We start from the raw sequence: 141,682 nt of genomic DNA on the forward strand, positions 1-141,682 counted from the left end.
GGCAGGCACCATGGTTTGGCTGGTTAAAGTACCTGTTTTGTAAACAGGAGATGCTGGGTTCAACTCCCAGTGGTGCCTTGTTGAGATGCTTTTAGAGCACCTGGTATTAGCTACTGTCAGAAGATAAAATACAGAGCTAGATGGACCTTTGGTCTAGCCCAGTGTGGTTTTTCTTATGGTTTAAATTACACTCACTGGCACTGATAATAGAGTTACTGAAAGTTTGGGAGTTAAGAGCTGATAGGTCAGTGGTCCAAGCCCCTTGCAGGTGGTCCCCTCCCTCTGGGACAGGGGCAGGTCTGAGCTATCGCACCAAATGCTCATTATGGCTTCCAGAATCTGTGGGCAGCTCATTTAGTTTACACCCAGGGTTGAGTCCTTGATTCACACATCAAGGATAACAACCCTTTGTTTCTCCTTCCCCAATAACATGGAGCCTGGGAATCCAACACCAGCCACCAGTGATCATTTCGGCAAGCAACCCAACCTATTTCCAACATACTGTAAAATCCACATGCAGACTCGTACATGAAACCTTGCAAGAAAATCTACCTGAGGGGGTCTGAAGCACCTGCTGCTGGAGGGAAGGAGGGAGCTGTGGGTTGGGATTGAGGAGCAGAGTTAGAAGGGACCTGTGAATTGGGATTGAGGGGCACTGGGAATAGGAGGGGGCTGTGGGTTGGGACAGAGGAGAAGGGTGAAGAGGAGCAGGCTCCGGTTGGGAGTGAGGAGCAGTGAGCATAGGAGGGACTGAGGGTTGGGTCTGAGGGGCACTGGGAAAAGAGGGGACATGGGTTTGGGCTGAAGAACATCTTCATTTGGGGATCCAGCAGGACAGGGGAAGGCAGCAGGTGATTCTAATTCCTTAGGGATATTCTGTGTGTGTGTGTGTGTGTGTGTGTGTGCAGGGGAGGAACATGCTCTATGCCCAGAGGCCTTTATTCCTCCAGGCTGCAAGGACAGAGGGGATGTCAAGGAGTTGTTCCTTCAATCCCCCCACACAAAGGCCCTTCTTAGGAAAGGAAAATCCTGAAGAGAAAGAGTAACACCAAAGAAGATTCCAGAAAGTCAGATTTTTACAATCATAGTGAGAAGTTTATCACCTGACCAGGGACTTGAACACTGGACTCTCAGATTAAAAGTCTGATGCTCTGCCAACTGAGCTAGCCAGGCTCACATAGGAAAAGTGCAAGTTGGTGCAGAGGTGAAGCTAGTCAAGAAAAAGCGAGCAGGAAACTATTGGGGAAACCTGCTGCTCTCTCTCTCTTCCCAGCCCTGGCCTGGCCTGGTATTAGTGCAGGTTAAAAAGATGGGAAAATATTGGCATCTACCAGCCTTTCATAGCTGTACAAGACTCAGGCACAATACAGAGGTGCCCATCTGCAAGTGCCGAATGGTTGGATTGGCTAATGCAACCTGTAGACGTCCAGGGCACACTGGGATATCGAGCCAGGTGTCCATCACCATCATCATTTCGAAGGGATAATTATAATGATGGGAAGGTTCACAACTGACTCAGCAGTTGCATACAAAGGTGCACGTTTGGCAGTTACATTGGGAAATTCTGGCTCCTTCTCAGGCTCAGGTTGGCCACCCCGGTCTAGATGTAGAAGTTACAACATTTAAACTTGAAAGAGGGGCCAATTTCCCCATCATTTCCCACCTTTACATCCAAACACAATGACTTTCTGAATGAACCTTCCTCGTTCAGCCAGAAGATCTTGGGGTGGTTGTAGGAGTCACTGGGTAAAATTCTCTGGACTCTGTTCTGAATCAGGTCAGAGCAGAGGTCCCTAGTGATCTAGTCTGCCTGTAAAATCTATATATCAACCCCAAATATGGTGTGAAATTAATCCTCAGAAACGGCTGTTCCTCACCCAGACCCCAGCAAAGGGCTCTCCAAGGAAGGGGGCTGTTGAGGAAGGAAAGATGAAAGACGTCCTCTCCCTGGAGGGACTGGGCTCTGCGCTTTGGACAGAAAGGAGGGGAAGTAAATGGCTACATGACAGCAGCAGAACCTAAGAAATGAAACACAACAGGCTTCTGAGCACGTTGCTTCTGAACAGTGAATGAACCTGACTCCCGTATCATGAAAAGCCAAAAAGCCGTTTCTTTCTATGCCCGGGAGAAAAGAGTTCCAATCATTCCTGCCTGTTTACTTTTGAATTATTTTACATTATAAAGAAAATTGTAACAAAATTAGTCTGAACTTGAGCTGCCTGTTATTAAAAGCTGGTTCCCAATTCTGTTCCAACTGCCCTGCTAGAAACACCCCCAGGTCCCTGCTCACCCCAGGAAGAGGAAAAAGAGAAACCCCCACTGGGCACTGCCCTTGGCTCCAGGCTGCTGTCCCGGGGTGCGGGTGGGGACTGATTGTTTGCTGCTGAGGGAGCCAGTAGAGGCCTCTGGTGCTCTGCTCCTAGCATCTGCCTGGCCCAGGCTGTCCTCTGCCTCAGCTGCTGCTCCCGGCCTGCTCTAGAGTCAAACACGCAGGGCCCCCAGGGGAACAGAGGCTGGGACAGGGCAGCAGCCTGGGCTGGGCTGGGAAGATGCTGGGAGTTCTCGTTCCCTGAGAACTGGCCCGGCTCCCTTCTCAACAGCAAACAAATCAATTCCACGTCCCCTCCCCAGAAAAACCAGCCTGGCGCCAAGGGCAGCAGGGGACGATTCCCTCCAGTTCCCACCGAGGCAGGAGAGAACCCAGGGTGTTTCTAGCAGAGCTTATGGAACTGACGTGGGGAAACCAGCCTTTAATAACAGGCAGTTCCAGTTTAAGCTCAGTGTTTTTAACAATTTTTACAACATTAAATAACCCTTTAATCATAGTGTCACCATCCGTAACATTGCTTCAGCCTTACAAGTTCCCAAGTGCAAAACTAAACATCTCTTCAAATCCAAGGGAGTGGAGCTCAGTCAGTGTTCAGAGTCATCCCACATAAAAGAACCATGTTGTGGTACATACTGGCCCCATCATGTGGCCATGGCCTTTCCCTCCTCTCTGTTAAAAGTTTTAGTATTTTGCACAGAAACCTTCTTCCCTCAGGAGACACCTGGTACCAGGGCTGCCAGCCACACAAACACCTTTAAGAGGAGGTGTAACCTGTCAAAAAATGATCTCCCCTCTTCAGTTCAGTGACAGCCTGAAATGTTACTTGTCCCGGCAGAGCTGGAGGATTGAAAGCAGCTACATCAAACCCCTGTGTAGCTCGCAGGAATGAACATAAACACTCCCTGGTATCTGAAGAGATGTTTAGTTTTACCCTTGGTAAACTACAAGACTAAAGGGAAAGGCAGTGGTGCCAAATATATAGAGTGAAACACGAAACAATCGTTATAGTTATGCCCATAGTGACTGCAAAATCTTTCTATATACTTCTTATTATTTTCTCTGGTGTCTAGACATTGACTAGACCTTGACCAAGAAATTTGGCTCTTGATAAAATAATCAACTACCCCTGGTTAATGCAATGGACTAGAAATTGACTGGGGTCTCTCCACGCAGGTTCAAATCCTGCCAGCTAGAGATGCATTAGTATATTGTCATTACTGTTGTCTTAGTACCTGAGCATCCACAGAGCCAAACTGGAGCCAGATCTGGTCTTGCTCTGAAGCTGTCTACACTTAAAATGCTGCTATAGCACTGTGGAGAAGACCATTGCTACAGTGAGGGGAGGGGTTTTCCATCCCTGTAATAGCTACATTCACAGAACAATCTTTCCTTTCATTTAGCACTAGCTAACCATGGCTTAGGTCAGCTTAATTATACCGGTTCTGGGGGTTTTCACACCATGATAGACGTACTTGTTAGAGGGTTTATCCCATCACCCTCCCATTCCCTGGTCCTTCTTGCGTGACCAGAGAGCAGCAATGCACGAAGTTCAAAGGTGCAAACAATTCAATGTTTATTGGGGTAAACTTCCAGCAAGTAATGATTCCAATTTCCTTCCTCAGTGTCCCCCTGCCCAGCTCTGACACCACAGAGCCTTGTCTGTGTCCCTGTTCCCATTCCCTGTTCCTATTCCCCCCCTTAGCAAAACATAATTCCAATTCCCCTTCCCATCCCCATCCCCATCCCCATCCCCTCCCCCCCCTTACTTCCTGACTGACTGCAGACTATATAGTAAAACTGGAGTTCTGCTTAGCTATACCCTAACCAATCATTTTACTGAAATGTAACTAACCAATCCTAACATAGTGTAACATGACTATCTAACCAATTATACCCCACCACCTTAATTGGTTTACACTCAACAAATTAATTATACAGCAGACAGAAAGAATCACAGCACCAGACAGAGATTATACAGACAAGCAATAGGAAAGTGGGGACTACAGTGATAGAACAACACAGAAATGAGGATTTCACACCCCAGCTATTGATCAGTGAGTTGTTCCCAGACAGGATGCTATCATGGTAGAGGTTGTGGGTGCTGGTTGCTTAACTGTCTGGCCCCCAGGGCAGGATTTTGAGGTTCACCATTACTGTCTCAGAATGCCAGCACCCATCTTTTGTTCACTTAAAATGCGAGCAGGGAGATTACAACACCGCAGAACTCATGGAGCTCCAGGAAATGTGTAACTTTAGGTCCGGGTGAGTGTGTCTAAAATTCAGCTGTGCTGTAGAAGGTCTCTAGGAGTTGAAAGAGATGTGCCATCTCGACCTCCCTAAAGAGTTCATCAATTATTAACAAAAACGAGGGTTCATAAGTCATGGTCTTTGTAGCAGGAGGATGGTGGACTGGTCTAAAGTGCCAGTTTTAAGACTCTTTTTTCCCTATCTCTTGGGTGTTCTGGTCTCTGCATAGAGATGTGGTTTCAAATCCCACTCCTGACATGACCATTTAATTCTATCTGGAGAAAATGGCCTCACTTCAATCTCCTGTGCAACAATAGAACCCCATTTGCTTAGCTTTGCTATTCCAGTAGTTGTGAGAGAAGCTCCAAACCAGGGGGAAACAGGGCCCATTCTCTCGACCCATCAATTTTTGTCTTCCTTCATTCCAAGCCATTTTCTCAGATACATCCGTATTTCCCACACTATTTTGTTTAATGTTCTTTGCTTTTATGAAACTTTAGAGTCATCATTTAATTGCCACACAACTGTACTTATGAAGTGAAGTGAAACACAACATTTTTTGGATATTCTTGCAGAAGAGTTTTGCTTTCTGACCTGGAACTGAACAGGGGCTACCCGAGGGGGACAATGCTGCTCCCTTTTCTTGGCTCATCCAAAAAACATAAGTTCTTGGTGCCCTTTGTTTCCCTGTTCTTCAAAGGCAAATCAACTGGTGTAGCGACTACTGAGAAAGCCTTAGAAAAGGGCCCCAAAATTGACAGCAGCTGGTTTCTGTAGTCTAGTGGTTATCACATTTGCCTAACTTGCAAAAGATCCCTGGTTTAAAACCAGGCAGAAACATTGATACTTTCCTTCCTTTGGTCCTTTATCTCTCCAGCTCCTTTCTTAACTACATCCATAGCATCTATGCTTTCTTCCTCATTATTTTTTTCCTTTCATGGAGCTTTAAATTGAAAAGGAGAGGGTTAGCCGGCATTTTGAGGGAAGGAACAGACCATCATTTGGGAGACTGCCAGCTCCATAACAAATCTGAGCGGAGAAGAATCCCAACCCTTTGTCCTGCATATTCAGCTCCCAGCCAGCAGTTTTTCCCTTGCCTTTTTTTTTTTTTGAGCTAACCTTGAGTCCAGGGCGCACACACTCTCTCCGCCCCACACATCGAATCTGGCCCTGCTGCAAAGTGACCCCTAAGAACCAGCAACCTGCACGAGAGCATGACTGGGGGGAAAGGGTTTCCCGTGAAGCTTATAAGCCACTGGATGCGTTGGAAAGAGGCAGGCTCTGAGTGTAACAGTCAGCAAAGAAGGCCTGTTTGGGGATGTGGCTCAGTGGTACAGTGCCTGATTCACATGTATAAGGCCCTGGGTTCGCTCCCCACGTTTGCCTTTCACCCCTGCTGCTTTGCTCATGCCCAGCTGGCATATGGCCCAGCCAGTCTCCCTGCACAGGTTACAGTCCTGAGCAGTGATGGCAAAGTGCCAATTGCATGGAAGCTCTGGGGGGGTTCTGCTCCTAAAGCACCAGGGTGACTCTAAGATTCCCATCCACTGAGCTGCTTGAGGAGGAAGGACTGGAGAGAAGAGTCCCATCAGCACAGAGGGAGGGACAAGGACATGGAGGGGCAGTCAGTGCTGAGAGAGGTCAGTGATTTATACAAGATGGGGACACTGGTTCTGGAGGGGACAGGAGGTGAGGGCAGCTTGTTTACAATGATGCTGATGCTGAATAGAAAAAAAGGCTGGAGTCAATGAAACATGAGCGATAGAAGGAGAAGGGCAGCTCCACAGAGGGCCCTGGTGCTCATACACCCCAGTTCACAAGTACACAACATAAGAATGGCCACACTGGGTCAGATCAATGGTCCATCTAGCCTAGTATCCTGTCTTCTTACAGTGGCCGATCCTAGGTGCCCCAGGGTTCCACAGGTTGACTGTGTGTTATGTGAAGAAATATTTCCTTTTGTTTGGTTTAAACCTGCTGCCTCTTCATTTCATTTGGTGACCCTTAGTTCTTGTGTCTAGAGGAGTAAATAACACTTCCTTGTTTACTTTCTCCAACCCAGTCATTGCTTTATAGACCTCTATCATCTCTTTTCCAAGCTGAAAAGTCTCAGCCTTATTAATCACTCGTCATATGAAAGCTGCTCCAGACCCCTAATCATTTTTGTTGCCCTTTTCTGAACCTTTTCCAATTACAATATATCTTTTATCAGGTGGGGTGACCACATTTGCACGCAGTGTTCAAGATGTGGGTGTGCCATGGATTTCTGTAGAGGCGCCCTGGCTTGTCCTAGATAGAGAGACTAGACAACCAGGGACCCAGCCCCCTACAGTGATCCCATGGACAAGAACCTGGCTGGGAGTGGGGTGAAGGTTCCCTCTGGGCAAAGGGGAGCTGAAATCTCTCAGGGTCCTGGAACTTAAGCAATGAAAGCTTCAAACCCTTTATAGCCGTGCGTTGAGGTGCATCAGCAGGTTGGGCTGTAGCAGGGGTCAGCAACCTATGGCACGCGTGCCAAAGATGGCACGCGAGCCAACTTTTAATGGCACGCTGGGGCCTGCCGGGACTCCAGTGTGACATTAAAAATCCTGTCGGCGTGGCAACCCGCTGGCCCTTCCCCCGGACCCCTGCCACCGCGCGTGCAGCGCTCTGGGGGCCGGGGCTCTGCACTCCCACGGGGCAGCGTTTGGCTTTGTGGGGAGTGAAAGACGCTTCCCGCTCATCCGGCGCCCTGCCGCCTTGCGTGCAGCACTTTGATGGGCGGGGCGGGGCGGGGCGGCGTGCATGCATGGGCAGGGCTCCGAATGAGCGGGAAGCCTCATGGTAAGGTGTCCGGGGCTGGGGGTGGGGTAAGCGGGGGGAAATCAGGGGACAGGGAGCAGGGTGAGTTGGTTGTGGGGTGGGATCCCGGGGTGGTTGGGGCGGGGTCTCTGGAGGGTTGTCAGGGACTGGGGGTGGATGGGGCATGGGAGTCCCGGCGTCTGTTAGGGGTGGGGATGGATAGGAGACAGGGCAGTCAGGGAACAGGGAGCAAGGAGGCTCCTGGGGGCACAGTTAGGGTGGGGTGGGGTTTCTGGGGTCAGAGAACAAGGAGCTGGGGGTTGTATGGGTCCAGAGTTCTGGGGGTCCTGTCAGGGGGCGGGGAGCGGTTAGATAGGCATGGGAGTCTGGGGGGTTCTGTCTGGGTGTGGGGGTGTGGATAAGGGTTGGGGCAGTCAGGGGAGAGGCAGGGGGTAGGGTCCTAGGGGGGCAGTCAGGGGACACGGGGCAGGGAGGCTCAGATAGGGAGTGGGGTCCCAGGAGGGGGTAGTCAGGACAAGGAGCGGGGGGGATGGGAGTTCTGGGGGGGCAGTCATCCAGCCCTCTGCCCGGAGCCCTGACCCCCCCTACACCTCCCAGGCCCCTGTCCTGAGCCTTGCACCCACACACCTCGCCCAGGCCTCTGCCCTGAACCACCCAGCCCCCTGTTGACTCCTTCACCCCCCCATGACCCCAGTCCTGACTCTGGCACCCCCATACATACCCAGCCCCCCTACCCTGACACCTGCACCCCCTCACATGCCCCCAGCCGTGACTCTTGCACCCCGCACATCCTCACCCCCACCCTGAACACCAAACGGGAGCTCCTGCACCCCTCTGCACACATTCCCACCTGCACCCCTCATGCCAAATGGGAGCTCCCCAGGTCAGTGCCCCCACACCCAAACCTCCTGCCCCAACCCTGAGCCCCCTCCCTCATTCTAGCTCCTGGCCAGACCCTTCACCCCCAGCCCTGTGCTCGGTCCACTCCCACCCTCAGCTCAGTGCAGAGAGAGGAGGAGAATGGGCCAGAACCAGGGAGAAGGTAGGTACCCACTGTATGTGGGCAGGGCCGGGACTCCACACCAGCAGCGGGCTGAGCGGGTCCGGCAGCCGGGATCCCGGCTGGCAGGAGCCGGCGGATGGAACCCCTGAGCGGCAGTGGGCTGAGCCGCACAGCCCGCTACCGGTCTGGGTTCTGGCTGCCAGACCCTTTCCAGCTGGGGTCCCAGCCGCAGGCCCCACTCAGCCCACTGCCGGCCTAGGTGAACAGAACCCCAGACCAGCAGCAGGCTGAGCGGGTCAGTGGCGTAAGATCAACATTTTAATTTCATTTTAAATGAAGCTTCTTAAACATTTTGAAAACCTTGTTTATTTTACAATACAACATTAGTTTAGTTATATAATATATAGACTTGTAGAGAGAGACCTTCTAAAAAACATTAAAATGCATTAGCGGCACACGAAACCTTAAATTAGAGTGAATAAATGAAGACTCGGCACACCACTTCTGAAAGGTTGCCAACCCCTGGGCTGGAGGAACCTGGAGAGTACATTTCTGATCTACATTTCTGTTTGTTTGGTTTTTGTAGGTTAAATTAATGCAGCCTCTGGTCCACTCTCTCCCAAGGGTGTAATGTTGCTGTGCACAATGAGAAATCTTGGGAAAAGACTGAAATGAAATGGAAGCAGCATATGGTGGCAGAACCTAAGGAATTAAAAGCCCATTGATTCTTGTGTGTGTGCACTGCCTCTGAACCAGAAGTGTAATTTTTCTTGCTTTGTGGCTGCAGCCAGTAAAATATTCAAATATCTATCAGGGATGGTCTAGACAGTATTTGGTCCTGCCATGAGGGCAGGGGACTGGACTCGATGACCTCTCGAGGTCCCTTCCCGTCCTAGAGTCTATGAATCTATGAAACTCTGGCTTTTCCTGAATGCTGTAGACTGTGAGTTCCTGGGAAAGGGCAGGGGGAGAGGGAGCAAAAGGAGAAAGGCAGAGACACTGGAGAAGAAGAATGGGGGGAGAAGAAAGAGACAGAGAACACAGAGAGACAATCAATGATTGAAGATGTCCCAACTCCATCTTGCTCCTCACAGGTGTTCAGAAAGCTGGGTAGTTGTAGGTTTCAAATATCAAGGGGATCTCCACATACCTGATCTCTCTCCCCCGGCTCCCATTTTAGCATTAACTTTTATTTTGAAATGTTTGGCTTACCCCTGATCTTCTCTTTCCCTAACTGTATTGCAAGTTGGGTGGGTTTTTTTGTTGTTTTTTTGCTTCCCTTTTGTTCATATCAACATAATTGTAACAGCAAAGGAATCTGTAGGAGCAAAAACTGACTCAAAACTTTATTTCCCCATCATGCAGGAACATGGTACAAACAGCTCATGCAGCTGGAATCATCACACGGAAGCCAGGGGATGGGAGATGCAGGTTTCCAAGTGTTCTGTCTTCTCAGATGACACATTCCAGCCCCTTGTATTACTCCCTCCTGTGTGACCTGCTGGGCTTTGACACACTTATTGTCTCATTCTATGGATAATGTGATTGTAACACAATGTGACTGAAATTAAACCACTTCCAAACAAGGAACCAACAAAAGAGAAAAGCCATTATTGCCTTGGCTGGGAATTGAAGCCAGGACAACTGTTTGGAAGGCAGCTATGCTCACCACTATACCACCAACACAGCTGGTGGGAGCAGCTTTCCTGCAGGCTACGTGTGCTGGAAAGGGGGTTACACGTGACCATGGAGCTAGTAAGCAGGGTGGATGGGCTGGAAGGCTCCTGACAGCTGGGAGCAGAGTTAGGGGGTAAAGGTGAAAACAGATCTCATTGGGAGCTGACCCCACACCCAACCTGCCCCTAGGAGAGGGGAACTGAAGCTCAACTTCAATCATAGAAAAATCTTCCCTAAGAAGGAAGGGGACGGCTTGTTTTAAAGACAAGGTTTGTGGGTTTTGCCCACTACATACAGAGGGGCTGGATAGTGCTGAGTCCAGACAAGACTCTGCTAGGATAAGGAAGAAATTCAGGCTTCCAGTGAGCTGAAGGAGGGAGATGATATTTTGACAGTGATGGACACCTCATCTTAAAGGCCTTTGTCTGCCTCCTTCTAGTGACTGTTTGGCACAGGAATGCAGCCCCCACTCCTGGGTGGCTCCTGTGGAAATAATGTTTCTGTGCAAAACACAGAAGCTTTTAACAGAAAGGAGGGAAAGGAAATGGCCATGCAGTGGGACAGGAATGTAAGGAATGAAACAGCAGATACTTCTCCCAGGTGCATTGACTTTGAACCTTGTTGTTTGCCGTGTTGCTATATCCCTGTTGTTCCCTGGACATGAGAGGTGGGGCAGGGAGGTGGGGGCTCACATATCATCTTTCAAAGGACGAAGGAAGGGAGTGTTATTTACTCCTTCTCATAACACAAGAACTAGGAGGAGTCACCAAATGAAATGAATAGGCTACAGGTTTGAAACGAAGTATTTCTTCACAACGCACAGTTAACCTGGGGAACTCTTTAGCAGAAGATGTTGTGAAAGCCAAGACTAGAACAGAGTTCAAAAAAGAACTAGAGAAGTGCACAGAGGATAGGTTCCTCGATGGCTATTAGCCAGGATGGGCAGGGATGGTGTCCCTCGCCATTGCTTTCCAGAAGCTGGGAATGAGCAACAGGAGAACCACAGAGCAATGACAAAGACAGGCTGTCATGGGTGAGTAGTTAAGGGGATGCACTAAAAATCCAGTGGAGTCATCCCCCTCCTCTCCACCCCCAAGCAGCTTTGAATCTTGATGACTCTGATGCTGAAATTCCACTGCCTCAGCATCCTCAATCCCCACTGGAGGCCAGTGTAGAGTCTTTAGATCCCTGTTCATATTTCATATTCCAGCTGATGCACCATTCCCGCCCAGCAACTCACCGTCTGCCCCAGAAGAACCAGCTGGTGGGCCGCACCCACAGGCAGACAACTTATACCGCTCCCCTCAGAGCAGCAGCCGCAGCAGTTGGCAGCTAATCCCCACCTAAGGCTTTGGGGAAGGAGATGGTGGATCACGTGTTATTTCTTCCGTACATTGAGTCTCACTGTGTTTGAAGATATTTCTCTCTAACACTGATTTAAATTTAGAGCCCCTCCCCCCATTTCTGCTTTGTAAGAGCCTCATTTCTGTACATAAAACATAAGAACAACCATACTGAGACAGACCAATGGTCCATGCTGCCAAGTGTCCTATCTCCCAAGAGTGGTCAAAGCCAGATGCTTTAGAGGGAATTAACAGAATACGTAATCATGCAGTGATCCATCCCGTCGCCCATTCCTAGTGTCTTTACAGATGTGAACACTGAGGCTTTGGCTACACTTGCATTTCAAAGCGCTGCCGCGGCAGCGCTTTGAAGCGCTAAGTGTAGTCAAAGCACCAGCGCTGGGAGAGAGCTCTCCCAGCGCTGTCCGTACTCCACTTCCCTGTGGGGAATAACGGACAGCGCTGGGAGCGCGGCTTCCAGCGCTGGGGCTTTGACTACACTGGCGCTTTGTAGCGCCGCAATTTGCAGCGCTGCAGAGGGTGTGTTTTCACACCCTGCTGCAGCGCTGCAAATTTGTAAGTGTAGCCAAGCTGTCCGAGACACTTGCAGCTACTTAGAATCATAGAAGATTAGGGTTGAAAGAAACCTCAGGAGGTTCTAGTCCAAGTCCCTACTCAACGCAGGACCAATCCCCAACTAAATCATCCCAGTCAGGGCTCTGTCAAGCCGGGCCTTACAAACCTCTAAGGATGGAGATTGTACCACCTCCCCAGGTAACCCATTCCAATACTTCACCACCCTCCTAGTGAAAAAGTTTTTCCTAATATCCAACCTAGACCTCCCCCACTTTAACTTGAGACCATTGCTCCTTGTTCTGTCATCTGCCACCACTGAGAACAGCCGAGCTCCATCCTCTTTGGAACCCCCTTTCAGGTAGTTGAAGGCTGCCATCAAATCCCCCCCTCACTCTTCTCTTCTGCAGACTAAATAACTCCAGTTCCCTCACCCTCTCTTCATAAATCATATGCCTAGGTCTCTTAATAATTTTTGTTGCCCTCCGCTGAACACTCTCCAATTTGTCCACATCCTTTCTGTAGCGTGGGGGGGGCGGGGGCGGGGGAACTGGATGCAGTACTCCAGATGTGGTCACATCAGTGCCAAATAGAAGGGACTAATCACTTCCTTCAATCTGCTGGCAACATTCCCACTAATGCTGCCCAATATGCTGTTAACCTTCTGGCACAAGGGCACATTATTGACTCATATCCAGCTTCTTGTCCACTGTAATCCCCAGCTCCTTTTCTGCAGAACTACCACTTAGCCAGTCTGTCCCCAGCCTGTAGCGGTGCATGGGACTCTTCCATCCTAGAGAGTAGGAATCTCCACTTGTCCCTGTTGAACCTCATCAGATTTCTTTTGGCCCAATTCTCCAATGTGTCTAGGTCACTCTGGACCCAAACCCTGTCCTCCAGCGCTTGGATTCTTTATGTGCTTTCACAGAGCGAAGAGCACATGTTCCATGATTTCATACAGCAGAGTTTTATGCCATAGGGAGCTTTCCCTGTGTGGATCAACATAGACGCACATTGTGACCCTTCTCAGGGTGCTGAGGGCCGTGAGTGTCCTTGTGGCCACCTGCCACGAGGAAGAGGGACTTTTGCATTTGGCAGCTGGATGTTAGTGACCAAACTCACCAGCCTGTCAGGCAGTCAAGCACCCTCCTCTGAGCTACAGCAACCTTAACAATTGACAATAAAGGCACCTTAACCCCTCAGTTCCTTCAATGTGTCCCCCTCTGGGGTCCAGCTCCAATCATCAGATACTCAGGGTATGTCTATACTATCTGCTGAATTGGCGGGCAGCGATCGATCCAGCGGGGGGATCGATCTATCGGGTCTAGTGTCGATGCAATAAATCGATCCTCGAGTACTCTTCTGTCGACCACTGTACTCCAGCTTGGTGAGAGGCGCAGGCAGAGTCTACTGGGGAGCTGCAGCAGTCGACTCACCGCGATGAAGACACCATGGTAAGTCGATCTAAGTACATCGACTTCAGCTACATGAATAATGTAGCTGAAGTTGCATAACTTAGATTGATTCCCTCCCCTAGAGTAGACCAGGGCTCAGAAAAATCCCAGATCCTCTCTGCCCGAAGCAATGGTACATCCCAGGTTACCAGTTTTACTGTAGCCCACTGCTACTGGATCACACACAGCACTTGAGCACAGTTATTGAACAAAGGGAAATTTCTTTAACAAGAGACAGAGATTTAAACAAACAAAAGTGAATGATGGAAACCAACTGTTACCAACAAAACAAAATCACAAAATGCAACCTACACTTTTTAATAGTTACCTTTCCTACCTAAGTAGATTGAAGTGTGAGGTGACAGTCTATTGCAGTGACTGCTAGTCCCTAGGAGCCAGGGCCCTGCCTTTCTTGAAGCACCACTGGTCATTAGTGATCTCCTTGGTGAATAGACCTAGAGTGTTTCTCTCCACCCTGTTATAAAATGAATCCGTTTTTTGTGTATATTCACAGAAAGGACCATTTCCTCATTGTCATATTGTCGTTTACACTTCCACAGGGTTTCGATGTCTATAATTTGTCTTTGATAGTTTTCCATTGGCTTTTCTGGGCTGGTGCAAAGGTTGACAATGCAGCAACACACCACATAACTGGCTAGCAAGGGACGGGTGACAATTCCCTCCCACTTGAATGGGCCATTCCCAACAAGACCTTTGATTGGGGTGACTCACTTTCATGACAATACCATATGGGCATAATTTTCCATATACTAACATGACTCCTTCAATAGGATTCATACACACCTCTTGCAGTGATCAGGAGTAACAATAATTTACAAGCTTTCAGTAGAGATCTCACTGCTATGCTTCCTGGATAAATATCATAAAAATCAGTGCATGAGGTGTGATGAGTTTGTCAGGTCTGAGGCAGGAGTTTCTTGTGAATTACTTTGACCTCTCTGCCAATTGGCACCAAAGAGCATTTATCACACATGCACTGAGCTACACAGTCACACTCTGATAGAACAGAAAGGCCAACACAAAAAATAGAGAAAGGAACAATCAGATACTAAAATGACAATGGTTGGAACTCAACATTTCTCTCAGTCTTTGGACTGATGGGTACTAAGAACTTTTCCCTCAATTGAACCAGGTAATCGCACAGCTGGCTCAGCCCTCCATACTAGCAGATTTCTCACATAGAGAGATGGGTCAAAATTGGAATTGATGTCATGACTCGCTTCCCAGAGGGTATCAATCTGTCTAAGGCTATGTCTACCCTTCAAACACTGGAAATATTCTTCTGACAACCTAACACTGTCTACACTGGGGCTTTGGTCACATTAACTACTTCTCTCAGTGGAGTGGATCTTTCACACCCCTGAGAGATGTGGCCATGTCAACATGGCTTTTCAGTGTAGACCAGCCTCTAGATGGCTTTTAGATATGAAAGGCAGTGGACTTCAGCCTTTTCCTTGGCATTGATGGTTGACAACTGCAGCTTTCCTACCTGCTGGACACATCCTATGACAGATGTCAGGCCTTTCCTTTGCAAATTAGAGAAGTGGGGAAGTCAGTGACGCTTACAGTCTAAGCTGGTAAAAACTTATACAACTTGTCTCCTTGAGTAGTTTTCCTTTTAATAGAAATTGACTTTGAAGCTAAGCAAAATAAGTTCTATTTGAAATACAAAAAAATAAAATCTTATACAGACCCAATATTCTCTTATACACTCTTTCTAACACCTATTCTCCCACCTCAACCTTTGGAGTGAGGTTTTCTACCAGAACTCCTTACACTACAGGAGGTAAATTAAATCAAATTAACTTTTGAAGATTAACCATCATTTCCTGAACTAAAAAAAGAAAAAAAAACAAGACAATTTTCAGTTTTCCAAAATTATTCAGATTATCAAACAATTAGTCTCTTACTCTTTAACCAATAACATCACCTATGATTTCATTTTCACTAGTAACACTAATATATTCAAAGATCACAAATTCTGGTCACATATGTTAGTTTTCTTTTAATCCCCATTGCCAACAACTGAACCTTGGCTCAAGTTGTGGTTTGTCCCAACACTTCTGTGAGTTCATATATCTCTGGTTCCTCTGCCATGCGTGTTGGTGGAAGGGGTCTCCTATGCGGGAATGTTAGCATCATGAGGAAAAATACCCCTCTTTTCACACTTTAAATCTTTCAATGTAGTAGGAAGTAGGGGAGAAGTGATACAAATGCATAAAACACAAGAGAAAACTGTCTGGTCTACACTAAAGACATTTATTGGTATAATTATTGCTCAGGGGTGTGAAAAATCGACACAGCTGAGCAACGTAGTTACACATCTCTAATCCCCTGTATAGACAGCGCTACATCAGCAGGAGGCCTTCGCCTGCCAACACAGCCATTTGAGACAATATTGATTTAAACAATTGAACTACACTGTGCTCATATGCACTTCCTTCAGTTAGTCGGGGGTCTGCTGCTGTTCACCATTTCCAAGTGGAGATTTTAAATCACTGATGTGTCTTTGTTAGCATGGCCAGTAAATTGGAGAGTTCTCTCCTATTGACAGAACTGCACTTGAACTTTCTCCATATCATCATGGAAGGATGGGGAAAAAGCAAAGCTGAAGTGAGAAATGATGACTTTAGCAAATGGTCATTTGTCTTAAACTCTCCAATAAATCTGAGCTGAACTAATATCTAATTGTGTGACCATACAGCCATCAAGAAAGATAGAAACCCAGATCACAGAGAGATAGAATACATGACAATGAACGTGTAAACTGAAATTCCAGAGCAGGTTACATCTAATTATTTAGATTCAGGACAAGAGATTCTCCCATCACATTCTCCTCTGATCCATTCAAACATATTTCAGTGAGCACTGTCTCAATAGTCAGTTATGTTATTTACAACATGTTTAGTATCGTAGGATTCCCATAATGGGGGAAAAAACAGCCACCTTGCCAGAATTGGCTTTATCAATAGATGGAACCTGGGATTTAAACTTGAAATGATCACACTGCGATTAGGATCCATTTGAATTCCCCTTCCCAGTCTTTGATACTTTCATCTCCAGTCATAGCAACTCTGGTATAGGATTAAATAAGTCAAAGCATCATCTCCAAGCACAGACAACTGAGAACACTTCATCACATGACACTTTGAGAAGTGGAGGGGTAGAATGTGATGACGATAAACTCTGCCTGGCTCAGACAACAGGTAACAATTCTGCCATGATGGGGAAGGAGGGAATCTCTGAGTCACCCCATCTCCTTCCAAGTATCAGAGGGGTAGCCGTGTTAGTCTGGATCTGTAAAACGTGACAAAGAGTCCTGTGGCACCTTGTAGACTAACAGACATATGGGAGCATAAGCTTTTGTGGGTGAATCCCCACTTCGTCAGATGCATGTAGTGGAAATTTCCAGGGGCAGGTGTAAATATGCAGGCAAGAATCAGGCTAGAGATAACGAGGTTAGTTCAATCAGGGAGGATGGGCCCCTCTTCTAGCAGCTGAGGTGTGAACACCAAGGGAGGAGAAACTGGTTCTGTAGTTGGCAAGCCAGGCACAGTCTTTGTTTAGTCCTGAGCTGATGGTGTCAAATTTGCAGATGAACTGAAGCTCAGCAGTTTCTCTTTGAAGTCTGGCCCTGAAGTATTTTTGCTGCAGGATGGCACTTTTAAGTCTTCTATTGTGTGTCCAGGGAGGTTGAAGTGTTCTACAGGTTTTTGTACATTGCTTATGCTCCAATAGGTATTTTAGTCTATAAGGTACCACAGGGCTCTCTGTCGCTTTTTACATCTTCTTCCAGTGTCACAGAGGCTGAAATGACACTTTTCTTGCCCCTGCTCCTCTTCATTTAAATGTCATATGAAAAGTTCCCATGATAACTGCTCTTCAGCACAACACGAGAACAATTGGCAATGATACAAACTGTATCACTGGTGACTCTAACAATAACTTTGCAATAGGAGGAATGGTATAAATGTGATGCTCCCTGGTTCCTGATAGGAAGGGCACACTAGAATTACTCATGGGAGAATGGAGTTGATAGAAAGAACAAATGAGACCACCTCAAAGAGGTCAAACTACAAAATGCAAAAATAGGCCACTCACTCATCTGGACAAGCTGAGGGATATCGGTGCTTCAAACAGCTTGTAAAAGTGGGAATCAGGAAAAGTATTAAAGTAGTGACAGCCCTAGAGGTTTTTATGGTGTTGATCCCCCTTGCAGATTCTCTGATGACTAACATGGGCTCAGTGGCAAGACAAGGTTTTCCCACACTCACTGCTTCCATTGGGTCGCATACCTGTGTGGATTCTCTGATGGCAATTAAGCTGCTGGCGGTGAATGAAGTTTTTTCCACAATCACTGCATACATAGGGCCTCTCTCCTGTGTGGATTCTGAGATGGGTAAGGTGGTGTGATCTGTGACTGAAGGTTTTCCCACACTCACTGCATACATAGGGCCTCTCTCCTGTGTGGATTCTCTGATGCCCAGTAAGGTTTGAGCTGCGAGTGAAGCTTTTCCCACACTCACTGCATTCATAGGGCCTCTCCCCTGTGTGGAGTCTCTTATGAACAACAAGATGTGATCTGTAAGTGAATGTTTTCCCACACTCATGGCATTCATAGGGTCTCTCCCCTGTGTGGATTCTCTGATGTTGAGAAAGGTTTGAGCTGCTAGTGAAGTTTTTCCCACACTCACGGCATTCATAGGGCCTCTCCCCTGTGTGGATTCTCTGATGTTTAGAAAGGCTTGAGCTGCTAGTGAAGGTTTTCCCACACTCACGGCATTCATAGGGTCTCTTCTCTGTGTGGATTATCTGATGTTTAGAAAGGTCTGAGCTGGTAATAAAGCTTTTCCCACACTCACAGCATTCATAGGGCCTCTCCCCTGTGTGGATTCTCTGATGTTTAGAAAGGCTTGAGCTGCTAGTGAAGCTTTTCCCACACTCACTGCATTCATAGGGCCTCTCCCCTGTGTGGAGTCTCTTATGAACAACAAGATTTGATCTGTAAGTGAAGGTTTTTCCACACTCAGTGCATGTATTTTTCCTCTTTCCGCTCAGGATTTCCTGCTGGGTTGTGGTTTCCTTGACGCTCTTCTGAGTTCCCCGACAGGAAATAAATTTACCCATTTTCTCCCCTGACTGGTTTCCTTGCTCTCTTTCTGGTCTGTGCTGAATCTGACAGGATTTTCCCTGCTCATGACTCCTGGACACATTCCTTTTCGATCTTTGCAATAATGCTCTGTGTTTTTCCACTTGCTCAACATTTTCCTGCTGAGAATTCTGCTCCTCTTTCTCACATACCATTGCATCACCTGCTGTGATAGAGACAGAAACCTCAGACAGGGATGGAAAGGGGAAGGCCAAACCAATACAAGTGCTGGAGAGAGGTCAAATAAAAATCAGGACCTGAACTCCCCCAAACTCTTCCCTAAACAGGAGAGAGGAGGGGATCAATTCAGCCTTCACATCCCATCCAAATTCACGGGGGAAGAGAGGAAGCTACTGCCTGGTGTCTGCTAGGGTCTACAGGAAGCCATGAGTTATATTTACCCTGAGGATACGACCCCTGCTAGGGACAATAATGAACTGAGAAACCTTCCAAGGGCTTTGTAGGGCATCCCAGATGTTTCCTTCAGGCACGTACAGATTCTGAGTTGGTTTAATCTTTCCTCACCTGTGCAAGGAACGCTCAGGATCTCTCTTTCCTCTGAACCCTGGAGGTCTGGGACCCATGGCTCATCCCCTTGTTCCAGCTGGGAGATTATATGAGGTTTGGAAACTGGAAACCCTGCTCAGATGAAAGAAAACAAAGGAGTTCAGTTGATTTAATATGACTGTGTCATAAAAAACATTATTAATTTAACTTCAGTGCTTAGTGTGAGCTGGTGTGCCTGGGGCAGTCCACACTGAAAATGCCAAGATCAGGGCAAGCTGAAAAAGGGAAAGCAGATGCTCCCAAAACTGGTGGTTAACACGGAAGTTAAGTTCACTGATCAGTCACCAACTGTGCTTCTGATCCCCCACACTGGTTATCGAGAAACTGAAAAAAAAGACATCACACGGCCCCCATTACTGCATTCCAGTTCTCTGACTCCCAATCAGCACCTAGGTCCGGCACAGTGACAGGTTATTTAAAAACTCTGCTCACATAAACAAAGTGTTCTTCTGACCCCAGAGTCAGCCACATTACCAGGTCTCAAGTATCAGAGGGGTAGCCGTGTTAGTCTGGTTCTGTAGAAGCAGCAAAGAGTCCTGTGGCACCTTATAGGAAGTGGGTATTCACCCACGAAAGCTCATGCTGCAAAACATCTGTTAGTCTATAAGGTGCCACAGGATTCTTTGCTGATTACCAGGTCTGTATAGGTTTGGATCTTACCCAGAATACTATGATGCCAGCCAATCCTTAGCATCTATATATAGTTCCTATATATAGTTCCTATATTCAAGAAGGGGAAAAAAAGTGACCCGGGTAACTACAGGCCTGTTAGTTTAACATCTGTAGTATGCAAAGTCATGGAAAAAATCTTAAAAGAGAGAGTGGTTCCGGAGCATGAGGCCGATGGCAACTGGGATAGATTACAGCATGGATTTACGAAAGGTAGATCGTGCCAAACCAACCTGATCTCCTTCTTTGAGAAAGTAACAGATTTTTTAGACAAGGGAAATGCGGTGGATCTAATATATCTGGATTTCAGTAAGGCGTTTGATACGGTACCGCATGAAGAATTACTGGTTAAATTGGAAAAGATGGGGATCGAAATGAAAATCCAGAGGTGGATAAGGAGCTGGTTAAAGGGGAGACTGCAGAGGGTCGTATTGAAGGGGGAACTGTCAGGTTGGAGGGGGGTTACCAGTGGAGTTCCTCAAGGTTCGGTTTTGGGTCCGATTTTATTCAATCTATTTATTGCTGACCTGGGAACCAAGAGTAGGAGTGGGCTGATAAAGTTTGCGGATGACACCAAGTTGGGAGGTATTGCCAATTCGGAAAAGGATCGGGATATCCTCCAGGAGATTTGGATGACCTTGTAAACTGGAGTATTAGTAACAGGATGAAATTCAATAGTGAAAAGTGTAAGGTTATGCATTTAGGGATGACTAACATGAATTTTAGTTATAAGCTGGGGACGCACCAGTTGGAAGTAACGGAGGAGGAGAAGGACCTAGGAGTCCTGGTTGATCGTAGGATGACTATGAGTAGGCAATGTGATGTGCGTTAAAAGCTAATGCGGTCTTGGAATGCATTAGGCGAGGTATTTCTAGTAGGGATAAGGAGGTGCTAGTCCCGTTATATAAGGCGTTGGTGAGACCTCATTTGGAGTATTGTGTGCAGTTTTGGTCTCCCATGTTTAAGAAGGATGAATTCAAACTGGAACGGGTACAAAGAAGGGCCACTAGAATGATCCGAGGAATGGAAGGCCTGTCGTATGAAAGGAGACTTGAGGAGCTCGGTTTGTTTTCCTTAACCAAAAGAAGGATAAGAGGAGATATGATTGCACTCTTTAAATATATCAGAGGGATAAATACCAGGGAAGGAGAGGAATTATTTCAGCTCAGTGCTAATGTGGACACGAGGACAAACGGATATAAATTGTCAGTCAGGAAATTCAGGCTTGAAATTAGACGAAGGTTTCTAACCATCAGGGGAGTGCAATACTGAAACAGCCTACCGAGGGAAACAGTGGGGGTGAAGGACCTCCATGACTTTAAGATTAAGCTAGATAAGTTTATGGAGGAGATGGTATGATAGGATAACGGGCTTCGTCAATAGGTCAATTAAGGGCCACACTGAAGTAAATAGTACAATGGGTCAATGATATGATATAACATTTTTCAAGAGGGTATAGCTGGAGAGTCTTGCCCACATGCTCGGGGTTCAGCTGACCGCCATATTTGGGGTTGGGAAGGAATTTTCCTCCAGGGAAGATTGGCAGTGGCCCTGGAGGTTTTTCGCCTTCCTCCGAAGCATGGGGCAGGGGTCGCTTGCTAAAGGAGTGGGTGGAGCGGCTTATGTGGCCTGCATCTTGCAGGAGGTCAGACTAGATGATCATAATGGTCCCTTCTGATCTTGAATTCTATGATTCTATGATCTAAACTAAAGGTTTATAAGCAAGAAAGCATCTAAACTAAAAGTTTATTATAAAAGAAGGAAAGAAAAAGGAAGTTGTTAAAATGGGAAAACAGTCAGATACATTCAGAAATCCATATATCTGGTTCTTAGCAGTATTGGTGAGTTGCTGGCTTGAAAGGCTCTCTGGTACACATCCACATCATTCAGTCCTTTGTTCCAGGGTTCAGTTTGTAGAGAAGTTGCTCCAGAGGTAGGAAGAGGGATTGAAGACAAAATGGAGATGATGCAGCTGCCCTTTATATTCCTTTTGCCAAGTGGCTTCTACTTCCTGTGTCCCAAACACAAGCTTCACAACACATGGCATGGAAAAGCCTTGGAGGTCTCAGTACACAGGCATACCCCTGCATGTCTTGCTGACTCAATAGGTGTCTCCCCTTGATCCTTTCAATGGGTTCATCGTACAGCTGATGACCCCGGATGGGCCATCGAACAGGCTGGGCAGAGCTGATGACACTATGTCTGGGGGTGTCACTCAGAAACACTACACAAGTCTGGAATACAGATATACCCTACATATCTATAACTCACAATACAAAGATAGAAACAAGATTATCAAACTTGGAAAATCATAACATTTTCATTGACACCTTACATGGCATATCTAGCACGATTCATTGCAATTTCATCATATTGGTATTTATAATAAAATAATAATAATATAAAGTGTCTCTCAATTCCATAGAGTGTCACTTAATAAACCAGTGAATTCCCAGGCCCGGTTCCCCAGGTGTTTGAAGATGCCAAACACCTTGCTTGTGAAGGACTGAAATACCCACATATATGTTGGGAACACACAGACAGACACTGTGCAAGTCTGTGCCCCTATGGTCACTCTTCTAAAAAATTATGATCAATTTTGTTCATAGTATGTGTCAGGGCTGAATCTCCACTCTGTCACTCCGAGTGCAGAAAGTGGGGGCCAGCCAGGATTCTAAAAATTAATTTGTGCAACTCTAGGCTTGTATTAAACCCCCAAAGTTACAGCTTTTCTCTGACCTTGGCTTGGTAAATGCTGCCACCACCCAAATACCAAAAAAAAAAACCCCAAACCCTTGAACCCAGGAAGGAGCACTTGAGAATTCTTCCCTCTGGGGCACCCTCAAGCCCTTTCACCTCCCCTCCGGGAAAGAGCTGAGAAAGAAAACAAAGGAAATTAGCTGTGGCTACCAGCTAATCAAACAACATGCACAAACCTCTTAGGACACCAAAAATCCAACCCTGTTCTTAAAAGAGGTAAATTTTATTAAAATTGAAAAGGAAAACAATAAAACTGGAACTTAGGCTTTTGCTAGATCTTAAAAGAAACAATTGTTGTAAGCACCCAAAATAGCTTTCTTGGGGGTTCAGCTTAAAGCTTAGAAGCAAAAAAAAGCATCTGGGATAGCACAGAGGAGCTCCAAAAGCCAAAATAAAAAATATAAACCTGATTGTGTTTGTCTAAACTTCCCTGTCCAAATCATTTCTTCTAGGGATGGAAGATGAATTTTCAAACCTGCTTCAAGCCATACACAGCATCGCTACTCCGTGTCGCCTTCTCCGGAGAACAACAGACAAAGGGAAAGTTACTGTCCCATTTAAAAAAGTTCTAGCCTTTCCATTGGCTCTTTTGGTCAGGTGCCCGCTCCTTTTCTTTTACCTATGGCCTTGTTAACCCTTTACAGGTAAAGCAAGCAGAGAAGTCACACCAACAAGGATTTTACAGCAATCTGGCTGGCTGGGTGTTTATAAAAGGGAGATCCCTCCTCTCCCCTTCATTTATCACTGTATGGCTTGTGAGGTAACATTTGAAAAGACATAATCTACTGAATATCCTCCTTAAAATGTGTAGCAACACTGTATGTAAAGTTATGAGATTTTACAGTATGATATTACTGAAAAAGTTGCAACCCTAACCCCAAGTTCGTCAGAGACAGCAAGGCAAACAGCTGGTCAAATAGCCATTCTCCAGGAGAGGGAAGGTGTGAAGACATTTACATTCCATCACAGGGACCACTTGAAGCTCATATCTACGAGAGCCTGTCACCATGACTCAGCTGAGAACTGGATTTGTTTCTAGTACAAAAGACTGAATTATAAAGAGATGTGAGGAAAATGCATGAGACTCTCTCTCTCTCTCCCCCTCCCCTTCCCTCTGCTCATGACAACTCCTGAAGAACTGAATGTGGGCAGCAGGGGCAGGTTCGAGGGATTCCCAGCTGAAAGGAAAGCCAACCTGTCTCAGCAGATGGTGAGAGAAACATTTGTTTTAAATCCATTTTAGCTGGTTAACTTAGATGTTAGTTTGTGTTTTATCTTCCACTTCCTTCGTAAACAATTCTGACTTTTATGCCTCATTACCCGTAGTCACTGAAAATCTTTTTTTCCCTTCAGTAGTTAACAATCTTGGTTTATTGTTTTATTTAACCAGTGTGGTTGGATTAAAGTGTGTTGGAAACTCCATTTGGAATAACAAGGCTGGTGCATGTCATTTTCCATTGATGAAATAACAGATTTCATATGAGCTCCCACTGTTCAGTAGTGTGCTGGATGGACAAGATGCACATTTCTGGGGGATGTCTGGGAGCAGAGAATTTTCTGGGGTTCTCCGGTGGGGTACTGTAATTCGGGAGTTGCTGACTAGCAGCACTCAAAACTGTGTAGCTGGGAGCGAGTTACATGCTGGAGACTGTGTGTTACCTGCCCAGGAGTGGCTGCTCTCACAGTAGAGCAGTGTAAAAGGCACCCCAGCCTGGGGAACTGAGGGAACAGCTGTTCAACACTCCAGACTGTACTGTGCTTAATGTCACAGACACTCAATTTCAAAGTCTCCTAAAACACATAGAAAGTAAATCCATGTCCCAGAAATCGAAGTCTCCAGAGAGAGGGCAAGTCTCCCTGGCTCTGCTTCTTGCTGACAGACAGGTGCAGAGACAAAGGCCTGGTCTACACTAGGACTTTAATTTGAATTTATCAGCGTTAATTCGAACTAACCGCTCAACCGTCCACACCAGGAAGCCATTTAATTCGAACTAGAGGGCTCTTTAGTTCGAATTTGGTACTCCACCCCGGCAGGTGGAGTAACGCTAAATTCGCACTTGCTAGCTCGAATTAGGCTTGGTGTGGATGCTAATCGAACTTAGCAGCTCCGGGAGCTATCCCACAGTGCACCACTCTGTTGACGCTCTGGACAGCAGTCCGAGCTTGGATTCTCTGGCCAGCCACACAGGAAATGACCCACGAAAATTTGAATTCATTTTCCTGTCTGGGCGGTTTGAATCTGACGTTCTGGTTGCACATCGGGGCGAGCTCCGCAGCACCTGCAACGATGCAGAGCTCTCCAGCAGAGGAGTCCGGGCAATCCCAGAATAGAAAGAGGTCCCCAGCATGGACTGACCGGGAAGTCCAGGATCTGATCGCTGTGTGGGGCGAGGAGTCTGTGCTCTCGGAGCTGCGCTCCAACAAGCGGAACGCGAAGACCTTCGAGAAGGTCTCTAAAGCCATGAAAGACAAAGGATACAGCCGGGATGCGATGCAGTGCCGCGTGAAAGTGAAGGACCTAAGACAAGGGTATCAAAAAGTCAGAGCGGCAAACGGACGCTCCGGAGCCCAGCCCCAGACATGCCGCTTCTACGAGGCACTGCATGCCATTCTAGGTGGGTCTGCCACCACTGCCCCACCAGTGACGGTGGACTCCGAGGACGGAATAGTGTACCGGGACAGTTCCTCCTCGATGTTCGCCGATGGGGAAGATGAGGAAGGGTCTTTAGAGGACGGCGCAGGCGACATCGAACCCACTCCCGCTTTCCCTGACAGCCAGAATCTCTTCATCACCCTCACAGAGATCCCCTACAAACCGTCCCCGCCCGTTAACCAGGACTCGGAATCAGGGGAAGGATCAGGCGGTAAGTGCTACAAACAGGGAAACATTTATTTTTTTAAGAAACAGGGATTTATATAAAAAATAGAAATACTATATAAACATTTTTAAATATGAAACTAAACAAACAGCAGGTCTACACAAACAGCAATGGAGCAATAGTCCTCTGGGGATATTTCAAAAAAGCTCTCAGAGAGCAGCTGGAAAAGCCTCAGCAAGAGGTTTCTTGGGAGAGGTGCTTTATTGGGTGCTCCGTTGAAGCACACTCTTCCGCGCCAGGCCATCCTCAGGTACAGGGGGACCATCGCCTCTACGAGCATCGCAGCGTAGGGTCCTGGTCTGTTCAGGGCTTCTATTAACATCCGCTCTCTCTGTGTGCGCCTGACACGCCTCAGGGTGATGTCGCTGTGGAAGTGCTGCATCTAATTAGTGGAATTAGTGTACTGTTACTATTGTGCATGGTAGACTTTTACTTTGCATAAGAATGACCCTCGCTTAACAGAGTTTTACTTTGCATAAGAATGACCCTCGCTTAACAGCCACGTGTTGCAGGCCTCAGAGGAAAAGCATACAGGGGTCTTTCGCGGTCACTGGCGGGAGATGCCGCATAACGCTCATCTTTTCTGCTTTGCACATTGCCTCCAGCAGGAGAGCACAGCTAAGCACTAACTGATAAGCAGTCTGTACTGTAAGGCTTACCAGGACTTTGTGCAAGAGGGATGCAGCTGTCTCTCCTCGCTTGTGCGCTATCCAGTGCAATCGCGCCGCCAATGAGAGCGTATTCCGAAATCTCGGACTAGTTCGAGATCTCCTGAGACTTGGTTCCCTGTTTGGTCTTCTTAACTGAAAATGACTAGACTGTGTTTACTGTTGGCAAACATGTATTTGTTCAAGGAAATCACCTACTTTTCGCATCACACAGCTTGGCTCCTTCACGGACTGCCCGCCATCCCCTGCAGAGGCTGGCTCAGATTAGACGCGAAAGAAAAGACAAGGGACGACATGTTCCAGGAACTGATGGCCAGCTCCAGAGCGGAGGCGGCAGAGCAGAGACAGTCGAGGGAGAGCCTGTGTCAGCAGCATCGCACACACCTGGAACGGGAGGATAGGTGGCGGCAGGAAGACCAGCAGGCGACTCAAACGCTGCTTGGTCTAATGAGGGAGCAAACGGACACGCTCCGGCGCCTTGTAGATGTTCTGCAGGACCGCAGGCAGGAGGAGAGAGCCCCCCTGCAGTGCATCTGCAACCGCCCTCCAACGCCAAGAAGTCCTGTCCCCCCCTCACCCAAAGTGACAAGAACGAGGGGCGGTAGGGGCCGTGAGAAATGTCACTGCACCGCAGCAGAGCGCTAATGTACAAGACACCTCTCGCGCTGTAAATTTGTAGAAGTTCTTCCCTTACAGGATCACCCAGTCCCAAATCCAAGTTTCAACCCCCCACTGTGTATAACATTATTAAAAGCGGTTTGCTGTTACTCTCTGTTTCCGTCACGTTTCTCGTGTCAGAAGACTTTGTGTGTGGGGGGGGGGATTTTTAATTGCAGTGCATAGCCCACATTACCAGGGTACAGACTTGGGGGCAGGGTCAACTGCAGGGCACACACAGACTGCAGTCACTAGGCACCAGGGACAGTCTGTGTGGTGTATGCTGCCCCGGGTCTTTCCTTGATGTGTAGGGTCCTGGTGCCTGACATCCCCGAATGTAAAGGCAGGCTTCCCTTCACATGCATTTGGACCGTAGTCACGATCCTCCCCGGTGCCCCGAGCCCCAAAAAGAGACCTCATCCAGGGGCAGATACTCACCCTTCCCCCACACCCCTCACCCCTTCCAACGCCCAAACCCACAGCCGTCATGGTAACCCCTATCCAAGGACGGCACCCCTCGCCCCTTCCTGCAAACCCACCCATCAGTGCACACCTTAACCAGCACAGAATGCTTCCATGTTTCAACGAAGAAACAGAAATGCAAAGTCAACGAAAGATGTATTATTAATTACTAAAACATGTCCTTAGTTTTAAAACATCCTTGGGAAGTGGGGGAAACTTGGTTTATGATCAGGCTCTCTTAAATTCAAGTGGACAGTCACAGGTTACCCTGCTCTGCGAGGAAACTCGCTTTCAAAGCCTCCCTGATGCATATCGCTTCCCGCTGGGATATTCTCTCAGCACGGGTGTCTGGCTGATCGTAAACAGCAGCCAGGCGATTTGCCTCAACCTCCCAAGCGGCCAAAGGTCTCGCCCTTGCTCTCACAGAGATTGTGGAGCACACAGCAAGCAGCAATAACTACGGGGATATTCTTTCGCTGATGTCCGAGCGAGTCAGTAAGGTCCGCCATCTCCTTGAGGCGTCCGAAAGCACACTCCACCACCATTCTGCACTTGCTCAGCGGTAGTTGAAGAGTTCCTTTTCAGTGTCCAAGGCGCCTGTATAGGGCTTCATGAGCCAGGGCATTAGCGGGTAGGCGGGTCCCGAGGATCACTGTAGGCATCTGCACATCCCCAACCGTTATTTTGTGGTCCGGGAAGAAAGTGCCTGCCTGGAGGCGTCTAAACAGACCAGAGTTCCTGAACACACGCGCGTCATGAACCTTGCCCGCCCACCCGACGTTGATGTTGGTAAAGCGTCCCCTATGGTCCACCACAGCTTGCAGCACCATTGAAAAGTAGCCCTTTCGGTTAATGTACTCGCTGGCCTGGTGGGCTGGTGCCAGGATAGGGATGTGAGTCCCATCTATAGCCCCACCGCAGTTTGGGAATCCCATCGCGGCGAAGCCATCTATGATGACCTGGACATTTCCGACAGTCACTACCTTTGAGAGCAGTTGCTGAACGATTGCGTGGGCTACTTGAATGACAGCAATCCCCACGGTAGATTTGCCCACGCCAAAGTGGTTCGCTACTGACCGGTAGCTGTCTGGCGTGGCAAGTTTCCAGAGGGCTATGGCCACTCGCTTCTGCACAGTCAGGGCTGCTCTCATCCTTGTGTCCTGGCGCTTCAGGGCAGGGGACAGCAAGTCACACAGTTCAAGGAAAGTGCCCTTATGCATCCTGAAGTTTCGCAGCCACTCTGTGTCATCCCAGACCTGCAGCACTATGCGGTCCCACCAGTCTGTGCTTGTTTCCCGGGCCCAGAATCGCCGTTCCACACCATGAACTTGACCCATTGCCACCATGATCTCCACTGCCCGGCGTACCGTGCTTTGTGAGAGGTCTGCGCCACTCTCTCACCGTGCTGCGGAGCCTCCTCGCCCGGTTTCTCAGCATCTGACTGTGGAAGAGGTGGACGATAACGTGCGAGGAGTTGACAACGGCCATAAGTGCAGCGATGATCGCAGCGGGCTCCATGCTCGCAGTGCTGTGGCGTCCGCGCTGTAACCGACCAGAGAAGGGCGCGAGCAGATTTCCCGCCGGCGCTTTCAAGGAAGACAGGGAGGGCGGGATTGACGGTTCAATGACGACACATTTTTCCCCCCAGCATGCATTGGGGAAATCCCTAATTCAATGGGCAGCGGGGAGTGCGGGAACTGTGGGATAGCTTCCCACAGTGCACCGCTTCCAAAGTCGAAGCTGGCCCCGTGAATGTGGACTCAGAAGTTCGAATTTGTGTATTTAGTATGGATACACAAATTTGACTTATTAAGGTCGAATCCACAAATTCGACTTAAGTAGATTCGAAATAGTCCTGTAGTGTAGACAAGCCCAAAGAGAGAATCCCGGGGAAGCTGGAAACATAAGCGTGGGGATCAGTGGAGAAAGGGGAGAGGAAGGGCAGGGATATTACTGAATGCAGGATCTCAGCACTACTAAATGTCAGGATAACACATAGTGCAGCCCACTGGAAAACATCATCCCAAATATACATATAAAATGATGGGGTCTAAATTAGTTATTTCCATTGATTTATATAAGGGCAATAAGATATTCTCTGTATTATTGTCTATCCCTTTTTAAATAATTCCTAACATCCTGTTTGCTTTTTTGACTTCCGCTGCACACTGCTGGATGTCTTCAGAGAACTATCCACAATGGCAAAAAGATCTTATTCCTGATCAGCTGTAGCTAAATTTGCCCCCATCATATTATATGTATAGTTGGGGTCATTTTTCCAATGTGCATTACTTTACATTTATCCATGTTAAATTTCATTTGCCATTTTGTTGCCAAATCACTTAGTTTTGTGAGATCTTTTTGAAGTTCTTCACAGTCTGCTTTGGTCTTAATTATCTTGAGCAGTTTAGTAACATCTGCAAACTTTGCCACCTCACTGTTTACCCCTTTCTCCAGATCATTTATGAATAAGTTGAATAGGATTGGTCCTAGGACTGACCCTTGGGGAACACCACTAGTTACTCCTTTTCATTCTGAAAATTTACCATTTATTCCTACCCTGTGTTCCCTGTCTTTTAACTAGTTCTCAATCCATGAAAAGATCTTCCCTCTTATCCCATGATAACTTCATTTATGTAAGAGCCTTTGGTGAGAGACCTCGTCAAAGGCTTTCTGGAAATCTAAGTACACTATGTCCACTGGATCCCCCTTGTCCACGTTTGTTGACACCTTCAAAGAACTCTAACAGACTAGTAAGACATGATTTCCCTTTACAGAAACTATGTTGACTTTTGCCCAACAATTTTTGTTCTTCTATGTGCCTGACAATTTTATTCTTTACTATTGTTTCAACTCATTTGCCTGGCACAGACATTAGACTTACCGGTCTGTATTTGCCAGGATCGCCTCTAGAGCCCTTTTTAAATATTGGCGTTACATTAGCAATCTTCCAGTCATTGGGTACAGAAGCTGCAGCGTCTATGCAGCTTGCAGGGATTTCACTCTAGTCACTGTACCTTTTAATTTCTGTTTAACTAGCCCCTCATTTTTGCATAATTCCCCTTTCTGAAATTAAATGCCACAGTGTTGAGCTGTTCTTCCCACCACAGGAATGTTAAATTTTGTTATATTATGATCACTATTTCCAAGCGGTCCTGTTATAGTTACCTCTTGGACAAGATCCTGCACTCCACTCAGGACTAAATGGAGAGTTGCTTCTCCCCTTGCAGGCTCTTGTACCAGCTGCTCTAAGAAACAGTCATTTAAAGTATCGAGAAATTTTGTCTCTGCATTTTGTCCTGAAGTGACATGTACCCAGTCACTATGGGGATAATTGAAATCTCCCACTATTATGGAGTTCTTTATTTTGTTAGCCTCTCTAATCTCCCTTCGCATTTCACCCTCACTATCACTGTCTTTGACAGGAGGTCGATAATAGATCTCTATTGTTATATTCTTATTAGAGCATGGAATTACTATCCATAGAAATTCTATGGAACATGCAGTTTCATTTAAGATTTTTACTTCATTTGAGTCTACATTTTCTTTAACATACAGTGCCACTCCCCTCCGCACCCCCCGAGTATGACCTGCTCTGACCTTCAGATGTATTTTGTACCCTGGAATGATTGTGTCCCATTGATTGTCCTCATTCCACCAGGTTTCTGTGATGCCTATTATGTCAATATCCTCTTTTAACACGAGGCACTCTAATTCACCCATCTTATTATTTACACTTCTAGCATTTGTGTACACGCACTTTAAAAACTTGTCACTGTTTATTTGTCTGCCCTCTTCTGATGTGTCAGATTCTTTTGTGTGTGAATGCTTCTCGTCTGATCTGGCCCCTACTTTATCCTCTTCCAGCCTCTCTTCCTGACTAAAACTAGAAAAATCTCTATCACTACACTCTCCTCTAAGAGAAGTCTCTGTCCGATCCACGTGCTCCTCTGCAGCCATTGGCTTTCCCCGCATCTCTTAGTTTAAAAACTGCTCTGCAACCTTTTTAATGTTAAGTGCCAGCAGTCTGGATCCACTTTGGTTTAGGTGGAGCCCATCCTTCCTGTATAGGCTCTCCCATCCCCAAAGTTTCCCCAGTTCCTAATAAATCTAAACCCCATCTCTCTACACCATCATCTCATCCACGCATTGAGACTCCGAAGCTCTGCCTGCCTACCTGGCCCTGCGCGTGGAACTGGGAGCATTTCTGAGAATGCCACCATAGAGGTCCTGGATTTCAGTCTCTTTCCTAGCAGATTAAATTTGGCCTCCAGGACATCTCACTTACCCTTCCCTATGTCATTGGTATCTACATGTACCATGACCACTGGCTCCTCCCCAGCACTACACATAAATCTATCTAGATGCCTTGAGAAATCCGCAACCTACGCACCAGGCAGGCAAGTCACCATACGGCTCTCCCGGTCATCACAAACCCAGATATCCTTGTTTCTAATGATCGAATCTCCCATTACTAACAGCTGCGTTTTCTTAATGAGTGGAGTTCCCTCCTCCGGTGAGGTAACCTCAGTGCAAGAGGTTACCCCAACACTATCTGGAAGGAGGGTCCCAACTATGAGAAGCTTTCCCTCTGCTCCCGCTGACTGCTCTCATTCCCTGGGCCTTCCATCCTCCTCAACAGCGCAGGGGGCTGTCTGACCAGAGTTGGGACAATTCTATAGTGTCCCGGAAAGCCTCATCAACATACTTCTCTGCCTCCCTTAGCTCCTCCAGTTCCAACACCCTGGCCTCCAAAGCCTCCACACCGTCTCTGAGGGCCAGGAGCTCCTTGCACCAAATGCCCACATACATACATAACATAAGAACGGTCGTACTGGGTCAGATCCAAAGGTCCATCTAGCCCAGTATCCTGTCTACCGACAGTGGCCAATGCCAGGTGTCCCAGAGGGAGTGAACCTAACAGGCAATGATCAAGTGATCTCTCTCCTGCCATCCATCTCCATCCTCTGACAAACAGAAGCTAGGGATCCCATTCCTTACCCATCCTGGCTAATAGCTATTGACGGACTTAACCACCATGAATTTATCCAGTTCTCTTTTAAACGTTGTTATAGTCCTAGCCTTCACAACCTCCTCAGGTAAGGAGTTCCACAAGTTGGCTGTGCGCTGCGTGAAGAAGAACTTCCTTTCATTTTCTTTAAACCTGCTGCCTATTAATTTCATCTGGTGACCCCTCGGAAGCTTCTGTTGATTATGCTGCACTTAACCCTCAGTTTTACTTGAGCAAACAGGAGATATCTGACACTGTGCGATATGGCTCCTGTGCTCTGTTCCCAAAGTGTTCTGCAGCAGGGGAGGGTCTCTGGTAGTGTGTGTGTCACTGGCATATTGGGGTGATGCTGAAACTGGGCAGAGTAGAGGTGGCATTGTGGGGCTGGCGTAAACCTTCTCTCTCCATTTCCCCTTCCAAGAACCGAGGGGACAGTAACCCTTACCCAGCGAGGTCACATTCTCATAGTTCTCCTGCATGACATCCCAGTAGAGGGCTCTCTGAGCGGGGTCCAGCAGAGCCCACTCTTCACTGGTGAAATACACAGCCACCGCCTCGAAGGTCACCGGGCCCTGAAAGAGCAAGAGTCCAACACTCAATACCTGCTGCCCCATTCACAGCCCCACTATTTGTGAGGAGAGGAGCCCATCAAAGGGAAGCCCTGGGTGGATTGCAGTCAACAAAGTCCCACCCCCACCCTGCTCAGAGCATCCAGGAAACATCAGAGTGAGGAGACAAAGAGAGCCCCTTATCTCTCCCAGCAAATCCATCACACACCTACTAGCCACAGACTGATAGAGGAGAGGGAGCCCCTAGCAGGGACCAGGGAGAGCTCCCTGGTAGGAAGCCCAACACCCTCCTCATTGTGAGGAGCTGGATATGAAGGGAGGGGAATCTCCCCTAACCCTCACTGGTGGGTGCCCCCTTCATATCTCACAGCAGCCGCTGGTTAGTCGGGTCAGGCTCCAGCACTATGAGTCTGGTCAGTTTTCCCAGCCCCATTCACGTGGGTTATTTTCTGCTCCACAAACTAGAGCATTTCCACCTCCGAACCTCATGGGTCTGTTCCTAGAATCTAAGCCACTTATTAAACAACTCCCAGCAGGTTTGTCACACCCTGTGCATTTCCTGCCCCGCGCCAACCTCCAAACCAGACTGTGCAAACCTTCCCATCTCCGGTGTATTTGCTGTCCCTCTCTCTCCTGTAGGAACACACCAAACCCCTCCCTCAAAAAAATAATCCCTACCTGAGCTGGCTCCACTGCAGCCATTTCTCTTCCCTGTGTCATGGGAGGATGAGATGAGCTGGAGCGAAACATGGACGTCATTCTGCAGCCTGGCAGGACGAGAAGGGCAGTCGTGGAGGTTTCAGAACAGGCTTTAGTTAATTTCACATCACGATTCCCCCAGGTCCTTTCCCTCCAGACAGGCATCCTAGACTCTGCCATGCTGGGAACATGCTTGATCTCTTTATTACAGTGTAGACCTGGCCCCTCCTGCCAGGCTAAGCCCACAGAGATATTTTTAACCTCCCTTCTGCCTCCCCTCAAACCATAACAAAGTCTCTGAACACAAGGCTGGAAAAGAGCAGAACCCAAGGAGTCACTGTGGGGGATTCCCTCAGACACTGACCCCAGGGCAGTCACACCCCAGCAGGGGGAATATGGAGTCAGGAACTGGCTTTTCCTCTGCCTGAGCCTTTTCTTGATCACTGGAAAGTGGTTCTGCCCAGGGATGCTGCAATACATGTGTCTGGGTGGACTAGAGAGCTGGAAATCTCTCCCCCCACTCATTTCTCCCACTGCCCCTTTCAGTCTCTCCTTCCCCTGTCCTCTCTCCCTGCCCCTCTGGCTGGGAAAGTCCCATTCCTGGGGGCTTTGCTCTCCCATGCCAGGAGAAAATCCAGCCAACTACAAATGGGAGCAGAAACTGGGGGGGAGGTGGGGGGCTGTTTGTGCAGAGTCACTTTCTTGCCAGTCCCCAGCACTTTCTCTGAGGTCTGTTACCTGGAGTCGGTGGCTCAGAATTTGTATTAACAGAGCCCAGGTCTGCTAGTACCAGCTGGAGAAAGTCATCTCCTGAGCCAGGCAGAGAAGAAGTTTTAATTAAGGTCACATCCCAGCAGAGAGGCCCCACTGGGGGAGCAGCAGCTGCTAAGCCTGGTCTCCCAGTTCACAATGGAGGCTGCAGCATCTGACCCAGGAAGCTGAACCCCAATATCCTGAGCAGAGAGGGACAGAGCGTTTGAGCAGCTTCCCTCCTTTAGCTCTCTGGGGAGAGCAGCTAATGAGAGCCCCTCCTCACAGGGAGAACTGCTGATCTCAGTCGCCCAACTGTCCATCTGGAGTCACTCCTTGTCTTTCCATACAGTGACTCCAGATTAACAATGTTCTCAATGAATCCAGATTTCAGAAAGAAGGAGTCCAGAACGCTGTGGAAGCTAGTGCCATAGTGTGGCAGCGCTAAACCCCTTCCCACCTCCCTCACCCCCCAGATCTAGGGCAAGGAATTGGGGCAGGAATTTTCCCAGTGGAACCGGAAGTTCCTGCAGTTTTCAAGAGGGGAGAAAAGCAAAATCTGTCATTTTACCTCCCAGTGTTTGATAAGTGGCTAGAAAGTTATCATGGTGACTGGGCCTGGCTGGAGAATGCTGGGATGTGCTTGGAGCCAGGATTCTGGCACAAGCTGATCAGAGAGAAGGAGCATGGTTAGTAGCAGCCCCCAGAGCCTCCATCCAGGGGCCCCCAAACACCCCCAGTACCCAGAACCCAGACCCCCCAGCCAGGGTCCCACCATATATTCCCTGGGACTCAACCCCTAGAATCCCTGGCCAGAGACCCCAGATACCCCTCAGAGCCCCACCAGCCAGAGAACCCCCCACCAGATCTTCACAGCCAGGCTAGGAATCCCAAAGGTTTCCCCCCCACCAGCCAGGGACCCCAACTGGGAACTCACTGCCTGCCTAGGACCCCCGCCTGCCCTTCAGCAGAAAGGTAAGACATGCCCATGCCCTGTCACTAGCAAATAATGGTCACCATGGATCCACCCCAAGGTGGCTACATCTTAGCAATGTGGGAAGCAGCCCCTCCCAGAGACCATTTGTCATGGGGTTTGGGATACTGCTGGACCCACGCTGCACTCAGTGACCTCCTCATCCCATGCCAGCTGGAGAAAAGAAAAGGGTCCAGCCAACTCTCCCATTACCAGCTGGGAACCACCGATCCCCCAAACAGGGGGAGGCCTCTGGCTTTGATGGGTATTAAATGTGTGGCTGGTCTCTTTCATTGGTAAACATTTTAACAGAAGTAAAGGAGGAACAAATGATTCTCAAAGGAGAGGGGACAGATGATCACTGGGCAATTTAACCCCCTGCAACAACCAGGATGGAGAACGACTCAGGGCAACAGGTTCCCTCCAAGGAAGGAGAAGTTGCTGGGATTTAGAGACATGGGGAACAGCCCCGAACCCGACAGGATTTTTAATGGATATTTGATAATGACGTAGAAAGAGGGAAATCCTGAGCTTTGAGATCAATGTTCAGAAATGAAAGCGAAAGGGTGGAAATCTGAGCGATTTTGGATCCATTTTTGCCAATTATAGAGAGGAAAGTGGAAAATCGGAGGGATTTTATATCAATTGTTGGGATGAGGTAAAATCTGAGTGTGTTTCACATCAGTATCTGATAAATGAATAGAGCGGAAATGGGCACCATTTGCAAACATGTTATATCCATGAATCTGAGGAAAGCTATAAATCTCCTATTTTCTTTGTATTTTATCATTAGAGAGACAAGGAAAAAAATCTCAGGGCATAGTCACTTAGAATTAGACAACTAAAGAGAAGTGGGGCAAACGTTTAGGGTATTTTATATCAGTCTTTGAGATTTGCAGAGAAAACGAGTCACAAGCTAAGCAATTGATAACATGAGAGCAAAATACCAAGATCTGAGGGGGATTTTATGTTGCTATTAAATAACTAAAAGGGAAAGGGGGATTGTTTGACTGGATTTTATAAGACTATCCAATACATAAACACAAAGTGATGGTTCCCCCACTGCCACCATTCACATGGGTAGCAGGGAGCCCTTTGAGGAGCTGATTTAAGAGGGCGAGGGGAGGGGGGAGCTGGAAGGCTCCCTGGACAAAGGAAGGGGGCAGCAGTGGGGGACGAGCAGGTGACTGGCAACTGAGGGCTGGGGGAAACGGTGTTGGTAGTTTGGGGCCAGGAAGTGGGACTGGGAAACCGGGGTCTGGGCAGTCTCCATGGGGGACACGTGCCCCTCCCATCCCCACCCTGGCAGAGAACGGGCATCTCACCCCCTCCCCCACGCCAGGGGCAGCCACGTGCTGGGGACTGACCCAGGGCAACAATTTCCCACCTAAATGAGGACAAATCGCTGCAGGTAAAATGGGTGGGAAAAACTGCCCCCTGGGAGAGATTTTCAATGGACACTTGAGAAGTGCGGGGAGACCAGGGCACTATGGGGGGAGATCAGAGAGCTGATCATTGGGGGGGGGGGATCTCCCTGGATTTTATAGCCCCGTGTGATAACGAGAGAAAGGGGGAAACACTTGACAGACTTTGTACGTGGGAGGACGTGGCACAAACAGGGCAGGATTCAGTGAACTGACCCCCCCCCCCCCGTGGAATTTCCTGGCTGCACAAAACAGTTCAAATTTCCCGCCCCAATGACCCCCCCCCCATCAATTCCCTGCTCAGCCCCCGCTGCTGCCATCGCCCCTGGAACCAGCGCCCGGCGGAACGTTCCAGCTGATACGGGCGGGGGGAAGGGCAGCGGCTTCAGCAGCTGCTACTGAGCATGCGCAGTGCCGGGAACAGCACAGTGCTACGGGGAGCGATTTAATGCCCCCCCGGCTGGGGCTGGGGCGAGCAGAGGGTTAATGCCGGGGCCCCTGCACAGACCCGGAAGCAGCAGCGGCTCAACCCCCGGGTCTCTCACTCACCGGCTCACACGGAGGCGGCAGCAGCAGCTTTGTTCTCCCGCCCCCAGCGGGGCTCGCACGGAGCATGCGCAGTTCCAGCTACTGACCCCTCCCTCACCTGGGCTGGGGAGGGCGGACGCGCCCCCGGGGCAGGCTGGGAGATGTAGTTCCGGACTCTCCCTGGAGCGGAAGTGACGTCGGCCAGGGAGGCGGAGCCGGAGCGCGGACGCGTCTGGGTCGCTGCGGTTCTGCCTGGCTCGTGCGGGGCCGTTGGAGCCTCCCCCGGGCCGGAGAAGGTTTGTGCCGTTGTGCTCTGGGCATGCGCAGATCGCGGCGGGAGAGACCTTCATTAACCCCCCCGTGCCCGGCCCGGCCCCGCCCCCGCTGCGGAGCTGCAGCCTCCAGGTGCCGGCGCGAGCCCGGGGGCGGGCTGGGAAAGGGGCGGGGGGGGAAGTGTCGGTGCGGCCCGGACATGGCCGGGGGGGGAGGGGCTGAGATCCCCTCGGATTTACCGCCGCCCCCCCCGTGGGGACCCCCCGCCCCCTTTCTCCCTAGAGCCACGAGCAGCCCCCAGGGTGACCCCCCCTCCCCCAACCCCTGAGAAGTTCCCTGCCCCCCCCCGGCTGTGCCCCATTTTCTCTCCCCTTCGCCAGTGGCCAGTTCAGCGCTCGGGTTTGGGGGGTTTCCCCCATTTCCCCTGCAGGGATTTGTTCCCCCGAGTGATTCCTGAGCTGGGCAGAGGCTGGGGGGGCCCTGAGACAGGGACACCTCTGGGCTGGGGGGGGCGGGGGGGCCACTCTCTGCTGGCAACGGGGCCTGGGAAGGAGGAGGAGCAAGTGTCCCCCATGGAGAGGGCCCAGCCCCAGGTTTCCCCTCCCAGCTACTTCCCCTCCCCCACCCTGCCCAACCCAGCACCCCCCCCCTCCTCACATTCCCAGACCCCACAGCCAGCGACCTTCTGACTCCAGCCCCACTCCTCGAAAATCTTCCCGCTTTTCTCCCCAGGTTTGTGACTGAGATCAGGGCTCTTATCGCACTGAGCGTGGCCCTGTTCTGCCAGGCGCTGCAGAGACCCCAACTGAGATCAGACCCCACTCTTGTGCCAGGTAAAACTGAGACCTGGACCGAGATCACGGCCCCCCTTTGTGCCAGGCAGTGCACGACTGCAACCCAAACTGCTGCCTCCATTGTGCTGGGCACTTCAGACACCTCGACTGAGATCTGTGTCCCCGCTGGGCCTGGCCCTGCACTGACCCTGACCCAGATCATGCCCCGCTACTGTAGTGGGCACTGCACAGACCCTGACAGAGATCCTGGCCCCACATTTTGCCAGGTGCTCCAGGGACTCCAAACAAAATCCGGGATCCTGTAATGCCAGGAGTTGCAGAGCCCCCAGCTGAGATCAGTCCCCCTGTTGGTCAGGGCTCTGTGCAGACACTGACCAAGATCAGGGTCCCCATTGTGACAGGTGCTGAACAGACACCCAGGGTATCTCTACCCTGCCATTAACCCCCCCCCCAGCTGGCCCATGGCAGCTGCCTCAGGCTCACAGGGCTCAGGCGAAGGGGCTGGTTAATTGCCGGGTAGATGTCTGGGCTCAGGCTGGAGCCAGGCTGTAGGACCCTGCGAGGTGGGAGGGTGCCAGACCTTGGGCTGCAGCCCCAGCTGGAACATGGACACCACCATTAAACAGCCCCACAGCCTGAGCCGTGTGCGCCCAAGTCAGCGGGCACGGGCCAGCCGCCGGTGTCTGACTGCAGTGTAGACGTGCCCACAGGGACAGAGAGGCCTTGCCACAAAAAGCTCAGAGGCTAAATAGGCCAATGGTGGGAGGCGAGTCTCCATTTTACAGATGGGGAAACTGAAGCTCAGAGAGCTGAAGTAATTTGCTCAAGTTTCCATGGAGAATTTGGGACAAAACTGGGAACTGAACCCAGATTGTTTGAATTCTTGCCTCTCCCCTTAACCCTAAGCCCAGCGTGTGTGTGTACAGCTTGTTTTGGTCTGTGTTTGCCTTGCATTGGCTTCCAAGGGAGGCTGTGGCATTTCCTTCACTGGAGGTTTCTAAGACCAGGTTAGAGATGCACCAGTCTGGGAATGTCTAGGGATACTTGGTCCTGCCTCAGCACAGGGGGCTGGAGTAGACGCCCTCTCAAGATCCCTTTCAGGCCTACACTGAAATATTTCTGTTTTGTGCAGTGCTCTGTTCTATGCTGAGCTGTTTTGCATGATGCCATTTGTGACTGCACCATGTTGTGTTGCATTTGCCTCAGTGTATTTGGTGCCTGTGTTGTGCTGGTTTGAGTTCAGCTCTTTTTCATTGTGTAATTTGGTCCTAGGGTGTATTAGTTAGCATTGTGTTGTTTTCTTTTCCTTTGTATTGTCATTTTATGCTGTGGTTTTGGTTTTTTTCCTGAATTGCCTGACATGTGGGTTTTACTCTGTACGTTGTGTTTTATACGTATCTATTTCATAGCATCAGAGACATGTCGGGCTGGGCAGGAGCTCAAGATGTCATCAAGTCCAGCTCTCTCTGCGGGGGCAGGACCAAGTCTGTGTAGATTCCCTCTGACAGAGCTTTGTCCTACCTGCTTGTCACGGAGTCCCCGGGCGATGCTCTGGAACTGCTCCCCACGAAGCCAGGCAGGACTTTGGGGAGCCTCCTCTCCCTCGGAGCAGACTGTCTCCAGGGTAAGAAGCTCCCACGGCTTCACCTCCTGTGTCTCTCCTTGGAGCATTCAGCATCCTCTGCCCTTCCATGCATTTCCAGGGGCGTCCTGGGGAAGCCAGAGGGTCCTGCCCCCCGCACTTCACAGTCAGACGTGACTCTCAGCCAGCCAGTAACACAGAGGTTTATTCGATGACAGGAACACGGGCTAAAACAGAGCTTGTAGGTACAGAGAACTGGACCCCTCAGCTGGGTCCATTCTGGGGCCCAGCGAGGCAGACCCCCACATCTGCCCTCACGCCTCGTCCCCAGCGAGCTCCCAAACTGAAACCCCCTCCAGCCCCTCCTCCTCTGGGCTTTGTCTCTTTGCTGGGCCGGGAGGTCACCTGATCTCTCTGTTCCCCTTTAGCCAGCCCCTTGCGGGGGGGGGGGGGGCAGCCATTTGTTGCTAGGATACAAAGTGTCGGCCATTGATGCACTCTGGGGACTTAAGAAATGCCATGGGGAAACTGAGGCACGCACACAGTATTCAGAGGAAACATGAAGAACAGCCCCACTTCGTCACACGGCTCTTAAAAACTTCCAGGGACAGAGACTCCCCAGCCCCCCTTGTAAGACCCTTCCCGAGCTGAACTGCCTCAGCTCCGGGGACCCCCCCCCAGATCTGAGTGGTGAGCAGCTCTGGGGAGAGAGGAGACCCCCGCGAGTGGGCAGCTGGGTCAGTAGCCTGAAGCTGGGAGGTGAAACATTGACGTGTCCCAGGTCCCCCAGGCTGCCCTGACCGAGCTGGAACTAGATCCCGGTGCTAATGCCCCCGCCCTGCTGGTTGGGGCACTGAAGGGCTCTGCCACACTGGGGTTTTAGGCACTGGTGCAAACTCTCAGTATAGACAGAATTTACACTAGTGCACTCGGATTGGCACTGGTGCACCGTGTCCCAGTTTGAAGGTTTGGGATGTGGGGGGACAGTGACCTCTCTGAGGCCTGGGGCTGGCTGAACAGTGCAGCTGGTAGCAGAGGGGCAGCAGTGAGTGCTGGAGAGATGAGCCAGGAGCACAGCCCCACAGGGCTGGACACTGACTTCTCCTGACCCAGGACACCCCCCCCCCCCCAGCTGTGTGCAGGGACTGCAGCTGAGCTGCCATGGGCAACCCACCTGTTCCTGCAGCCTAATGCAATGGGGTCTGGGACCTTTCCAAGCTGCGGGTGATGTGGCTCTGTCATTAACGGGGTCTGTTCCTGGCTCTGTCCCTGACCTGCTTGGTGGCCTTGGGTAAGTCACAGCCCCCTCTGTTTTCCTCCTACCCATTGTCTACTTGGACTGTGATCTCTTTGGGGCAGGGACTGTCCCTCTCTGTCTGTGCAGTGCCCAGCACCATGCGGGTGCTGATCTCAGTCAGGGTCTCTGCCATACGCAGCACGATGGGGCCCTGATCTCCAGCAGTGTCTGTGCAATGCAAGGCACAGTTTATAGACTCACAGACTTTAAGGCCAGAAGTACTAACCCTTCCCTGTGTCTACTGGAAATACCTCGCCTGATGCATCCTAGGACTGCATTAGCCTATTTCACGGCCACACCACACTGGCAGCTCATAATTACCCTGTGATCAACCAATACACCCAGGTCTTTCTCCTCCTCTGTCACTTCCAACTGATAAGTCTCCAGGTCATTGTAAAAAATTCTTGTCAATCATCACTAAGTGCATAATTTTGCAATATTAATTTTCATCCCATTTCTCTCACTCCAGCTTTCAAGGTCATGCAGTTCTTCTGGTATGATTTTCTTGTCCTCCATAGTGGCAATCCCTCCTGGCTTTGTGTCACACTCCCACTTCTTGTGCCAAGGTCACTAATCAAAATGTTGAATAAGATTGGTCCCAAAACTGATCTTTGAGGAACTCCACTAGTAACCTGCCTCCAGCCTGACAATTCACCGTTCAGTATGACCCCCTTGTAGACTCTCTTTAACCAATTCTTTATTAACCTTTCAGCTCTCATATTAATCCCCATTTTCTCCAATTTAACAGCACATTCCACGGGGAAACTAATCAGATGCCTGTATCAAATGCCAGGTTTCTCTGGCACCATCTACCTTTTGTAACACCATGTTTTATTTATTTATAGTGTTGAAGGCTGGGAGGAACTGTTAGCAATGGGCTGAGAATGGCCATGTGGAGGTTGAGGAGGGGATGGGATGTTGGAGGTGTATCTGGGATTTTGTTTTGTAGGAGTCCATGTCTCTGCTCCCTGTGGCCATGGCGCCGTCCATACCAAGGCAGCACGTCAGCAGAGCAGACGCACACACCATCTGGAACACGCAGCATTCGCTGCCAGACGGGCTGGGCGATTTTTCAGGGACCCAGCTTGATATGCCTGGCTGGGGTGGGTTCAGTTGGGCGGGGGTCTGGGGCTCTGATAGTTTGGGATGTTCCTTTTCCCATAGTCAGTTCTTTCCATTTATTGTTTTACCCTCACCTGTGCCTGATGCCGCTCCCTTCTTAACTTGCTTTGGTTATTTCAGTTCCAGTTTGTAAATGGGATCTAAGAATTGCAAAGCTGAATGAAAGATAAACAAACAGAACCATTCGAATGTTGGCCCACAGCTGGTAGAACGGTACCTAGTGCGGTCGGCTGTAATGACCAGGTTCCATACAGCATTTTCTGGTGGGGCAGATAAAGCAATGCCAAAGAGCCAAATGCACATTTTAGGGCGAAAGGGCTCATCAGGTGTTTGCTCTCCAGCATGTCACCAGCCAGAGCTTGCAGTCTGTCAGGAGTGGTGCGCTGGGTTGTATTTAGGAATCTCAAAAGAAAAGGTGAAGACGGCTGCTTCACAATATCCAATGAAATCTTGCAAACAATTATACAAATGGACCCTACTGCTATTAAAACAACATGGTATTAATACTGATTCAAAACTGACATTAAAATTATGAGAGAAACGTATGAGAAAGGAACTGACACCTACTTACCATTTCTTAATGCCTAAATTTTGACGCTCCCTCCCACCATCTTTTTTTCAAAGCGATGCACAGCACACAGACAAGTTAATTCATGAAAGCACACCCATTATTGACTGCTTTGTGTTGCATGAGCATCTGATTAAACACCTAATTACAACTGTACCACTGTAAGTGGAAATGCATCAACCCAGCTTAGCTCCAAGGTGTTTAGATGTGAATGAAAAGTTTCTAAATTAAATACATGGCAGAATGGTTAATGGGGAAAATACACTGACGTGCCTCTACCCCGTCCTGTTGACTTCCTCTCCCAACCCCCCATGAGTTCTGGCCTCTTGGTCAACTTGGCTCCCAGCCCCACATCAGCTGTGCCCTCTCCCAGCCTAACCCATTTCTACTGCAATTCTTCACCCTCCTCATCCAGGCAGGGGGTTGGCGCTGCAGCCCCCAAGGTACCTGCGTTAATCACTGTCTCTCATACTGGGGCTATTTAGATTTCAGGGAACGATTTCTCAGAATTACTGACTCTGGGAGGTGGGAGAGAGGAGAGGCTGAGGGGGCGTTTGCTCTTAGGGCCATGTTCAACCCTGGTAGGCTCCATGTTACCTCATCCTCCACCCTCCCCCATGTGTCTGTGCTCATGTGTCAGTGTGTCGTCATCTGATCATAATGCCACTCGCCTCAGCAGAGCTCCCAGACAGGAGCTATATCACGAGGGGGTTACGGTACTGAAAGTGAAATACATCACAGGGAGGGTGTAATTATCCTGAAATGAAACATTCCAGTCTAGGAAGTGGGCATCCAACGAAGTGGGTATTCACCCACGAAAGCTCATGCTCCAAAACGTCAGTTAGTCTATAAGGTGCCACAAGACTCTTTGCTGCTTTTACAGATCCAGACTAACAGGGCTATCCCTCTGATACTTGATTCCAGTCTAGGAAGTGAAAGAATTCAAGTACTTCATTACTTTAAATTACGCTTGAAAGGATTGGATTTTTATGAATAAATTGCAGTAAATGTTGATTTCACTGTACACACACATGAAAAATTATTGATATAGGTAATATACAGAAATGAAATTGTAAACATGGAAAAAAGGCTTAAAAATAAATATCGCTATCTATTGAAATTAAAAGAAAGAAATAGACAAAATGAATTTTGTCAAACCCACTTAACAGCAATTGCAATATGCCAGGGGATGGAAATTCACAACTAAGGCACCAACCTTAATTCTGCCCTGTAGTGACACCAGGCAATCACCGTAGGGTTACGCATTAGGCATTTTAGTGTATAAAGTTCCAGGTTACAAATCAGTATGATCTAAAGACACATGAGATCTTTTCCTCAGGATATCACTGTTACTGGGTTGTTTCTCTTATTGGTAATTCCCAGAAGTGAACAGACTAATAACATTTTATCAGTTATGAAGTGGCCATTTCATATTTCTGGGGAGTGTCTGTTATTTTGCACTAGGGGCCAGGTCCTTGGAGAGACAGAACCTTGGTTCCATTTTATCTTGTCCATGCTCAGCAGCTTCTGGAATTTGGTTCAAAGTATTTACATGTTTCCCTGGCCTGTTCTTAAAAGTGCTGCTTTAGAAAGTGGGGAGGGGCAGGAACTCACTGCAGGATCAGTAGCTGAGTCCCTTAGATATTTATAGCTCATGGGAAGGAGGACGGGGATTGGTGGGTGTCTGGGGATTTAATAATAAACACACAAATATCATTGTTCTTAGTGGATTTTCAACTTCTAATTCCCATAACCCACTAATTATCCCTAGCTGCCCCCGGCAGTCTGGGGAGGGAGAACTAGTAAACTCCTGGGGCCAGTGTGGAACCGAAGGCACAAGGATCTTTTTGTGGCCGGCTCATAGTCACCCAGAGTAAAATTAACTTCCCTGGATAAATCCCTAGTTGCTGGGCTCTGCAGAGGGGTGGGGAGGTGAATTCCATTCCCCATTCTTGAGCATGGACCCCCCCTCCCAATCCTCACTCCAATCACAGACAGTGCCCCTGCCTTCCCCTGCAGTGACGGACCCACTTGGTGCTGCCAGAGCCATCTGCCATGGGACCTATGGGGACAGAGGCCCAGCTCCAAAACTGCTACCCCTGCCCACAGCCCCCAAGCTGTGCTAGAGTTGCCCTTTCCAGTCTGCAGATGGGTCTAGCTGTACCCAGCCCATGCACCCACCACACACAAACGTCCTCACAACACACATCCCAGGCTTGGGAAAGACCATCTGGGGCTGGCTGCAGTCTCCCTTTGCTGCTGTGAGAGGAATGGGGTGGTCCCTCATATAGGACACAAACATACCTGGAGCAGAAGGGAAATGTAGTTTCTTCCAGGGGCTTGAAAATGTTTGATTTAGAGTCCTGAGCTCTGTCTTCCTGTTCGTCTCCTTCTGCCACTTTCAGATCTCTTGGAGAGACAAGGTGGGTGAGGTCATTTCTTTTAGATCCAATTAAAATCCCTCTCTTTGATATCTTGGGATCAACATGGCTACAACAACTCTTTTCCATGTGTACCCACTTCCCCTCTCACCTCCCCCTCAGCTGAGACTGTCCCATGTGATGGGAGAATAAGGGTTCAGTCCTGTCATTGGATTGGGTCATGCCAGCACTGACGGGAGTGAAAGCCTGTGTGCATTAATGACAGCAGCAGCTCTGGGACTCGACGCACAGGGAGAAGAGATGGGGATGAGCAGATTATGTTTGTGCCGGGTGTGAGTTACTCGTGGGAATTCTGGGCCACTGCATACGCACAGAATTCACGTCCAGTGCAGAATTTCTTTTTTTTTTTGCATGAAGAAAATAAATTCTGCCTGAGAAGTGCTGCTGTTCTGTCTTTCACCCACCCTGTCGCACCAGAACAGGCAGCAGCCAGCTGGGTTCATCTTGGTGGGAAATTGTTACCCGGAGCTAGACCCCAAATGGGAAGAGAGTTAGTGGGTGCAGCTTGGGAGAGTCCTGAGACACGGCTGCCGCTGGGGGTGGGGACAGGGTGGTCATTCACTACTGGCAAGAGGGTGTGGAAAGGGCAGAGGAGGAGCCAGTGTCCCCTATGGAGACTGCCCAGCCCCAGGTTATCCAGTCCCAGGCGCTTCTTCCCCCACCATACCCCAAACCTCTTCACCCCTCCAACCATCAGTTGCCAGGCTTCCCTCGCTGCTCCCCCTTCCTGACTGGCAGAGACCCTCTGAGCCAGTCGTGTGTCAGGGCTCAACCCTCTGGCTGAGGCCTCAGGGCACTTTCTCCCCCTCTCGGGGCACCATGCCACAGGGGCCCCACAAATCTACATTGCTCAGGCCTTGGCTTCAGCCCTGGTGGTGGGGCTCAGGGCCCTGGACTTCAGCCCCATGCGCTGGGTCTTCAGCTTTCTGCCCTGGGCCTCAGCGAGTCCAATGCCGGCCTTGCTTGGCAGCCTGAAACCTGCCTGAAACCTGCTAGTGTCCCCTGAGCGGGCCCAGGACCCCTGGTTGAGAACCACCGCCTTACCCCTGGGCTTACATTGCAGTGTAGACATACCCTGAGAGGGCATCTAGACTGTGATAAAATCCCTGTGGCCCGGCTGGCCTGGATGATCTGATTTGGGCTCCTGGGGCTCAGACTGGAGCGCAGGCTTCGAGACCCTCACCCCTCGTGGGGTCTCGGAGGCCACACTGTAATTTTATAACTCTGCAGCACAAGCCCCACAAGCCTGAATCAACTGACCCAGGGTTTGAGAATAGTGACTTGGGTGTGTTAATGGCAGTGTAGACATAATGCCAGGCTATGTCCACACTGTGATGAAACACCCACGGCAGCCCCGTACCAGTGCAGGCTCCCAGGCTAGGGCCGTGGGGTGGTAAATTTGCAGTGTAGACATCTCAGCTCAAGCTCAGCCCTCAAGTTTGGGAGGGAGTTTAGCAAGCAAACAAGATAAAATGGCAGTGGAGTATTAGCCTGGACTCAATGGCATTTCTCCATTGGTCTGTCTGCTTTGGGGCAGGGACAATAACACGTCCTGCTGCATTCGTTATTTCAAAGGGCGGTTTAGGATTTTCATTCTCACACACGGTGCACAAAGCAGAACTCAACCCTCGGTGCAAACTAAATGAGCTACCCACAATGAGCCCTTTGGTGTGAGAGCTCAGACCTGCCCCTGCCCCAGAGGGAGGGGGGGTCATCTGTGACAGGCTGGACCACTGACCTATCAGCTCTTAACTCCCAAACTTTCAGTAACTCTATTATCAGTGCCTGTGAGTGTAATTTAAACCCTAAGAAAAGCCACACTGGGCTAGACCACAGGTCTACCTAGCTCTGTGTTTTGTCCTCTGTCAGTAGCCAATACCAGGTGCCCTAAGAGTTACTCAACAAGGCACCACTGGGAGTTGAACCCAGGATCTCCTGTTTACAAGACAGGTGCTTTAGCCAGCTAAGCCATGGTGCCTGCCTGTGGCTCAGGGACACTCTCTGCCCACACCTGACTCCCTGCCATCCCCAGTGAGGCCTGAAAAGCTTTGCTTGTGTTTGGATTCTGCAAAGCAGAGGAGCAGGTGACGTTTTCCTTGCAAGCTGTGTGTGTGTGTGTGTGTGTGTGTGTGTGTGTGTGTGTGTGTGTGTGTGTGTGTGTGTGTGTGTGTGTGTGTGTGAAAATGAATCTTTGGCCAGGTCTGCACTGCAAAGTTATTTCAGCATCATTGTATTGCTCAGGTGTGTGAAAAACACACAACGCTCCCTCGGTCGGCAGCTTGTGGCTGGTGCACACACTGCAATACCACGTCTGGCGACAAAATTGCCCTGTTTTGGTGACAAAATAAAACCACCTTGACGAGAGGCCTAGAGCTTTGTGCAGCAAACTTAAAGTGACAAATTGTCAGTGTAGACGCTGCTGGTCATTATATCACCATAACTGGCCTCCACCAGTATCCCATAATGCCCGCTGTGAACTCGCCTGTCCTACATTCCTGCTACAGAGGCGGGGCCCCTCCCCTTTCATAGCTCCAGAAAGTTCTGACAGCTGAGCCGCTATCTACACCGGGATTAGCTTGATAGAACTGCATTGCCAGCCTAAGTAATGTAATTACACCAACCTAATTTCATAGTGTAGACCTGTCCAAAGAATCACACACACACCTGGGGAGCAAAACTTCATCTGCTCCTCTGCTTTGCAGAATCCAAACACGAGCAACACTTGTCAGGGCCCAGTGGGGATTGGCAGAGAGTCAGGTGTGGGCAAACATGATGTTTTAAGTAACAGCAGGTACCATGGCTTAGCTGGTTAAAGCACCTGTTTCGTAAACAGAAGATCCTGGGTTCAACTCCCAGTGGTGCTTTTGGGGCACCTGGTATTGGCTACTGTCAGAAGACAAGATACAGAGCTAGATGGGCTCCTACGCTGCCTCTTCCTCCAAGACACTGCTCTCTGCCCCCTCCACTGTCTTCACCAGGGGCTGTCGATTATTTTATCAGGGTACAAATTTCTTGGCCAAGGTATAGTCAAGGTCTAGACTCCAGAGAAAACAATACACTGCTGATAAGAAGAAGTACATACAAAGATTTTGCAGCCACCATGGGCATAACTATGATGTGTCGTGTTTCACTCTTTATACCTGGCGCCACCTCCTTTCCCTTTGGCCTTGTAGTTGACCAAGGGCAAAGCTGAACATCTCCTCAGATACCAGGGAGTGTTTATGTCCATCCCTGCGAGCTACACAGGGGGGTTGATGTTGCTGTTTTAATCCTCTGGCTCTGCCGGGATAAGGAACAATTCAGGCTGTCACTGAACTGAAGGAGGAAGATCAGTTTTTGACAGGGAGAGGGACGCCTCCTCTTAAAGGGGTTTGTCTGGCTGGCAGTCCTGGTTCCCAGGTCTCGCCCGTGGGGCTCCAGCAGTTTTGACCGGGTCACTCCCTTGGCCCCACCTGCCGCCCCCAGGCGCTCCTCCCCAGGGGCCCTGTCAGTGCAGCGGAGTTGAGCAGCATCTGCCTGCTCGCTCCAGTGGCTGCCGGCCCCTCCCCATGGCAGGGTGGGGTGGGGCTGTGCCTCCATGCGCTGCCCCTGCCTGATCAGCGCTGTGACCAATGGGACGCTGTGGGGGTGATGACTGGGGGCAGCAGCATGCGGAGGACCCCCAGCCCGCCCCGCCTTGGAGCCCCAGGTAAGCGCCACACCCCTGACCCCCTTCCTGAGCCTGCACCCCCACCCCCTCCTCACATACTCCCTCCCACCCCCAAACCCTCTCCCAGAGCCTGCACCCCTCCCTCCTCCCTCCTCCACACCTCCCAGCCCCCAAACTCCCTCCCAGAGCCTGCACCCCAATCCCCAGCCCCACCCCAGGCCCTGAACCCTAGACCTCCTCCCCCCACCCAAACTCCCTCCCAGAGCCTTAGGCAGGTGAGGGGCAGAGTTTGGGGGGCAGGTTCTGGGCGGTATGAGTGACATTATTGGCCACTGGGAGGACTGGAGGATTGGCACTGGCCCTAAGGTAAATTGAGGTTGAGACCCTGCTTTAAGGAATTGGAGCAATGCTGGAGAGACTGACAGGCAGGGAGCTGGGGAGCTGCGTGTGCCCCAAGGAGAGTTGTTGTTGTGCTCTGGTGACACAGAGCGGGGGTGGGAGTTTGTAAGCTGTGGTGTTTGTATAGAGATAAAGTTTACTAACCCCCACATTAAAAACTGTTCCTGCTCTGGGCTATACCTGACACTTTCTGTTGTGAGGGTAGAGCAGTGGGTGAATGTTTCCCTGCAGGGTGATGGGTTCTTAGTTCCAATCCAGCTAATTCCCTTTAAAATCTTTTTCGAATGAAAATCGATTTCCAGACCCATCTCCAGTATGTTCAGGAGTTCGCTGAATGGGGGCAGGGGGCTTGAAATGAATTTAAACACTCAGCATTTTCCTGTGCAAATGAATAAAGACCTAGCAGAGCTGTCCAGCAGCTGCAATCAGTTCCAGTCCTCGGTGTCTCTAAGGGCAGGTCTACACTAAGGGCGGGGGTCGAACTAGGGTACACAAGTTCAGCTACGTGAATAGCGTAGCTGAATTCGAAGTACCCTAGTTCGAACTACTCACCCGTCCAGACGCCGCGGAATCGAAGTCCGCGGCTCCAAGGTCGACTCCGCCACCGCCGTTTGCAGTGGTGGAGTACCGGAGTCGACCGCGGCGCTTCCGGAGTTCGAACTATCGCGCCCAGATTAGACGCGATAGTTCAAACTCTGAGAAGTCGAACTCACCGCGTCGACCCAGCTGGTAAGTGTAGACTAGCCCTAAGAGGGACACTCAGTAGCTGAGGCATGTGGGACACCTCTGTGGTGAGGACAGGTGAAAAAATGCTGGATTCAATGAAAGCTGAGCCCATAGGAGGGGAAGGTGAACGGCAGCACCACACAGGGTCATAACACTCAGACACGGGGCTTCACTGTCACTGCCCCTGTGTTTTCCATTATTTATATCCCCCTCCCCCACACACAACACCTTCTCCCCTTGAGCCCAATCCAACCCTCCCCCTCTCCCCCACACACGCCATGGGACACAGCCTCTCGGTGAGTTACTCAGATGGGGGCTTGTCTCTGCATCTCCCCAACAGGGGAGCAGAGAGCCGAAAGGGCCACAGGAGACCGATGGAGCTAGGCAGGGATAGAAAAGACTTCCCCTCCCTTCTCTTCTCTTCTGAAGAGTCCCGTTAATCTCACCCATGGGACGTTCCAGCACCGGGTGGGCTCAAAGCACCAACCTTCCCCTGAGCAACAGAAGGGGGAACCAGCTCTATCACATGGAAGGAGGCTCCCCACCTCTGCTGCTGCCATTCTGCAGCCTTTAATATGGATTTGTTTTAGCTAATGCAACCCCCTCACCCACCCCTCTAATCCATCCATGAGACATAGAGACAATTCCTGAGCTGGGCTCCAGTGGTGCAATGGGTCAGCGCAGTGCTGAGCTGGAGCCGGTTCTCCCCGGTTCGCAGGAACCGGTTGTTAAATTTAGAAGCCATTTTAGAACCGGTTGTCCCAGGACAAATGGCTCTAAAAGGGCCACCCCGCCCCCGGCCCCAGCTCACCTCTGCTTCCTGGGCTCCTCCCCTGAAGGCTCTGCCCGTCCCTTCTCCTCCCCCTCCCCTGCTCCCCGTGAATCAGATGTTCGCGCGGGAAGCCTGGGACTCGGGGGGCTCAGAAACAAGAAGCAGCTTGGCAAGGGTAGCTGGGGCGGGGAAGCGAGGACGGCTCCAGGGAGGCATGGCAGGGCCAGAGCCACTCAGATAGGGCCGGGGCCGGGGCCGGAGGTGCTCGGCCCGAGCCAGGGCGCTCGGCCGGAGCAGGACTGGGTGTGTGTGTGTGTGTGTATTGATTGATTGATTTCTGCATGTGGTTTTGGGCAAGGGTTTTGTGTGTGCGGAGGGGGTGTTTGTGGCTATGCAAGTGTGTGTGTGTTCATGTGGCTGGATTTGTGCATGTGTTTGCATCTGTTAGCAGTTGTGTTGATGTTGGCTGCATTTGTGTGGATGTTTGTGTATATTAGCAATTGTGTGTGTGTGTGTGGCTGGATTCATGCATGTGTTTGTGTATGTTTGCAATTGTGTGTGTGTGTGCGCGTGTGCTCTGCTGCCCTCTGCTGGCGCAACAACCGTTTCTCTGTATGTCACAGCCCCCATACCATTGACCCTGGTGGTGATTTTCCCCTCTTACAAGGGCTGGCTGGCCTGACCCTTCTCCCCTCTGCGCAGTGTGGCGGGGGCTGCAGCTCACCCCCTCTGGGGCAGGAGGGCCCAGGTGCGGGGCACTGGGCTGCGATGCACCTGGAGAGCAGCTCAGGTGAGGCAGGGCAGGGCATGTGGTGTCCGTTCTGTGCTGCCTGGTACTGGGCCATTGCACAATCCCCAGCCACGCCGCACAGCGCACCCCGAGAGGGGGCAGGGGGCCAAGCAGATGATCCAGCACCAGGGGGGAGAGGATGTGTGGTTGGGGGGAGGAAAAGCCTTGGGCTGCACTGGGGGAGTGCAGAGCAGGGGTGACACCCCAAAAACCTGCAGCAAAGGGATGGACAGGTGGGGTGGGTGGATAGAAGAGGCAGCGGGACTAAAATCTAAAAGGGGAGTGTGGGGTCTAGTGGTCAGAATGGGGGAGGGGGGTTGGTGGTCAGAATTCCTGGGTTCTATCTCCAGCCCTGGGAGGGGAGTGGGGTCCAGTGGTTAGAGTGTGTGTCGGGGGGGAGCCAGGACTCCTGGGTTCTCTCCCTGGCTCTGACTCTCTCTTGTGCAATCCCTCGGCAGTTACCCAACTCTCCAGCATGTGGGAGCGAGGGGCTGGGGCCGGGTTGCGACATGGCCCAGAGTCCCGTACTGCCCCTTTGTTACCCAACCCGGGGAAGGGTGGGGGATGGCCTGGGAGACCCGCTAAGAAAGGCACTTCTGGTGGGTCTGTGTGTGGGTCACGCTGCCCCCTGCTGGATAGACCCCTCTAGGTCAGAACCAGTCTCAGCTCGGGTCAGACCCTGGGAGCCGAGCCCCCTCTGTCACCACGCCAATGTCTATTGGTCTCCTGGAAAGGTCCATTCTCATTGGTAAATGTCCAGTGGCAGTGAGTTCCACAGGCCTCGGCACACGCTGTGTGGGGCAGGAGATCCTTGTGTTGGGAGGAGTGGGAGTGAACTGCGTGCAGTTGTGTCTCTGAGCATGATTGTGAATATTCTGGTGTGTGTGTGTCTGTGTGATTGTTTCTCTCTTTGGGGGTTGGGCTAGCATGCCCCTCTGGGTGTGTTGTGTGTGAGTGTTCTTGGGATTGTGTGAGTGTTTTTGTGCGTCAATATGTGTGTGTGTCACTTGCTGCAGGATACAAAATTCTGCAAAGCCGCCACCACACACACACACACACACACACACACACACACGAGTGGGGCTCAGCCCCACCAGCAGGGGGCAGCAGGGACACACACGTCTCTCCTGGGCCAGCTTGGACAATTTCCCATCACGACCCGGCACAGTGCTGGTGCCCCCACACGGGGGTGGGCAGCGAACGGGGGGGGGGGAGGCAGATGTGCTGGATTCAGAAGGAAGCACTTTGGGAAAATCAGTCACGGCCCTTAGCAGAGCTGGGACACAGACCCAGTGACCCCTGCACCACCCTGGGAGGGGAGTGGGGTCGAGTGGTCAGAGCAGGGAGGGGGCTGGGCACCAGGACCCCTGGGTTCTATCCCTGGCCCAGGGAGTGGAGGGGGTCTAGAGCAGGAGGACTGGGAGCCAGGACTCCTGGGTTTTATAGGGGAGACTGTTTTTTTTCCTGGGCTCCCCTCCCTAGAGATCCCAGCCCAGCCCCCTAGTGTAGAGTGAGTGGAAGCGGGGGAAGTTGCTCTCCCACTTCAGAAACATGATTTAAAACCCGCCCCCATGGGCTGTGACATCATGGAACACCGCAGACAGTAGAAGCCCCGCCCACCAGAGAAGGGGGGGGTCTAGTTGCACCCACAAAACGCCCATTCATGGTTGCAAAGAAACCCCACACAGCCCCCTGCTAGGACAAGATCTGCTGCTCCCATTGCTTTATTTACCACCAGGAGCTGCTCCCCGCCAGGCACCACACCCCATTCACACGCCTTTGGTCACTATGCAGCTCAGTGGCAATCACTGCCCCGAAGTGACTCCGGTGCAGGCACCCACAGCACGAACTCCCCACACCGGATTCTGTCCACACGCAGAGAATTCTCTCCGCCGGGCTCCTTCGGTTCCTCTCGCTGCTCCCCGTCCTGCCGCCAGACACTGCTCATCTGCATAACCCCGCCCATGGACACGTGACACCTTCTGTCGTTTTGGTCTCAGGCGAATGAGTTGCCCGCGGGGAGTGAGCACGTCAGTTCACGTCACAACCCCAGCGCACGTCACAGCCGCCGGGCGGGGATTGTCTGTGAGCCCCGCGCTGGGGGCGGGGCTTCAGGGAGAGACCCAGCCCCATAGACAGCCTGGGGCAGGGAGACATTGGGGGAAGGGATGAGGGGATGGGGGGAGAAGGGGGAAGGGAGAGACCCAGCCCCATAGACAGACTGGGGCAGGGAGCTATTGGGGGAAGGGATGACGGGGATGGGGGGAGGGAGAGACCCAGCCCCATAGACCTGCAGGGGCAGGGAATATTGGGGTCAGGAGGGGAGAAGGGGGTTGGCAGAGACCCAGCCTGGGGTGCAGGGGAAATGGGGTGGGGTGGAGGGAGACATGTCGGGTGGGGGTCGGGGGTGTGAAATGTTGGTCCAGGGAAACTGAGTCACTCCCAGGACATCGTGTGCAGGGGAGAGCACAGGGGCAGGGAGAGAGCCCCAGCCCCACAGAGCCCCAGAGGCAGCAGGATATGGGGGGGGGCGTAGGAGAGGGGATGGCAGAGGAGACACCCATCTCCATAGACCCCCAGAGGCAGGAAATGAGGGGAGAAGGGGGAGGGAGGGATCCAGCCCTATAGACCTGCAGGGGCAGGGAGATATTGGGGGCAGGAGGGGAGAAGGGGGGTTAGCAGAGACCCAGCCCGGGGTGCAGGGGAAATGGGCTGGTTTGGAAGGAACTGGGGAGGAGAAGAGACACAGGGCAGGACACATGTTGGGACAGGGAAACTGACTCACTCCGAATACACGCGGAGCAGGGCAGGGCGGAGGCAGATCATGCTGGTCCCAGGGTAATTTTGGGGGGTTCTGATGCCCCACTCAGCCGGGGGGCTCCCCTCTGGGCTGAGGAGACCTGGGGTGGGCGGGTGCCGGGGCTGGGTGTGTGTGTCCGGCTGGGGGAGCTGCCTGGGCAGAGGGACTGGACCTGGGGGGGCTGCAGCAGCCCCTGGCTTGACGTGGTTTCCATCACACCCAGGGGTTACAGTTGGTTCAGTGGCTCAGCACCCCCCACTATACAGATTGTTCTGGCACCACTGGCCTAGGGTCACCGTCTAGTGCTCAGGGCCTGCCTGGCTCTCCTAGAGCAGGGCGAGCGCCCAGCTCTCCTGGGGCAGGGCTGGCGAGAGCTCTGGACAGATACTAACAGTGCCGGGGAGCCTGGATGAATATTAGTGGGACAGAGGAGCCTGGAGCAGTTTTATCAGAGAGCAGAAATGAATCCTGAACACAGCGCTGGAGCTGCAGTGCTCGGGGTGTGGGCCTGGGTCTCCTGCACAGTCTCCCTGCACCCCCTCGTGGCATAACAAGTTCCCTGCAGAGAAGCAGAGGTGCGGGAACGAGAGCTGCGGCGGGTGCTGCAGCACCCCCATGTCTCACTGTGCAAAGCTCCAGGTGCTGTGGGAACAAAGCCGGCATTATTGTGCGATTCCAGAGAACCCCGGAGCTGTGCTGCCCCTGTGCAGTGTGAGCGGGAATTGCACGTTTTCACAATGCTTGTGAACACCAGGGCCCGTGCAACCATTTGGGCAAACTAGGCGGCCGCCTAGTGGCTGGTGGTGCCTAATAGCCCCCTCAGGCGAGGAGGTGGAGCAGAGATGAGCTGAGGGGCGCGTGGGGAGGGCTGTCCCCAGTAACGGGGGATTGGGGGTGCACAGGGGAACCGCTGCCCACCCCAGCTCACCTCCATTCTGCCTCCTCCGCCGAGCACACAGCCCAGCTCTAATTCTCCTCCAGTCGGCGTCGCAAGCCTGGGCGGGGAGGAGAATTAGAGCGATGCCGGGGTGCTCAGTGGAGGGGGTGGAGCTGAGGTGAGCTGGGGCGGGCTCCCCAGGCAGGCTTAGCTTCCGCAGGCAGGGGCGGCAGGTTATATCTGTGTGCGGTGCCCGGGCTCCAGGAATATTCAGGGCTGGGGGCCCTGCTCCAGCAATATTCGGAGCTGGGTCTCTCCCCCGGCCCTGAGCCTCCCCAATGCCCCAAACCCTCATCCCCAGCCAGAGCCCTCATCCCCCTGCACCCTAATCCTCAGACCCAACCAGAACCCTCATCCCCCGCACCCTAATCCTCAGCCCCAGCCCTGAGCCCCCCCTGCGCAGCATGAACCCCTCATCCCCCCACACCCTAATCCTCATCCCCAGCCAGAGCCCTCATCCCCCTGCACCCTAATCCTCAGCCCAGCCCTGAGCCCCCCTGCGCAGCATGAACCCCTCATCCCCCCACACCCTAAACCTCTGCCCCAGCCCTGAGCCCCCGCAGCATGAACCCCTCATCCCCGCACCCTAATCCTCATCCCCAGCCCTGAGCCCCGCAGCATGAATCCCTCATCCCCGCAACCTAATCCTCAGCCCCAGCCCTGAGCCCCCCCACACAGCATGAACCCCTCATCTCCCCGCACCCTGATCCTCAGCCCCAGCCAGAGCCCTCACCCCTGCACCCTAATCCTCAGCCCAAGCCAGAGCCCTCACCCCTGCACCCTAATCCTCTGTCCCAGCCCTGAGCCCCGCAGCATGAACCCCTCATCCCCTGCACCCTAATCCTCAGACCCAGCCAGAGCCCCCACAGGATGAACCCCTCATCCCCTGCACCCTAATCCTCAGCCCCAGCCCTGAGCCCCGCAGCATGAACCCCTCATCCCCGCACCTAATCCTCATCCCCAGCCCTGAGCCCCGCAGCATGAACCCCTCATCCCCGCACCCTAATCCTCAGCCCCAGCCCTGAGCCGCCCCACACAGCATGAACCCCTCATCTCCCCGCACCCTGATCCTCAGCCCCAGCCAGAGCCCTCACCCCTGCACCCTAATCCTCAGCCCCAGCCAGAGCCCTCATCCCCCTGCACGCTAATCCTCTGCCCCATCCCTGAGCCCCCCCCTGCAGGATGAACCCCTCATCCCCCTGCACCCTAATCCTCTGCCCCAGCCCTGAGTCCCCTCCTGCATCATGAATCCCTCCTCCTCCGCCCCCCAGCCCACCCCCCGGTACACCCGCCGATCCCCCAACTACCACCCCCCCAGGTGCACCCCCCCTTCCCACACACCCCTTCCCAACCCCAAACTTCGTCCCAAAGCCTGCACCCTTCACCCCTTCCTGCACACCCACCCCTGCCCCAGCCCAGAGCCTGCACCCAGCATCCAAACTCCATCCCAAAGCCTGCACCCCTCCTGCACCCTAATCCCCAGCCCAGGATCTGCACCCCAGACCTCCCCCTCCCGAGCCCCCTCCCAGAGCATTAGGCAGGTGGGAGCAGAGTTGGGGGGGGCAGAGTTGGGGGGCGGGTTCTGGGCACCACCAAAATTTCTACAAACTTGCCACCCATGTCCGCAGGAGGTCTCCCCAGGCAGGGTTAGCTGCCGTGGCAGGGGGTGGGGTGGGGAGGAAGTCTCCCCAGGCAGGATTAGCTGCCACGGGGGGATGGGGGAGTAGTTGCTGCAGGGGGGCTCCCCGGGTGGGGGGCTGAGTTAGCTGCGGGGCGGGGCAGGGGGGAAACGGACAGATGCGGTTAGCTGGGTGGGAGGGTGCAAGGTGGAAGTTTCACCTAGGGCCCAAAACTTCTTTGCACCCGTCCCGGGGCTTTCCGCACCCCTGACAGGAGGATTAGACACCTGCAGCCAATCAAGGCAGAGCTACTCAGGGCACTTGGATTTAAAAAGGAGTTTGTGGTGTGCGTGTGAGGAGCTGGGAGACAGAGGCGCAAGGAGCTGAGAGGGAGAGGGTGAGGGTGTAGCTGCTGGAGGACTGAGGAGTACAAGTGTTATCAGACACCAGGAGGAAGGTCCTGTGGTGAGGATAAAGAAGGTGTTTGGAGGAGGCCATGAGGAAGTAGCCCAGGGAGGTGTAGCTGTCACGCAGCTGTTACAGGAGGCACTATAGACAGCTGCAATCCACAGGGCCCTGGGGCTGGAACCCGGAGTAGAGGGTGGGCCTGGGTTCCCCCCAAACCTCCCAACTCCTGATCAGACACAGGAGGAGTTGACCCAGACTGTGGGTTCCACCAGAGGGGAAGATCACTGAGGTGAGCAAATCTGCCAATAAGCGCAGGACCCACCAAGGTAGAGGAGGAACTTTGTCACAGCCTCTAATTGCAGTGTTTTTAAACGGTCTGCATGTTGCTTGCAGGCTCCTAACACTTGCCACAGCAGCTCCTTTTAACTTCCATCCAACCATCTGTACTTATGCCGATAGGTCGACTTTAGGTCTTTAACTTTGATTGGTAGCTGAGAAGATGGTAAATTGGACAGAAACCCGTTCGACAAACCTCTTCATTTCCTTGTTATTTCCTGACTTCTTTATTCATCACCTTTTCCTTATTTCCCAGCAGATTGACTAGATCTGGGTGCTAGCAGGGGGACCTGATGGGCTCCTTATTTTCTGGTTTCTTTCGGAAGCATTGAACTTGCCAGGGCACAGTCAGATTCTGGATGCTCATGGAAATGTAACACCTCGTGCTCAGCTTTAGTTCTGTTTCTCAGCTCTTTTGGAAAATCGATCTTTAGTCTGACATGCAGCATCCTTGCATTAGGAGATGGCTAATTAATAAGACCACAAACCTTGGCAATCAAATGGAACCTGAAGTCCATAGAAGACCCCGAAAGGCCCTTGGGGAGTGGAGTGCAAGTTGAGGAAGACTTCCCTGCACAGCTTCTCTCTCAATTCTCGTTTTCCTGTATTGAGCACAAAAGTCGGGAATCAGCTCAGGGTAGGGTTATACCATGTGTGTGCAGTGGTTAGACAAGAAACAGCAAGGAACTGGACTGGTATGGAGCAAAACTATCTTATGTGTGCCTGATAACTGTACGTTTGAGAAGGAGCAGAAAAGAGCATTGGGGCTGCGGGATAGCGCTTGCATAGGCTTTCTTTGGCCTGTTTTGCTGTAAGAGTAAAAGTGAGAGATTGTTAGTCACAGGTCAGTGGCTGGGTTTATGCAAATTAGGAGTGTACAGGGAAACCAGCAAGAGGAAGGAGGGTGAAAGACTTCTCTGTCTTTGAACAGAATTGTGTGTTAAGGGCTCTTGCTTTGAATTCTTCCAGTGGAGTCATTTCGGGGAAGTGATCATCACTGAGTTACCTAGTTATCAAAGTTTTGTGAATGGTGTTTGGTGTGTGTCTGGGAGCTCCTCGTGCTGAAGTAGAAAGCAGTGGGAAGAGCGGCTGCCTAGCATTTGAGACTCTTAGCATTGTTTCTCGGCTCCTTGGAGCTAAGATCAAATGTAGGAGCTAAGATCTGGTTCAGAGATATTTACACAGAGTACGTCACGGCCCACCATCAATGCAAAGAGTAAGCCGGCATGATTTCACGCACCCATAAGGCTGAAATGACCTGTAAACTTCCCCTGTTAGACTTTATTTTTTGAGCCTTAAACCAATCACACTGAACTCTGCCCTGTGAGGATCATCCTATCATCATTACCCATTTGGTTCATTTATTTGTGCTCATGACTATCCATAACCTGTTTGTATGAGTGATGTACCCTCACTGCTTGTTGTACCTTGAACTCACCCACCATATACCCCGCATTGGGGACATGACAGACTGTGTATATGTATGTGCCGTCCAATACCCAAACGCTAATATCCCCCTACAGCCTGTATCCTACCCCCAATGACACAATAACTGACTCTTCAAACATTTTGTATCGTTTATTTTTAAATATGCTCTAATAAACTTTAAATTTGCTTCTTGGCTTTTTGAGCTCAGAGGGGGTGAGTAGTCTCTTGGTCTCTTCAAGGCTGTGATCAAATGTCTTGATGTTTTGGTCTTTTGGCCTCGAGATGAAAACCTTATCTGTGTCTGGGGAACCTTGAGGTAAAAAATATTATCTAAGTTATATCTGTTCTTATCAGTTTAATATCTGATAGGTCCTTTGTTGGAGGACTGTATGTTAAATTTATTTTTGAAACAAGGGGATGGAATAGGAGCTTGCTCTGTCCACCCCATGCATTGACCTGGTATTGCAGTGTCTCCAGGACCAGTCTCTCTTCTTTTGGGGAGAATTGTCTGGTTAGAAAAGCAGAAAAAGTTTCACTCTAAAGATGCTGATTTGAGAAAAAAAATTTAAAGTAGTTGAAAAATCAGGCCTCTTTAGCACTTTGGTTTCTTCATAACAACATATTGTTAAAATTTCTTGGGAGTGTTTTCTGAGTCTACAGATGTGAGTTTCTTTGTCTTGCTGGCAGGGGCGGCTCTAGAAATTACACCGCCCCAAGCAGGGCGGTGCGCCGCGCCGCCCTTCCCCGTCCCGTGGCCGGGGCAGAAGTGTCTGCGGCGGGTGCGCTGGTCCCGGCTCTGGTGGAGCATCCGCAGGCATGCCTGCGGGAGCTCCGTCCGAGCCGCGGGACCAGCGCACCCGCCGCAGGCATGCCTGTGGGAGCTCAAGTGGAGCTGCGGGAAGAGGGGACCCGCCGCAGTCTTGCCTGCGGCAGGTCTGCTCGTCCCGGGCTCCGGTGGACCTCCCGCAGGCATGACTGCGGAAGGTCCGCCGGAGCCAAATACCGCCCTGCCCCAACAACGCCGCCCCACGCGCCTGCTTGGCGCGCTGGGGTCTGGAGCCGGCCCTGCTTGCTGGAGGATTGTTTTAAAAGCTGAGATTCTTCTGTTTGCTGTGAGTCTTTTCAACAATATGAGGGATGAATGCTTTCCAGACTGAGGGTCTGTTTGGGAGATGGTTGGTTGGGGGCGGGGGGGGGGTTCTGTGTGTGTGGGGGGGACACACACAGATTGGCAATATTCGAGGTCACATGTATATCAATAACTGGATGAGTTACACAGACTTCTCCCCACCCAGCCTATGTTCCATGTATCTTGACTGGGCCTGTCGCCCACCATCCCAGAGCAGAAGCCTGAAGCCTGAGCCCCACCGCACGTGGGGAGGTGGGGAACTCCCACTGGTTGCCTGCTCCTGCAGTGTTTATGACTCCGGAAGGGGGTAGGGACCAGCCCCTGCAGGCAGCCCGGGGGAAAGAGCCGCTGCTTTGCTGCCCTGACTCCCCTCAATTACAGCCCAGGAGCCTGTGGCCACAATAAAAGCCCCTGGTGGCCACACTTGAGAAATGCTGGAGCCTCACAGTAAACAAATCCCAGCAGGTTAGTCACTCCCTGTCCCCCACCCTGGGAATTTCCTGCCCTCTCCCACCCAGACCAACCTTCCTGGAAGTTCCCACCCCCTATGTATTTACTGCCCTTTCTCCCCGCCAAGGGAACCCGCCAGCAACTCCCTGATCATCCCTCCCTCAACTGGCTCCACTGCAGCCATTTCCCTTCCCTGGCCCCTGGGAGGACGGAATGAGCTGGAGCAAAACATGGATGTTGCACTGCAGCCTGTTAGGGCAAAAAAGGCAACTGGGGACATGTCAGAACAGGAAATAATTTCACAGCACAATTCCCCCCAGGCTCTTTCTCTGCACACAGATATTCCAGCTTGTCCTGCATGTGACAGAAACATTCAAATCTAGGGCTGGCAATTAATTGCCGTTAACTTACGCTATTAACTTAAAAAAAATCATGATTAATCTGTTTTAATCGCACCGTTAAACAATAGAATACCAATTTAAAATTACGGGATTATATTTTGTTTTTCTACATTTTCAATATATTGATTTCAGTTACAACACAGAATACGACGTGTGCAGTGCTCACTATATATAGTTTTATTACAAATATTTACACTGTGAAATATAAAGTGCTTTAGGGCAATCTCTGTATCATTAAAGTGCAACTCGCATATGTAGCTACTGCTCCCCCCAATGTTGGGCTGTGCCCCCCTAGGGGGCTGTGAGGGGGGAGCAAGGAGCGACATCGGGGCTCCCTGCCTCCAGGTCACCTTCCCCACCACCTGGGCGGCATAAGGAGAGGACAGAGCGCAGCAGCCCAGCCCCCTCCCCCGCTCCGGGACCGCCCCTGGCCGCGAGCGGGATTCGAATCCCAACGATCGCAGCGCGCGCCCGGGGGAGCGGGGGGGGCAGCGAAGCCTGGGGCCGAGGGAACCGGCGCCTCCCACCACGCGCCGAGTCTCTGTCCCGCGCTCTCTCCGCCAATCAGGGAGCGGGGAGGGGCGCGGCGAAGTGACGAGTTACGGCCCCTCCTCCAATAGAAGGTCGCGTGTAAGAGAGAGAGAGAACTACGCTTCCCAGAGTGCACCGGGAGGGGGCGCGTTGCCTGAGCAACCTGCCGTCACCTCCGCTCTGAGACGAGCCAGGAACTTCAACTCCCAGCCTGCCCCGGGGCGCCGCCGTCCTCTCCAGCCCAGGTGAGGGCGGGTCCCTGGGTCAACCTGACACCTCCCCCCAGCGCAACTCCTCATCCCCGCCCCGCCCCCAGAGAGCCCCGCCCCCCGGTGCAGGGTGTGACGCTGCCCCGCGCAGGAACGTGCTGCGCCGCTTCGCCCCTTCCCCCCCCCGCACAAAGCGGCTGGTGGGGGCGGGGCCGGGTCTGGCTCTGTGCGGGGGCTGGATCCCCGTGTCCGCCCCGCGGGATGTTCCCGGCGCCCCTTGTAACCCCCCCCCCGGCTGGGTGTGAGCGGGTCCGGGTGGGTCCGACGGGCCCAGGCACCGGCCGCGAGTCACCCCCCGACTCCCGCTGCCCCCGCCCCGCCCCCTGCCCCGGGGAGCCCGGCTCCAAACACCCGCTGCAGGGACAGCGACACCCCCGGACAGACCCGCCCCCGGCCGGAATGAGTCCTTCCCCAGCCCCCAGCCCCGCGGTGCCCCCCCCCACAGCCCCGCCCCACGCGGTGCCCGCCCCAAAGCCCCGCCCCCGCTGTGCACCCCCGCTGTGCCTGCCCCAAAGCCCTGCCCCTGCCCCTCGCTGTGCCCGCCCCAAAGCCCCGCCCCCGCTGTGCCCGCCCCAAAGCCCTGCCCCTGCCCCGCTGTGCCCGCCCCCAAAGCCCCGCCCCGCTGTGCCCGCCCCCAAAGCCCCGCCCCTCGCTGTACCCGCCCCCAAAGCCCCGCCCCCGCTGTGCCCGCCCCAAAGCCCTGCCCCTGCGCTGCCCCCGCCCCCTGCCCCGGGGGAGCCCGGCTCTAAACACCCGCTGCAGGGACAGTGTCACCCCGGACAGACCCGCCCCGGCCGGAATGAGTCCTTCCCAGCCCCCAGCCTCGCTGTGCCCGCCCCCAAAGCCCCGCCCCTCGCTGTGCCCGCCCCAAAGCCCTGCCCCTGCACCCCGCTGTGCCCGCCCCCCACGCCCCGCCCCCTGCACCCCCCGCTGTGCCCGCCCCCAAAGCCCTGCCCCTGGACCCCCCGCTGTGCCCGCCCCCAAAGCCCCGCCCCCGCTGTGCCCGCCCCAAAGCCCCGCCCCTGCACCCCCTGCTGCCCCGCCCCTGCCCCGGGGAGCCCGGCTCTAAACACCCGCTGCAGGGACAGTGACACCCGGACAGACCCGCCCCCGGCCGGAATGAGTCCTTCCCCCAGCCCCCCCCAGCCCCGCTGTGCCCGCCCCCAAAGCCCCGCCCCTCGCTGTGCCCGCCCCCAAAGCCCCGCCCCTGCCCCGCTGTGCCCGCCCCCAAAGCCCTGCCCCTGCACCCCCGCTGTGCCCGCCCCCAAAGCCCCGCCCCTCGCTGTGCCCGCCCCAAAGCCCCGCCCCTGCACCCCGCTGTGCCCGCCCCCAAAGCCCTGCCCTGGACCCCCGCTGTGCCCGCCCCCAAAGCCCCGCCCCCTGCACCCCCCGCTGCCCCCGCCGCGTGCCCCGGGGGAGCCCGGCTCTAAACACCCGCTGCAGGGACAGCGACACCCCCGGACAGACCCGCCCCGGCCTGCTCCTTCCCCAGCCCCCGCTGTGCCCGCCCCCAAAGCCCCGCCCCACCGTTGTGCCTGCCCCTAAAGCCCTGCTCCGCCCCTTCCCCAAAGCCTTACCCCGCCCCATACACCCAAAGCCCTGGCCCCGCCCCCCCGCCCCCCTCGGTCACTGCCCACCCCCGTGTGGGGGCACCAGCACTGTGCCGGGTCGTGATGGGAAATTGTCCACGCTGGCCCAGGAGAGACGTGTGTGTCCCTGCTGCCTCCTGCTGGTGGGGCTGAGCCCCACTCTGTGTGTGTGGTGGCTTTGCAGGATTTTGTATCCTGCAGCAAGTGACACACACACACACACACACACACACACAAAGGGACTCACACAATCCCAAGAACACTCACACACAACACACCCACAGGGACATGCTAGCCCAACCCCAAAGAGAGAAACAATCACACCCCCAGCCACACTCACAATCACTCCCCCCACACCACAATATTCACAATCGTGCTCAGAGACACAACTGCACACAGTTCACTCCCACTGCTCCAAATACAAGGACCTCCTGCCCCACACAGCATGTGCCGAGGCCTGTGGAACTCACTGCCACTGGACAGCTACCCATGAGAATGATCCCCTCGTGTTGGATCATCTGCTTGGCCCCCCACTCCCTCTCGGGGTGCACTGTGCGGCGTGGCTGGGGATTGTGCAATGGCCCAGCACCAGGCAACGCACAACGAACACCACAGGCCCTGCCCTTCCTCACCTGAGCTGCTCTCCAGGTGCATTGGAGCCCAGCACCCCGCACCTTGGCACTCCTGCCCCATAGGGGGTGAGCTGCAGCCCCCGCCACACTCCACAGAGGGGAGAAAGGTCAGGCCAGCCAGCCCTTGTAAGATGGTGAAATCACCACCGGGTCGACGGTATGGGGCTGTGACAAACGGAGAAACGGTTGTCGTGCCGGCAGAAGGCAGCAGAGCACACACACACACACACAATTGCAAACATACATGAACACATGCATGAATCCAGCCACACACACACAAACACCCGCACAAATCCAGCCAACACCAACACAAGCCTGGGACCAGGGGAGCAGAGCAGGCTGGGGCTGGGTCACTCCACTTCCCGCAGGAATTAGCCAGCCCCCCATGTCCCACGATGGCCTGGGGCCAGCCCCCTTCTGCTTCCCCCCATGGAGGCCTGGGGCCCCAGCCTGCTCTGCTCCCCTGGCTCCCAAGCTTGGGGGAGGGGGAACTGCCCCACAGCACTCGCCGGCGGCGTGGCTGGGAGCCAGGGGAGTGGACCAGGCTGGGGCTGGGTCACTCCACTTACCATGCAGTGAGTGCAGGGGCAGGGGCAGAGGGAGTTTGTTGTTACAGAGGATCGGAGAGGGACTTGGGACCCCGGCTGATGGCCTGGAGGATGGAGACCCCAGCGATTGGTGACCTGGTCATCCGGAGACCCAGCTCAGGAGTCACAGCCGGTTCTGGCCAGTGGGAATAAAATGGGCTGCAGAGAGAGGACCCCGGAGAGGAGAGGAGGCCCAGGAACCCTGTTTACCTGGAGAAAAGACAATGCACATAGGTGGAGCTTGGGGCCGGGCAGGGGCGGCTCTACCTATTTGGCCACCCCAAGCAGTCATGCGCGGGAGGTGCCCGGAGACCGGGAGCAGCGGACCTCCCGCAGGCATGACTGCGGAGGGTCCGCTGGTCGCGCTCGGCTGGACCTCCCGCAGCTGCGGACGGTTCGCAGGTCCGGCGGCCCCGCTGGCGTTGCCGCAGGCCGGCCGGCGGGAGGGCCAGCCGAGCCACGGGCCCAGCGACCTGGCCGCAGCTGCGGGAGGTCCACTGGAGCCGCAGGCCGAGCGCCCCCTCCGCAGTCATGCCTGCAGCAGGTCCGGTCGTCCCGGGGCTCCGGTGGACCTCCCGCAGGCATGACTGCGGCAGATCCGCCCGGCCCAGCCTGCCGCCCCGGGATAGGGCCGCCACGCGCGTGCTTGGCGTGCTGGGGTCTGGAGCTGGCCCTGGGGCTGGGGATATCAGAGGCCCAGCTGGGAAGCAGCGGGCTCGGGCTGGCGAGGAAGCCGGCAGAGCCCACCGGGCTGCAGGGGGACTGGGATGTGCTGTTACTGTGAGAGGCCAGGCCTGAGGCCCTGAGAGTTTCCTGTGCTGTGTTCAACTCTCAATAAACCCTCCTGTTTTATGCTGGCTGAGAGTCACTCCGGTTTAGCGAACAGGGGGCATCATCCCCTTCGGGGGTGAGGAGGCCCAGGGGGTCCAGAGCGCGTGGACTCCTGAGGGCCCACGGCAAGAGACAGACGTGCTAAGGCTCAGAGAGGTGCGGCTCCAGGAGGTGGGGGGCCTGACCCCGAGAGAGAGTGGACCCCCGTGAAGGGCTGTCGCACTGAAAGGGGCACCCCCCATGGACCGCACGGGGCCAAGAGTGGGCACGATCTGTGAGTCCGTGACAGGCAGTGACATCACAAAGGCCTTTTGCAGGACCTCAGACTATTGGTCAAAGGTGGTGGGGAGGTGGTGACCTCACAGAGAGATGCTGACATCAGCCAGGCAGGACAGGGGCGAGGGGCCAGGGAAACCTCAGAGACCCTGTGGCTTTGCTTCAGCAAGTCTCCTTCTCCAGGTCTCTCTTTGAGGACTGAGAGAGTATTCGGGTTCACGGACGTGAGCGCCAGGAGGAACCTCTTTCGAGTTTTCTCCTTCCCTTTAATGATTTTACTAGAGACCCGCTGTCCCTGTTTAGAAGGTAAGAGCCTCCTCGAGGGAAGGGGTGTCCTGGGGGTGTCACAGTTCGGATGCCGGTGCCCCCCCCATGTAAGGAAGTTCCCACCACCTGCTCTGTGTTCGCAGGGCGGGAGAGAGCATCCACGGCAGTGATTTGCTCCTGGCTGCCGGAGCAGAGCAGCAGGCTCAGCTGTCAGAACTTCCTGGAGCGATGAAAGGGGAGGGGCCCATGGCTCTGTAGCAGGAATGCAGGGCAGGCGAGTTCACAGAGGGCATTGTGGGATACTGGCACAGGCCAGTTATGGTGATATAATGAACAGCAGCATCTACACTGACACTCTGTCACTTCAAGTTTGCTGGAAAAAGCTCTAGACCTCTCATTGAAGTGGTTTTATTTTGTCAGCAAAACAGGGCAGTTTTGTCACCAGACGTGGCATTGCAGTGTGTGCACCAGCCACAAGCTGCCGACCGAGGGAGCGTTGTGTGTTTTTCAAACACCTGAGCAATATAATTGGGCTCAAATAACTCTCTCTCTCTCTCTCTCTCTCTCTCTCTCTCTCTCTCTCACACACACACACACACACACACACACACACACACACACACACACACACACACACACACACACACACACACACACACACACACACACACACACACACACACACACACACACACACACACACACACACCCCTGCTGCTCTGCTTCGTGGGGCCCAGGGGGGGATGGCAGGGAGTCAGGTGTGAGCAGACACTTTAGTTTAGTCACAGGCAGGCACCATGGCTTAGCTGGTTAAAGTACCTGTTTTGTAAACAGGAGATGCTGGGTTCAACTCCTAGTGGTGCCTTGTTGAGATGCTTTTAGAGCACCTGGTATTGGCTACTGTCAGAAGACAAAATACAGAGCTAGGTGGACCTTTGGTCCAGCCCAGTGTGGTTTTTCTTATGGTTTAAATTACACTCACTGGCACTGATAATAGAGTTACTCAAAGTTTGGGAGTTAAGAGCTGATAGGTCAGTGGTCCAAGCCCCTCGTGGATGATCCCCTCCCTCTGGGACAGGGGCAGGTCTGGGCTCTTGCACCAAATGCTCATTGTGGCTGCCAGAATCTGTGGGCAGCTCATTTAGTTTGCACCGAGGGTTGAGTCCTTGATTCACACAACAAGGATAACAACCCTTTGTTTCTCCTGCCCCTGTAACATGGAGACTGGGAATCCAACACCAGCCACCAGTGATCATTTCGTCAAGCAACCCAACCTATTTCCAACATACTGTGAAATCCACATGCAGACTCATACACGAAACCTTGCAAGAAAATCTTCCTGATTGGGTCTGAAGAACATGCTGATGGAGGGAAGGAGGGAGCTGTGGGTTGGGATTGAGGAGCAGCGTGAGGAGGGGGCCTGTGGGTTGGGATTGAGGGCACTGGGAATAGAGGGGACATGGGTTCGGGCTGAAGAGCGTCCTCATTTGGGGATCCAGCAGGACAGGGAAGGCAGCAGGTGATTCTAATTCCTTAGGGATATTCTGTGTGTTTGCGTGTGCAGGGAAGGAACATGCTCTATGCCCAGAGGCCTTTATTCCTCCAGGCTGCAAGGTCAGAGGGGCTGTCAGGAAGTTGCCCCTTCAATCCCCCCCACACAAAGGCCCTTCTTAGGATTTGCAAAATCCTGAAGAGAAAGAGTAACACCCGAAGAAGATTCCAGAAAATCAGATTTTTACAAAAATAGTGAGAAGTTTATCACCTGACCAGGGACTTGAACCCTGGACCCTCAGATTAAAAGTCTGACGCTCTACCAACTGAGCTAGCCAGGCTCACATAAAAAAACTTCAAGTTGGTGCAGAGGTGAAGCTAGTCAAGAAAAAATGAGTGGGAAACAATAGGGGAAACCTGCTGCTCTCTCTCTCTTCCCAGCCCTGGCCTGGCTGGGTATTAGTGCTGGTTAAAAAGACGGGAAAGTGTCGGTATCTACCAGCCATTCATAGCTGTACAAGACTCAGGCACAATACAGAGGTGCCCATCTGCAAGTGCCAAATGGTTGGATTGGCTAATGCAGCCTGTAGACGTCCAGGGCACGCTGGGATATACAGCCAAGTGTCCATCACCATCATCATTTCAAAGGGATAATGATAATGGTAGCAAGGTTCACAACTGACTCAGCAGTTGCATACAAAGGTGCACGTTTGGCAGTTACGTTGGCTCAGGTTGGCCACCCTGGTCTAGATGTAGAAGTTACAACATTTAAACTGGAAAGAGGGGCCAATTTCCCCATCATTTCCCACCTTTACATCCAAACACGATGAAGGTAGCAGATAGAGCCAGAGCAGGTTGTCTATGGGACCAAGTATATGCAGAGTCTCCTCGACAGAGGTTTGTTCAACCTGTTCTTAAAAACCTCTGAGGAGAGAGACACCACAGACGCCTTTGGGAGCCTATTCCAGAGCTTAACTGCACTCAGAGTCTGACATTGGTGAAGTAGGAGGCTGAGGCCTGGTCTACACTAGGCGTTTAAATCGGTTTTAGGAGCGTAAAACCAATTTAACGCCACAACCGTCCACACTAGGAGGCACCTTATATCGATTTTAATGGCTCTTTAAATCGGTTTCTGTACTCCTGCCCGACGAGAGGAGTAGCGCTAATATCGGTATTAACATATCGGAATAGGGTTAGTGTGGCGCAATCGACGGTATTGGCCTCGGGCGGTATCCACAGTGCACCACTGACCGCTCTGGACAGCATTCTCAACTCGGATGCACTGGCCAGGTAGACAGGAAAAGCCCCGCGAACTTTTGAAATTCATTTCCTGCTTCCCCAGCGTGGAGAGCTCATCAGCACAGTTAACAATGCAGTCTCCTGAGAATCGAAAAAGAGCCCCAGCATGGACCGCTCGGGAGGTACTGGATCTGATCGCTATATGGGGAGAGGATTCAGTGCTAACAGAACTGCGTTCCAAAAGACGAAATGAAAAAGTATTTGAAAGAATTTCTAAGGCTATGACGGATAAAGGCCACAGCAGGGACTCAGTGCAGTGCAGAGTGAAAGTTAAGGAGCTCAGACAAGCCTACCAGAAAACCAAAGAAGCAAACGGAAGGTCCGGGGCAGGTCGATAAACATGCCGCTTCTATGCTGAGCTGCATGCAATTTTAGGGGGCTGCGCCACAAGTACCCCACCCCTGACCGTGGATTCCGAGGTGGGGGTTGTAATCTCTGCCATGTCTGAGGATTATGCAGACGGGGAAGATGAAGAGGAAGAAGAAGAGGAAGACCTAGCAGAGAGCACACAGCACTCCGTGACCCCCAGCAGCCAGGAGCTTTTTATCACCCTGACGGAATTACCCTGCTCCCAGCCCTCACAAGCAACTATTCCAGAGAATGACGCCATGGAAGGGAGCTCTGGTGAGTGTACCTTTGCAAATAGCAAACAGTGTTTTTTAAGCAAGCCTTTTTTAATGATTGATTTGCCCTGAGGACTTGGGATGCATTCGCAGACAGTATAGTTACTTAGAAAAGTTTGTTAACATGTCCGGGGATTGAGAGGAAATCCTCCAGGGACATCTCGATGAAGCGCTCCTGTAGGTACTCCAGAAGCCTTTGCAGAAGGTTTCTGGGCAAGGCATCCTTGTTCCGCCCACCATGGTAGGACACTTTACCATGCCATGCATGTAGCAAGTAATCAGGGATCATTGCGTGGCAAAGCATCGCAGTGTATGGTCCCGGGGACTGCTGGCATTCAAGAAGCATCCGCTCTTTATCTTGTTCTGTTATCCTCAGCAAAGTGATATCGTTCAGGATAACCTGGTTAAAAATCAGGAATTTAAGTAAGGGGGGTGGCCATTTCTCTACTGGGTTCGTGGAATGCAGCAGCTTAAAAAAAACACTTTCCTGCACGTAGCGAAGCGGGGGGAGGGGAGGAGTGAAATGCCAATGATCTTTTCTGTTTGGTCACCAGCGGCGATCTTCCCCAAGCTACCGGACAAGCAGTGGGTGGGGAAGAAGGTTGTTGATTAGCAGGGAGCTAGCGTGGTATTAGCCATGCGTTGGGGAGGGTAAATCACTGAGACAGTGGCTTACCATGGCCGCATGCAAGCTGAATTCTGATGCCTGGACCTGATGTGTCTGTGAGATCTGTAACCCCAGAGCTGCAAGCAGTCACTATTAAGATGAAAAATGCGACCTTGTAGGGAAATCACATGTGCTAGGTGAATAGTGATGTTCACTGTGAAACAGTATAACCATTGTTCTGTAAAATGTATCTTTCTAAATATTTATCTCCCTCATGCAGCTGCAAGTTTTCAACCATCCCTCCTCCATCCCAAAGGCTAGCACAGATAAGGCGGAGGAAAAAGAAGACGCGAGATGAGATGTTCTCGGATATTATGGAAGTTACACGCAATGAAAGAGCTCATCTGAATGAGTGGAAGGACGTGGTTTCAAATTACAGGAAAGAGGCCAGTGAACGTGAGGACAGGAGGGACAACCGAGATGAGAGGTGGCGGCAGGAAGACCGGCAGGAAAATCAGCGGTGGCGGGATGCAACTCTGGGGCTGCTGCGTGATCAAACTGACATGCTCCGGCGTCTTGTGGAGCTTCAGGAACGGCTGCAGGATCACAGAGTGCCGCTGCAGCCCCTGTATAACCACCCTCCCCCCTCACCATGTTCCTTAGCCTCCTCACCCAGACGTGTAAGAACGCGTGGGGGGAGGCTCCGTGCACCCGCCCACTCCACCCCCGTGGACAGCCCAACCAGAAGGATGTCGTTACTCTGAATTTTTTTTTAATGGCCTTTTCCATCCCTCCTTTCCTCCTCCCAAAGCACACCCTTACTTCTCTCCCTCTTTTTATAATGAATTAATAAAGAATTCATGCTTTTTAAATGAGAGTGACTTTATTTGCATAAGTAAGCTGTACTCGAAGGGGAGGGGGAGTTGCTTACAGGGACTGAGTCAATCAAGGGGGTTGGGTGTTCATCAACAAACACAGCAGTCACACTGTACCCTGGCCATTGATGAAGCTCGTTTTCAAAGCTTCTCTGATGCGCACCGCTTCCTGGTGTGCTCTTCTAATCTCCCTGGTGTCTGGCTGCGCGTAATCAGCGGCCAGGTGATTTGCCTCAGCCTCCCACCCCGCCATAAAGGTCTCCCCCTTACACTCACAGAGATTGTGGAGAATACAGCAAGCAGCAATAACATAGGGGACATTGGTTTGGCTGAGGTCTGAGCGAGTCAGTAATGTGCGCCAGCGAGCCTTTAAACGGCCAAATGCACATTCCACCACCATTCTGCACTTGCTCAGCCTGTAATTGAACAGATCCTGACCACTGTCCAGGCTGCCTGTGTATGGCTTCATGAGCCATGGCATCAAGGGGTAGGCTGGGTCCCCCAGGATAACAACAGGCATTTCAACATCCCCAACTGTTATTTTCTGGTCTGGGAAGTAATTCCCTTGCTGCAGCTGTTTAAACAGAGTAGTGCTTCTGAATACACGAGCGTCATGAACCCTCCCTGGCCATCCCACGTGGATGTTTGTGAAACGTCCCTTGTGATCCACCAGTGCTTGCAGCACCATTGAAAAGTACCCCTTCCGGTTTACGTACTGGGTACCCTGGTGCTGCGGTGCCAAGATAGGGATATGGGTTCCATCTATCGCCCCCCCACAGTTAGGGAATCCCATTGCAGCAAAGCCATCCACTATGGCCTGCACGTTTCCCAGAGTCACAACCTTTCGTAGCAGCAGCTTAGTGATTGCTTTGGCTACTTGCATCACAGCAGCCCCCACAGTAGATTTTCCAACTCCAAATTGATTCCCGACTGACCGGTAGCTGTCTGGCGTTGCAAGCTTCCACAGAGCTATCGCCACTCGCTTCTCTACTGTGAGGGCTGCTCTCATCTTGGTATTATGGCGTTTCAGGGCAGGGGCAAGCAAGTCACAAAGTTCCATGAAAGTGCCCTTACGCATGCGAAAGTTTCGCAGCCACTGGGAATCGTCCCACACCTGCAACACAATGCGGTCCCACCAGTCAGTGCTTGTTTCCCGGGCCCAAAATCGGCGTTCAATGGATAGAATCTGCCCCATTACCATCAGGATCTCCAAAGCGCCGGGGCCTGCGGTTTGAGAGAATTCTGTGTCTACGTCCTCATCACTGTCATCGCCGCACTGCCGTATCCGCCTCTTACTCGCCTCGGTTCGAAGGTCCTGGTTCAGCATATACTGCACGAGAGTGCGCGAGGTGTTTAAAACATCCACGATTGCAGTATTGAGCTGAGCAGGGTCCATGCTTGCTGTGCTATGGCGTCTGCACAGTTCACCAAGCAAAAAAGGCGCGAAACGGTTGGGTCTGCCGCTTTCAGGGAGGGAGGGGGGGTGAGGCTGTACCCAGAACCACCCGCGAAAATGATTTTTGCCCCATCAGGCACTGGGATCTCAACCCGGAAATGCCAAGGGGCGGGGGAGGCTGCGGGAACTATGGGATAGCTACGGGATAGCTACCCACAGTGCAACGCTCCAGAAATCGACGCTAGCCTCGGACCATGGACGCACAACACCGATTTAATGTGTTTAGTGTGGCCGCGCGCACTCGATTTTATAAAATCTGTTTTACAAAACCGGTTTATGCAAATTCGGAATAGTCCCGTAGTGTAGACGTACCCTCAGAGTTAGAAAGCTGTTCCCAGCATCTAACGTAAATCTCCCTGGCTGCAGATTAAGCCCATTACTTCTTGTCCTACCGTCAGTGGACATGGAGACCAATTGATCATCATCCTATTTATAAAGACCAAACTTTTCTCTCTGCAGTCATCTGTTAAATGGTTATTATCCCCTCTTCTTGCCTGGGGTAGAATGGAAGAGGAGGAAATTCTATTTGTTCTCTCTTCATGTTTTACTGAAGCTCAGAGAGGAAGGAACCTGATCTGCCTTAGATTGTAGAGCGGACAGAGAATTTATTTCATTTTGGGCTGTGACTATAAGCATAAGAGTGACACCTAAGAGCTGTTGCTGCTGCCCAATATGGGGCTTAAACTCATGCTGGCAGGATTAAGAGTCTCATGCTCTATCAACTGGGCTGGCCGGATTTGAAGTCAGTCAAGTGCCCAGTCGCAGTGTAGAAGGAGCCCTGAGGGCATTTATTTGCGGAGCTGAGGTTCCCTGTCTGACATTTGCCTTCTTTCCTGGTTCATTATGGCTCCAGCGAGCAAACCGGAGCTGTCACAAGGCTGGTTAGATGCTGCTCTCTAGCCCAGAGAGCTGGGGTTGATTTAACATGCTGTCACCATCAGCTGGTCAGAGTAACCAGCGGGGAGGGTGGCATTTAGGATTCTCCCACCAGTGGGAGGTGCTGTTGGACTCATCTAGTGGGGGAGAGTCTGAAAAAGCTTCTCAGCTCCCAGAGAGGGTAGACAAGCCAGTTCCCCACACACACATTTTCACAGGAATCAGGTCCCTGAGGAAAAACTCAAAAGAAGCCTGACCCAGGAGTGTCAGAGAAGGGAATCACTGTTTGCCTTAAGAGGTAGGTGAGGGAAACCTGCAGGTCCTTAGATCCCTCCAGCGCCTGATAGAACCATTTGTGGGGAAGATCTGGGGAAGCCGAGGAGGACAAGGAGACGGGAAAAGGGCTTGCAGCTGTTGTGCAATCACCATGCTCCCAGCAGAAGGGTCCAGGGGTCTCAGCACTCAGAACTCACAAGATGGCAAAGCTCAGAGGCCCGTTACATGGAATCAGAATGTGATCAGCTCACACCCAGGGGGAGCAACACCCCTCCCTTGGTCTCTATGCCAGAGCTCCTATCAAATCAGTGTCCTTCCTGCAAGAGCGGGCTGCTGAGAGGGTTGTGATGGGGTAAATGAAGACAGAGGAGGATTGTTCCTCATGGGGTTTTTTTGTGTGGCTCTGTGATCCTGCTGGAGGAAGCATGATTTGAGTTTGTTTCAGTGGCTTGGGTTGGGCTCAGGTTGTGACCCTGAGTACAGGGATTCCTGCACTTTCTGCTCCCAGCCCCTCAGGGAATGGACAATGGAGCAGTTTCAGAAAGTGGATAGAAAGTAGCCTAAGAAAGTGTAGCATAAGAGAGAAAAAAAATAACATCAGCTCCCTGGTGGTCTAGTGGTTAGGATTTGGCACTCTCACTGCCAAGGCCTGGGTTCAATTCCCAGTCAGGGAAAAGTGACTTTAAACCAGAAATGCTTCAGTTATTCTTCACTTGCAATGTAAACGAATCCATGGTATTTTCCTGATGCCCCCATCTTCCCACTGTCTCCATGGCAGGGCTGACTTCAGGCACCACAGCAGCAAGCAGGTGCCTGGGGCGACCAAAGGAAAGGGGAGGCTTCAGCAGCAGTTTGGCCCTCTTGGAGGGAAGGACTTGCTGCTGATTGCAGCTTTTTTTTTTCCCCTCTGCTTGGGGCGGCAAAAACGCTGGATCTGGCCCTGCTCCAGGGAAGACAATTTGTTAAATCCCAGATGAGTGCAGTTCTATCAGGTCTCAGCCTGAGTCCTTAGGTCTTAATCCTGAGGATATTGTCCCACCATGGGGCCATTTCCCGCCTCTCTTTCCTAGGGAAGCACAATTTTCCTTGCACAGACACAGGAACAGCAAGATCTTTCTCTGTCCCTTGTGCAAAGCAGGGGGCCAAATTCCATGGAAACAATGGACAAGCAGGGGGCCCTGGGCACATCCAGCCCTGGCTGTGAGATGTTCCCTCCCCTCTTTCTTTATGCCCCTGTTGTTATTTCATGGATTGTCTGGGATGGGGGAAAAGCTGAGTTCACTCCAGGTGGAGGGGAAAAAGGACCCTGAAAATCTCAGGACCCAACCCCTGCTACCAGGATCACCGAGGTGCTGGGGATTTGAGTAGGAAAGGGACTGTGTGAATTGTCAAGGTGGGAATGAATAACAATCTACCACAAGATCCACCTCATTAACCACTGACACAGGCTAATCCTGCTGTCGATAGAAGGAAACTGGGAATGATTCTTTGCTGTTCAGCCATGGAAACAGTGACCCAATTGCAACACAGTGAATGTGCTGGGGAAGCTGGACTTCACAGGCAGGTGGAAACATCTGGAGCTCCCCACCCCGCTTCTGCCGCCGGGGTAGGTGTTGAGCTGCTCACAGCGTCCCCCACCATGACCTTGCAGCACGGGGTGGCAGCACCCCACCCAATGCAGGGAGAGGGCTGAGCGTATCTCTGCACCCTGAGTCCAGGGCACAAACTCTCTCTGCCCCACACATAGAATCTGGCCCTGCTGCAAAGTGACCCTATGAACAATTAACCTCCAGGAGAGCAGGATTGGCCCTCAGAGAGGGGAATGGGCTTCTCATGAGGCTTATAGGTCACTGGATGCAGTGGAAACAGGAGGGCTCTGAGTGTAACCCATAGCCCACCTAAACCATCTGGGGATGTAGCTCAGTGGTAGAGCACATGCTTTGCATGTATGAGGCCCTGGGTTCAATCCCCAGCATCTCCAAGTTCATTTTTTCACCCTGGTGCTTTGCTCATGCCCAGAGGATGTGGCCCAGCAGTCTCCCTGCACCAGTTTCAATCCTGCTCAGTAAGGGGCAAGTGCCAATTGCATGGAAGGTCTGGGGGGTGGTTTCTGCTCCTAAGTCACCTTGGTACATTTAAGATTCCCACCTGCTGTGCTGCTTGGGACAAGGGTAGATGAGAAGGGCGAATCCTCCAGCACTGGAGGGAAAGGTCCCATCTGCACAGACTGAGAGGCAAGGAAACACAGGGGCAGTCAGTGCTCAGAGAGGAGAGAGGTCAGTGATTTACACCCACCAGGGGACACTGTCTTTTTGAGGCGAGTGCAGTTTGCTTGGGATGATGCTGATGATGGATAGAAAAAAGGCTGGAGTCAATGACTGATGAGACCACAGAAGGGGAAGGGGAATGGCAGCCCCACAGAAGGTCCTGGGTGCTCAGATGCCCCAGTTATTGCACCCTGGCCTGTCACAGAGAGAGAAAAGACCCAGCGGGACCCAGCCCCCCTACAGTGATCCCATGGACAAGAACCTGGCTGGGAGTGGGGTGAAGTTCCCTCTGGGCAAAGGGGAGCTGAAATCCCTCAGTGTCCTGGAATTTAAGCAATGGAAGCTTCAAACCCTGCAGGGGTGTGGGCTGAGGTGCATCAGCAGAAGGTTGGGCTGGACAGGGGCGGCAGGTTTGTACAATTTTTGGTGGTGCCCAGAATGGGACCAAGTCCTGCCCCACCCCCCCACACACACCTGCCTAAGGCTCTGGGAGGGAGTTTGGGTGTGGGAGGGAGAGGGGCTGGGCTCTGGGAGAGTTTGGGTGCAGGGTCTGGGCTCAGTCAGGGGGTTGTGCTGCAGGAGGGTGTGCAGGGGGCAAGCTCTTGGAGGGAGTTTGGGTGCAGGTGTGGGGTCTGGGTTGGGGGTGCAGGAGAGGGTGAGGGGTGCAGCATTTACCTCGGGCATCTCCCAAAAGCAACCTGCACCCTCCTCTGGCAGCAGCCCCTAAGCGGGAGGGCCAGGGTGTCTCTGTGCATGGCTGCCCGCAGACTTCACCCTTGCAGCTCCCATTGCCACAGCTGGCAGAGTTGGCACTCAGGGCGGGGCAGCGTACGGAGACCTCCCCCACACCAGGGACGTGCCAGCCACTCCCGGGAGTGGTGAGCCACATGGAGTGAGGGCGGGCAAGAAACCGCCTTAGTCCCCTTGTGCTGCTGGCGGTGGTGGCGGGGGTCCCTGGGCCCTTTTAAATTGCCCAGGGTGGCAGGCAGCACTGAGGGGGACACTCCCAAGGGCCTAACGTTGCTTTGCACAATGATAAATCTTGGAACAGGACAGAAATGAAATGGCAGCAGAACCTAAGGAATTAAAAGCCTCCGGATTCTTGTGTGTGCACTGACTCCGACCGGAAACTGTAATTTGACTCGCTTTGTGTCTGCGGCTGGTAAAATATCAAGGCAAAATCATTCCAGTGATCGTGACCCTGGGATTGAGGAGGCTTTGGTGTTATTAAAATGTAACTAGAATGTTACACTTGTGTTTTTAAAGGTGGCTTCCCCAAGCAATCCCAAGTTGTTCTTCCCACAGCTGGCTGATGGGGGGCAGCAGGGGATCTCCCCAATCTGGGGGAATCTCTCTGGGCCCCACTGTTAATTCTCCATCCTTTCTCCCCCTAACCATGGGCCCCCCAAACCCCCCATTATCAGTGTTTTGGAGCAACCCCTCCCTCCCTCCCTTTATGGGATACAGACTCTGTGACAGAGACTGACTGGGGCTCCTCTCTGCATGGCCCCAATGGGGAAGGAAAGAGACTGGAGGGAGGGGGAGAAGACGAGCAGAAGGAGTCAAATGGGGCTAAACCAAAACAGAGGAGATTTTCTTTCTGTCAAAATGTCCTGGAGTCTCATGGCTGAAAAGCCGCATCTTGAGTTAGGTTTGATGCATCAACCTTTCAATTACCAGGCAAAGGTCTGAATCACAGAGACTGATAACTGCCTGCTTCCCAGCTTTGCCTAAGAGGCACCTGCAGTGGTGCAACTGGTTAGCGCAGAGGGGGCTACTGCTGGGATTATGAATTCAAGCCTTATTTAGAGCACTGGTTTTTATTACCTGTGTAGTTTCCCCAACTTGCTTTGCTTAATTTGCATGGAAAGTGCCCTACTAGGAAAAGGAGAGTAAGTTCTAAAATGTGGCAGTAGGTGCATAGCTTGGAAACATCCCCCCTGTGCTGCCATTAGTTCCAGTAGATTGTTCACTGGCAGCCTGAATTGATTTCTTTGCTGCTGTGAAAGCTGCCATGAAAAGTCTCTGGTCACCAGAGCTCCCTGCTTCTTCCAGCACATCTCTGGCTCCTTCCCTGCCCCAGTCACTGCTGTAGGAGGGTCCTATAAACACTGAGCCTAAAACTTTTCCAAGCCTTCTTAGCGCAGTTGGCAGCGTGTCAGTCTCATAATCTGAAGGTCCTGAGTTCAAGCCTCAGAGAAGGCAATGGCTTTTGCTCCCTGCTTCAGATTTTCTACAGGAAATCAGAGAAAAGAAACTAGAGGAAAGTGGTTTCTAGACACCCTCCCACCCATCTCACACACACACACACACACACAGACTTTTCTAGGGCATTTTCTTTTCCTTCTCTATGGACCTTGTATTTTTCACAGAGCAAAATAAAACAAAAACATGCAAGCCCAAGCCTAATACAGTATGAAACTCAATACAGATCAAATCTCACCCTCAGAGATCTTCCAATAAGCTTCTTTTGCAGACTAGACTTATTTTATGTCTGGGCCCAATCTTTTCACCTCGTATAGTCCGTGTTCCAGCTCAGGTGGTAGCTAGGGGATGTCTCATGACTGCAGCCATGTTTGTTCAGTTCCACCCCCTTATACAGCTTTGGTACAAGGCAGGAATTCTTGTCTCTCTTTGGGAAGAGACCCAGGTTTAAGAGGGAGTCCTGTACCAGGTGACATGGTCACATGTCCTGTGAGACCCCCAAGCCTTCATTCTTCCTGGCCTGACTCACAGATGGTGCAGGACAGAGCCATCTCCAGTCAATTGTCCTGGTTGATCGGAGCCATCAAGAGTCCAAACCACTATTAATGGCCCACACTTTGCATCATTACAACAGGACCTCAGAGTTATAGTTCATATTTCTAGTTTCAGATACAGGAATGATCGGTTCATACAAATAGGATGAACACACACAGTAGATTATAAGCTGTGTAATGATACCTTACAAGAGAACTTTTGCATGAAGAATGTTCCAGTTACATTATATTCACACTCATTAGCATATTTTCATAAAATCCTATGGAGTGCAACGTCACAGCAGGAAAGGGTTTTACTGCAGCACCTGGGAGCAGTTGAGTTTCATGTTCAGGCTGTGGTATGAGTTCCTCCAGGTTTCTTGTAAGCAGACAGGGACCTTCGCGGGTGCTCTCGATACAGGAATGGCCCAGACACGATAAAGTGATGGGGATTGCATTTTCCTTTTTTATTTCTGTATTTCCAATGACATTTCTGTTTGTGATTTCATTTTGCTTTGTATAACTGTGTTTTCTCCTGGATTTGATATTTAACTGAAAAAAGAATAAGACCTCAGGGCGCCGGATGGAGGAGCAGGCTGGGGCGATGACTGCTAAGAGAGTGAGAGTAGCAGGTTTTCTGTATTGTTTCCTGCCTTCATTTTCATGACTAGTTTCTCTTCTTCATGAAATTTGCTTCATTTATGTGTAAGCCTGGCTAGCTCAGCTGGCAGAGCATCAGACTTTTAATCTGAGAGTCCAGGGTTCAAGTTCCTGGTCAGGTAAAAAGGGAACAGTTCCCCACAGAAGGAAAGAAGGCATCTCTCCAAGTTGTTATTTGACATCACCTTTTCCCCCAGGACTTGTTCTTTCCTAGGAAGGGCCATGTACTGCCTGGGACTGAAGGGGCAACTTCCTCACATGCCCACTGGCCTCTCAGTCTGGTTTAAGAAAGGCCTCTGGGAGCTGCAGCAAACTGCTGCAGGCCAACTTGGTGAGTAAAGGCAGGGCTGCCCCCACAGGGTCATCCACACCAGAGCTCAGCAGAGGTCTGGGGGTTCCCTATTGGTCCCATGGTGTAAGGGCAGCACTCGGGACTTTGAATCCTGCAATCTGAGCTGAAGTCTTGGTGGGATCTGAGGACAATTCCTGTGCCACAAACCCTGCTGGGTCTTCCAAGGCTCGATCTTGCTTTCTCAAAGGCCATGAAAGCCTGTCTTTTACCCGCTAGCTGTTGTGACTTGAGCACAAGAGGGGACGTTTGATCCAGAAGCCTGGCCGTGCCTGGAGTCCTGTAGGTAGGGATGCGAGCTCCATTTCCTCTGAGTCCTGAAGCTGGGCTGCAGGCTGGCCTAGGAGGCAGCCCTATTGGTTGACCTACTGGCCCAAAGTCACTTGGGCGGTGTTGGTCTTTCCCCAGGGATGCTGAAGGGCCTAAGGGAGGGAGGCTCAATACTCCCCCCTATCAGTCAGGGCGGAAGAGGAGGGCAGCAAGAGTTTGCAGGTTGATGGCTGGGCCTTCTAGCGTTCGGTTGGGGACGAGGTGGGGAACGCGAACTGGGAGAAATGGTTGCTGGCCTGTGAGGAATGGCTCAGCCGGTGGCGTAAGGGGACCTTGTCATTAACCTCAGCCATGTGTTTCCCCCTGCTCCACGAATGCTGCTGAGACCGAACACGATGACCTTCCACTTCTTGTGGGGCCATAGGACGTCCCTACCTAGTCAGGAGAAGTGCGGCTTTTCTGCTGTATTAGAAATGGTGGTTGGGCCTGGTGGGCTTTGAAGCCTTGTACGGCTCTACTTTTTTGTTTTTCAATTTTCAGTGGGTGGCTGAGCTGGAGGGCAGGTCAGGCCCGAGGAGAATGACGGGACAACCATAAAGAACCCAACTGACTCTTCCGATATGGCCGTATTTTTTTTACCCCACTGGGTGCAGCACCAGGTATGGGATGGCCAATAGTGGCGGAAGGGGGAGGAGATTAGGAAGGCCCCCGCCGTGTTCTTCTATTCCCACCTTACATCCTACAGGATTTTCAGTGGGTGGCTAGGTGGAAGGTGCTTCCAGGATGGCTTCATCCGCAACAGTGGCCACCCTCACAGCAGCGGCAGCCACAGCAGCGAGCCCCCCCCCTTCGGCTCAGTCTGAACAGAGGTCAATGTACCACTGGGTGAGACAGGCCAATTTTAGGGAGCTTCCTCTGAAGGTGAGCAACTGTCTCCAGAACTTACTGACAGGATCTTTAAAGTATTTGCAAATGTGCATGGCCGGCATGTGCAGAGCAAAGGCGGCCCGGGGCACTGTGTCAGGCTCTGGCACCGCTCGAGACAATGGACCATCTTCAGCCACCAGGCGACCCAGGATCTAAGGCAGGAATGGGGTGAGGAAGCAAGTCAAGCTGAGCAAGGCAGGCAAAAATTCATCTCGCCTTCGTGGGCGCTTGCAATGATACCCTTTTTGTGTGCCAGGACTGACAAAAACATCCCAGACAGAGAAGCAGCAGGCCAAAAAAGCAGCAGGGGTATTCTATCTGCTATCCAAGATCCATAAACGTAGAAATCCTGGATGCCCCATCATTTCAGGCAATGGCACCCTGACAGCAGGATTGTCTGGCTGTGTAGACTCCCTTCTCAGGCCCTACGCTACCAGCACTCCCAGCTATCTTCGAGACACCACTGACTTCCTGAGGAAACTACAATCCATTGGTGATCTTCCAGAAAACACCATCCTGGCCACTATGGATGTGGAAGGCCTCTACACCAACGTTCCACACAAAGATGGACTACAAGCCGTCAGGAACAGTATCCCTGATAATGTCACGGCAAACCTGGTGGCTGAACTTTGTGACTTTGTCCTCACCCACAACTATTCCAGATTTGGGGACAATGTATACCTTCAAGTCAGCGGCACTGCTATGGGTACCCGCATGGCCCCACAGTATGCCCACATTTTTATGGCTGACTTAGAACAACGCTTCCTCAGCTTTCATCCTCTAATGCCCCTACTCTACTTGCGCTACACTGATGACATCTTCATCATCTGGACCCATGAAAAAGAAAACCTTTGAGGAATTCCACCATGATTTCAACAATTTCCATCCCACCATCAACCTCAGCCTGGACCAGTCCACACAAGAGATCCACTTCCTGGACACTACTGTGCTAATAAGCGATGGTCACATAAACACCACCCTATACCAGAAACATATTGACTGCTATGCTTACCTACATGCCTCCAGCTTTCATCCAGACCACACCACACAATCCATTGTCTACAGCCAAGCTCTAAAATACAACTACATATGCTCCAACCCCTCAGAAAGAGACAAACACCTACAAGATCTCTATCGAGCATTCTTACAAGTACATTACCCACCTGCTGAAATGAAGAAACAGATTGACAGAGCCAGAAGAGTACCCAGAAGTCACCTACTACAGGACAGGCCCAACAAAGAAAGTAACAGAACCCCACTAGCCGTCACCTTCAGCCCCCCAACAAAAACCTCTCCAGCGCATCTACAACCTATCCTGAAGGACAATGCCTCACTCTCACAGATCTTGGGACACAGGCCTGTCCTTGCTTACAGACAGCCCCCCAACCTGAAGCAAATACTTACCAGCAAGCAAACAGCAGAAACACTAACCCAGGAACCTATCCTTGCAACAAAGCCAACTCTGTCCACATATCTATTCAGGGGACATCATCATAGGACCTAATCACATCAGCCACACTATCAGAGGCTCGTTCACCTGCACATCTACCAAAGTGATATATGTTATTATGTGCCAGCAATGCCCCTCCACCATGTATATTGGCCAAACCAGACAGTCTCTACGTAAAACAATAAATGGACACAAATCACATGTCAAGAATTATAACATTCAAAAACCAGTCGGAGAACACTTCAATCTCCTGGTCACGCATTTACAGACCTAAAAGTTGCAATATTACAGCAAATAACCTTCAAAACAGACTCTCATGAGAGACTGCTGAAGTGGAATTAATTTGCAAAGTGGACACCATTAAATTAGGCTTGAATAAAGACTGGGAGTGGATGGGTCATTACACAAAGTCAAACTATTTCCTCTTGTTTATTTGTCCCCCTACTGTTACTCACATCTTCTTGTCAACTGTTGGAAATGTGCCATCCTGATTATCACTACAAAAGGTTTTTTCTCCTGCTGATAATAGCTCACCTTAACTGCTCACTCGTTATAGTGTGTATGGCAACACCCATTTTTTTTCATGTTTTCTGTATATATATATATCTTCCTGCTGTATTTCCACTGCATGCATCCGATGAAGTGGGTTTTAGCCCAGCAAAGCTTATGCTCAAATAAATTTGTTAGTCTCTAAGGTGCCACAAGTACTCCTCTTTCTTTTTGCAGATAAATGAATGGAGGTTAAGTCCATGAATGGCTATTAGCCAGGATGGGTAAGGAATGGTGTCCCTAACCTCTGTTTGTTAGAGGGTGGAGATGGATGGTAGGAGAGAAATCACTTGATCATTACCTGTTCAGTCCCTCTGGGGCACCTGGCATTGGCCACTGTTGGCAGATAGGATGCGGGGTTGGATGGACCTTTGGTCTGACCCAGTATGGCCATTCTTATGTACTTATGAAGGGAGGGGCAAAGGCTTTTGACAGAGTTTCTGTAGTGTAGTGGTAATCACGTTTACCTAACATGCAAAAGGTCCCTGCTTCAAAACCAGGCAGAAACACAATGGCTTAATTTTCCAAGCTCCTACTGGCCTGTCCCTGCTGTTGTAGGAGCAGCAGTGATTTCTATGCTCAGAAGGTCTGTTGTACTTCCCCTGCTCCCACTTTTGTCTCCTCTCCCTCTCTGAAGGCCTGTGAAGTGGCTTTTCCCCTCCCGCTCCCTCCTGGAATGCTCGTGGGATGAATGGGCTGGTTGAAGAGCAGAAGAGCTCCCAGGTAGACAAGGTGTCTGGGACGCTAATTAGGCAGCACTCACACACCCAGAGCATGGACACTGCCCAAGGTGGAGTGTGACCAACCAGATGCAGCCAAGTCATCTCTAGTCGCAGGCCATGAGGTGCAGGCCCTTAAAAGGGGAAGGGGCCCTGTGCTCAGGAGAGCACTCACAAGCTTGTACCTCCAGTGAATGCCCTTTGCCCGGACTGCCTTACCTTGCAGAATCCTGACATCTCCAGTGCTGTGCCTGTCCTGGGAGCGTGAGTATGCAAGTGTGAGTGTGTCACCCCCGCTGCCCCCCGCTTCTTCTTTTGAGCTTAGCTGTCAGTATAATAAACGTGCTGCTTTCTGCCAAACTCTGGTGGGTCATTAGCTTACTAGCTGGCCCAATTTTGGGTAACACCTGTGATAAACTCAACCCCTGCAAGATCGTGGGTGGTGAAATGAGCTGGGAAAAAGCCTTGGCATCAGCAGGGGAAAGCTAGAGGATCTTGGCCAGGCACATTTTGAAGCCTTGTGGTTTGGTCTCCTCTGCCCTGGGAGGTTGGCCTATGGCGGCCGGCTCTTCCTGCTGCCTCCTCTGTGTGACTTGCCAAAGGAGGAAGTGAGGCAGCAATGGGGCAAAAGAGGAAAGTCGAGCTGAGGAAGGCAGGGCAGAAGCTAAGCGCCTCAGTGCGGCTAAGTGGGGTTAGTAGAGCACCACCAGTCGTTCTGCAAAGCCTGGGGAGGTGCGGTTGGCTGCTGGGAGGCAGAATCCTGTGCCTGCCTCTTGGCTTCCCAGGGGTGGCTACTTGCAGCCCAGGAGAAGGACAGTTCTGGGTGAAAGGAAGACAAGCAAAGCTCTGGGAGGAAATTTGGGTGCGGGGTGCTGGCTCTGCGCTGGGGGAGGGGTTTGGGGTGCAGGAGGGGTGGCGCTTACCCCGGGCACTGCAGCTCCCAAAGTGACCGGTACACACAACCCTCTGGCAGCAGCTCCTAGGTGGGTGGGGCCAGGGGGTCTCCGTGTGCCGCTGCCTGCAGGCACTGCCCCCAGAGCTCCCATTGGCTGCAGTTCCTGGCCAATGGGGGCTGCGGAGTTGGTACTCGGGGCAGAGGCAGTGAATGGAGACACTCCCCCCCACCCCAGGGGATGCTGGGACATGCCGGCCATTTCTGGGAGTGGCACGGAGGGACGGAGGCAGAGTGGGCAGGGAGCCACCTCAGTGCTGCTGGCACATCTCTGCACACTGATGGGGGGAGGGGAGCAGAGGGCCTCCATGTGCTGCCTGGGGTAGGGGCAATGAACAGAGCTGCCTCCCCTCCCGGGTCTATTACAGGAGTGGGTGGGTGGGGTCTTTTGGCCTGCAAGGTGCAGCAGGTCGGACTAGATGATCACATTGTTCCCTTCTGACCTTAAAGGCTTTGAGTCTAAAAGGGAGAGGGAAGTAAAGATATTTTTTTTTAAATAAACCAAACATTGTAATACCAGATAACTCCAACAGCTCATTGTACAGTCCCACCCCTTTCTTCCTCCACTGTGTGTTGAATGACCTGCAGGACATTGATTCTCTCATTTCATTGATAAACTGATACAACGTGACTGAAATAAAACCAATTCCCAGTAGAGAAAATGTCACTTCCCTGCATTGGCTGGGAATCGAACCCAGGTCAACTGCTTGGAAGGCAGCTATGCTCACCACTATACCACCAATGCATCTGGCAAAAGTGCCACTTATGCTTGCCCAATGAGGCTAGAGCAGCATTGAGGCACTTTTCTGCCTGTTAAAATGTACTGGATTCTCATCACTAAAAAAACACCTCCATCTTCACTTGGGTTTGAACCATCAGCCTTTCAATTAGCCAGCAAAGCCTTTCAATTAGCCAGCAAAGTTGTTAATCACAGGGTATGTCTACACTATGGGATTATTCCAATTTTACAGAAATTGTTTTTTGGAAACAGATTGTATAAAGTCGAGTGCACGCGGCCACACTAAGCACATTAATTAAGTGGTGTGCGTCCATGTACGAGGCTAGTGTCAATTTCCAGAGTGTTGCATTGTGGGTAGCTATCCCATAGCTATCCCATAGTTCCCGCAGTCTCCCCCGCCCATTGGAATTCCGCGTTGAGATCCCAATGCCTGATGGGGCAAAAACAGTGTCATGGGTGATTCTGGGTAAATGTTGTCACTCAATCCTCCCTCCGTGAAAGAAACGGCAGACAATCATTTCGTGCCCTTTTCCCTGGATTGCCCGGGCAGACGCCATAGCACGGCAACCATGGAGCCCGTTCAGCCTTTTTTCACTGTCACCGTATGTCTACTGGATGGTGCTGACAGACGCGGTACTGCAGCGCTACACGGCAGCATCCCCTTGCCTTTTGCAAGTTAGCAAAGATAGTTACTAGCCATCCCATCCCATCTGCTGCTTTGCAAGTTGACAATGACAGTGACCAGTCATAATGTACTGTCTGCTGCTGTCATGGTGCTCCTGGCCGGCCTCGTGAGGTCGGCCGGGACGCATGGACAAAAATGGGAATGACTCCCCCGGTCATTCCCTTCTTTACGTTTTGTCTAAAGGGAGAGTCAGTCCTGTCTAGACTATCAGACAAGCCTACTAAAGAACCAGAGAGGCAAACAGCCACTCCGGGTCAGAGCCCCAGACATCCCGCAGAAATGATGAGCTGCATGCCATTCTAGGGGGTGCCCCTGCAACAACCACACCCATTGCTTCCCTCCTCCCCACCCCTCCTGGGCTACTGTTGCAGTTATCCCCCCATTTGTGTGATGAAGTAATAAAGAATGCAGGAATTTGAAACAACACTGACTTTATTGCCTCTGCAAGTAGAGCTCAAAGGAGGAGGGGGGGCAGCCTCCAGCTGCTATGATATTCCAGGCAGGACTGAATCTCCATTAGACAAAGCTTAAAGAAGAGAATGACCTGGGAGTCATTCACATTTTTGCCCAGGTGCCCCTGGGCGACCTCACCGAGGTCAGCCAGGAGCACTCACGGGATGACGATGACTGATACCAGTCCTACTGTACCGTCTGCCATCTGGAAGGGAAGGGAAGGGAAGGGGATGCTGCTGTGTAGTGCTGCAGCACAACATGTGCCAGCAGAATCCGGTAGACATACGGTGACATTGAAAAAAAGCGAGAAATTATTTTTTCCCTTTGCTTTCACGGGGGAGGGGGGGCAATGACATATACCCTGAACCACCCGTGACAATGTTTTTGACCCTTCAGGCTTTGGGAACTCAGCCAAGAATTCAAATGGTTTTTGGAGAGTGCGGGAACTGTGGGATAGCTACAGTCATCAGCCGCCCCTCCCTCCATGAGCGTCCATTTCATTCTTTGGCTTTCTGGTACGCTTGTCTCAGCTCCTTAAGTTTCAGCACTGTGTTGAGTCCCTGATGTGGCCTCTCTCCATCATAGCCTGGGAGATTTTTTTCAAATGTTTTGGCATTTCGTCTTTTGGAATGGAGTTCTGATAGAACAGATTCATCTCCCCATACAAAGATCAGCTTCAGTATCTCCCCTACAGTCAATGCTGGAGCTCTTTTTGGATTCTGGGACTGCATGGTCACCTGTGTTGATCGGCGCCCACGCTGGGCAAACAGGAAATGAAATTCAAAAGTTCATGGGGCTTTTTCTGTTTACCTGGCCAGTGCATCCGAGTTCAGATTGCTGTCCAGAGCGGTCACAATGGTGCACTGTGGGATAGCACCCGGAGGCCAATACCGTTGAATTGTGGCCACATTAACCCTAATCCGACATGGCAATGCCGATTTCAGCGCTACTCCCCTCGTCGGAGAGGAGTACAGATACCGGTATTAAGAGACCTTTATATCGATATAAAGGGCTTCGTTGTGTGGATGGGTGCAGGGTTAATGCGATTTAACGCTGCTAAATTCGATATAAACTCGTAGTGTTGACCAGGCCAGAGAGAGCAGCAGGTTTCCCATATTGTTTCCCGCTCTTGTTTTCTTGACTAGTTTCTCCTCTGCACCAACTTGCTGTTTTTCTTTATGAGCCTGGCTAGCTCAGTGGGCAGAGCATCAAACTTTTAATCTGAGGGTCCAGGGTTCAAGTCCCTGGTCAGGTGATAAACTACTCCCCAAGATCTTACACTGTCTTGCTGGAGTCCTCTTTGATGTTACTTTTTCTCTTCAGGATTTTCCCTTTCCTCAGAAGGGCCTTTTTGTGTGTGGTTTGAAGGGGCAACTTCCTGACAGCCCCTCTGTCCTTGCAGCCTGGAGGAATAAAGGCCTCTGGGCATAGAGCATGTTCCTCCCCTGCACACACACACACACACACACACACACACACACACACACACACACACACACACACACACACACACACACACACACACACACACACACACACACACACACACAGAATATCCCTAAGGAATTAGAATCACCTGCTGCCTTCCTCTGTCCTGCTGGATCCCCAAATGAAGATGCTCTTCAGCCTAAACCCATGTCGCCTCTTTTCCCAGTGCCCCTCAGACCCAACCCTCAGTCCCTCCTATGCTCACTGCTCCTCACTCCCAACCCGAGCCTGCTCCTCTTCACCCTTCTCCTCTGTCCCAACCCACAGGCCCCTTCTCCTCATGCTGCTCCTCAATCCCAATCCACGGCTCCTCCTTCCTCCAGCAGCAGGTGCTTCAGACCCGCTCAGGAAGATTTTATTGCAAGGTTTTGTGTATGAGTCTGCATGTGGATTTTACAGTGTGTTGGAAATAGGTTGGGTTGCTTGCCGAAATGATCACTTGTGGTTGGTGCTGGACTCCCAGTCTCCATGTTATTGGGGGCAGGAGAAATAAAGGGTTGTTATCCTTGTTGTGTGAATCGAGGGCAGCACAACTGTGCTTGGCAGACCCCGATTGAGGGACTCACCCTCAATTCAATAGCACTTGCTAGGCAGGGGACAGGGGTTCCAAAGCTGAGTGGGCTGGGGTCTGGGTCCCAATGCTAAAATTTAGGTGTCAGACCAACTTTAGGACAGGGTGGCTGTAGAGGGATGAGTGAGTCCCTAGACAACATAGTGAGTATGGAGCCTTCTTATATTCCCCCCTTTTCCACCCAGGATGGCAGGTGAACTGTACAGAGGCACCTCTGGGCTTGCTCTGACTAAGGACAACAGCTGTGAGTGGGGTGGAGAGGGGATGGCTCATGTTAAAGGACTTTTGGTTGCTGGACTTACGAACCGTAGGGAGAAGGACACTGCCCAGCTTATCTGGGGGGTGGGTCTTTCCCTTGTGGTTTATGTTTATGTGTTGGGGCTGCTGACATGACTTCTACTAACCTTGGGCTTACATTGCAGTGTAGACATACCCTGAGAGGGCATCTAGACTGTGATAAAATCCCACTGGCCCGGCTGGCCTGGATGATCTGATTTGGGCTCCTGGGGCTCAGGTTGTGGAGCTAAAAACTACAGCGTAGACATCTGGGCTCAGACTGGAGCCCAGGCTCGGAGACCCTCACCCCTCATGGGGTCTTGGAGGCTGGGCTGAAGCCCAAGTGTCTACGCTGAATCAACTGACCCAGGGTTTGAGAATAGTGACTTGGGTGTGTTAATGGCAGTATAGACATAATGCTGGGCTATGTCCACACTGCAATGAAACACCCAGCGCTGTCCCGTGCCAGTGCAGGCTCCCAGGCTAGGGCCATGGGGTGGTAAATTTGCAGCGTAGACCTCTCGGCTCAGGCTCAATACCGGGCTCTGGGAGCCCTCAAGGTTGGGAGGGAGTTTAGCAAGCAAACAAGGTAAAATGGCAGTGGAGTATTAGCCTGGACTCAATGGCATTTCTCCATTGGTCTGTCTGCTTTGGGGCAGAGACAATAACACGTCCTGCTGCATTCGTTATTTCAAAGGGCAGTTTAGGATTTTCATCCTCACACACGGTGCACAAAGCAGGACTCAACCCTCGGTGCAAACTAAACAAGCTGCCCACAGGTTCTGCCAGCCACAATGAGCCATTCAGTGTGAGAGCCCAGACCTGCCCCTGTCCCAGAGGAAGCAGGATCATCTGTGACAGGCTGGAACACTGACCTATCAGCTCTTAACTCCCAAATTTTCAGTAAGTCTGTTATCAGTGCCTGTGAGTATAATTTAAACAACTATACTGGGCTGGACCAAAGAGCTCTGTGTTTTGTCTTCCCACAGTAGCCAATACCAGGTTGCCCAAGAGTTAGTCAATAAGGCACCACTGGGAATTGAACCCAGGATTTCCTGTTTACAAGACAGGTGCTTTAGCCAGCTAAGCCATGGTGCCTGCCTGTGGCAACAGCACAGTGTCTGCCCACACCTGACTCCCTGCCATCCCCACTGGGGCCTGACAAGCTTTGCTTGTGTTTGGATTCTGCAAAGCAGAGGAGCAGGTGACGTTTTCCTTGCAAGGTGTGTGTGTGTGTGTGTGTGTGTGTGTGTGTGTGTGTGTGTGTGTGTGTGTGTGTGTGTGTGTGTGTGTGTGTGTGTGTGTGTGTGTGAGAGAGAGAGAGAGAGAGAGAGAGAGAGAGAGAGAGAGAATCTTTGGCCAGGTCTGCACTACAAGGTTACTTCAGCATCATTATATTGCTCAGATGCGTGAAAAACACACAACGCTCCCTCGGTCAGCAGCTTGTGGCTGGTGCACACACTGCAATACCACGTCTGGCGACAAAATTGCCCTGTTTTGGTGACAAAATAAAACCACCTCGACGAGAGGCCTAGTGCTTTTTGCAGCAAACTTAAAGTGACAAATGTCAGTGTAAATGCTGCTGGTCATTATATCACCATAACTGGCCTCCACCAGTATCCCTCCATGCCTGCCGTGAACTCACCTGCCCTGCATTCCTGCTACAGAGGCTGGGTACCTCCCCTTTCATAGCTCCAGAAAGTTCTGACAGCTGAGCCGCTATCTACACCGGGATTAGCTTGATAGAACTGCATTGCCAGCCTAAGTCATGTAATTACACCAACCTAATTTTGTAGTGTAGACCTGTCCAAAGAATCACACACACACCTTGGGAGCAAAACTTCATCTGCTCCTCTGCTTTATAGAATCCAAACACGAACAACACTTCTCAGGGCCCAGTGGGGATTGGCAGAGAGTCAGGTGTGGGCCATCTTTATCCCAGGAGAGATGGACTCTAAGGGTACGTCTCCATTGCAATGTAAGCCCAGGTGTGGCACGCTGTGCTCAGAGCAGCACCCTGCAAGCCCCATATTCACCACTCTCATATAATGATGAGATGGTTCGTACAAAGTCTGCCTGGTGAGGTGTCATTTCAAAAGTCTTGATCTGTTGAACATTAATATCGTGTTGGATTGTGTGTGCTCGCATTGGTTGGGAAGTTATGAAGTTTTGCTCTGTGTGCGTTACTGAGATATGTTATGAGGTTGGGAAATGCCCCCCACCAGACTTTCAGGTGCGACAAGGAGGAGCCAGACTCGCTGCTGGCCCATTGAAGGGATCCACACTCCCAAGGACCATCCCAGGAACCGTGTACAATGCAGGCTTCTCCGAGATAGCACAGCGACAATGGACACTGATTGACTCACATCGTAGCAAAGGAGCTTCCTAGCAAGTCAGAGGAAACTATGAAAGAGGGGAAGAGACATCATGACCTGGCCTCTCTCCCCCACAACTCAGCAGCTGGAAACACACCTGGAGGACAAAGACTGAACTGAACTGACTCAGAAATCAGAAGAGAATAATAACAATAATACTTTCAAACCAAAGTCCCCAAACAGACTAGTATTAGTTTTTCAGCAGAAAATTTTCAGTTTGGGGAATTTTGTTTTCTCAGTCAGACTTGGCCAAGGGAAGCAGGGAGAAAATGTTTGAGTTGCCTCCTTCAGAACAGCTTGGCCTAGATACTAGCTCTGGTTCACTGTTGTGGCCTTGCTCGAGTTGAGGGTATTTTAATAATTTGGGCAGGTCCCAGGGTGTTTTGGGGAGAAGATGAGGATGTTACCTCTTGAGATAAAAACTAAGAAATACAGCACTAGAGAATTTCTTTTTTAAAGAAATCTGGGATTTAGACATTTTATTTAAAGCAAGGGAGTTCTGAGTTTCTGAGAAGGTTTTTGTTTGCAAGAAGCAAGATCGTTTGAGCTGTCATTGTACCAAAGGGGAGATGGTTGTCTACAAAGGAGGGTGAAAACTAAATGCATCCGATGAGGATGGGATTTGAACCCATGCATGCAGAGCACAATGGATTAGCAGTCCATCACCTTAACCACTCGGCCACCTCATCTGAGCTGTTAAAATGACAGGAGGAGAAATCTAAGGCCAGCAGAGCTAGGGCCAATAAGGAGTTTTTAAATACTACGCAGAAGCAGGGGCTGAATGAGCTCCCCTCACATCGAGTGAGGAGCTGGGGGAAAGACTTCAGGAACAGAGCGTGTTTGCACAGACACACCTACTCTGCCTAGGTATGCAGCATGATGGGGCCGCTTTCCCAAAATGACCAGTTTCGGCTGGTGGTGGGTTACAAATCACTTTAGGATTCAATGGAATGAAATGTTATTATCCTTCCTGCATGATTGAAGGGCAGCAGAACATACCTAGACTGTCCTGATGGAGGGGTGGGTGGGTGGGTGAGGAATAGCTTTTATTGGACTTCATAGAAGTGATTGAGAACATCACCCTAAACCAGTGGTCCCCAAACATTTCACTCTGTGCCCTCTTAGCCATGGCTGTGGCCTTGGAAGCCGCAGTCAAGAACTGAGGCTGGGAGTGGGGCTGTTGGTTGCTGGTGAGAGGGGTGCTGACTGGGGAATGGGGGTCGTGGGTGAGCTGGGAGCCAGAGCCCCAGGCTGACGTTGGGGTTGGGGAAGAGCTGGGGCAGAGTGGGGCTGAGTGCTGCTCCCTCCATGGGGGCTGGCTCAGGCCCTGAGGTGCCCCCATGCATGTTCCTCTGTGTCCCCCTAGGAGTCATGCCCCACATTTTGGGAACCACTGAACCCTACTCGCTAAGCAGGGGCTAGTGATGCCAAAGCCCAGGGAAAGGGAGAACAAGTGCGGGCCCCCAGCACTGGAGCCATGTGAAGGGGCTGCAGGAGAGGGGCAATGGCTGGTGGCCCAGGGAGTTAAGGGCAAAGGGGGCACAGGAGGGGGCAGGAGTTAGGGGTGAAGGAGGTGCAAGGCGTGGGAGTGCAGGAGCTAGCGGTAAAGGGGGAGTGGGGACCGTCCAGGGGCAATGGGGAAGTGCCAAAGTACAAGCTTTGCCCAGGGCACCATTTTCCCTAATGCTGGTCTGAGCAAACAATTGGAAATGACCCTTCAGTGAGACCAGAACCATCGTGTAGAAAAGCCCCTTTGTTAAGTGTTGGTGGCTGAGGGCTTAGGGAGATGGGTTAGAAAGCAACAGGCGTCTTTCTGTGGAGGTTTGATTCTTGCCTGTTAGGCAAGGCTGGTGTGTGGTGTCTCCATGGCTGTACTTTCCGTGTCTGATCTGCCACAGGGAGCCAAGTCTAGACATATTCAGAGGCTCTATGCCAGCGTTTCTCAAATTTCCTTTCACTGCAACCCCCTTCTGCCCAAAAAAAACTTACTCCATGGCCCTGGAAAGAGGGACCAGGCCCCTCCCCACTGAGCAGAGGCAGGGAAGACAAAGCCTGAGCCCTGCCCCAGTTAGGGGAGGTCAAAACCAGAGCTTGAAGGATTCAGCCCTGGGTGGTGGGGCTCAGAAATTTGGCTTCAGCCCCAGGCCCCAACAAGTCTAACGCCAGCCCTGGCAACCCCATTAAAACACGGTTATGACCCACTTTGGGGTCTTGCCCCACAGCTTGAGAACCACTGCTCTATGCTGAGGGGAGAGAGTTTTCCTGGGGGTGTAGTTAATCCACTTCCCAAGAGGTGGCAGCTATGTCAGTGGGAGAAGCTATATCGGTGGGTGTGCAAGCTGTGGTGTTTGCCACATTTAAGAAGTTTAATCAAACCCCATTTTTAAAACCACCTGTGGTCTGGGAATGGCAAAGGAGCTCGATGAATCAGGGTTTGTCCTTCAAAGTCCTGAAAATCACGATTCCCTACTCAGGTCATTGTGGGGGTATAGCTCAGCGGTAGAGTGCTTGACTGCAGCTCAAGTGATCCTCAAGTGGTCAGATTAGATGCTCTAATCGTCTCTTCTGGCCATAAAGGCGACTAATTTCTGAAAAGCTGAGTGTAGCATTGGGAGCAGCATCTCATGTTTTCCTGTCTAGCCGGCTTGCTGCCTAGAACGAATGCTCCTTAGTGGGGTGATCCACAGGGAGTAGCTTAAACCTCCAAAGTGCCTGGGCAGGGGCAGGACATTAGCACAGCAAGGGAGGGGTGTGGCAGTGACATCACAAAGGCCTTTTGCAGGACCTCAGACTATTGGTCAAAGGTGGTGGGGAGGTGGTGACCTCACAGAGAGATGCTGACATCAGCCAGGCAGGACAGGGGCGAGGGGCCAGGGAAACCTCAGAGACCCTGTGGCTTTGCTTCAGCAAGTCTCCTTCTCCAGGTCTCTCTTTGAGGACTGGGGGAGTATTGGGGTTCACGTACCTGAGCGCCAGGAGGAACCTCTTTCGAGTTTTCTCCTTCCCTTTTAGTGATTTTACTTGAAAACAGCCATCCCTGTTTAGAAGGTAAGAGCCTCCTTGAGGTTTGAAACCTGTTCGGTCTGATCCATCTGGTGACAGTTGAATTCTAGGCATGGAAAACACAAACTTAAGGAGGCAGAATTTTATTCCGCACCTGGGATTTTGTCCCATAGAATCAGTGGGGACATTAGGGTTTGTCCTTTCTGTTTCACCTTTTCCTCCATCCATCCCTTCCTCCTTTCTCTTTGTCTCTTGCTTCTTTTGTCCTTTCACCTGTTCCTCCCAACACCAGGAGCGGTGTGTGTGTGTGTGTGTGTGTGTGTGTGTGTGTGTGTGTGTGTGTGTGTTGCGGGGGAGTGCTCTGCAGCTCCCACTGTGGGAGGTCCACCCAAAAATGTGGGGCTGAAATAGTGCTCGGGCAGTGATCCCCACCAGTGACCTGGGCCATCCTTTGGGCTCTCTGGTGAGAACCCTCAGCCTCCCGTCCTCAGTCTCTACCCTGATTGGCTGAGCAGGGGGTTATTGACAGGGAGGAGACTCAGGTCCTTGTTGTTCTCTTTTAAGACCAAGGAAATAAGTCAGAACCTGTTATATGTTGACAAATTTTGCTGCTTTGCTGCATTAATGGTCTCTGAGCAGTTCATGATTCTCTCTAACATTGCAGTTCTCCTCAAATACTTGCTGAATAATTACTGTGCACTGTTGTTGGTCTGGAGCTCATCTGAGAGCACTTTATTCAGGTCATTCAGTGTTTGAAATTCAAGATCTGATGGTTAGTTTGAAAATCAGGGCTCTTGGGTCCTATTCCCAACTCTGCCACTGGCTGGCTGTGTGACCTAAGACAAGTCAATTCTCCTTTCTCAGCCTTAGCTTCTCCCTCTCTCAAGTAGGGATAATGATGATCCGCTCCTACCTAGCTCAAGGTGGGTGGAGGATGGGGATCCATTGGAGAGTGTCACTAGGAGTATCAGAGGGGCCGTGTTAGTCTGGATTTGTAAAAGCAGCAAAGACTCCTGTGGCACCTGGCTAAGCAAACAGAACAAACCCCAAATCCCCTGTGCTTTGGGATCCAGGTTTGCTGTGGGAATCCTGTAGTTCAGATGACTTCACGCCTGGGCATTGTGATTCTTTACCAGTTTCTCTGGCATTGGGGCAGTTTTGTGCTCACAGCTGTGATGGCCGAGTGGTTAAGGCGTTGGACTTGAAATCCAATAGGGTTCCCTGCGCAGGTTCAAATCCTGCTCACAGCGAGGCCTGTGTTTTAGCCAGTCTCTCACCCGGGCAATACCTCTGTACAACCCCTGAGACACTCTCAATTCTCTCCCACCCCAAGTAAATTCTGTTCTGCTCCTTTCATCGAGATGCCTGGGACACTCCCGCACACTGTGTACCTGAGGGGTCGGGCAAACTCTCAGCACCTGAAGCCTCTGCCACTCACCTAGTGCCCCATAGATCAGCCATAGCCCTGGTTCTGCTCCTCTCTCTAGCATGTGAGTCAGCGACTCCAGGGGAGCTACGGGCTGCAGAACCAACAGAGAGAAAAAGGTGCTCAGCACCCACTGGCAGCCAGCTCCCCACCCACTACAGGCCTTGCTGACAAGCTCCTCACACTTGCCAGTGATCAGCTGTTCAGTGGGGTGCAGGAGGCGCTGGGGAGGAGCAGGGAGAGTGGGAGAGGGAGAGGAATGGGGCAGGAAGGTGCAGGGCGGGAAGAGATGGTACAGGGGGTGGGGCTTGGGGGAAGGGGTGGAGTGGGGGGCAGGGCCTGGGGAGGAAAGGGGGGATTTGTCCCATACCCCGGATCCCTCTAGGGCCGGCCCTGAAGGGAAGCACCGACTATCACAGTGACAATAAAACTGACCAGCCTTGTGGGGGGGGCTGAGGGAGATCCGCACTCACCAGGTCTCTTGTCTCCCCCAAGGTGAGCCAGACACTGCTCTCTCCTGGCTCTCACTCTAGCAGCTGGACGCCAAGGAGCCATTTCCCCTCAGGAAGTGCATCGAGTGCCCCTGTGGTGCTGGGGGGCTGGCACTGCTGCTGCCTGTGGGGCTGGCAGGGGGGCTGATGTCTGCACAGACTCTCAGCTGCCAGGCCGGAGGGGGCACTTGGGACCTTACCAGACTGGCTCAGTGAAGACGGGGGGTTGACAGAGCAATACAGACGCTCTCCAGAGCACGGAGCAGCAGCCGCCCATGCAGCCAGGCAATGAGCAATTCCCACAGCCTGGAGCCGAGGGCGGCAGCTGCTGTTCCAGCTCCTTGGGACAGGCCCTGTCAGCCAACAGCCACTTCTTACTCCCCACAGCTAAGGGCGCCGGGTTCCTCCGGTGGGGGTGTGGAGCAGCCGTTCGTTTTCCTGTCCGCACTCCTCTGTGGTGTGAAAATCGGGGAGGGGAGGCAGAAGCCCCACTTCCCTCCAGAAATGACGCCAGTGGGGGAAGCCAGGACAACAGGGTGGGGCGGCAGGTGGTGGCCAGACTCTCACTGCCAGGGTCTAGTCTAGCTCAGGGTCCAGCTCAACTTCCTCCCCGCGCCACTGGCCCCCAGTCCCCTTCCACCACCAGGTCAACCCGGGCACTAGGGCAGGAACGGGGTGAGGCAGCAAGTCAAGCTGAGCAAGGCAGGCAAAAGCAGGTCTTGTCTTCATGGACAGCTCCCAATGACGTCCTGTTTGTGTGCAACTGCTGCAAAAACATCCCGGGCAGAGAAGCAACAGGCCAAAATACTGCTCCATGGCTGCCAAAGTAGCTTAGTTGGGAGAGCGTTAGACTGAAGATCTAAAGGTTCCTGGTTCAATCCCAGGCTTTGACAGGTTCTTTTATTCTCTTTGTACAGGGGGGCAGCTTGTTCTCTGGCAGCCCAGTGGTACTTGCACCCAAGGTGAGCAGAGCTGCTGTGGGGCAAAGCAATTTTGGGGGCCCCTTCCATTAAAAAAAGTTGCAACATTGTATTCTCATGGGGCCCCTGTGGGGCCTGGAACAAACTTCCCCACTTGCCTCCCCTGTGGGTGGCACTGATGGTGAGTCTCTGATCTTGGGCTCTGCAGTAGGAAAACATAGAATGGGCTTCTGCCCCTACTTGGCCCACCTGACTTTTAACAAGGAGAGATGGGATCTGTCTTTCCCAACATGGCAGGAAGACAGCAAGGCAGGGTGACCCTCAGGAATGGTGCCAGAGGGCTGCTGGGCAGTGACAGGCAGGGATTGGGGATGGAAGCTCCTCTGTGCAGCTGAGCAAGGGCAGTACCAGGGAAGGGGAATCTGTAAAAGTGGCCGTGTGGAAGGTGGCAGGGATTTGGGGGCCCAGGAGGAGGCGCTTGATGTTCAGTGCCTTGGAGCAGCTGGACTTGGCCATGGTGGGTGTTCAGGAAATGCACATTAACAACTCTAGGGTAGCTCAATAGGCAGAGGGTGATTGGAGGAAGGGCCTCCTGGCCAGGGAAGAACGATGGGGCTGGAGTCTTGTTTTTCACATTCGCGGTGCTAGTACAGAAGGTGGTGGAGCTCCAACCAGGGAGGGCATTACTGGTGGGCTTTGTGCTCTGTGGCACTGGTTACTGCTATATTAGTGTGTATGGTCCCCAGTTAAGGCATGAGAGGGAAGATCAAAGGCTCCCTTCCTCTGGGCTGCATGATGTTTGTTGTTGGGGGGGTGCGGATTTTAATTATGTCAGCCGGCCTGAGCACCGCTGGTCCCGTTTTCCCAACCTTCAGAGGAAACGTTTTTACAACGAGCACTACCTGGCACAGGTCTGTAGTGAGGTCGGCTTAGAGGAGCTCACACCAGCCACAGAGGGGGTTCACCTTTCTGCGGGGACAGACCAGGACTCGCATTGACCGGATTTATGCTTAGCTTTTGTGTCTTTAGCATGTTGCTTCTCAGATTCTTTCTTGGCCCGACTTGTTACACTTTGACACTTAACAGGCTAGAGTTTGTGCACCTTCCTATTATCCTCACTAGGATCTGATTTCCAAATTTTGAGGAATGACTTTTTGCCTCTAACGGCCTCCATTACTCTGCCATGTACCTAGAGTGGCGTTCTGCTGGTCGTCCTATTGTCGCTTCTGATTTAGGGCAAACGTTTCATCTGAGCCTCTAATTGCGGTGTTTTTAAACGCTCTGCATGCTGCTTGCAGGCACCTAACACTTGTGACAGCAGCTCCTTTTAATTCCCATCCAACCATCTGTACTTATGCCGATAGGTCGACTCTAGGTCTTTAACTCTGAGCGGTAGCTGAGAAGATGGTAAATGGGGCAGAAACCCGTTCGACAAACCTCTTCATTTCCTTGTATCAGAGGGGAGCCGTGTTAGTCTGGATCTGTAAAAGCAACAAAGACTCCTGTGGCACCTTATAGACTAACAGACGTTTTGCAGCATGAGCTTTCGTGGGTGAATACTCACTTCTTCGGATACCGCTCAGAGTTATTCTTGCATCCGAAGAAGTGGGTATTCACCCACGAAAGCTCATGCTGCAAAACGTCTGTTAGTCTATAAGGTGCCACAGGATTCTTTGTTGCTTCATTTCCTTGTTATTTCCTGACTTCTTTATTCATCCCCTTTTCCTTATTTCCTGGGTGAGGCGGCGGCCTGCCAGGGAGCTCCCCGGCACCTCTGGCTGCCTGGGCTGAAGGCAAGAGGCAGGCCTGGGCGTGGCGAGGGCCTCCTGTCCTGGCCTGAGGCTGCAGTGCTTCCTGGTCCCCTTTTCCCACCACCCCGGCAGGCGGCTGCTGCGGGAGAACACGAGGGAGGCTCTGGGGGCGCTAGGCAGCGCTGTGTGTGTGGCTGTCAGGGGAAAGAGCCGAGGCTCCGGACTCGACCTGCCATTGACTCGCGTGGCTCTGCGCGGCCGTCAGCCGGGGCGGGCCAGGCCGCGGACGTGACTCAGGCTTGGGCCGCATGGCCGCGCTTTCCTGATGAGGTATAACCCTGGGTGTCAGGTCGCTGTGCAGCTTTGATCTAAACTGACCAGCAGCCCACAGCCTCCCCCTGGGTCAGCCCCACCTGGTTACTCCTTACAGGCCGACCTCACCCCCCTTCCAGTCCCGGATTCACCCCCTAATCATCCTACTACCACTCAGAGCCACAGCCGTGGAGGTGCTGAAGGAGGGAGGGGTGACTCCAGGGTGGGGTTCTTCTCTAACGATGGCTGGCAGAAAGGTGGTGCTCAGCTCTGTCAGCGACCTGCCCAGTTGCCTCGCTGCCAGGGGATACAGACATTTCTGTAAGGCGATTAAATGGGGTATTTGGCTTCTGAGTGAATGTGAGAAATGTGCAATTATGAGAGGGAATTTCCATCTACCTTTCTACTGCTCTTCAGTGGCCTAATGGCGAAAACATTAGCTTCCTAAACCAGATATTGTGGGTTCAAGTCCCATCCGGGGTGAAAAACTCCTCTCTTCTTGTATAAAGTACTGGATCTTCAGAACAGTCCTCCAGGAACAGAATCTTCCATTTGACAAATGCTTTCTAAACCCATCAGTAGCAAACAGTTAATACTAGTGTTTGTCTGAGAATAGAGTGAAGGGGAGTGTTTACTCCGACACAGACAGAAAGAGCAAGGCTGTTCTGAAAGAGAATGGATCTGTCTGGAGACAAAGCAGCCCATGAGACTGAGCAACCGTGTGAAAAGAAGAGGTTCAAATATGTTAGGTGTTATGTAGGTTGGCCTGGCAAATTTAGCGCTTGGCTACACTTGCAGATGTAGAGCGCTGGGAGTTAAACCAGCCCTCGGAGACCACAGCAGGGAAAATGCTGCTGTGTGTTTACTCTGACAGCTGCAAGTGCACTGGAATGGCCACACTAGCAGCTCTTGCAAATGCCACAGAGAGCAGTGCACTGTGGTAGCTATCCCAGTGTGCAAGTGGCTGCAATGTGCTTTTCAAATGGGGGGCGGGGGTGGAGTGTGTATGTGGGGGGAGAGACAGTGTGTTTTGGGGGTCTGAGAGTGTGTCAGCATGCTGTCTTGTGTGTTCGGACAGCAGCAGACCACCCCTCCCCCACCTCTCTCTCTCACACACACACCCTGCATCATCGGCAGCAGCATTCCCCAGTAATGGTTGCTTTGTCCCGGAGCAGATAAGCAGCCGGCTGTCGGAAACAGAGCTTTGAAAGGGAATATCCGCATGCCGATTTCAAAACAATGACCACAGTGGGCACTTGACTTCAGGGGATTATGGGACGTTTTCAGAGGCCAGTCACAGTGCAGTAATACAACACGTCGTCACACTCACACCTGGGCATTTCAGCCGAGGCAAAGTGAGCTTTATGCTTCTCATGGAGGTGGATTACCAGGAGCGCTCCAGCTGCAGAGCCCAGGTGCTCCATGTGCCTTGCGAGTGTGGACACCTCAGGAGTTAGGGCACCCGGGGCTGCTTTAATGCGCTCAAACTTGCAAGTGTAGCCAAGCCCCTAGACTTGCGACCTGACACCCAGGGTTATAAGACAGACATAGTGACCCCCTTACTGGCCTTGGGGAACCCCAAACCCTTGTTACTAAGGGCACTGAGGAGTCTCTGTCCCTTAATAACTTCTGGGAGCTCCCCAGCAGGCTGCGGGCGTCAGCCACCTCCTGCCACACAGGTTAGACTCTTGGTGCTGTGCCAGCCGCCCCCTCGCTTGCAGGCCCAGTGTGAGAAGCAGGAGGCCTGGTGCTGGCAGAAGAGGGTTTTGATTGATCCACCTCTGTGTGCTGGGCACAGGACGCTTCCACTGTGTCACTCTGCTGGCTTTTCTTCAGCAGCGCCTAGCGGCCCTGGCTCCAGGCTAGTGCCTGGTGAGCTCTGGCACTGGCAGGAAGCGCTGCAGGGTGCTGGGCAGCGGCCCTGGCAAACCAGCTGCTGGTAGGTGTCTCTGTGGTATCATGGGTCAGTGAGTTCAGCTGTTAATGGAAAGGAGGGGGGGTTATGCTCCCCCAGGGATGCCACTGAAGGCTCCTCATGGGCTCCTCAAGGTCTGCTGGGAGCCGTGATGTCCCCCTTTTGCCGCCTCGAAGGCTCCCTCCTGGACACAGTGGATTCACCTGCTGCCTACAAGAGTGTCGGGGCCGCGCTGCAAAAGCCCATCTCCCAGCAGCCGTGCCGGAGGCTCAGGTTTAATCCTCAAGGCCGAGTGCAAAACCTTCAGCCGGGAACATTTCGCTCCCTTCCCGCCTCCGCCCAAGCGGCAAGGGAGAAGCGGAGGAGACAGGCCGGCTCAGACGCCTCCCTCCCACTTCCCTGTACGCTGTGCAAAGCTCTTGGCCTGCCTCATGCCTCGTCAGGAAAGCGCGGCCATGCGGCCCAAGCCTGAGTCACGTCCGCGGCCTGGCCCGCCCCGGCTGACGGCCGCGCAGAGCCACGCGAGTCAATGGCAGGTCGAGTCCGGAGCCTCGGCTCTTTCCCCTGACAGCCACACACACAGCGCTGCCTAGCGCCCCCAGAGCCTCCCTCGTGTTCTCCCGCAGCAGCCGCCTGCCGGGGTGGTGGGAAAAGGGGACCAGGAAGCACTGCAGCCTCATTCCAGGACAGGAGGCCCTCGCCACGCCCAGGCCTGCCTCTTGCCTTCAGCCCAGGCAGCCAGAGGTGCCGGGGAGCTCCCTGGCAGGCCGCCGCTTCGCCTCAGCCACCTCTTGCCTCATGGCCTAGGCTCTTGGTGCTCTGCTGGTCACCGCCTGGCTTGAAGGCCCAGAGGGAAAACAAATGAGCACACAGGTAGTAGAGGATGGTTTTGATCTACTGACCTCTGGGCCCAGCACACTTCCACTGCACCACTCTGCTAGCTTTTCATCCTCTTACTACCCACCCACCACTATCCGGATTAGTGCCTTACGAGCTCTCGCGCTGGCAGGCAGATGTGCAGGCTGCTAGGCAGCTGCCCTGGTCACAGGATTTTACAGCTTCTACAGGGTAAAAGGGATCTATTTGGAGTTTGGACCCCATTGGGAGCTGGGCAGCCGGTTTAAGATCGGGTGGCATAAGGAATACACAATCTGCAATAGCCCCGATTGGGGGTAAAGGGCTTTGGTGTGTGGAAGGGTGCAGGGTTAATTCGGTTTAACACTGCTAAATTTGGTATAAACGCGTAGTGTAGAGCAGGCCTAACAGGGATCTCTGGGGAACAGACGTCATTGCTTTAAGAGCAGATTGCTTAGTGTGTACATCTCTTCTGAAGCACGTTAGCACCTTTGGCTCTTCCAATGTGTGCTTCTTGTGCGTAACTGTTCCGATGCGTCATTCCAACGTAGCCAGTTCCAGTTTGTTAGTCCTGCCTCTGTGAGTACAAGCTATGGAAGAAATATCTGATTGGCTGAAGAGGTGTTCCTCTCTTAGTTAGAAGAAGTGATTGGTGAAATTCGAGAAGACGTTTATTTGTAACAGAAGCTAAAGAGGCATTTTAAAAAGTTTCTTCATATGTCAGGTGCCACAATGAAACATGCCTACAGTGTGCTGTTTGTCAGTCTCGCTGTCTCTGTGATCATAGTGAGATTTGATGTATTAAATTACACACTGTAACCACTAAATATAGGCACTCTAGACGTTAGACTATAGCCGTGGGAGGTTGTTTTAACACAAAGTGATTGGTCTCCCTAAGTAGTGTCTGTTACAGCTATCCCCCTATTCCATTTTGTTTCTTACAGCTGTCCCCTTACTCCATTTTGTTTTTGTTCTCCTCCTGTGGCCGCCCCGTCCTGGCTGTTAAGTTGTTTACCAGGGCCACTGCCCTTCTCAAAGGGAGGGCCCCTTAAGTCGTTTGCCAAGAGCCATTGCCCTTCTCAAAGGAATGGCCACTTGTGCTGCGTGCTAAGTGGGACCACTGCCCTGTTCAAAGGGTTAGTCCTGTTATCACCTTGTTAAACCTGGGCTTGGTGTAGGGTAGGCAATGTCCAGAGCTGCAAGACCTAAAGTGGCCACATAGCTGAGCATATGAGTCATATCTGTGAGCTCAGAACTTGCCCAGGCATGTCATGTGCCTACCTGCAGTTTTTCCTGTGTCTCCTCCTGTGACAGAGGAGCCTATCAGGATTACTGGTGGGAAACTGCCTAAGTTTGCCTTTATAACCAGACATTTTCTGATCAGACCTCAGAAAGGTTTCTGCATTGCTGCCTGGTCTGATCAGCCAGGGGTTCTGGGGGTCCTTTCTCCGCTCTTGTTTTATTTTTGAGCATACCCCCATTTTTAACTCCCCTCCCACAAACAATGAAATTTTCCTGGAAATCTCCTGATTATTGTAAGCGAATTGAGTCCTCTCTGTGTCCTCTGATGCTGCTGCTGTTCCTGTCTCTGCCTTTGCTGCTGCCTTGGGGACTGGTAAGAATCCTTCTGAGAAACTTTCTATACTTTTATTTTATTATTTTAGCTGCTGGCCTTGTTTCCCCAGCAGACAGACCCAAGCTAACTCCTTGGTCTGTATCTGTAATCTGCTTCTAGCTCCACAGCGCCTTTGCTGCTAGAAATAAGCCTGCTTGCAGCCGCCCCACTGCTGCAGCCACCACTGGGCACACACCACTGTGCCCTCTGGAACTACCCCTAGTATAAGGTGCACCCATTAGGTTAGGTTTAGCCTTTAGTCTAGATAAATTGTAATTTCATTTTGCATAGCTGTGGTTAAGTTAGCCTTAGAGAATTGTTGCATTGTGTTTGTTACTTGCTAATTTGTGTAGTCTTGGTTAAGTTAGATCATAGATAAGATTTTGCTGTGTTCTGTATAACTGTGATTAAGTCTGTCTTCCCACTGCCAGCCCCCCTCCCCCCCCCGGGCTTCCCCAGTCACTTACAGTCTGTTTGTTCTCTGTGTCTCTCTAAGTTTAAATCTCCCTCCGCAGCGCCTTTGCCTTGTGCTCCTCTTCCCCCATCCCAATCTAGCATAAAACCCCATTGGTTACTTTTTTTCCCTCTGATACACCTCACATTCTACATTTACACCACTGTGACACATTTTTACCTAGAATTGTTTCCTATTTAACATATTTTATCCATAACTGTTAGTTGGTTAGGAGTACTTGTGGCACCTTAAAGACTAACAAATTTATTTCAGCATGAGCTTTCGTGAGCTGCAGCTCACTTCTTCGGATGCATAGAATGGAACACACAGACAGGAGATATTTATGTGTGTGTTCCATTCTATGCATCATCCAGAATTCCGGGGCCCGATTCCGGGGCGGGGTTCGGCGCGAGGGCCCTTCCGTTCGGGACCCGCCGCGGTCTTGGGCACTTTGGCGGCGGGTCCCGGACGGAAGGGCCCCCGCCGCCGAGCTGCGCTGCGGCGGGCGGGTCCCGCTTCTCCCGGCCCCTCCCGCCCGCCCGGCTTCGCCCGCCCGCCGCGGCCCGGCGGCCGCCGCCCGCCCGCCGCCGCCGGCGGCCGCCCGCCGCCGGCCCGGCCGCCGCGGCAGCGCCCGGCCGCCCGCCCCGCCCCGCGCCGCCCCGCCGCCGCGCCCCGCCCGCCTCGCGCCGCCGCCCCGCCCCCGCCCCGCCGGCCGCCGCCCGCCCGCCCCGCCCCCGCCGCCCGCCCGGCCGCCCGCCCGCTTCTCCCGCCCGCCGCCGGCGCGCCCGGCCGCCCGCCCCGGCTTCTCCGCCCGCCGCCCGCGGCCCGCCCCGCCCGCCGCGCCCCGCCCCGCCGGCCCGGCCCCGCGCCCGCCCGCCGCCCCGGCCCCGCCCGCCCGCCCCGGCTTCTCCCGCCAGGCCGGCAGCGCCCCGGCCCCGCCCGCCCGCCCGCCCCGGCCCGGCCCGCCTCCCGCGCGTCGCCCGGGGCCTGAGCTCCGTCCCGCTCAGAGCCGCGTGGTGAGGGGGCGGGGCTGTGAGCTCCACGCCGAGCGGAGGCAGCTGCCCCGCCCCCTCCCCACGCCGCTCGGATCGGGGCGGGGCTCAGGCCCCGTTGGAGCTCCCAGCCCCGCCCCCTCCCCACGCGGCTCGGATCGGGGCGGGGCTCAGGCCCCGTTGGAGCTCCCAGCCCCGCCCCCTCACCATGCGGCTCGGGGCGGGGCTCAGGCCGTTGGAGCTCCCAGCCCCGCCTCCCCACGGCTCGGATCGGGCGGGGCTCAGGCCCCGTTGGAGCTCCCAGCCCCGCCCCCTCCCCACGCGGCTCGGATCGGGGCGGGGCTCAGGCCCCGTTGGAGCTCCCAGCCCCGCCCCCTCACCATGCGGCTCGGGGCGGGGCTCAGGGGCTCGGCCGGAGACTCGGCGCTTGATGCGCTAGGGCTCCCAGAAAGGGGCGGAGGCGGGAGCCTCCGCTCTTCTCTTGGGGGCCCCTGCGGAGCCCGGGGCCCGGGGCCAATTGCTCCCTTTGCCCCCCCCTCTGGGCGGCCCTGATCCGAAGAAGTGAGCTGTAGCTCACGAAAGCTCATGCTCAAATAAATGTGTTAGTCTCTAAGGTGCCACAAGTTCTCCTGTTCTTCTTACAGATACAGACTAACACGGCTGCTACCCTGAAACCTGTTAGTTGGTTATATGCTGCTGTGACACACCCTTTACATAGAAATTGTTAGCTACCTGTTACATTTATATTTCTGTGTTAATTGGTTACCCACCATGTTGTATCCTACTGTATTGTACCCCACTATTGAAACCCCCCTACTGTTCACCAAAAGAAACCCCTCCCCAATTGTCTACCGTAACAAACCCCACACCCCTCACTATTGAATTTTCTCTGTTTTTGCATTTTCTTAATAAAGTTTATTTTGCACCCCACCAGTGCAGTAATTGTCCCCCAAGATCCCCTACCTGCTGGCAGGGACAAGTAGGAGGATGAGTTAAAGTGCTTTTTCCTGAGTGTAAAGCGAGTAAGCAGTACTGCTTTGATGCAGTTGTTGTCTGTTATTGATGATTTTTCTTTCTTCTCTCTGGGGAAGTAGAAGGGAAAGAACACAGGCTGAGTGGTTAGTCTGTATAAACTACATTAAAAAACATTTTTTGGAAGTTGGTGTTTAACTTCTGTTTCTGATGTGTATATTTAGAGAAGGGATGTAGTGATTGTAACTAATTTTTAGTATATGTATTGCTTCTGTATTGTGGGAGGATGTGGGTGTTTTTCAGTGAGTTTTCTAATAGCACGAGAGAAGAAAATGCAGTGTAAAAATACAACAGTTTTTTATGTAAACAGTTGCTTAGTTGAACCTCTAATTGCTTAAACTTCTAAGTCCACCTTTTTATGCAGTGTCCCCCTCTCTTTTGTCCTCCCTCATTCTAGTTTAAACTTATAGACTCATGCATATTAATTCTGCAAGTTCTCTCCACTTTCCACTTTTTCTTCTTTTCTCCACCCTCTCCCCCATTTCGAGTAGCCCCTATTTCTACCCCTAATGCTCTGCCAGTTTGTTGGTATGCAACTTTCTCAGAGCCTCTCTGAGCCCTTAATACAGTGCGTAAGGTGGAAGTGGGGGAGGAGAAAATGGGACCCACAGAACCCCTGGCAGGTAAGGGGACTGGGAGAGCTTGGTTTGGGAAGGAGGGAGGAATGGGGGAGAAGAGGCAAATAGGGGTGCACACAGTCTCTACAGTGGTGGAGAGAATGGGGGCCCTGAAATGAAGCAAGGGTATAAGTGGAGGTACACAGAACCCCTCGTCCTATGGAGATTGGAAGAACCTGGCATGGGGGGAAGGGAGGGTACACAAAGACCCTGGCATGGGGGAATAGAGGGAACACAGAGTCCCTGCCATGGGGAAGTGGGAATGGGGGTGAGAACAGAGCCATTGGTGTGGGAAGAAGTGTGGGGAACTTGGTATGGGGAGAATAAGGGTGCAGAGATTCTCTGGTAAGGGATGAGATTGGGGGAATTTCAGGGAGTCCCTAAAAAGAGTGGGATGGGAGAGGGCACATAGGGAGCTTGCGGGAGGGAATTGAGGGGTGCTGGGAGCCTCGGGGGCGGGCAATAAACTCGACCTGTACAAACTACAAAGTGTGCTCCCCCCACTGCTGTGAAGAACGTGGCCATCTGCTGACAAAAAGGCTGTTTGCAAAGGTCCGATCCATTTTCTTTCGTGACCACTTGTTTTAAAAAACGAGTCATTACGACGTTAATCAGGGTAGCCGGGGATTGGCAGTAGGGAGGGTGTCTTTGCAGGAGAAATGGCTGGCACTTAGCTAGAGACGTGCTTGCCAAAGGGATTGTTGGAGGACGATTTTTACCATGTTTTCTTCCAATCCGGCACCGAATAGGCGGGATTGCTTGAATGCAGCTGCTGTCTGGCGCTGATGCCCGCTGCTTCTTCCCGCTGGACAGTCTCTAAGGAAAAGGATAAATGGACACAAATCAGACATTAGGAATGGCAATATACAAAAACCTGTAGGAGAACACTTCAACTTCCCTGGCCACGCAATAGCAGATCTTAAGGTGACCATCCTACAGCAAAAAAACTTCAGGACCAGACTTCAAAGAGAAACTGCTGAGCTTCAGTTCATCTGCAAATTGGACACCATCAGCTCAGGATTAAACAAAGACTGTGAATGGCTTGCCAACTACAGAACCAGTTTCTCCTCCCTTGGTTTTCACACTTCAACTGCTAGAACAGGGCCTCATCCTCCCTGATTGATCTGACCTCGTTATCTCTAGCTTGCTTCTTGCTTGCTTATATATACCTGCCCCAGGAAATTTCCACCACTTGCATCCGAAGAAGTGGGTATTCACCCACGAAAGCTCATGCTGCAAAACGTCTGTTAGTCTATAAGGTGCCACAGGATTCTTTGCTGCTTTTACAGAACCAGACTAACACGGCTACCCCTCTGATACTAGAGAAGTGTGGTTGAAAGTGTCTGACCTTGCTAACCACGATGAGGAGTTAAAGTGTTCTCTTCTGAGCATGAAGTGAGTGGATAGTGGTGCTTTAATGTATCTGCTATTGATGAGTGTTCTTGCTTTTCTTTTGGGAAGCTGAGGGAAGAGAACACAGACTGAGTGGTTAGTCCTTATAAAACAAGTTTAAAAATAAATGTTTTGGGTTTTTTTTCTGTTATCTGAATTTATTTAAAGTTTTTGTGCAGTTCTGTTTAGGGGCAAGTCTTAGTTTGTTTTGGTAGAATTTAGAAGAAAAGTAAAGGTAGTGTGAAAATGGTATTTTAAAGGTTTCTAATTCAATACTTACTGAAAGATTTTTTTAAATTTCTTTATGCTGCTCTCTCTTTATTTCTTGTAATCTATTTAAGAATTTAGGTAGGGTCCTGTGTCTGCATGTTCTCTTCCTTTTCCACTTGCTCCTCCGCTTCTCTCTTCTTCCCTTCCCATTTTTCAGGAAGCCCCTATTTTTACTTCTCCTGCTCTGGCAGGGGGTATGCAGTTTGCTCTTGGCCCCAAGCCCATCAGACAATCCACACAGGATCTGAGAGTAGCTGTCTCTTGGCCGTATAGTGGGTAGAGGGTTCTAAAGCTGTCTCAGGGTACGTCTACACTATGGGATTATTCCGATTTTACAGAAACCAGTTTTTGGAAACAGATTATATAAAGTCAAGTGAACGTGGCCACACTAAACACATTAATTTGGCAGTGTGCGTCCATGTACCGAGGCTAGTATCAATTTCCGGAGCATTGCACTGTGGGTAGCTATCCCATAATTCCTGCAGTCTCACCCGCCCATTGGAATTCTGGGTTGAGATACCAGTGCATGATGGGGCAAAAACAGTGTCATGGGTAATTCTGAGTAAATGTCGTCAGTCAATCCTCCCTCCATGAAATCAACGGCAGACAATCATTTTGCGCCCTTTTCCCTGGATTGCCCAGGTAGACGCCATAGTACGGCAATCATGGAGCCCGTTCAGCCTTTTTTCACCGTCACTGTATGTCTACTGAATGGTGCTGACAGACATGGTACTGCAGCGCTACACAGCAGCATCCCCTTGCCTTTTGCAAATTAGCAAAGATAGTTGCCAGCCACACTGTACTGTCTGCTGCTTTACAAATTGACAATGACAGTTACAAGTTATACTGTACTATCAGCTGCTGTCATGGGTGCTCTTGGCCAGCCTCAGTGAGATCAGCTGGGGGCGCATGGACAAAAATGGGAATGACTCCCCAGGTCATTCCCTTCTTTAAGTTTTGTCTAATAGAGAGTCAGTCCTGTCTAGACTATCAGGTAAGCCAATTAAAGACCCAGACAGGCAAATGGTGGCTCCAGGTCAGAGCCCCAGACATCCAGCAGAAATGATGAGCTGCATGCCATTCTAGGGGGTGCCCCTGCAACAACCCCACCCATTGCTTCCCTTCTCTCCCACCTCTCCTGGTCTACTGTTATCCCCCATTTGTGTGATGAAGTAATAAAGAATGCATGGATTTGAAACAACACTGACTTTATTGCCTCTGCAAGTAGAGCTCAAAGGGGGGAAGGGAGGGTAGTCTCCAGCTGCTATGATATTCCAGGCAGGACTGAATCTCCATTAGACAAAGCTTAAAGAAGAGAATGACCTGGGAGTCATTCCCGTTTTTGCCCTGGCATCCCTGTCCGACCTCACTGAGGCCAGCCAGGAGCACTCGCGGGACGACAATGACAGATACCAGTCCTACTGTACCGTCTGCCGTCCGGAAGGGAAGGGGATGCTGCTGCACCGCGTCTGCCAGCAGAATCCAGTAGACATACGTTGACATTGAAAAAAGGCGAGAAACAATTTTTTTCCATTTGCTTTCGGGGGGCGGGGGGGCGACATATACCCAGCACCACCCGCGACAATATTTTTGACCCTTCAGGCTTTGGGAACTCAGCCAAGAATTCAAATGGTTTTCAGAGAGTGCGGGAACTGTGGGATAGCTACAGACATCAGTCGCCCCTCCCTCCATGAGCGTCCATTTCATTCTTTGGCTTTCTGGTACGCTTGTCTCAGCTCCTTAAGTTTCAGCACTGTGTTGAGTCCCTGCTGTGGCTTCTGTCTATCATAGCCTTGGAAATTTTTTCAAATGCTTTGGCATTTTGTCTTTTGGAATGGAGTTCTGATAGAACAGATTCATCTCCCCATACAGAGATCAGCTTCAGTATCTCCCCTACGGTCCATGCTGGAGCTCTTTTCTGATTCTGGGACTGCATGGTCACCTGTGCTGATCAGCACTCCATGCTGGGCAAACAGGAAATGAAATTCAAAAGTTCGCGGGGCTTTTCCAGTAAACCTGGCCAGTGCATCTGAGTTCAGATTGCTGTCCAGAGCGGTCACAATGGTGCACTGTGGGATGGCGCCTGGAGGCCAATACCATTGAATTGTGGCCACACTAACCCTAATCCGACATGGCAATACCGATTTCAGTGCTACTCCCCTCGTCGGGGAGGAGTACAGATACCGGTATTAAGAGCCCTTTATATCGATATAAAGGGCTTCGTTGTGTGGATTGGTGCAGGGTTAATGCGATTTAACGCTGCTAAATTCGATATCAACTCGTAGTGTTGACAATGAGGTTAATCATCTAGTGGAACAAGCTCCGCAAGGGACGTGGTTAATTCCCCATCACTGCCCTGTGTAAATCAAGACCGCAGCTCTTGCTGCAAGACACCTGGTGTGTGGGTGTCCCTGTTCCCCCTTCAGAACCTCTGGGACATGGTGCATCCTTCCTCCCAGTTCAAGATCCCCATCATGTGGGTGCTCCCATCCAGGATCTCTGGTGGGTGTCTCTGTCCCCCACCCCATGAACTAGCTCCAGTGTGTGGTTTCCCCTGCCTGCCCCCATCCGGGATCTGTGGGTGTCTCTGTTCCCCTTTTCAAGATCCATGTTGCTTGGGTGCGTCCCTCCCCCCAAGTCAGAATCCCCAGCTTGTGGGTGCTTCCATCCCCCCCTCCAGGCTCTGTGGGGGGTGTCTGTGTAAAAAGAGACCATGTCTCACTGTCTCGTCCAGGCTACGCTGCAGGGGCTATTCACAGGCGTGATCCCACTACTGATCAGCACGGGAGTTTTGACCTGCTCTGTTTCCAACCTGGGCCGGTTCACCCCTCCTTAGGCAACCTGGAGACCCCAAGTTTCCCCAGGATCACCATATTGATGCTGAACTTAGTGTGGACACCTGATGGGCACAGCCCCCTGCAGCCCAGAACTCCTGAGCTCAAGCGACCCGCCGGCCTCAGCCTCCCCAGGCGCTGGGATCACAGGCACCAGCCACGGAGCCCAGCTGCTTTTATTGCTTGGCAGCTGGAGCTTTAAACTCTGCTTGTGAGCTCTGTGCCTTGGCCAGACGGGGACAGCCTGGAACTGGGAAATGATTCTGCTTCCCCCGCCCCCGTCTCATGTCAGGGTGCAGGCTCCTCTCTCCTCTCATGTAAGATCCCAGATGTTTTGGTGCCCCCCATCCCCCGTCCAGGAGCCCAGGTGTCCCGGTAACTCTGCCCCCCCTACAAGATCCTGGGTGTGTGGGTGCCACTCTCCCCCCCAGTAGATCTCTGGTGGGTGGGTCCCCAGGGTGTGAGTGCTCCCATCCCCCGATACAGGCTGGGGGGGGGGTATAACTGGCTCTCCCTGTCCTGCCCAGGCGGTGCTACAGCAGCTGTTCACAGGGGCAGCAACCCCAGTGTCAACCTGCAGCTTTAACCTGCTCCAGGGGTGACCTGCTTCCCCCTCCTGTGGGAGCCTGGGGACCCCAAACTGCCCAGAATCTCCTGATTGATGCCGAGCTCAGCACAGACACCGGCTCAGCATGGCAGGGTGCAGCCCTGAGCCCTGACAATCAGCTTCCCTCCGCCTCCTACTGCACAGTGAGGATCCCACGCGAGAGGCTTCGTGCCCCGCGTGTCCTGCCAGGTCCCTCTCAGCTCCAGCTTTCAACTCTGCTTGTGAGCTCCCCTCTCTGGCCAGACGGGGGCAGCACTAATGGCCTCATTTAAATTTGACCCTTCAGAGTGCAGATTATAACCGAGCGGGCAGATTATAACCCAGGAAGCCAAATTCTTCCCCAAACTGACAGTTGAAGCAGAAGATCCCCTTGGAAAGATCAGGATTTTTGCCTTTAAAAACAAGGAAAATGTGCATTGTTCTCTTCTGTCTACAGCGAGAGATTGAAGAAGCTCAATTGATTTCATTGCCTGGAGGTTAAGAGGCGATTTAATCACTGTTTTAAATACATTTTACAAATTCCCAGAGGGGGGAATATGTGATTTAAAGTGTTCTTTAATTCACCAGACAAACACTGAACAAGATCCCCTTGGCTTGCAGTCGATGTCAGAAAATCCCAACTGGAAATAACCATTTTTTAACCATGAGGCTAATTATCTAGTAGAACAAGCTCCGCAAGGGAGGTGGTAAATTCCCCATCACTTGCCGTTTGTAAATCAAGACCACAGCTCTTGCTGCAAGACACCTGGTGTGTGGGTGTCCCTGTTCCGCGTTTCGGGATCCCTGGTACATGGTGCCTCCCTCCCACCAGTTCAGGGTCCCCACAATGGGTGCTCCCATCCCCCCATCCAGTCTCTGCGGGGGATGGAGGGTGTCTAAAAAGAGACCGTGGTACTGTCTTGCCCAGTCTAAGCTGCAGGGGCTACTCACAGGTGTGATCCCACTACTGATCAGCACGGGAGTTTTGACCTGCTCCGTTTCCGACCTGGGCCGGTTCACCCCTCCTTAGGCAACCTGGGGACCCCAAGCTTCCCCGGGATCACCATATTGATGCCAAACTTAGTGCAGACACCCGATCGGCACAACCCCCCGTGGCTGGGAGCTCTGTGATCCACCCACAGTAGCTGGGAGCTGTGGGGTCCATCCGTGGTGGCATGGGCCTGTGGGAGCCCCTTCTGACACTGGTGGCTGATAGCTGTGGGGCCCCCACCAGCCGACAGCTCCAGTCTTGCTGCCCCAGGGCTGAGGTGGAAAATGTCACTGAGATCTCTGAAAGTCACAGATTCTGTGACCCCCTTTATATAATCTGAGCCTTAATAGTTGTTGACTGTCTCTCTCGATCTAGTGGTCTGCTCTAGCGCAGATGGGACAGGGAAGACAGACGCTCACCCCCCAGCACAGGTTTGGGCAGAAATGGCTCTTGGGCTATTTGCTGAGCATGCAGAGGACTTGTCCAGGCCGGTGGAGCAGCTCAGCCAGATGAGGAGCTAGAAGAAGGAGAGCGGAGCAGCCTGGAGATCCCTCTTTTTCTCCACAGCCACTGCCTGTCAGCAGGATTCCTCCGTCTCCTCAGTGAGACCAAATCTAAGCACCTAGACAGCCGGTCTGTCCGCTGCACCCCAATCCCTCATGCCTGAGCCTCCCTGCCAAAGTCCTGTACCTGGCTCCAGAGAATTGTCTCACATCTCGCTGGGAACTCGACTTCTTGTGCCCAGAGAGTCTCGGCCTCACTCAGTAGAGGACCTGAGAAACACAGTGTCTGCCTGTTCCAAATAAGTGCTTGGAAAAGTTTTGTTCCTGTGGCCTAATGGATAAGGTGTCTGACTTTCTGATCAGGCGATTGAGGGTTCAAGTCCCTTCGTGGTTGTGCTTGTGTGATTTTACCTTTGTGCTGAAAGTCCTGCTCCCTTCAGGGCTGGAACCTTTTCTTGGCCGCTCAGGCCAATGCTCTGGCTTCAGCTAGAGCCCCAGGAGGGAGTTGGGGGTTGGGTGTCACAAAGGCTGGGGCATGAGCCCCAGGTGCTTCCAGTCTCGCCTTTGCCCTTCCTGACTTGCCAAAGAAAATGGGCGTCTGCCCGGGCTAGCGTGTGGAGCAGTTTCCCTCTTCCAAGTGTGCGCCTGTCCCTGTGCTGGAGGGGGGTTGCTACATAGCACCTTGGGAGCCTGGGTGTTTCTCTGCTTCTCGCCAGCTGGGGAAAAGCCTCTTGGGGTAAAATCTCCTGCCCCACGGCCAAAGTGAGCACCTTGAGTGGGAACGGTAAGAGGCCCCACCAGGGGGGTTGGCCCTGCTTTCCTACCATCTTCTGATGTTGGCCACAGAGCATCAGCAACTGGCTGTGGGTGGTTTTCAGTGGGGGTTTGACATGCCAGGGAGCAGGGATCAGGCTGTCCGGGTGTCTCTGTGGCTGTCTACTGGCCACGCATAGGCATGGTTCTCCCCTCCTCTTGCCCTGCCCTTGGTTGCTCTGTGGCTTTTAAGCCTTCCCTTGGAGCTGTCAGCACCAGCCACCTCTGCTCCAGGTGCCCAGAGGAGGAGAGGTGCTGGGCTCCAGCCTGGGACTCTGCCTCCCTCCTGCCTTTCCCTGACTATGAAACCTGGCCCTGACACTCCTTTCTTCAAGCGCCATGTGGGCAAGAGGAAAAGTGTGGTAGAAAGCACAAGGGCCAAACTTGTGGGCATCAGAAATCCCAAACACCCAGTCAAACCATAGCCACTTCTAGACCCCATTCCAACCAGAGACCGGGCTCCAGTGGGTATGAGTCACTCAGCACAAGGTAAACAACTCATTCTTATACAGCTGGAGATAGGAAAGCACTTGGATCTCCAGGGATTTACCACAAGGTCCCACTGAGCTTTGAACTCAGATTTCAGCATGCCAACCATTACACCATGGGACCAGCTTGTGCTAGTTTCTCTGAACTTTGGTGACCCTATCATAGAATACCAGGGTTGAAAGGGACCTCAGGAGGTATCTAGTCCAACGCCCTGCTCAAAGCAGGACCCTGAGACTGACATGCCCCTGGGGCAATGGCCACCAACTGGTAGGGAACAAGTGAGAATTTGTTAATGAGTAAAATTCCTGGTGAAAATTGGCAAAGCTGTGGAGATTTTGAAAAGTTCCAGTGAATTTACACATGAAATATACAAACAGAGAGACAAATAGAGAGAAAGAGAACATCACAGACTGCACAGGCCCACACAGACATAAACAAAACCCAAACCCAACCAGCACACAGAGCCATATACACATAAGGGAAAGCCACACAAAACATAGAACAAATCCACACCAAAAAATACAGCAAAAGCCCACAACAAGAAAGCACAAAAACCACATACCAAAAGAATACTTAGCAAAAAACAATCTGCATGCAAAAGTCATACTCACACACAAAACTATATGGCATCCACAAAAATCACACAGGACCCACATGCACATCAACACGACAAACAAAAAAACCCCCGCAACATACAGAAAGCCCGGCAGGGTTTGAGTCTCACAGTGAAGAGGGTGAGCACACAGGTGGTTTGGGGAGCAAAGACTGAGGGGTATTCTGGGGCAGTGCTCTGGGCTCTGCCTGACCCCTCCTGGTGGAGGGGCCGGTGGAGAGCAGAGCCTGGTAGATCTGTGGAATCTGCCCTGCTCTCTGTAAAGCAAGGGGACCTCGGTGTCTTCTGAGCTGCAATTGTATTTTCTGCAGGGCAAAATGATTGGCAGAAGCCATTTGCTTAAAGGAAACTAGTACTGTAGGTGAGGTTTGAACTCACAACCTCAGCATGACTCCACTCAGCACTGCTCTGTAAGTACTGGGCACTAACCCATTGCACCCTTGGACTCTGCTGTCAAGAGCTTGTCTCTATGTCTCATGGATGGATTAGAGGGGTGGGTGAGGGGGTTGCATTAGCTAAAACAAATCCATATTAAAGGCTGCAGGATGGCAGCAGCAGAGGTGGGGAGCCTCCTTCCATGTGATAGAGCTGGTTCCCCCTTCCGTGGCTCAGGGGAAGGTTGGTGCTTTGAGCCCACCCGGTGCTGGAACGTCCCATGGGTGAGATTAACGGGACTCTTGGGAAGGGAGGGGAAGTCTTTTCTATCCCTGCCTAGCTCCATTGGTCTCCTGTGGCCCTTTCGGCTCTCTGCTGCCCTGCTGGAGATGCAGAGACCAGCCCCCATCTGGGTGAGTCACCGAGAGGCTGTGTCCCATGGCGTGTGGGGGGGAGAGAGGGGTAGGGGTAGCGGTAGGGGTGGGATGGGGCTCAAGGGGAGAAGGTTCTGTGTGACAATGTGGGGAAGGGGGAGGGTGTGTTCCTTAGGATATAAATGATGGAAAACACAGGCGCAGTGACAGTGAAGCCCCGTGTCTGAGTGTTATGACCCTGTGTGGTGCTGCCATTCACCTTCCCCTCCTATGGGCTCAGCTTTCATTGAATCCAGCATTTTTTCACCTGTCCTCACCCCAGAGGTGTCCCACGTGCCTCAGCTACCGAGTGTCCCTCTTAGAGACGCCGAGGACTGGGACTGATTTCAGCTGCTGGGCAGCTCTGCTAGGTCTTTATTCATTTGCACAGGAAAATGCTGAGTGTTTAAATTCATTTCAAGCCCCCCCCCCCAGCGAACTCCTGAACATACTGGAGATGGGTCTGGAAATCGATTTTCATTCAAAAAGGTTTTTAAAGGGAATCACTTGGATTGGAACTAGAAACCCATTACCCTGCAGGGAAACATTCACCCACTGATCTATACTCGCAACAGAGAGTGTCATGTATAACCCAGAGCAGAAACAGTTTTTAACCTGGGGGTTAGTAAACTTTCTCTCTATACAAACACCACAGCTTACACACTCCCCACCCCCGCTCTGTGTCACCAGAGCACAACAACAACTCTCCTTGGGGCACACACAGCTCCCCAGCTCCCTGCCCGTCAGTCTCTCCAGCGTTGCTCCAATCCCTTAAAGCAGGGTCTCAACCTCAATTTACCTTAGGGGCAGTGCCAGTCCTCCAGTCCTCCCAGTGGGCCAATAATGTCACTCATACCGCCCAGACCCCGCCCCCCAAAACTCCACCCTCCACTTGCCTAAGGCTCTGGAAGGGAGTTTGGGAGGGGGGAGGAGGTCTAGGGTGCAGGCCCTGGGTTGGGGCTGGGGATTGGGGTGCAGGAGGGGTGCAGGCTCTGGGATGGAGTTTGGGTGCTGGGTGCAGGCTCTGGGCTGGGGCTGGGGGTCGCGGGAACAGGAGGTGGGGTGGGGTTGCAGGCTCTGGGCAGGAGATTGGGGGCAGGTGGGAGGGTGTGTGGGAAGGGGAGGGGTGCAGGCTGTGGGAGGGAGTTTGGGGGCCAGGGAGGTGTGGGAGGGGGGGGAAGGCTCTGGAAAGGAGTTTGGGAGTGGGAAGGGGTATGTGGGGAGGGGGTGAGGGTGCAGGCTCTGGGAGGGGGTCAGGGATGCAGCGCTTACCTGGGGCTCTAAGGCAGGGCGGGCTGAGGGGCCTCCATGTGCTGCTGCCCCCAGACACTGCCCCTTTATCATCTCATTGGCTGCAGGGGCTTGGGGTGGGGGCAGCGCGCAGAAGCACAGCCCTGCCCTGCCCTGCCATGCGGAGGGGCCGGCAGCCACTGGAGCGAGCAGGCAGATGCTGCTCAGCTCCGCTGCACTGCCGGGGCCCCTGGGGGGGGGGAGCGCCTGGGGACAGCAGGTGGGGCCAAGGGAGTGACCCGGTCCCAAAACTGCTGGAGCCCCACGGGCGAGACCTGGGGACCAGGACTGCCAGCCAGACAAACACCTTTAAGAGGAGGCGTCCCTCTCCCTGTCAAAAACTGATCTTCCTCCTTCAGTTCAGTGACAGCCTGAATTGTTCCCTATCCCGGCAGAGCCGGAGGATTGAAACAGCAACATCAACCCCCCTGTGTAGCTCGCAGGGATGGACATAAACACTCCCTGGTGTCTGAGGAGATGTTCAGCTTTGCCCTTGGTCAACTACAAGGCTAAAGGGAAAGGAGGTGGCTGCAAAATCTTTTGATGTACTTCTTCTTATCAGCAGTGTATTGTTTTCTCTGGAGTCTGGGCCTTGACCAAGAAATTTTTACTTTGCTAAAATAATCGACTGCCCCTGGTGAAGGCAATGGACTTGCACCCACTGGGGTGTCCCTACACAGGTACAAGTACTAACAACAGTGGCTGCCTTTTAACCATAGATTTTAATCAGGGCAATAAATTGAAACAAACCCCTGTTAAATCATTTCTCAGCCCGAGTCCTTCACCCACATTCCCTAGAGTATTGGGCCACCATGTGGACGTTTCATTTCCAACCTCAGTTTCACACAGAGACACAATTTCCTTTGCACAGATCCATGAACAGCAAAATCTTCCTGTGTCTCTTGTCTGAGCCAGGGCATTCGATTCCAGTGAACCCTTCTCTCCTGCAATGGTGATGGTCAGACAGAGGGGACGTGTCCACCTGCATCCCTGGCTCAGCTCTTTCTTTCTGCTGCTGCTGTTAGTCCATGAAACATCAAGGGTGGAATGCAAGGCTGACTTCATGCACCAGCCCCCTGAAATATTTCAGTGCTCCAGAGAAATCCTGCCACCTGCTATTGGAACGATGTGCTGGAGATTTGACTAGGAAAGGGACTGTCTGAATTGTCAGAGTGGGGAATGAACAACAATCTACAGCAATGTCATTAACACAAACACACTCTCATCCTGCTCCAGCCGGAAGGGGAATGGGCAGGAATTCTCGCTGTTCAGCCAAGGACACACTTACACTAATGCAGCCGTGAGTGTGCTGGGGAAGCTGGTCTGAGCAAACAATTTGAAGTGACAATTCAGTGAGAACAGAATCATCATGTAGCGAAAATGGCATATATCAAGTAGTTGTGGCTGAGTGGTTAAGGCGATGGGCTAGAAATCCATTGGGGTCTCCCTGCGCAGGTTCAAATCCTGCCAACTACGCAAGCACTGTGCTGTTGTTATTATTATAGTCTTAGTGCCTGAGCATCCACAGTGCGAACTGGAGATAAATCTAGTTTCACTCTGTCTACGCTTAAAACGCTGCTGTGGCACTGCTATAGCACTTTGGAGTAGACAGTGACTGGAGGGGTTTCCCGTCCCTGTAATAGCTACATGGACAGAACAATTCTTCCTTTTCTTTAGCACTATCTAACCAGGGCTTAGGTCACCTTAACTCTATGGGTTTCGGGGGTGGGGGGGTTCACACCTTGAGAGACGTCGCTCTGCCAGTTCAGTGCCCAGCATACACCAGCCCTTCGATCCCTCTGGGTATTTCAATGCTGGCACTGACCTGTGAGAGGAAAACATCAGCTCACAAACACAGAGACTGAATTCCCCACATTTAATCTCGCTGCACTTTCCAGAAAGTCACAAAATTCAATTCATTCCTGCTAGGCCAGAAAAAAATAAGTGACACTAAGTTTTTGGCTTGGTTAAATAAAATTGTTTAATTAATATAGTAATATTCTGTACTGATTCCTCTAACTAACACCATCGTGTGAAATAGGAACAGAGACAAATCTTGTCAGTGATGACTAATTTCGCAAATGATCTTCCCATTATTAATTTCCACGCTGTCCCCATTGGAGGTCTGGGCACCTGCAGTGTCATTGCTCTGCATTCACCTTCCCCTAGAATTGTTCTCAGACATTCGCCTTCCTCTGCAGCGTGGGGCTCGGGTCACTTGCTGGTGGATTCCCTGCACCTTGAGGTCTTTAAGCCACGATTTGAGGTCTTCAGTAACTCAGACATAGGTTAGGGGTTTGTTACAGGAGTTGGAGGGTGAGATTCTGGGGCCTGCGTTGTGCAGGAGGTCAGACTAGATGATCATAATGGTCCCTTCTGACCTTAAGTCTATGAATCTATGAATCTATTCCCACATTTGGAAAATTGTGCAGTTCAGAATGTGAATAGTGACCCCATCCCCTTCCTGCACCTGCTCTACATTGCTCCACAGCAGCTTCTCCACCTGCAGAGTCACCCCAGCACGGCAGTGCAGCCGCCCAGGGTTCAGCAGGGGCCCCTGGCAAGGACCGTGGGTGCAGCTAACAGCCCGGTGTGCCTGGCCGTGAGGCTCCTTCACTAACAGCTGAAATCAGGGAGAGCTCTGTGAAGTGCAGGGCCCCAGGGGTGCCTGAACAGGGGGGAACAACACCCCAGGACTGTGTGTTGTATCGTTGAAGAGGAGCCCCAAGCATCCAAACAGGGAACTATAACTTCAACCTTCAGAGTAAGAGCCAGAGGTGCTGCCAGCTGAGCTAGCCAGGCCGCCTAAACATATTAATCCCTTTCACCGCAAGAGCAAAGACCGGGTACTTCTGTGCTTCTCAGCAAGCTGGGAAAGAGCCTCTTGTGGGAAATATCTCCTGCCCCACCGCCAAAAGGAGCCCCTTGAGTGGGAACGGTCAGAGGCCCCACTCGGGGACTGGCCCTGCTTTCCTACCGCCTTGTGATGCTGGCCGCAGAACGAATGCTGGTCTGTGAGTAGCCTTCAGTGGGGGTTCGGCATGGCAGGGAGCAGGCTGGCCGGGTGTCTCTGTGGCTGCTGCTGGCCACTCATAGGCATGGTTCTCCCCTCCTCTTGCCCTTGGTTGCTCTGTGGCTTTTAAGCCTTCCCTTGGAGCTGTCAGCACCAGCTGCCTCTGCTCCAGGTGCCCAGAGGAGGAGAGGTGTGTTGGGCTCCAGCCTGGGACTCTGCCTCCCTCCTGCCTAGCCCTGAATATGAAGCCTGGCCCTGGCCCTCCTTCCTTCAAGTGCCAGGTGGACAAGAGGAAAAGCACAGAGGCAAGTACCAAACTTGTGAAGCCATGAGAATCCTGACCCTCAGGTGTCAGTAGCCAGTTCTAGAGCCCTGACCCACTGCAGCCATCCCACCCCAAGGCCTGAGTCACCCAGCAGGAGGGGGGAGATTGGCTCTTGCACAGCTGGAGACAGGGAAGTGGAGCACTGTGAGCTCCAGGCTTCACCACAAGGTCCAACTGAGATGTGAACTCAGAGTGCAGGATTTAGAGTCCTGAGTGCTGCCTGTTACACCATGGGACCAGCTCATGCTGCCTTTTCTGCACATTGGTGACCCTCACAGTGCTGGCTCATGTAAGGGACTGTTGGCCCCTTACTAAAACTAAAATAAAGGAAAGGAGCCTGACAGAAAAGCCAGTTCAGCAAGGAAGAACTGACAGGTCAAGCTGTGCTGATGGGACTGCAGCAGCTCCCAGGGCCAGCTTTGCTCTTTCACTTACATCCTTCACTTCTTTGGCTGAAGCTGTGTTTGCCACCAGTTTAATCCATAGCTGAGACCTCAGGTACCAGCAGCTAGTTACAAAGGCTCAATTCCCATCACCATCAGTGGCAGGTTATCCAGGGCTGCCAGGGCTGCAGGATTTGGCCCATGGACAGTCAAGGTGCTACAGCAGCTACATTCTTACGTGGTGAGTCCTGCAGCCTATTACCAAACTGCTCTGCCATAGTCTGCAGGGGGCCTGACTTGCTGAGAATCTGGCAGAGGAGAGACCCTGGAGTAGAGAAGGAAAATGTCCTCAGCAGTCACAGCCGGCAGGAGCAGGAAAGACTGAGTATCAGACTGTAGACGGGTCGGACTCACCCCTGCGGCGCCTCCTGCTGGTGACTCTGGGAATTAGCTCTATTCCAGCGCTGGAGCGCCCTCTGCAGGCCAGTGATCCGCCTGTCCTCTGGCCCCCGTGTCCCTCCCTGGACCCGGTGCCCTTTCACATGGGGTGCTGCCCCTGGCAGTAACCCCTTTCTCTCTGGGTCTCCCCTCCTTGGGGGACCCCACCCTCTATCCCCACCTTGCCTCAGTTTTGGCTACTGCCAGTCATTGTCTAGCCCCACACTCTGGGGCAGGCTGCAGTATCAGCCTGTTCATCACTGGCAAAGGGGCTTGGACCTGCTGCCTTGGCCTACCCCTGGGCTGCCCTCTGCTAGGCCGCAGCCTGGGTCTTTCCAGGCTGGAACTCCCCAGCTCCTCAGCCTTTCCCCAGCCCTGCTTCACTCAGGTATCTGGGCTCTAGCTCCCTGCAGCCAGGCCCTTCTCTCTCTGAAGGCCGAGAGAGACTGTCTTTCCTTCTGGCTTCCCTGGCCTTTTTATAAGGCCTGTGGCTCAGTTTGGGGCGTGGCCCCAGCTGCAGCCACTTCCTCAATCAGCCCAGCCTTAAGCTCCTTCCCAGGGCTGTTTTAAAGCCCAAAAGGGCAGGAGCAGGAGCCACCCTGCTACACAGACACACTTTGTCACCAGGACAATAAATGTGCACAACCCCCTGATATATTCTCAATTCACTCCCCCTCCCAAGGATGCCCTATTCTGCTCTATTACACTCTCATGAGATGAGAGGGAAGGTCCTATCATGGGTAAATAACTGGTTACAAGGTAGGAATAAATGGTCAGTTTTCAAAATGGAGAGAGGTCAATAGTGGTGTCCCCCAGGGGGTCTGGGACAAGTACTATTCAACATATTCATAAATGATCTGGGAAAAGGGGTAAACAGCGAGGTGGCTAAATTTGCAGATGATCCAAAACTACTCAGGAAAGTTAAGTCCAAAGCAGCCTGGGAAGAGTTACAAAAAGAGCTCACAAAACTGGGTGAAAGGGCAACAAAATGGCAGATTTGCTGATAAATGCAAAGTGATGCCTATTGGAAAACATAATCCCAACTATACATACAAAATGATGAGGCCAAAAATAGCTGTTGCCACTCAAGTGAGGGATCTTGGAGTCACTGCGGATAGTTCTCTGAGAACATCCACTCAGTGTGCAACGACGGGCAAAAAAGCAAAGAGAATCTTGGGGGCCATTAAGAAAGGGATAGAGAATAAGACAGAAAATATCATATTGCTTATGGCCGACCACATGCATTGGCCTCCCCTCAGGGAGGGGACTTATAGGCTCTTCTGCCAGTTGGCGTTAGCAGCAGCAAGGGCTGAGTTCAATGTCTAGGGGAGGAGAGCAGCAGAGACGCAGGAGGAGAGAGAGTCCCGAGAGCAGAGTGCAAACCGACCAGCTGAGGGTCTCACAGGAGTCCTGAAATAACAGTAGCTCCAGGTCCAATCAGGGCTGCCCAGGGGGGGCAAGAGGGGCAATTTGCCTTGGGCCTCGCAGGGGCCCCCACGAATTTTCGGGGCTCCTGGAGTGGGGTCCTTCACTAACTCCGGGGCCCTGGAAAACTCTCGTGGGGCCCAGGCCCTGGAGATTCTTCCGCCCGGCAGCAATTCGGCGGCGGGGGTCCTTCCGCTCGGGACCCGCCGCCAAAGTGCCCCAAAGTTATTTTAATCGAATTTCCTGAATCGCGTTCATCCATTCAATGTTATGTGTCCCCACTAAAGCGTGTGAACTCGGGGGAGTGCGTCCACAGTACCAAGGCTGCATCGAGTGGCGGAGCGTTGCACTGTGGTAGCTATCCCACAGTTCCCGCAGTCTCTGCCACCCATTGGAATTGTGGGTTAACCTCCCAGTGCATGATGGGGCAAAAATAGTCTCACCGGTGTTTCTGGGTGTGTGCCACTCGCTCCTCCTCTGTGAAAGCTACGGCAGACGCCATAATGCCAGCATACGGTGCAGCACGGTGCAGCACCTGTCTCCTGGTATGTTGAATCCACATCAAATGTCCTCTCCTCTTTCTAGCTACGTTTTCATCTAACCATTTCACGCCATTTCTCGCTCATCGTGAACAGAGACACACAGCTTCCAACACTTTCTCCAGATTGTCTGTGCTGGGCTCCCGTGGAAACTACAGAAGGCAACAATTCCCGCCGTTTCTCGGCCATCGTGAACAGAGCGGCACAGCTTCTGCCGCAAACTCTGCAGGTCCAAATCAAGTCTCTGGAGTACATCCATAGCTGGGATGGGTCATTCAGTCCCTTGTATAGAGCTTTAGTTTGTAGCAAAGTCCCTCCAGCGGTATCTGCCTTTTCTCAATGGGTCGACTGTATAGCTGATGGTCCTTAATGAGCCATCAAGCAGGCTAGGCAGAACTGACACCAACTTGTCTGGCTGGGGTGTTCCCCGGAAGCAGAGCACAAGTTTAAAATATGGGCAGCATAGAGCCAATATTCATAACGTCAACTACAAAAATGATACATATCTAGAGATAGCATCATTACAATCAGAACCTCTTCATAGACCCCTTACACAACAACCTTTCTACAATATTGTCTGCAAATATAGAACAGTGGTTGCAACGGTGATCTGTACAGTTACAGATTATGTCAATAATGTCACAGAAGGTGACACGGCATCAGTGAGACTGATATTGGAATACTGCCTCCAGTTTTGGTGTCCTCATTTGAAAAAGATGTTGTGAAATTGGAGCTCGGGCAGCAAAGAGCCACCAAATGTTCTGAGGGCTGGAGAAAAATGCCTTCTAGGGAGCTATTGAAAGAGCTTAACGCGTTTAGCTTATCAAAAGAAGATTGAAAGGTGACTTCATTGAAGTGTTGAAGGGCCTTAATAGAGAGAAAATATTGGCTATTAAAGGGCTCTTTAATCTAGCAGAGAAAGGCATAACAAGACCCAGTGGCTGGAAGGTGAAAAGAGACAAATTCATATTACAGCTAAGGCACAAATATTCAACAGCGAGGATGATTCACCACAGGAACAAGCTACCAAGGAAAGTGGTGGATTCTCCATCTCCTGATGTCATTTAATGAAGACTAGATGCCTTTCTGGAATGTGTTTGCCCCCAAAGTAGCTATTGTGTCATACAGGAGGCCTGTGATATGCAGGGGGTCAGATTAGACACTCTAATGGTCTCTTCTGGCCATAAAGTCGACTAATTTCTGAAAAACTGAGTGTAGCATTGGGAGCAGCGTCTGATGTTTTCCTGTCTAGCCGGCTTGCTTCCTAGAACGAACGCTCCTTGAGTGGGGTGATCCACAGGGAGTAGCTCAAACCTCCAAAGTGCCTGGGCAGGGGCAGGACATTAGCCCAGCAAGGGAGGGGTGTGGCAGTGACATCACAAAGGCCTTTTGCAGCACCTCAGACTATTGGTCAAAGGTGGTGGGGAGGTGGTGACCTCACAGAGAGATGCTGACATCAGCCAGGCAGGACAGGGGCGAGGGGCCAGGGAAACCTCAGAGACCCCTGTGGCTTTGCTTCAGCAAGTCTCCTTCTCCAGGTCTCTCTTTGAGAACTGAGAGAGTATTCGGGTTCACGGACGTGAGCACCAGGAGGAACCTCTTTCGAGTTTTCTCCTTCCCTTTTAGTGATTTTACTAGAAAACAGACGTCCCTGTTTAGAAGGTAAGAGCCTCCTCGAGGGAAGGGATGTCCTGGGGGCATCACAGTTCGGATGCCGGTGCCCCCCCCCCCCACTGTAAGGAAGTTTCCGCCACCCTGCTCTGTGTTCGCAGTGCGGGAGAGAGCAGCATCCACGGCAGTGATTTGCTCCTGGCTGCCGGAGCAGAGCAGCAGGCTCAGCTGTCAGAACTTCCCAGAGCGATGAAAGGGGAGGGGCCCATGGCTCTGTAGCAGGAATGCAGGGCAGGCGAGTTCACAGCGGGCATTGTGGGACACTGGAAGAGGCCAATTATGGTGATATAATGAACAGCAGCGTCTACACTGACACTCTGCCACTTTAAGTTTGCTGGAAAAAGCTCTAGGCTTCTCATCAAAGTGTTTTTATTTTGTCACCAAAACAGGGCAGTTTTGTCGCCAGACGTGGCATTGCAGTGTGTGCACCAGCCACAAGCTGCCGACCGAGGGAGCATAGTGTGTTTTTCAAACACCTGAGCAATATAATTCTGCTGAAATAACTTCGTAGTGCAGACCTGGCCAAAGATTCACACACAGAGAGAGCTTGCAAGGAAAATGTCACCTGCTCCTCTGCTTTTCCAAACACAAGCAAAGCTTGTCAGGCCTAGATGGAGATGCAGGGAGTCAGGTGTGAGCAGACACTCTACCTTAGTCACAGGCAGGCACCATGGCTTAGCTGGTTAAAGTACCTGTTTTGTAAACAGGAGATGCTGGGTTCAACTCCTAGTGGTGCCTTGTTGAGATGCTTTTAGAGCACCTGGTATTGGCTACTGTCAGAAGACAAAATACAGAGCTAGGTGGACCTTTGGTCCAGCCCAGTGTGGTTTTTCTTATGGTTTAAATTACACTCACAGGCACTGATAATAGAGTTACTCAAAGTTTGGGAGTTAAGAGCTGATAGGTCAGTGGTCCAAGCCCCTCGTGGATGATCCCCTCCCTCTGGGACAGGGGCAGGTCTGGGCTCTTGCACCAAATGCTCATTGTGGCTGCCAGAATCTGTGGGCAGCTCATTTAGTTTACAGCCAGGGTTGAGTCCTTGATTCACACAACAAGGATAACGACCCTTTGTTTCTCCTGCCCCAATAACATGGAGACTGGGAATCCAACACCAGCCACAAGTGATCATTTCGGCAAGCAACCCAACCTATTTCCAACATATTGTAAAATCCACATGCAGACTCATACAGAAAACTTTGCAAGAAAATCTACCTGAGGGGGTCTGAAGCACCTGCTGCTGGAGGGAAGGAGGGAGCTGTGGGTTGGGATTGAGGAGCAGCGTTAGAAGGGACCTGTGAATTGGGATTGAGGGGCACTGGGAATAGGAGGGGGCTGTGGCTGTGGGTTGGGACAGAGGAGAAGGGTGAAGAGGAGCATGCTCGGGTTGGGAGTGAGGAGCAGTGAGCATAGGAGGGACTGAGGTTGGGTCTGAGGGCATTGGGAAAGAGGGGACATGGGTTTGGGCTGAAGAGCATCCTCATTTGGGGATCCAGCAGGACAGGGGAGGCAGCAGGTGATTCTAATTCCTTAGGAATATTCTGTGTGTTTGTGTGTGCAGGAGAGGAACATGCTATATGCCCAGAGGACTATTCCTGCAGCCTGCAAGGACGTCAAGGAGTTGCTCCTTCAATCCCCCACACACAAAGGCCCTTCTTAGGAAAGGCAAAATCCTGAAAAGAAAGCATAAGACCAAAGAAGACTCCAGAAAGTCAGATTTTTACAATCACAGTGAGAAGTGTATCACCTCACCAGGGACTTGAACCCTGGACCCTCAGATTAAAAGTCTGATGCTCTGCCAACTGAGCTAGCCAGGCTCACCCAGGAAAAGTGCAAGTTGGTGCAGAGGTGAAGCTAGTCAAGAAAAAGCGAGACAGACACAACAGGGGAAACCTGCTGATCTCTCTCTCTCTCTTCCCAGCCCTGGCCTGGCCTGGTATTAGTGCTGGTTAAAAAGACGGGAAAATATCGGCATCTACCAGCCTTTCATAGCTGTACAAGTCTCAGGCACAGTAGAGAGGTGCCCATCTGCAAGTGCCGAATGTTTTGATTGGCTAATGCAGCCTGTAGACATCCAGGGCACTCTGGGATATACAGCCAAGTGTCCATCACCATCATCATTTCACAGGGATAATGATAATGATGGGAAGGTTCACAACTGACTCAGCAGTTGCATACAAAGGTGCACGTTTGGCAGTTACATTGGCTCTGGTTGGCCACCCCGGTCTAGATGTAGAAGTTACAACATTTAAACTTGAAAGAGGGGCCAATTTCCCCATCATTTCACACCTTTATATCCAAACACAATGACTTTCTGAATGAACCCTCCTCGTTCAGCCAGAATATCTTGGGGTGGATGTAAGAGTCACTGGGTAAAATTCACTGGACTCTGTTATGACTCAGGTCAGAGCAGAGGTACCTAAGCGATCTAGTCTGGCTGTAAAATCTATATATCAACACTAAATATGGTGTGAAATTGATCCTCAGAAACGGCTGTTCCCCACCCAGACCCCAGCAAGGGGCTCTCCAAGGAAGGGGGCTGTTGAGGAAGGAAAGAAGAAAGATGTCCTTCTCTCCCTGGAGGAACTGGGCTCTGTGCTTTGGACAGAAAGGAGGGGAAGGAAATGGCCACACGATTGCAGCAGAACCTGAGAAATGAAACACAACAGGCTTCTGAACAGTGAACGAACCTGACTCCTGTATCATGAAAAGCCAAAAAGCCGTTTCTTTCTATGAGCAGGAGAAAAGAGTTACACTAATTCCTGCCTGTTTACTTTTGAATTATTTTACATTATAAAGAAAATTGTAACAAAATGAGTCTGAACTTGAGCTGCCTGTTATTAAAAGCTGGTTCCCCAATTCAGTTCCAACTGCCCTGCTAGAAACACCCCCAGGTCCCTGCTCACCCCAGGAAGAGGAAAAAGAGAAACCCCCACTGGGCACTGCCCTTGGCACCAGGCTGCTGTCCCGGGGTGCGGGTGGGGACTGATTGTTTGCTGCTGAGGGAGCCAGTAGAGGCCTCTGGTGCTCTGCTCCTAGCATCTGCCCAGCCCAGGCTGTCCTCTGCCTCAGCTGCTGCTCCCGGCCTGCTCTAGAGTCAAACACGCAGGGCACCCAGGGAACAGAGGCTGGGACAGGGCAGCAGCCTGGGCTGGGCTGGGAAGATGCTGGGAGTTCTCGTTCCCTGAGAACTGGCCTGGCTCCCTTCTCAACAGCAAACAAATCAATTCCACGTCCCCTCCCCAGAAAAACCAGCCTGGAGCCAAGGGCAGCAGGGGACGATTCCCTCCAGTTCCCACCGAGGCAGAAGAGAACCCAGGGTGTTTCTAGCAGAGCTTATGGAACTGACGTGGGGAAACCAGCCTTTAACAACAGGCAGTTCCAGTTGAAGCTCAGTGTTTTTAACAATTTCTACAACATTAAATAACCCTTCAATCGTAGTGTCACCATCCATAACATTGCTTCAGCCTTACAGGTTCCCAAGTGCAAAACTAAACATCTCTTCAAATCCAAGGGAGTGGAGATCAGTCAGTGTTCAGAGTCATCCCACATAAAAGAACCATGTTGTGGTACATACTGGCCCCATCATGTGGCCATGGCCTTTCCCTCCTCTCTGTTAAAAGTTTTAGTATTTTGCACAGAAACTTTCTTCCCTCAGGAGACACCTGGTACCAGGGCTGCCAGCCACACAAACACCTTTAAGAGGAGGCGTAACCTGTCAAAAAATGATCTCCCTCCTTCAGTTCAGTGACAGCCTGAAATGTTACTTGTCCCGGCAGAGCTGGAGGATTGAAAGCAGCTACATCAAACCCCTGTGTAGCTCGCAGGAATGAACATAAACACTCCCTGGTATCTGAAGAGATGTTTAGTTTTACCCTTGGTAAACTACAAGACTAAAGGGAAAGGCAGTGGTGCCAAATATATAGAGTGAAACACGAAACAATTGTCATAGTTATGCCCATAGTGACTGCAAAATCTTTCTATATTCTTCTTATTATTTTCTCTGGTGTCTAGACATTGACTAGACCTTGACCAAGAAATTTGGCTCTTGATAAAATAATCAACTACCCCTGGTTAATGCAATGGACTAGAAATTGACTGGGGTCTCTCCACGCAGGTTCAAATCCTGCCAGCTAGAGATGCATTAGTATATTGTCATTACTGTTGTCTTAGCGCCTGAGCATCCACAGAGCCAAACTGGAGCCAGATCTGGTCTTGCTCTGAGGCTGTCTACACTTAAAATGCTGCTATAGCACTGTGGCGAAGACCATTGCTACAGTGAGGGGAGGGGTTTTCCATCCCTGTAATAGCTACATTCACAGAACAATCTTTCCTTTCATTTAGCACTAGCTAACCATGGCTTAGGTCAGCTTAATTATACCGGTTCTGGGGGTTTTCACACCATGGTAGACGTACTTGTTAGAGGGTTTATTCCATCACCCTCCCATTCCCTGGTCCTTCTCGCATGACCAGAGAGCAGCAATGCACAAAGCACAAAGGTGCAAACAATTCAATGTTTATTGGGGAAAACTTCCAGCAAGTAATGATTCCAAATTTCCTTCCTCAGTGTCCCCCTTCCCAGCTCTGACACCACAGAGCCTTGCCTGTGTCCCTGTTCCCATTCCCTGTTCCTATTCCCCCCCTTAGCAAAACATAATTCCCCTTCCCATCCCCATCCCCTCCCCTCCCCCTCCTTACTTCCTGACTGACTGCAGACTATATAGTAAAACTGGAGTTCTGCTTAGCTATACCCTAACCAATCATTTTACTGAAATGTAACTAACCAAGCCTAACATAGTGTAACATGACTATCTAACCAATTATAGCCCACCACCTTAATTGGTTTACACTCAACAAATTAATTATACAGCAGACAGAAAGAATCACAGCACCAGACAGAGATTATACAGACAAGCAATAGGAAAGTGGGGACTACAGTGATAGAACAACACAGAAATGAGGATTTCACACCCCAGCTATTGATCAGTGAGTTGTTCCCAGACAGGATGCTATCATGGTAGAGGTTGTGGGTGCTGGTTGCTTAACTGTCTGGCCCCCAGGCAGGATTTTGAGGTTCACCATTACTTTCTCAGAATGCCAGCACCCATCTTTTGTTCACTTAAAATGCGAGCAGGGAGATTACACCACCACAGAACTCATGGAGCTCCAGGAAATGTGTAACTTTAGGTCCGGGTGAGCGTGTCTAAAAATCAGCTGTGCTGTAGAAGGTCTCTAGGAGTTGAAAGAGATGTGCCACCTCGACCTCCCTAAAGAGTTCATCAATTATTAATGAAAACTAGGGTTGATAAGTCATGTTTTTTGTAGCAGGAGGATGGTGGACTGGTCTAAAGTGCCAGTTTTAAGACTCTTTTTTCCCTATCTCTTGGATGTTTTGGTCTCTGCATAGAGATGTGGTTTCAAATCCCACTCCTGACATGACCATTTAATTCTATCTGGAGAAAATGGCCTCACTTCAATCTCCTGTGCAACAATAGAACCCCATTTGCTTAGCTTTGCTATTCCAGTAGTTGTGAGAGAAGCTCCAAACCAGGGGGAAACAGGGCCTGTTCTCTCGACCCATCAATTTTTGTCTTCCTTCATTCCAAGCCATTTTCTCAGATACATCCATATTTCCCACACTATTTTGTTTAATGTTCTTTGCTTTTATGAAACTTTAGAGTCATCATTTAATTGCCACACAACTGTACTTATGAAGTGAAACAATATTTTTTGGATATTCTTGCAGAAGAGTTTTGCTTTCTGACCTGGAATTGAACAGGGACTGCCCGAGGGGGACAATGCTGCTCCCTTTTCTTGGCTCATCCAAAAAACATAAGTTCTTGGTGCCCTTTGTTTCCCTGTTCTTCAAAGGCAAATCAGCTGGTTTAGCGGCTACTGAGAAAGCCTTAGAAAAGGGCCCCAAAATTGATAGCAGCTGGTTTCTATAGTGTAGGGGACAGGAAGCAGGGTGGGTTGGATGGGGAGTGGTTGGGGTGGGGGTCTCTGGAGGGCAGTCAGGAGCAGGGGTGGATGGGGCTTGGGAGGCCCGGGGTCGGTTAGGGGGTGGGGGAAGGATAGGAGACAGGGCAGTCAGGGAACAGGGAGCAAGGAGGGTCCTGGGAGCACAGTTAGGGCGGGGGTTTCTGGGGGTCAGAGAACAAGGAGCTGGGGGGGTTGTATGGGTCCAGAGTTCTGGGGGTCCTGTCAGGGGGCGGGGAGCAGTTGGATAGGCATGGGAGTCTGGGGGGTTCTGTCTGGGTGCGGGGGTGTGGATAAGGGTTGGGGCAGTCAGGGGACAGGCAGGGGTAGGGTCCTAGGGGCAGTCAGGGGACATGGGGCAGAGAGGCTTAGATAGGGAGTGGGGTCCCAGGAGGGGGTAGAAGGGACAAGGAGCAGGGAGGATGGGGTTTGGGGGGGCAGTCACCCAGCCTTCTGCCTGGAGCCCTAACCCCCTCCACACCCCGCCCAGGCCCCTGCCCTGAGCCCTGTACCACCCAGCCCCCTGTTGACGCCTTCACCCCGCCACGACCCCCGCCTCCCCCCCTCCCCAGCACCCCGCCCATCCTCACCCGGCGGACCAAACGGGAGCTCCTGCACCCCTCCGCACACATTCCCACCTGCCCCCCTCACACAAATGGGAGCTCCCCAGGTAAGTGCCCCCACACCCAAACCTCCTGCCCCAACCCTGAGCCCCCTCCCTCATTCTAGCTCCTGGCCAGACCCTTCACCCCCAGCCCTGTGCTCGGTCCACTTCCACCCTCAGCTCAGTGCAGAGAGGGTAAGAGAATGGGCCAGAACCAGGGTACCCACTATATGTGGGCAGGGCCGGGACTCCACACCAGCAGCGGGCTGAGCAGGTCTGGCAGCCGGGATCCCGGCTGGCAGGAGCCAGCGGATGGAACCCCTGAGCGGCAGTGGGCTGAGCCGCACAGCCCGCTACCGGTCTGGGGTTCTGGCTGCCAGACCCTTCCCAGCTGGGGTCCTGGCCGCAGGCCCCGCTCAGCCCACTGCCGGCCTAGGTGAACAGAACCCCAGACCAGCAGCGGGCTGAGCGGGCCGGTGGCATAAGATCAACATTTTAATTTAATTTTAAATGAAGCTTCTTAAACATTTTGAAAATCTTGTTTATTTTACAATACAACATTAGTTTAGTTATATAATATATAGACTTGTAGAGAGAGACCTTCTAAAAAACATCAAAATGTATTACCGGCACGCGAAACCTTAAATTAGAGTGAATAAATGAAGACTCGGCACACCGCTTCTGAAAGGTTGCCAACCCCTGCTCTAGAGGTTTTTATGGCATTGATCTCCCTTGCAGATTCTCTGATGGCTAATATGGGCTGATTGCCAAGAGAAGGTTTTCCCACACTCACTGCATTCATAGGGCCTCTCCCGTGTGTGGATTCGCTGATGTTTAGAAAGGGCTGATCTTTGAATGAAGCTTTTTCCACAGTCACTGCATTCATAGGGCCTCTCACCTGTGTGGATTCTCTGATGAACAGAAAGGGCTGATCTTTGAGTGAAGCTTTTTCCACAGTCACTGCATTCGTAGGGCCTCTCCCCTGTGTGGAGTCTCTGATGTTCACAGAGGCCTGAGCTGCGAGTGAAGCTTTTTCCACACTCACTGCATTCATAGGGCCTCTTCCCTGTGTGGATTCTCTAATGTTGATAAAGGCCTGAGCTGCAATTGAAGGTTTTCCCACACTCACTGCATTCATAGGGCCTGTTCCCTGTGTGGATTCTCTGATGTTTAGAAAGGCTTGAGCTGCTATTGAAGGTTTTCCCACACTCACTGCATTCATAGGGTCTCTTCTCTGTGTGGATTATCTGATGTTTAGAAAGGTCTGAGCTGGTAATAAAGCTTTTCCCACACTCACAGCATTCATAGGGCCTCTCCCCTGTGTGGATTCTCTGATGTTTAGAAAGGTCTGAGCTGCTCGTGAAGCTTTTCCCGCACTCACTGCATTCATAGGGCCTCTCCCCTGTGTGGAGTCTCTTATGAACAACAAGATTTGATCTGTAAGTGAAGGTTTTTCCACACTCAGTGCATGTATTTTTCCTCTTTCCGCTCAGGATTTCCTGTTGGGTTGTGGTTTCCTTGACGCTCTTCTGAGTTCCCCGACAGGAAATAAATTTACCCACTTTCTCCTCTGGCTGGTTTCCTTGCTCTCTTTCTGGTATGTGCTGAATCTCACAGGATTTTCCCTGCTTATGACTCTTCAACACATTCCTTTTCGATCTTTGCGATAATCCTCTGTGTTTAGCCACTTGCTCAACATTTTCCTGCTGAGAATTCTGCTCCTCTTTCTCACACACCATTGCGTCACCTGCTGTGATAGAGACAGAAACCTCAAACAGGGATAGAGAGGGGAAGGCCAAACCAAAACAAGTGCTTGAGAGAGGTCAAATAAAAACAAGAACTGAACTCCCCCAAACTCTTCCCTAAACAGGAGAGAGGAGGGGATCAATTTGGCCTTCACATCCCATCCAAATTCACAGGGGGAAGGGAGGAAGCTATTGCCTGGTGTCTGCTAGGGTCTACAGGAAGCCATGAGCTATATTTACCCTGAGGATACGACCCCTGCTAGGGACAATAATGAACTGAGAGACCTTCCAAGGGCTTTGTAGGGCATCCCAGATGTTTCCTTCAGGCACTTACAGATTCTGAGTTGGTTTAATCTTTCCTCACCTGTGCAAGGAACTCTCAGGATCTCTCTTTCCTCTGAACCCTGGAGGTCTGGGACCCATGGCTCGTCCCCTTGTTCCAGCTGGGAGATTATATGAGGTTTGGAAACTGGAAACCCTGCTCAGATGAAAGAAAACAAAGGAGTTCAGTTGATTTCATATGACTGTGTCATAAAAAACATTATTAATTTAACTTCAGTGCTTAGTGTGAGCTGGTGTGCCTGGGGCAGTCCACACTGAAAATGCCAAGATCATGGCAGGCTGAAAAAAGGGAGAGCAGATGCTCCTAAAACTGGTGGTTAACACGGAAGTTAAATTCACTGATCAGTCACCAACTGTGCTTCTGATCCCCCACACGGGTTATCGAGAAACTGAAAAAAGACATCACACGGCCCCCTTACTGCATTCCAGTTCTCTGACTCCCAATCAGCACCTAGGTCCGGCACAGTGAGAGGTTATTTAAAAACTCTGCTCACATAAACAAAGTGTTCTTCTGACCCCAGAGTCAGCCACATTACCAGGTCTGTATAGGTTTGGATCTTACCCAGAATACTATGATGCCAGCCAATCCTTAGCATCTAAACTAAAGGTTTATTATAAAAGAAGGAAAGAAAAAGGAAGTTGTTAAAATGGGAAAACAATGAGATGCATTCAGAAATCTATATATCAGGTTCTTAGCAGTATTGGTGAGTTGCTGGCTTGAAAGGCTCTCTGGTACACATCCACATCATTCAGTCCTTTGTTCCAGGGTTCAGTTTGTAGAGAAGTTGCTCCAGAGGTAGGAAGAGGGACTGAAGACAAAATGGAGATGATGCAGCTGACCTTTATATTCCTTTCCCCATGTGTCTTCTACTTCCTGTGTCCCAAACACAAGCTTCACAGCACATGGCATGGAAAAGCCTTGGAGGTCTCAGTACACAGGCATACCCCTGCATGTCTTGCTGACTCAAGAGGTGTCTCCCCTTGATCTTTTCAATGGACTCATTGTACAGCTGATGACCCTGGATGGGCCATCGAACAGGCTGGGCAGCGCTGATGCCAATATGTCTGGGGGTGTCACTCAGAAACACTACACAAGTCTGGAATACAGATATACCCTACATATCTATAACTCACAATATAAAGATAGAAACAAGATTATCAAACTTGGAAAATCATAACATTTTCATTGATACCTTACATGGCATATCTAGCACGATTCATTGCAATTTCATCATATTGGTATTTATAATAAAATAATAATAATATAAAGTGTCTCTCAATTCCATAGAGTGTCACTTAATAAACCAGTGAATTCCCAGGACTGGTTCCCCAGGTGTTTGAAGATGCCGAACACCTTGCTTGTGAGGGACTGAAATACCCACATATATGTTGGGAACACACAGACAGACACTGTGCAAGTGTGTGCCCCTATGTTCACTCTTCTAGAAAATTATGATCAATTTTGTTCATAGTATGTGTCAGGGCTGAATCTCTACTCTGTCACTCCGAGTGCAGAAAGTGGGGGCCCGCCAGGATTCTAAAAATGAATTTGTGCAACTCTAGGCTTGTATTAAACCCCCAAAGTTACAGCTTTTCTCTGACCTTGGCTTGGTAAATGCTGCCACCACCCAAATACAAAAAAAACCCAAACCCTTGGACCCAGGAAGGAGCATTTGAGAATTCTTCCCTCTGGGGCACCCTCAAGCCCTTTCACCTCCCCTCCGGGAAAGAGCTGAGAAAGAAAACAAAGGACACCAAAAATCTAACCCTGTTCTTAAGAGAGAGAAATTTTATTAAAATTGAAAAGAAAAACAATAAATCTGGAACTTAGGCTTTTGCTAGATCTTAAAAGAAACAATTGTTGTAAGCACCCAAAATAGCTTTCCTGGGGGTTCAGCTTAAAGCTTAGAAGCAAACAAAAGCATCTGGGATAGCACAGAGGAGCTCCAAAAGCCAAAATAAAAAATATAAACCTGATTGTGTTTGTCTAAACTTCCCTGTCCAAATCATTTCTTCTAGGGATGGAAATGAATTTTCAAACCTGCTTCAAGCCACACACAGCATTGCTACTCCGTGTCGCCTTCTCCGGAGAACAACAGACAAAGGGAAAGTTCTAGTCTTTCCATTGGCTCTTTTGGTCAGGTGTCCACTCCTTTTCTTTTACCTATGGCCTTGTTAACCCTTTACAGGTAAAGCAGGCAGAGAAGTCACACCAACAAGGATTTTACAGCAATCTGGCTGGCTGGGTGTTTATAAAAGGGAGATCCCTTCCCTCCCCCTTCATTTATCACTGTATGGCTTGTTCGGTACCATTTGAAAAGACAATCTACTGAAAATCCTCCTTAAAATGTGTAGCAACACTGTATGTAAAGTTATGAGATTTTACGGCATGATGTTACTGAAAAAGTTGCAACCCTAACCCTAAGTTCCTCAGAGACAGCAAGGCAAACAGCTGGTCAAATAGCCATTCTCCAGGAGAGGGAAGGTGTGAAGAAGACATTTACATTCCATCACAGGGACCACTTGAAGGTCATATCTACGAGAGCCTGTCACCATGACTCAGCTGAGAACTGGATTTGTTTCTAGTACAAAGGACTGAATTATAAAGAGAGGTGAGGAAAATGCATGAGACTCTCTCTCTCTCTCCCCCCTTTCCCTCTGCTCATGACAACTCCTGAAGAACTGAATGTGGGCAGCAGGGGCAGGTTAGAGGGATTCCCGGCTGAAAGGAAAACCAGCCTGTCTCAGCAGATGGTGAGAGAAACATTTGTTTTAAATCCGTTTTAGCTGGTTAACTTAGATCATAGAATCATAGAATCATAGAATTCAAGATCAGAAGGGACCATTGTGATCATCTAGTCTGACCTCCTGCAAGATGCAGGCCACATAAGCCGATCCACCCACTCCTTAGCAAGTGAACCCTGCCCCATGCTTCGGAGGAAGGCGAAAAACCTCCAGGGCCATAGCCAATCTTCCCTATTGTTAGTTTGTGTTTTATCTTCCACTTCTTTCGTAAAGAATTCTGACTTTTATGCCTCGTTACTTGTAGTCACTGGAAAAAAAATTTTTTTCCAGTAGTTAACAATCTTGGTTTATTGTTTTATCTAACCAGTGTGGTTGGATTAAAGTGTGTTGGAAACTCCATTTGGAATAACAAGGCTGGTGCATGTCATTTTCCATTGATGAAATAACAGATTTCATATGAGCTCCCACTGTTCAGGAGTGTGCCGGACAGGACAAGATGCACATTTCTGGGGGATGTCTGGGAGCAGAGAATTTTCTGGGGTTCTCCTGTGGGGTACTGTAATTCGGGAGTTGCTGACTAGCAGCACTCAAAACTGTGTAGCTGGGAGCGAGTTACATGCTGGAGACTGTGAGTTACCTGCCCAGGAGTGGCTGCTCTCACAGTAGAGCAGTGTAAAAGGCACCCCAGCCTGGGGAACTGAGGGGACACAGCTGTTCAACAGTCCAGATTGTACTGTGCTTAATGTCACAGACACTCAATTTCAAAGTCTCCTAAAACACATAGAAAGTAAATCCATGTCCCAGAAATCGAAGTCTCCAGAGAGAGGGCAAGTCTCCCTGGCTCTGCTTCTTGCTGACAGACAGGTGCAGAGACAAAGAGAGAGTCCTGGGGAAGCTGGAAACATAAGCGTGGGGCTCAGTGGAGATAGGGGAGAGGAAGGGCAGGGATATTACTGAATGCAGGATCTCAGCACTACTAAATGTCAGGATAACACATAGTGCAGCCCACTGGAAAACACAATCCCAAATATACATATAAAATGATGGGCTCTAAATTAGTTATTTCCATGGATTTATATAAGGGCAATAAGATATTCTCTGTATTATTGTCTATCCCTTTTTAAATAATTTCTGACATCCTGTTTGCTTTTTTTGACTTCCGCTGCACACTGCTGGATGTCTTCAGAGAACTATCCACAATGACAAAAAGATCTTTTTCCTGATCAGCTGTAGCTAAATTTGCCCCCATCATATTGTATGTATAGTTGGGGTCATTTTTTCCAATGTGCATTACTTTACATTTATCCATGTTAAATTTCATTTGCCATTTTGTTGCCAAATCACTTAGTTTTGTGAGATCTTTTTGAAGTTCTTCACAGTCTGCTTTGGTCTTAATTATCTTGAGCAGTTTAGTAACATCTGCAAACTTTGCCACCTCACTGTTTACCCCTTTCTCCAGATCATTTATGAATAAGTTGAATAGGATTGGTCCTAGGACTGACCCTTGGGGAACACCACTAGTTACTCCTCTTCATTCTGAAAATTTACCATTTATTCCTACCCTTTGTTCCGTCTTTTAACTAGTTCTCAATCCATGAAAAGATCTTCCCTCTTATCCCATGATAACTTCATTTATGTAAGAGCCTTTGGTGAGAGACCTCGTCAAAGGCTTTCTGGAAATCTAAGTACATTATGTCCACTGGATCCTCCTTGTCCACGTTTGTTGACACCTTCAAAGAACTCTAACAGACTAGTAAGACATGATTTCCCTTTACAGAAACTATGTTGACTTTTGCCCAACAATTTTTGTTCTTCTATGTGCCTGACAATTTTATTCTTTACTATTGTTTCAACTCATTTGCCTGGCACAGACATTAGACTTACCGGTCTGTATTTGCCAGGATCACCTCTAGAGCCCTTTTTAAATATTGGCGTTACATTAGCAATCTTCCAGTCATTGGGTACAGAAGCTGATTTAAAGGACAGGTTACAAACCATAGCTCATAGTTCCCCAATTTCACATTTGAGTTCCTTCAGAACTCATCGGTAAATACTATCTGGTTCTGGTGACTTGTTACAGTTAAGCTTATCAATTAGTTACAAAACCTCCTCTAGTGACACTTCAATCTGTGGCAATTCCTCAGATTTGTCACCCACAAAAGGTTTGGGAATCTCCCTAACATCCTCAGCCATGAAGACTGAAGCAAAGAATGCATTTAGTTTCTCCGCAATGACTTTATCGTCTTTAAGGGCTCCTTTTGTATCTCAATCCTCCAGGGGCCCCACTGGTTGTTTAGCAGCTTCCTGCTTTTGATGTAATTAAAAAACATTTTGTTATTGCCTTCTGAGTTTTTGGCTAGCTGGTCCTCAAACTCCTTTTTGGCTTTTCTTATTACATTTTTACACTTAATTTGGCGGTGCTTATGCTCCCTTCTATATACACCTCACTAGGATTTGACTTCCACTTTTTAAAAGATGCCTTTTTATCTCTCACTGCTTCTTTTACATGGTTAAGCCAAGCCACAGTGGCTCTTCTTAGTTCTTTTGCTGTGCTTTTTAATTTGGGGTATACATTTAAGTTGGGCCTCTAATATTGTGTCTTTGAAAAGCGTCTATTCAGCTTGCAGGGATTTCACTCTAGTCACTGTATCTTTTAATTTCTGTTTAACTAGCCCCTCATTTTTGCATAATTCCCCTTTCTGAAATTAAATGCCACAGTGTTGAGCTGTTCTTCCCACCACAGGAATGTTAAATTTTGTTATATTATGATCACTATTTCCAAGCGGTCCTGTTATAGTTACCTCTTGGACAAGATCCTGCACTCCACTCAGGACTAAATGGAGAGTTGCTTCTCCCCTTGCAGGCTCTTGTACCAGCTGCTCTAAGAAACAGTCATTTAAAGTATCGAGAAATTTTGTCTCTGCATTTTGTCCTGAAGTGACATGTACCCAGTCAATATGGGGATAATTGAAATCTCCCACTATTATGGAGTTCTTTATTTTGTTAGCCTCTCTAATCTCCCTTCGCATTTCACCCTCACTATCACTGTCTTTGACAGGAGGTCGATAATAGATCCCTATTGTTATATTCTTATTAGAGCATGGAATTACTATCCATAGAAATTCTATGGAACATGCAGTTTCATTTAAGATTTTTACTTCATTTGAGTCTACATTTTCTTTAACATATAGTGCCACTCCCCTCCCCACCCCCCGAGTATGACCTGCTCTGACCTTCAGATGTATTTTGTACCCTGGAATGATTGTGTCCCATTGATTATCCTCACTCCACCAGGTTTCTGTGATGCCTATTATGTCAATATCCTCTTTTAACACGAGGCACTCTAATTCACCCATCTTATTATTTACACTTCTAGAATTTGTGTACACGCACTTTAAAAACTTGTCACTGTTTATTTGTCTGCCCTCTTCTGATGTGTCAGATTCTTTTGTGTGTGAATGCTTCTCGTCTGATCTGGCCCCTACTTTATCCTCTTCCACCCTCTCTTCCTGACTAAAACTAGAAAAATCTCTATCACTACACTCTCCTCTAAGAGAAGTCTCTGTCGATCCACGTGCTACTCTGCAGCCATTGGCTTTCCCCCCATCTCCAAGTTTAAAAACTGCTCTGCAACCTTTTTAATGTTAAGTGCCAGCAGTCTGGATCCACTTTGGTTTAGGTGGAGCCCATCCTTCCTGTATAGGCTGCCCCATCCCCAAAGTTTCCCCAGTTCCTAATAAATCTAAACCCCCTCTCTCTACATCATTATCTCATCCACGCATTGAGACTCCGAAGCTCTTCCTGCCTACCTGGCCCTGCGCGTGGAACTGGGAGCATTTCTGAGAATGCGACCATAGAGGTCCTGGATTTCAGTCTCTTTCCTAGCAGATTAAATTTGGCCTCCAGGACATCTCTCCTACCCTTCCCTATGTCATTGGTATCTACATGTACCATGACCACTGGCTCCTCCCCAGCACTACACATAAATCTATCTAGATGCCTCGAGAAATCCACAACCTATGCACCAGGCAGGCAAGTCACCATACGGCTCTCCCGGTCATCCAAACCCAGATATCCTTGTTTCTAATGATCGAATCTCCCATTACTAACATCTGCCTTTTCATAATGAGTGGAGTTCCCTCCCACGGTGAGGTAACCTCAGTGCAAGAGGTTACCCCACCACTATCTGGAAGGAGGGTCCCAACTATGAGAAGCTTTCCCTCTGCTCCCGTTGACTGCTCTCATTCCCTGGGCCTTCCATCCTCCTCAACAGTGCGGGGGCTGTCTGACCGGAGTTGGGACAATTCTATAGTGTCCCGGAAAGCCTCATCAACATACTTCTCTGCCTCCCTTAGCTCCTCCAGTTCCAACACCCTGGGCTCCAAAGCCTCCACACGGTCTCTGAGGGCCAGGAGCTCCTTGCACCGAATGCACACATACATACGTGACATAAGAACGGCCGTACCGGGTCAGATACAAAGGTCCATCTAGCCCAGTATCCTGTCTACCGACAGTGGCCAATGCCAGGTGCCCCAGAGGGAGTGAACCTAACAGGCAATGATCAAGTGATCTCTCTCCTGCCATCCATCTCCATCCTCTGACAAACAGAAGCTAGGGATCCCATTCCTTACCCATCCTGGCTAATAGCTATTGATGGACTTAACCACCATGAATTTATCCAGTTCTCTTTTAAACGCTGTTATAGTCCTAGCCTTCACAACCTCCTCAGGTAAGGAGTTCCACAAGTTGGCTGTGCGCTGCGTGAAGAAGACCTTCCTTTCATTTTCTTTAAACCTGCTGCCTATTAATTTCATCTGGTGACCCCTAGGAAGCTTCTGTTCATTATGCTGCACTTAACCCTCAGTTTTACTTGAGTAAACAGGAGATATCTGACACTGTGCGATATGGCTCCTGTGCTCTGTTCCCAAAGTGTTCTGCAGCAGGGGAGGGTCTCTGGTAGTGTGTGTGTCACTGGCATATTGGGGTGATGCTGAAACAGGGCAGAGTAGAGGTGGCATTGTGGGGCTGGCGTAAACCTTCTCTCTCCATTTCCCCTTCCAAGAACCAAGGGGACAGTAACCCTTACCCAGTGAGGTCACATTCTCATAGTTCTCCTGCATGACATCCCAGTAGAGGGCTCTCTGAGTGGGGTCCAGCAGAGCCCACTCTTCCCTGGTGAAATACACAGCCACCTCCTCGAAGGTCACCGGCCCCTGAAAGAGCAAGAGTCCAACACTCAATACCTGCTGCCCCATTCACAGCCCCACTATTTGTGGGGAGAGAAGCCTATCAAAGGGAAGCCCTGGGTGGATTGCAGTCAACAAAGTCCCACCCCCACCCAGCTCAGAGCATCCCGGAAACAACAGAGTAAGGGGACAAAGAGAGCCCCTTATCTCTCCCAGCAGATCCATCACATACCTACTAGCCACAGACTGA

At 51.5% G+C, this 141,682-nt stretch overlaps 1 protein-coding gene, 1 long non-coding RNA gene, 12 other non-coding genes and 4 pseudogenes across 14 annotated transcripts; 10 read left to right on the top strand and 8 right to left on the bottom strand.

Moving 5' to 3' along the window:
• Nucleotides 1–17,691: 17,691 nt before the first annotated feature.
• Nucleotides 17,692–18,510, bottom strand: LOC120385106 (zinc finger protein 551-like; the record flags this gene model as incomplete). The annotated part of the gene is made up of 1 exon (XM_039504224.1): nucleotides 17,692–18,510. A coding segment is annotated over one exon (819 nt), but the record flags the coding sequence as incomplete, so codon positions are not given.
• Nucleotides 18,511–47,195: 28,685 nt separating this feature from the next.
• On the bottom strand, nucleotides 47,196–47,269 carry TRNAT-UGU. Its single transcript has one exon. It is a non-coding gene; the product is annotated as a tRNA-Thr (tRNA).
• An 812-nt stretch (nucleotides 47,270–48,081) lies between these two features.
• On the top strand, nucleotides 48,082–48,155 carry TRNAT-CGU. The gene has a single exon. It is a non-coding gene; the product is annotated as a tRNA-Thr (tRNA).
• Nucleotides 48,156–59,441: 11,286 nt separating this feature from the next.
• Nucleotides 59,442–59,648, top strand: LOC120385262 (annotated as a pseudogene).
• An 8,228-nt stretch (nucleotides 59,649–67,876) lies between these two features.
• TRNAK-UUU lies at nucleotides 67,877–67,949 on the bottom strand. The gene has a single exon. It is a non-coding gene; the product is annotated as a tRNA-Lys (tRNA).
• A 6,273-nt stretch (nucleotides 67,950–74,222) lies between these two features.
• On the top strand, nucleotides 74,223–74,294 carry TRNAE-CUC. The gene has a single exon. It is a non-coding gene; the product is annotated as a tRNA-Glu (tRNA).
• Nucleotides 74,295–75,529: 1,235 nt separating this feature from the next.
• On the top strand, nucleotides 75,530–75,601 carry TRNAA-UGC. The gene has a single exon. It is a non-coding gene; the product is annotated as a tRNA-Ala (tRNA).
• Nucleotides 75,602–78,019: 2,418 nt separating this feature from the next.
• TRNAM-CAU lies at nucleotides 78,020–78,092 on the top strand. Its single transcript has one exon. It is a non-coding gene; the product is annotated as a tRNA-Met (tRNA).
• A 7,082-nt stretch (nucleotides 78,093–85,174) lies between these two features.
• Nucleotides 85,175–85,246, bottom strand: TRNAG-UCC. The gene has a single exon. It is a non-coding gene; the product is annotated as a tRNA-Gly (tRNA).
• A 4,491-nt stretch (nucleotides 85,247–89,737) lies between these two features.
• On the bottom strand, nucleotides 89,738–89,811 carry TRNAT-UGU. Its single transcript has one exon. It is a non-coding gene; the product is annotated as a tRNA-Thr (tRNA).
• Nucleotides 89,812–91,695: 1,884 nt separating this feature from the next.
• TRNAS-GCU lies at nucleotides 91,696–91,777 on the bottom strand. The gene has a single exon. It is a non-coding gene; the product is annotated as a tRNA-Ser (tRNA).
• A 3,483-nt stretch (nucleotides 91,778–95,260) lies between these two features.
• On the top strand, nucleotides 95,261–95,341 carry TRNAS-UGA. The gene has a single exon. It is a non-coding gene; the product is annotated as a tRNA-Ser (tRNA).
• Nucleotides 95,342–96,828: 1,487 nt separating this feature from the next.
• Nucleotides 96,829–96,901, top strand: TRNAF-GAA. The gene has a single exon. It is a non-coding gene; the product is annotated as a tRNA-Phe (tRNA).
• Nucleotides 96,902–105,805: 8,904 nt separating this feature from the next.
• LOC120385257 lies at nucleotides 105,806–105,937 on the top strand (annotated as a pseudogene).
• LOC120385109 lies at nucleotides 105,878–107,846 on the bottom strand. Its single transcript, XR_005589271.1, has 3 exons — nucleotides 107,820–107,846; nucleotides 107,191–107,287; nucleotides 105,878–105,904 (listed from the first exon to the last, which is right to left on the bottom strand). It is a non-coding gene; the product is annotated as an uncharacterized LOC120385109 (long non-coding RNA).
• LOC120385252 lies at nucleotides 107,758–107,961 on the top strand (annotated as a pseudogene).
• A 10,473-nt stretch (nucleotides 107,962–118,434) lies between these two features.
• Nucleotides 118,435–118,516, top strand: TRNAS-AGA. The gene has a single exon. It is a non-coding gene; the product is annotated as a tRNA-Ser (tRNA).
• A 9,969-nt stretch (nucleotides 118,517–128,485) lies between these two features.
• LOC120384956 lies at nucleotides 128,486–133,774 on the bottom strand (annotated as a pseudogene).
• Between the last annotated feature and the right edge of the window lie 7,908 nt (nucleotides 133,775–141,682).

Source organism: Mauremys reevesii, linkage group 17 (assembly GCF_016161935.1).
Source record: "Mauremys reevesii isolate NIE-2019 linkage group 17, ASM1616193v1, whole genome shotgun sequence".
Taxonomy (NCBI): Eukaryota; Metazoa; Chordata; order Testudines; family Geoemydidae; genus Mauremys; species Mauremys reevesii.